Below are 121,896 nucleotides of genomic sequence, written 5' to 3' on the forward strand. Positions count from 1 at the left end.
ACGGCTACCTGGCTCACGCCAACAGGACTGAAGGTACGAGCGGCGATGCAGGTTAAATGTTGGGATCGTGCACTTTGAATTTGGGCTGAATGTTAAGTCAGTTTTATCTTGTTTTCCAGGTTGTATGTTTGACAAAGTGGCGAGGCATTTCTACGATGATACCTGCGTGGTGCCTGAAAAGGTTGAAGGTGAGTCCCCCCCCCCCCCCCCCCCAAGTTCTTTTCAATTCCACATTAAAAACACGTGCAGTTTTTGCACCAGTGTTTCCTCCAAAAACACTGCGACCCAATTCACAACAGGCCGAACCAATAAATTATGAGAAGAGGAAATTCTTACATAAAAGGGCGTTCCAGACGGTTTTTACTGCCATTTCCAAATCCCCTTATATTATCTTGAGCAGGTCAACCAGACATTTTAAAAGAGGCGGTTGATAATCACAACTTTGTTTTATCAATGTGTTCATGAAAACCAACGTATCCTCATATATATATTTTATGAAAAGTTACTCCTCAGTTACACATCAAGTCTTCTCAAAATAAACTTCCGCTTTCACAGGAAACTACTCAGTTGGGTTTAGATAACAAAAGTACTTGGTTAGGTTTTGGAAAATAATGTAGTTTGGGTTAAGATTTATATGAAGATTACATAACTACATTGTGCACGTTATGTGATAAATACAAACGAACAGCGTCTCCTGGCTGAAAAATCGCTATTTGTTGGACCCACCAGCCCTGTGTGTGCCAAAGGTCTTCATACATCCTCGTTCATTATTACATGGCTTTTCATGTTAAATGCTATAAGTGGCTACAATTATCAGAACAACAGCAAAGGTCTTTGTCTTTGTGGGAGAGAGTAATATGGTCCGTTCCGTGTGTGTCCTCTAGGGGACATCAAGCAGGAGTCGGGCCTCTACCGCGAGGGCCCGTCGTACCAGCGCAGAGGCTCGCTGCAGCTCTGGCAGTTCCTGGTGGCTCTGCTGGACGACCCGTCCAACTCCCACTTCATCGCCTGGACCGGCCGCGGCATGGAGTTCAAACTTATCGAGCCAGAGGAGGTGAGACGTCAGCACTGTTTATTTCAATGTGTGTTTTTTTTTTACAGAGAATTGGATTGGATTTTAGTTACCTTTAATGGAACCGTAGGTCAAATTACATTCAGAAAACAAGCGCACACAAAAATACATCATTAAAAAACTTGTACTTTACATTTACAACCCTTCAGTGGACTGTAGTCTGCCTCATCCGTCAACATTTTCATTATTTGTTCAAAGACAAATGCAACATTTTTGCTGGTTTCAGCTTCTGAGAGTTTGCTGCTTCTCTGTTTTTTTTTTTTATCATTGATAAATGATTTATTTTAATATTTTGATTAATTGAAAATAATTGTTAGTTGCAGCTCTACTCTACATTTACATTCATATGTGTGGAGAAAAAAAGAAAAGAAAAACAGGTTGCAGAATAAGAATGTCAAAGGTGGGATGAATAATGTTCTCTGCTCATAAAGGGGTCAAGTCAGTTCTGGATCTGCCTTAATAGTTAGTTTTTTATATCTGTACCTTGTACTCAAGCACAATCCATCCAGCTTGACCCTTCAGGCCAGCGCCCTGCTAAATATTTCACAGGCCGTGTTCCTAAAAATATAACCCATGTTGACGGTTGGGCCTTTTGAAATGGAGGAAACAGAGGCTGGGTCTGTGAGCGGCCACATCACACACAGTGGGGCTCAGTCACTGTCGCTCGCTGTTGGAGGATGGAGGAGGATGCAGGTTGCAGACGTGGGGGGGAGGAGATAGAGTGGGTACCTGGCAGCGGTCCACGCAGCCCGACACCGTCTAGAGGCGCGGGCCAGCTGCAGCTAACAGGGGGGCCCATTCATGCCATCAGGTGACCGAACGCACTCGCTTTTAAGGGGGCGAGGGGGCGGCGGCAGACAAGCGTTAGCTAGCGGCTTCTGCCTTTTCACAGGCAGGTGAGAGGAGTGAAACGGCTCAGATAAAAAGGCTGAAATAACCAAACCCCAAAAAAAAGGAGACGACGAGGAGAAGAGGAGAATCGGCAGAGGAGAAGCTGGCGAGAGCGCCGCGGGGCTGTGGGTTTGGACTGCGAGGCCGGGTGGTGGGTGGTCTGCTAGACAGGTGCTGCAACATCTGCTGCTTCCTCCGCTGGGCGTGTGACAAGCGCCTAATGAACACATCCCTGGTCAGGTCTGCCGAGGCTGGACGCACTCTAATGACTGTTATTAGGACAATAAGGAGTAATAAGTTTGTGTAACATTTCGGCTGAAAAATCAGGGAGGGCCGTACAGTGTGTGTGTTGTAATGCGTCTGTGTTTTGCCGTCTGTTAACCACTGTCTTTGTGTTGTCTCTCGGTGTGTGCTGCAAAGGTGGCACGTCGGTGGGGGATACAGAAGAATCGGCCGGCGATGAATTATGACAAGCTCAGCCGATCGTTGCGCTACTACTACGAGAAGGGAATCATGCAAAAGGTAATAAAAAAAACAATAGTAACAATATAAGATAGATGAAGGAGCTTTTAAAATTACAATACATTATTGTAATAATAGATTACTTTCACTCAAATTGAACCTTGACTTTAAGTCGTCTTAGTAGATTGACTGTTGGCTATTTATATATATGAAAAATTAAAAGAAACACATAATTTGTTGCTGTGTAATAATAGATATTAAACCCTTTTACACATTTACTAAGAGTAAGGGTAATTTGTAAATTGTATTTTTTAAAGTTGAATGGACTTATCGCCTCGCTGTGTTTGTGTGTGTGTGTGTGTGTGTGTGTGTGTGTGTGTGTGTGTGCTCTCAGAGTTTAAAAATGTCCTCGCCATTCATTGTCCCGTCCTGTCTCCGTCTCCGTCCAGGTGGCCGGCGAGAGATACGTCTACAAGTTCGTGTGCGACCCCGAGGCCTTGTTCTCCATGGCGTTTCCGGACAATCAACGGCCGGTGCTGAAGACGGACATGGAGCGGCAGATCAACGAGGAGGACACGGTGCCGCTGTCGCACTTTGACGAAAACATGGCCTACGTACAGGAGGGGCCCTACTGCCCGCCGCACCCCTACAGCGAGGGCTATGTTTATTAACGCCAGCCCACTCAAACACACACACACACACCTCCCCCTCCCGCTGCCTCCTCCTCCGTCCATCCACCTGAGACTGTCATGTCCTCTAATTCACAGTCGCTCCGGGAATAAGACTGAACACACACACACACACACACACACACACACACGCACACGCGCAGCGGAGCTGCCCCTATGTCTCTCTCTCTCTCTCTCTCTCGCTCTCTTTCACATAAACATTTTTTTGTTTTTTTTCCAAGCCGCACAGCAGGATGGAGAGTGCACTTTATGGACAGGAAGCTCGGTGTTAACCTGCCAGGGGCGAGCTACTTGGTTGGCTTTTTAACCGTTGTTTATGTTTGTACATTACTGTGGGAATCATTCGGTTTTTGTTTGTTTGTTTTGTTCTTATTCTTATGATTTGTCGAGCATGTGGCACCCCGGTGAGACAGGACTCAACTCACGGTCACTCAAGGACGGGATCTGAGACTTCCTGCAAAAGAGACAGCGAATCGAAGGACGATCACTCCCGTAGTTTCAAACAGCCGCCCTGGACTCTCGTGCTCATTTTAAAGTGAATACCGGCAGCGCGTCGATGCTTTTATGGTGAGGTGACACGATCATGGACTAACGTGATGATTAAAGAGACATCAGGCCAGTTTGTTCACAACTCCTCCGTCCTCGCCGGTGATCTCTGCCCCTCGTCCAATCAAACTGTAGATCTCACCACGTCTGTGTTTTTTCGCCGTACTGACATGAATCACGCTCTCAATGACGCCTTGTGGGGTCGTGAAGTAAAGACGCAAGGATGCATCGTGGGATTGTGCTGATGAAAATACGGCCTGTGTTTAGGATAATCAATAAAGCTACAAGCCGCTGTAAAAAAAACTCATTCCCGGTAAAACAGCTGTTTTCCTTTGTATTCTGAATCAGCAGCATTTGTTTGTCATCCAGGTGTTCAGTTTTCTCATAACAGGTGAAAGTGTATGTACAGTCAGAGTGGACACGGTAACCAACACATTCAGGATTATTATTTGCATCCCCAAAATACAAATAAAAAGATTTTATTGGCTTAGATAATAAAAAGCTAGAAGAAAAAAAAAATCAAACAAAGTCAAATATTTCCCTGATTTGTTTTCTCTGTTTTGTTCCAGGTGAACATGAGGTGTACATTTTTCGCTTTGCCTTTTGATTTTTGTTAATAAAAAAAAGTATAAGGAATATTTAGACTTATAATGCGATGAAAAACACATTCATGTTATAACAAAAATAATCTTCCATTGTATAATCAGGTAAATGCACATTTTGTTGCTGCTTCAAACTGTAAGTGTATTTTCTAGTCTCAAGAAGAAGAAAAAAAAGAAAAGAAGGCAGTGACAACCTGCTATTCTGGATTTCTCTCTTTTATTATTATTATTATTATTATTATCATTATTATTTTGTCTTTATTTGTTTTTGTTAAATTTCAGCATAAAAAAAATGAATCTGGTCTGAGTTTTGTTTCTCGGTGTTCACGTGTGTGGGATGGGATCGGCAATAGCATACGAATTCTGTAATAAAATAGTTCTGAAAAACAAAGTTATCACAATTGTTTTCTTAATTAATCATGACATAAAAGTGTTGTTGTTTAAAACCATATCACGTCTTCTCCTAGCATTGTCATCTGTCTGATTTCCAGTCTCAAAGTTGACATTTAGCACTTTTTCGGGGGCAGAAAAGAGTTTTGTCTCATATTTCTACATACTGGAAGTGAAAGAAAGACTCCCAGCCAATGTGTGCGTATGAAGGACTAATAGATTATGGCCTCTTGTCAATTTCCAGGTCGGAGAGAAAACTCCCAACCACAAAGCATTTAACCAAAGTGACACCTGAGGAAAAATCAATGGCTAATTTAAGACACCACTTTTTCATGTAGGTGAATTGTTTCTGCTCTTAAAAGACTGGCAGTAATGAAAAAAAAGAGCAAAGAGCAACACTCCCTTAAAGTTATTATTTCCTTCTGCAAGTGTCACAATTGCTAAAAAAAGAAGGAAAAAAAATCAATGACTAATTTAAGGAAGCATTGTTTAATTGCTTCCACTGATGGGAAAAATGAAAACGGATGTGTAAGTAATGAAAAAACACTACTTGCCTTAATTTGTCAGAGCAGGTTGCGAGCCGACCGTATTACAGTCCCCACTCTGTTTTTTTTATTGATTGTCTGTAGATGAGGGAATTGCCCTTAACTTAAAACACCTGATTGCTTCCCTGAGGATATTTAACAACATCTAATCCGACATGTACAAACCCAGAAAACAGCAGTGAAGCTTTTAATATGATGAATAAAACTTCTGATTTGGGCTTTCCCTCTAAAATTGCAATAATCTGCAGTAATAACCAGTAAAGTAAGTACTGTACACACAGGATATTCATCTATTAGTGCGTTATGAAACGCTGCCTGTACGGCGCGGAAGATGGAAACAAACGACATCATCTATGTTTGATTCAGTCAGTGAAGTCCTCACATATTGTGCCATGATTCTTTGAATGATTTCTAATTTTTTTAAACACGCAGTCGCTCAGATGGACCTTCATTTAAGGGCAGTGTGTTCATGTCCTCGGTATTTGTGGGTAATTTGGGTAATAAAGTACATATATTTTACAGGCTGTTTACAGTATATCATAGTTTAATTATGTGTTTTGGTGAATACAATTGTTGGTCTTTCTCCATTAGACTCTGAAACTATACATAATATATATATATATATATATATATATATATATATATATATATATATATATATATATATATATATACATATATATATATATAAAATGTGAAAATTATCCAAATAATTACAACATTTTACAGACTAATTTACTTCATTTTACGCACTACATTTCAAGAGGAAGCATTACTACTTTTAACTCCACTACATTTAGTTGCTATAGATACTTTGCAGATTAACAAGCATAAAACATAAAATGCATTGCAAACTAAACTACCCAACAGGTAAAATGTGCAACAGGATGTATCGTTTGAACACATTAGTACTAAGAATCCAATAATATAATAATGCATAACGAGTACTTTTACTTTTATATAATAGATGCTACATATTCCTGATGATACATGAATCACTTTAAATTTTAAATGCAGGCTTCACACTAAATATGTAATTCCACTTGTGCTTTCTAGTCGGTGTCTGGTCAGATTGTTTTTCAGGAGGGTCGGGCTACTTTTGAGGCCTCCGAGGCTGCATGTGGTTTGACTTTTGCTGTTCAATGAACTTCACGGTTACAGACCAGACACAAATGACTGCGGCGTATTCAAACTCATCATTGAAATCTCATGCAAACTCCTCGGCGCTTTAAATACGTGGTGAGCTTTTCATGTCAGCGGTCAGAGTTTCTCATGCAGTATTGTTCACCTGTGTGTGTGTGTGTGTGTGTGTGTGTGTGTGTGTGTAAGGGGGGGAGAGAGTCTTAAGGTCACTTGCAGGATTACGCGTCTTACACCTTCCGAAGGTGTCGTGTCACTGAGGCTGAAAATCCCCATGCAAATCCTGTTATCTGGCCCCTGTTCAGGGAATCAGGGCCCCAGCTATCAACATATTCACCATTTATGGACATATGCTTTACATCCTGTGTCACCGGCCAAATCCTCCCCTCCTCCGCCACACTACCAGCTAATATTCTGTGTATCTGAACTGCGGATTGTGGCCCCTCCCCCCACTGTAACTAACAGATGGCCGCTCGATCTTGAGTCATCACAAAGCCATTACGGGAGTGACTTGTCCTCAGTCGGGCCGCCTTGATTCGTGCCCGATGGCTCTCGCCAGTGTTTGCTCGGGCTCTTAAGTCATCCTCGGGTTTCGTGACACGCCGTGTTTGCTCAGGTTAAATGGCCTGTGTTGCCCCTGGAGCCCCCTGATTGGCCGCGACACCGCAGTGTTTGATGAGCGGGATGACACCGCGGCGGGGGCAAATGTGTTTGGCTGTTTGAAACAAGTTGGCTTTTAATGCAGTGTGTTTACACACCGAAAAGCCCCTAAGTGTGTTTCTATCTGTGTTGCCAGGGTCTATCAGTGGCCAGACCAGTGAGCATAAATCATTCAGGGGTAATTCAGAGGAACAACAGAGGCTCTAAAAGGAAAAAGCAAGGAAATTATAAAGCCTCTATAATGGAGGCCCCTATTACGGCTGCTTTATAAATGGTTTCATTATCTAGGAGGCTCTATTGTGGCCAGCCAACCAGCACCAAGGCTACATCTGTCCAAACTCACTTAGTGGACTCTATTTTACTGTATTCCTGAACACAATTCTGAGTTGCAATCACAAACTTCCCCACACAACCCCATTTTCCTCAAGAAAGTTCCGATTCCCCAAAACAGACTCAAATCAAGTGTTTTTCTTTTTCTTTCTTTTTCCTCGTCCGTTAGAAAACACAGCACAGTGTTGTAGTAGGACACACACACACACACACACACACACACACACACACACACACGTACACGCACACACACCGGGGTCATAATTTGTTTTCAGCAGCAGTGGCTGCAGCGTTGTGGATCAAAGGTCCTGGAGATGAGAAGCTGCTGACTGCGGCGTCGTCGTGGTCTAATTTAACAGGACTGCTGTGGTTTTTTTTTTAGGGGGTTTCAGGCAACGCCAATGGTTCCACCACTCATTACACTTTTTGTTTTACTTCCTTGTTGATCATCTTCCTGCTCCGGAGCAGAAGAAACACAAAAGCCAAACCCCCACCTACGCTCCCAACCCCCACCGACACAAAAGCCTGTGACAGTAATAAATAGCCTCCGTGATCCAGGTTTAGAAAGCTGTGAAATTGGATATTGAGATGCTCTCCGGAGCTGCGGGTCGGGAGTAGTTTCAGACTAGACTGTGGGAATCGTCTAATCCGATCACCGGGAATGTAAGACGGGCTAATCGCCCGCCAGGCCCGGCTTCTCGTGTCCGCGGGGCGCTGGCGGTGGGGAATTGATGCCGCGCTCGTTCTCTAAAATGAGGATTTATCAAGTGTTTAGTTTCACTCTTAAAAAAAATGTTTTATGTCTTTCGCTTGTCAAAATGTTGGTACATTAGAAGGCGCGATGAAATGTTGTTTACTCTTGATACAGTTTTATTTGATCAAATCATACTAGTTTACACACATTTAGACAACTCCTCGTTACAGTGAGAAGGAGACAATGTTCATCAATGGACATCAACAATAAGTGAGACTACACTGACACAAAGAAAATCTGTAAAGCATTCATTCGAGATTTGACAAAACGGACACTCAACATCCGATGCGCATGGTGTAAAATACGTTTTAACCAAGTGGCGACCTGTGGATGTTGAAAATGGAGCCGACAATGTGCCAAAAAACTGCAGTTCCTCAAATGGCCACTTGAAGCCGGCCTCTTAAAGCGAGTCAATCCCCATAGACCTCCATGTTAAAATGCACAACATTACATTACAGTCAGGTACAGCCTGGTACAGAAATGTTTTTTGTCTCTGAAGTTAATATCCCCCTTCATCCCCCTCCATCCCCCTCACCCGTTAAAATTAGTTAAGGGCTTAAAGTTGGACACAATTGAGGGCGCTACCCCTTTGAGTGATAGGTGGGTGCCGTCTCAGGTCGCTAGCTGCTTGCCTAGATCGTATATAAGAAGTGGACGTAGTTAACGTGACGTCACCGAAATTGGTTTGCCGACGTTTTGAAGCCTTGAGTTTGGCGATTTGGCCGCCGCCATCTTGACTTTTTTGCAACCGGTGAACCAAAGTGACCATAATTAGACTGCAAAGGAGTGACGTAGAGACGCCTTATTTAGTTAGCTGCCAAGTTGCACAGAGGTTTTTTTTGTTAGCTGCCAAGTTGCATGGAGACTATGACCATATTTGATATGGTCTATGCTGCTCACATCTCTGCAGTTGATCTGTGCATACAAACACGACTGAACAGAGTCACTGACATATACTTAAATATACACATGGCGAAGGATGAGGCAAAGAAATTACTCAATTTAAGCAAAGTAGTCACACGTGATGTCCTCATTTCCGCGACTTCATAAAGACGCTAGTGCAAACAGCTTTGATCAGAGTGTGATGAAACCTGCTGAAAGCTGTTTGCTGTAATGTTGGTGTCTTAATAAACAGTCCCCGAAATATAAGAACACAGCGTGCGGCTTCTTCACTTAAATGAAAAAATGAATATTGGCCACTCACACCGTTCGCTGCTGATGTGATGCAGTTTCTTTCTGACCTAACAGCCTGTAATATAAAAAAAAGAAATTTCACTCAATTAATGTCACATGTATAACAGAATTTGTCCCGTATTTCCTAATAAAAGTTGAATCAGTCTTCAAGCATTTTATTTACAACAGTGGCAACGTTTTTGGATGGTATGTGTCTTTCTTAGTAACCTTATTTTGATATGATATGAAATTCGGTTTTTGGGATGAATGCCGTTGCACTTTAACAGAGAAAAACCCTTGTTTTATTCTTCGATCAAATACATCCTGTCAGAGCTTTTAACATTTACAAACATGTGTACGTCTCCTCATAAAATCCAGACGCCTGCTAGCTGACCATCATTGTTTTAAGTAAAAATGCTTTGACTTTCTGCTAAAACATGTAACATTATTTCATCTCTGAACTGTTCTTGTCAAGCTGCAAACGTCAGTCTTTGAATTTAAGCCGTGCAGCCATGAAATCTGGTCTTGACCCACATCTCTGGGATTCACTACTGCCTTTTAAATCAGGAATTAATTAACAAGAAAACATTGATGAATGGATAAAAGGTTGACAAAAGGAAATTGAGCTGTAGGAGAGGTTCAGCAAACAGTTCTTACGCTCTACGGTCATGGAGATCATCCGATTTACCCAAGACTACACGGAGTAATTGAGTATCAGGTATTATATGAAAGCATTTATATTCATTTAACTATAGTCTGGCTCTTAGTGGAGACTTTTAGTTGTGTGATAATGAATCTCTGTATTCTGTTTCAAACGCGTATCCATGAACATACTTTACTTTTTTATATATGTTACTTTTCTTTGGGGGTGGGGGGATTTTCCAGGCACTGAAGAACAGTGAGTTGGGTCTAAAAATATCAGCAATGGCGACTTCCTCCCAAAACTCCCAGATCGGCAGCGGCGTCCTCACGCCGTCTCCCCCGCTCCAGTGGGGCACGCCACCCCGTCTCTTCACCTTCCACAATGTCGTTTGATCTCTGCGCCGCTGTCAACGCCGCGGATCAGCCTCACGACAGACCTTGTGGCCACAGACACCCAGTGAGGTGGCCAACCATCTGTCACCGGGGCCCACAGACCTCGGGCGGCAAAGGGCCCAACCCCCCCACACCCACCTCCACCCCCTTCACCCACCCCCTCCCAGGATCCATTAGCTCTCCCCTAATGCAGCCGGTGTAGCTCCGAGAGGGCCCCTAACAGGCACAAAATGGACTGCTACTTATCCTCCTTAATTCCCAAATGAGTTCTCTTTAGCGTATACATAATTCATTTCTCCAAGTCACTTACGGGCGCCTTTCACCCGTTTAGCAAATACTTGTGTCTTCTTCTTCTTCTGTCTTTGTTTCTTCTTCAGGTGTGTAAATCTGATTGCAGCTTGTAATCCTGGTGGGAAGAAACAAAGAGAAAAGGAAAACTAAAGGAGTCTGTATTTCAGAGTCACGCCGTGTGATTTAAATAGCAAGCGAAGAGCCTGCAGAGCCTGGAAAAGTATACTAATGTAGTCAGATGAGGATAGATATTACAGGGGTAAATTTAGACCACCTCACATTCATAATACCTAATGCCCTTTAAATAGGCTTAAGAGGAGGACTAGAAATAGGCTCCGATAATTAATTATTTTCAGTACATTTCTTCTTCTTCTGCTTTCGTTTCCACGGGCGTATTCATTCTTTCTCTGCGAGTATGTGGCAGCCATGTCAAATCTACTAAATAATGCACTTGTTTCGATACACCTTAATTTCTTGGCGAGAGGGACTCGTGGAGTGCTCGTCGGTTTAAATTGAATGCGGGCGCTAATGTTTTAGTAATATTTTTCTTCAAGTTATTCTGTTTCCCCGCACGAGTCGAACCATAAAGAGTGATGTGCAGACGGACGATTGGAGAAGGGTGAAAAGGAAATAAGCGCTTAGAAGTAAACAAGACTCTTGTTTGATTTAACAATCGAGACAAAGTAAGATTTGTGAGGGTGTAAGAGATTAGAGTTCATTTCAGGCGTCACACATAAATATAAACACAGTGTAAGTACTGTTTCTCTGCACGATGTCGCATGAGGTCATTTCGAAAAAAAACCACGACAGCAATCACGTCTCGGCCCTTAAAATAGATCACGTGTCACAGTAAATGCACACAAACTTAAGTGTGTAAACAGTTATCCACATACATCGTGAGTTCACGGTCACTAAAAATTGCCAGAAAAACAACCCCCCCGCCGTGGTGAGTAGTCGTATTTAAAGGCTGCGTCTCAAAACAAGCGTCGTAAATAGAATGCGACCAAGATATCTCTAGCTATCGCAAAAAAAACTGCAAAACACACAAGACAAGCACATCCTTCTTCTCGTGAGTGGCACGAGAAACAAAAGACGTAGTGTGATAGCGCGCGTGGCTCGCTTCCAGGATGCTCCCGGGCAAGCCACGATCCGTGAAGAGCCGAGTAAATACATTTACACTCGGCGACCCGGGAGCACCAAGGCTGCCGGAGCGGGGCCGCGGCAGCGAGCTGACCGCTACAGAGCCGCTCATGTGAGGAGAGATTTCTGCTCCGGACCCCCGTCGTCCTGTTTTGGCAACAGAGGGCAGGGGGGGGGGGGACTGAGTGCTGAGCCAGGACAATATGTTTTTTCAAACGCCCCTCAGCCAATATTTATTTAGCTACAAGCTGGCACGTCTGAGGAGCTCGACGCGGCCAAGACCAGGCGGCACAACCGTGATTTTCAAGATGTTACAAACATCAGGCTTCAATGTGATTCTGACCTTGCAAAAGTCCAATAAATGACACATTCGTATTTGTGAGCCATAACTGCTGCGGCGCTATATTTGACAAGCAAGGCCCAATTATTATTTTTTGAAATAAACAAATTGACAATTTTGTTATTTACCTGGAAAATAGATGGAATAAAATAGTTTTCTCAAATAAGAAATTGGTTAGTTTCTCGCCGTGGCTCAATTTGAAAGGCTAAAACGGGGCGGTAGAGATTCAATGAAGTCCACAACAGTAATTTTCTAAGCTGACAGTTGATTGCAAATGATGAAGAGTGAAGGGCAGGATAATGGCAGAGCTCTGCTTACTGTAGACTGGTGGTAGAGGGAGAAAGTGTGTGTGTGGGGGAGAGGTAGCACGAGAGCGAGAGAAGGGGAGCTCTTTATTTATTTATTTCTGGCTTTTTAAAACAGATGGTTCCTTATGTGCCGAGCGGAAGTGTCTGTTAACTCAGTTGGCTCACTATTGGTGGCTGCCGGCCAATGACAACAACGGGATCGGGGAGTGTGAGCAACAGTGCAGTTTGCTTTTTTCTTCAGATGCTCTGCGAACAGAAGGATGGCAGCCTGCAGATACTGTTGCACGGCCACCCGAGCCGGAGCCGGTGCCCATCGCACCTCACCGCGACTCCGCCTTTGCCGCTGCAAGTTTAGGGTTGCGGGGGTACAAACAGAGGCCAAGTTGTGAGGGGAAGAGTTGAAGTTGTAGCGCTGAATGCTGAGGTGGTTTTTACAGGTTGCGGATCAGAATAGTACCTGGACGTAAAGGCGTTAGTTTAGTGTTGGTTGCGAAACATCACTGTCAATTACGCTTTGTTTTTTATTTGTCACAAATACTTTTTACATGAGTCGGGACAAGGTCGGGATGTTTTTACTCAACATAGCCAAGTAGTTTTGTTGCGTTTCTTGTTTTGCTTCAATTTACAACGCCAACCACGTGTTTCGAACTGTGGCTGATATTCAATATAAAATATGTTTCCCTCGAAACGTAATTGAGAATGCAGTTTGTATGGGGACCTACAAGGAGGCGGTTTTAGGATGTTCTCCATTCTAATGCAGACATCATTTCTGTCTTAAAAGCATTAAAAGAAAAAGTGCATTTGAGAGAGTTTTGCAGGACAACAATCTGCAGCGTAGTCTCAGATCTCCTCTCTCGTGGAGAGGAATCGTTGGAAGCTCAACCGAGACTGGATAGAGTTGGGAGACTGTTTTGGAGTCTGAGTTTGGGAAATAAGCCCTCGGTAACCAATATTTCCACAACGCCACCATGGAAAAAGGTCTGGGTAACAACACTAAATATAACCACTTCTTTATATTGAGGAAAAACATGGTTGGGCTTAAAATAAGGACGTAAACTGAACATCACGTTACTTTTTGATAACACACGTCAAAGGCTGGTCTCTTGGTGGTTTCGTCATGGATTCTTGGCTTTTTACTGAGGGAGGAGAAATAAATGTAAGGTTAGGAATTTGTTTAGTTAATTCAAATGGTATGCCCTTAAATGTTTTAACCATGTAACTGCCACAGATAGTTCTTAGAGAAAAGCAAGACACTTTAAAGCCTCTGCATTAAAAGATAGAAGAAAAGAAAGTGCTGTTCTTATCACATACATTCTGGCTTTTGCAGAATCGTCATGTCTGAGTTAAAAAAAAACACATTTTATTTTTCTCTGTTCAACACACAGGATGCAGTATCTTCACAGCACTGTGAGCGTTGATGTACATTTAATGCTCACATAGAACCAAACTCAGGCATTTATAGCTTTTAAATGTTATTTCTCTGCCTTATCTAAAGCTCTCTTCTCTGTCTTTCTGATTGAACAGTGTTATAGAATATAAAATCATACCTTGCCGGCGCTGACAGTCAGAATAATTAAATTACTCATGCACTCTATATGTGTTCACACCAAGAGGTCGGGAGGCGTAATCAGCCTATAGGAAATTTCTCTAATTAACCAGTTGATTAATCAGTATGCTAATGAAACTATATTGATACAGTTCCACGTGTCTGGTTCGAGGCCTAGCGAGGGATGAGATCAAATTAGAGCAGAGGGACAGTTGCTGTGCTAAAAAGATGCATCGCCCGTCTGGCAATATGTTTGGGAAAAGACACACGGGCAACACTTCTCCGTCTATCCATATGGCTGCGTTTCGTGGTGCATCTGGCTCAGCGCGCCTCGTGCAGTCGCCAAACCTATATCTCCAGTTGTATTCGCACCTCGAGATGCCGCGCGCAACGTGTAAATTAAGGCAGAAGGCTTGTGTTACGGGAATAATTAAACGGAGGCCAAGTGAAGTCACACTTCTCGTGGCAAGCGCGCTCCAACCCTCAATTACTCACAGTGAACAAAGCAATTAAAAGGTCTGTCCTATGGAGTTACCTGGGACTGGATTGTGAGCTGTCTGTGGTGAAACCCCCGAGGGGCCCGAGGAGCTCCGCCAGCCAGGTCCACAGGTAGGTAATTACTATTGATCAACTGGCATTAGAGCATGTGAGGAGACATTGTTATTTTAGCCAGCACTCTATTTTAGGTGTCCACTTCAACAGCGGGGGTTGTTTGGTGGCTGATGGTCTGTTCGGAGGGATGGATGGATAGATAGATAGATGCAACATTAAAGTGACATACACATTAATGCATCAATAATTGTTTACTGCGATTATATATATATAGATATATATATATATATATATATATATATATATATATATATATATATATATATATATTACTTTCAGGCTGTTCGTTGCTGTACCTACAAATAATCATGAGTTGTTATTCAGAGATATCCCATGAAATCTACTCATATGTAATCCACGTAATCATGAACCAGGAAGTATAAAGACAGAGAAAAAAACAACACACGGGTCAGATCACTGGTTGCAAAAGACCAAGATGGCGACGGACAAAGTGTCGAACTTGAGGCTTCAAACCCGCAGTCCACAAACCAATGGGTTTCAGTTCTTGAAAGCTAATTACAACATTTCGATCACTTAAAAATGTCTCATTGAGTGTTTGGTAGCACTTAGTTCCGCCCTCTCGTGTCACTTCTTGTTGCAAAAAATTGGTAGTTGGCTGTTCCTTCGCCACATGGTATGCAGTGCGTGAAAAACAGTTGCACTATTTTTTATCTCTATTGTAAAATAGACGGTGGCGCTCTCGCTTTTGGACGTGCCTAAATTGACAGCAGCGGATTTGAGGGCGCCAGAAAAAGAGTTCTCTAACCCAATCTTGGAAGGGACAATTTAGTCTCCAAACTCCAAACGGTCAGTTCATGTCAGGACAAGATTCATAGAAGTCCGAACTGCTACCATACTCATGCTCTGCCCCAAGAAGCTACTTCCTGCATCAGCCCGGGTTGGACGGGATTCAGGGTCACGACTCTAAGAATGAGCTGACGTCTCTTTACAGTGTGGAGAAAACTTCCTGTGTGAGCGTCAGTGGTTGTTCAACACACGACTAAAGGACACAGCCCCTGTGTGCACTCCTGTTAATTGAATACAGGCTGCTGTCTTTCAATAGATTCATTGACTATATCTGCCCCCTCCTGCACACACACACACACACACACACACACACACACACACACACGCACACACAAACAATGCTCCCTTATTAGCTCTGCGGCATGCTATTCTTCAATAGACTCATTCACACACACAAATATACACATGTATCTCCACTCTTTCTGTGACCAGAGCAAGGGCCTCGGGACAGGGTACACCCCGTCACCCCTGCCATGCCACCCACGCCTGCCACACACACACACACACACACACACACACACACACACACACACACACACACACACACACACACACACACACCAGTTCCTCAGACTCTCAATTGATTTAGATTGATCGTCCCAGTGTCGAGTTAAGTCACGATCCAGACCGAGTCACCGCTGGATCGCGGCGATGATGTTTACTTCGTTTGACTCTTTGACGGAGCCATTGTCTCATTCACACTCCTTCCTGGGTTTTTTTTTTTCTCAGTCGCCCACTTCCTCGTTATTTTTTCTCTCCCCTTTGTTTTGTTTTTTTCTCTGCTTTTCGTGTTGCCTCACTTTCCTCACTGTCTCCCCTCTCCTGCAGCTATTCTTAGCTGGGAGCTGTGTGCAGCGACTGTCTCTCACAAACAGAGAAGCTTGAGGGAAGAAGAATACAGGGTTTGTACCTCAAAGCAGTGAATTTATTTTTATTTTTAAAGACTCTAGAAGTCCATCCAAAAAGTGCCTGTACTCCAGATCCTCGGAGGCCTTTCAAAGTTTAAGGTGCTGTAATTGAGCCTCCAACAGAGGGTCCGAAAAGTCTTCCAAGAAATTACCCTCCAGCATCAGGCACAACGATATTTTAGTCTCCACTTAACAGGATATCTTCTTCAGATGTTGCCTTTTGCCATTCAACAAAGCTCTAACCTTTAAACGCATCCAGTCATTCCTTTCTTAAACGTGTCATTTTTGCACAAATAAATATACTTCTTGTTTGATATCAATTGTATTTAAAGACTTTAAGGTGGAAAAAAATAAGAATCTACAATTCCATACGAACTTGGTAAACTCCACCTTCTGATGAAGATCATTTGACATGATTTAAAGCTAAAGCTATTACTGAGCTGAGATTTTATTTTTAATATTTTATTACTATTATTTATTTTAAAGCTGAAGTCTGCAACATGAGAGAAACCAGATGCCAGACACTATAGTTTGAAAGTCTCAAACAACACAAGCACCAAAAGTTGCTGAATCTTGCGAGAAAGTTGCCAGGCAACGCTTCAGGCCTTCCTCCTAAGCCCCTCCCCCTAAATTATCATAATGAACGTAAACAAAAAACATGGCTTTTGTTGGTTGTGACAGCTCTTAAGCTAGCAGCTTGTGGAAGACTCAGTAATCAGCTAGACAGGTAGTCCGTGATTGGTCCAGCTTATTACAGTCCAGCGACAGATATTGGATTTAAAATATAATAATTTGAGAGCATTTGATTTATTGATTACTGTAATGATTTAGAAAAAAATATGACAAAAGAAGTTTTGAAAAAACATTACTTTTTATTACTAACCCTAACCCTCTATTGCGTGAAGCCAAAACATGAACGAGAACTTTAATGTACTTAAAAAAGAAACATTCTATAAAATCTACATATCCACATCAACTGGGCAAACTCCATTTTCCGATGAAGATCATTCGATATGATTGAAAGCTCCAGAACTGCTGCTCCATAGACCGAGAGGGGAGATTCCTTTTTTAACCGATGATTTCAACGTCAAGAATGAACTCAACAAGATACTCAACAAGAAGTCTCTTAGGTGCTTGGAAAAACTCATCTTATGGAAGATCATGCTATAATAATAAAAATCTCCAGAACAGCTACTGAATGGACCTTGAGCTGTTTGCCACTGTCAAGAATGGAAAACAAGCTCATAAATAAATGGGAAAGAACAAATTTAGGTATTTTTATACAAAATACCAAAACTACAAAAACATTTACTAACGTGTTTCCTGTTCAACATCAACACGTCAATCAGTGAATAGAAATTAATTTCTTGAATAACAGATTGACTCAGAAACAGCTCTGTGCCTGTTCAAGTGTGTGTGCGTGCATGTGTGTAAAAATAAAACAACAACACTCACACACACACACACACACACACACACACACACACACACACACACACACACACACACACACACACACACACACACACAGGCTCAACTTCAGCGCTCCTTGGCTTAATTCTCATTGAAGCCCCAAATTGACATGTCTCCCTTATGATCTTGACATGTTATTAAGATTTAATGGTGGAATTATGATCATTAAAACAACATGACTGATACAGGGGCCAGATGATGAGCTATTCATTTAACCTACGTTTCCTGTAATAATATTGAAACAGACAGTCTGCCAGTTATTAGATCATAATTAGCTGCTGCAATCTGTACGGAATCTGAGGAAATGACGGCAAGTTAGCGGCTCGCTCTCCGTTTAGCCTCAGAGAGGCACGCAGCCTTTTTCAGTCTTGTCTCATGAAACAAACCGTACAGTGTGAGGGGAGTCCATGTCTGAATAAAGAGGAATATAATGAACCAGATGGCAGCTGATGAAAATAACAGGCAGTGTTTTGATGACGGAGCTGCCACCTTAACATCAGTGTGTGTGTGTGTGTGTGTGTGTGTGTGTGTGTGTGTGTGTGTGTGTGTGTGTGTGTGTTTTGAAAGCAGCGGTTGAAGTGCTTGTTGTAAAATCAGGCCACTTACACAGTGCTGCTCTGTAAAAATACTGCAAGTACTGCATTCAAAACATTAGTCTATTTAAAGTTACTACAAGGAACTTCCACTTCGTGAGGATTTTGGCGGCCCCTGTGGTCGGAAGTGGTAGTGTATTTCAGAGCACCAGACTCCCTTTAGAAAAAGTCTAATTTTACAGCAGGGATCTGAATTGGTTATGAAACAGTCTCAGTTTAATAATGATGCATCTATATGAGCCACGTAAGTAAGATACCATCAGCGAAATGATTAGCTACTCCTTAATGCTTGTCATCGGTGCCACCGGGTCGGATTCCAGTAAAATCAGACAAAATCATGCAGGTTCACCAGAACCTCTTTCAGCTCCCACTCCAGCGGGACCACAAGCAGAGAGCAGTCCGCCGCGGACAGACCCAGATCCGTCCTCGTTGCCGCCTTTGACCTGCAAGTGTCGGAAGCACCGGCAGGCCAGGAGCAGAGCCTCTCCTACTGCAGCTCCTCTGGTCCCCGCTGGGGGCCAACACCACGATGCTGGAGACCCAGGCCGGTATTGCTGGCCCCACTGGAGGGAATGGAAACAGGGGAGAACCAGAACCAGGACTGACGAGGGCAGACTGTCAGACCTCTGCTTTAGTAAAATGAGAGGTTTTCTAAAGGGAGCCTGGTGCTCAGAAACACTTCTGCTTCTGTCCACAGAGGCCGCCAAAATCTGTTCCTCGTGGTAACTTCAACAGACAACCTGAGTAAATGTACTTTTTGAAACCAAGAAAGGTTCAATCAAGGGATCATCTTTGTTTTGTCATCTTTACTTGTATTTCCTCTCTTTTTACTTCTCCCGATACGCACAATAAACACAAGAAGCTCTGTGCTTTTCATGCATGACTGACTAAGACACCCTGGCTCTCTGATTTCCATAAAGTGTGTGTGCACTCGCGGGTGTGTGTGTGTGTGTGTGTGTGTGTGCGCACCTACATCAACTGTGCCAGTTTATCGATGAGAAATCTGCACTCTCAGCTGTTTTTCCTTTTTCTGTTGCACTGAAGAGAGAGAAACCAGTCTGTAGGCGTCCCTCTCTCCTACAGTAGCTCACCCCCTCCGGCTTTTCTCCAGGTAGCGTTCGCCAAAGTCGTCCTATTAATAAGCAACATATTTGATTTTCAATACCCCCACCCCTACTCAAAAAACGGCATGAGACGTATGGTCGGGGCAGAATTATTCAGAGAAGTCGGAGAGTGTGGGAGACGTGTCATGCCGCCCTGGGGCGTCCAACATGCTGCATGGAGCTCACCAGCTCAGACGCCCCGGGCGAGCACGAGAACGCCAGATCCTGCAGTTAGATTCCATTTTCCTCGGCACAACATGAATCGTTTGTCACATATACAATCAAACTGACGCTCAAACTGGCCTGTAACGTGAAATAGCTTGATACAAAAAAGAATAGATACATTCGAGATCATTAGGTCATTACGACTGATCATCACGTTGTATCTTGTAAGTTTAAGCTGCACAAACAGAAATGTTGGAGAGTTGCAATTAAATTGTAAAATAAAATTCACACAGTGACTATTTATATTGGCACTTTGGCGAGAGCAAGGCTAGCTGTTTACCTCTGCTTCCAGTCTTTATGCTAAGCTAAGCTAATCGCCTTCTGGCTCTCGCGCCATAGTGGATTTACGAACAAGAGAGATGTATTACAAATAATGATAAATAGAAATTGTTTTTTTTTCTGTTTTGTCAAACAGATTATGAAAATAAATCTGTTTAGGGAAGAACAAACTAAGATAGAGTGATATCCTTTATGTATTTGAATAAACTCACTTCCTCTTTTTTATATCAGGAGAGAACTTGTATATAATGAAAAGAAAACCAAGCAAGTACAGCAAGTTTGATTCAAGCTGTAAATGTAGTGTGAGGGGATTTCAGTCTTCAAAACCATTCTCTAAAATATAAATGAATATGAATTTGAATGGTGGATTTGTATTTTATTAAATCCCATTTTACAATAAAATGTCCCTTATGACAAACTAACGAAACAATTGATTTTTTCTGGCGGTTTGTGACTTTTTTTATTGATATTTATCGCGCAATTGCACTAAAAGTAAATCATTTTTCATCTTTTCCCAATTTATTCCCACAATAGGTGTTGTGCTTTGAGCCTGATGAGGATATCTGGGCGCTGCCTCCACACCTGTTACTTGTTGCCATTACTGCTCCTCCAGTAAAAAAAAAAAAAAAAGGTGTTTGAGTCTGTCGCTTCTCTGTTTGGCACGAAGACCTGAGTCTTCTTGGCACTTTTCTTTACTTTTTTCTTTCATGCCGCAGGTGTAAAGTTTTGAGTGGAATCTTTAACTCCGATAAAAGCATATAGGATGCCGAGACTCCATCAAGAGCACGTCTCGGAGTCACAAAGTTCAGACACTTATTTGCAGACGAAACAATAACATGCGATGGCAGCCTGCTGCTCTGCCCATTGCTGCCCCGGGTTAGGGAGTGGTGAGCAGCGGTGACTGTGTCCTGTGCTGATTACGCCGCTGATGGGCCTCCGTTTGTCACTGCTCTTGCTCGCTCCAGCGCCGAGCAGCAGGGTTCCCTGATTACTTAATTGCTTGTAAGAGCTCGTTAAAGCTTCCTATCCATCATAAGTCGTATGGCGAGTATCACTTTTCCGAGTGAGAGACGGAGACAGAAAGAGAGACGCTCTGATGAGCAATTAGTGACGTGAAACGCTTTTTTTTTTTCAGTTGTTGTAGTTTCATTTTCTTTGGGGAAAATAATGTGGAATTCATCACATGGATGGATGCTGCTGTGTTACCAAGTGATAAACACATCCCTGATTTCCCTCCTGAAAGTTGTTTGATTGAAGAACATGGGGAAACTAAACGATGGGGCATAACGTTGTGTGGATCCATGAAGGAAAAATAAGTTCAGATATTTTCATAAGAAGATGGAGAATTATTTTATTTTGTTCACCCTCTGTGGCATTTCTACAGATTGTGTTATTATAGGATCATATTGTTGCGTGAGGATAAAAGATCACACTTTCTCGCCTCTGAAACCCCCTTCAGCTAAAGTCGATCTTCACATCTGAAGCACGCTAAACGGTCATTTCCATGGTTTCCACTATCGTTGGTCTTGATGGGTTATGGACTTTTGCCACCGCTTTTTTTTTTTTAATCTGCTGAGTTCCCCAAAAGGGAGGGCAGAAAACATCCAGTAATTTGGATCCATAGCTTAGAAGAGCTTTACAAGATACTCACAATCTTACCAGGTGCAAAATTAGAATTGGATGCTGTTCGTATTAATTGGTGATCATTTGCAAAGCGGGTGGAAAAAAACGTCTTTTGCCAAGAGCAAGTCTTACAAGCCCCCAGCTGGGGTTGTCAGGGGCAGGCTTGTTGGCATTGTGGCAGCATATGTTTGGTGCCAAGAACACCATTGATTTGCATTTCTTTTATATGAATTTTACAAAGCAGAAATGCTCTTTTGTGTAGAAGTGATCCCAAAAGTGAGTGTTGCAATTAATCACAAGTGAAATTTATCGGCTGATGAAAAGCCATAATTCTACTTGCAACCCCTTTTTTTTCATATTTTTTTTTTTTAAGAAAAAGTGGCAGCATCTGCAGCGCACTCGCACTCGCTTTTTGATGAATGTGCCTTTAAAGCCGTGCAGTTTGGCTCCATTTAAAACTGGCTCGAAGGAAGAAAAACAGCAGTGCGATCTTTGAGATACTGCAAATGCCATAAGTCATGAAAATAGTTCTTCTGTCTGAAAAACAAGCACTGCATAATGTCGTCGTGTGACGCTAACTTGAAAAAGTGCTTGCATGATTTGAAATGAGACACGAGCAAATTAATATTAAGCACGGTTTCGGAAACTTGTCTCAATAATGCGTGACGCAAATAACTCTCGGCGTTTGAGGGACCTGGATGCAACAACCTTTCAAATATTGACTCAGATTTTATTCATCATTATTTGATGCACATTCCACACGGCTTCAAGACCTATTGGGACATCTAATTGATCCAATTAAGCAATTAATTATTTGGTGGGATTAGAGACGATCAGGCTTGTATCTGTAGAGACAAGGCCGGCCCTGCCAAGAGATGGACAGGCTCCAGGTTTTTGCTTCAGCTCCAAGATGGCTCCAGATGGGTTGGGGGCTCGAGACTCATCGGTGGCCAACTGGTCCAAACCTCACACTGAGACTAGCCTACAGTATCAGAGACACACGGTCCCCGAACAACGCTCTGCAGCATATTCCTGCATTCTCGTTGTCAATATTGGGAAATCATTATTAAATGATGCGTATCCCCCGACCTCTCTCCTCTCTGCGCTTTCAAGGGGCCCTGTGGAGGTTTCTTGTAAACAACACCAAAACGCCCTGTATGTATCCTCGAGGTCTAACAGACATATGACATTTGGGGGGAATAAAAACTTAAAAGCGGAATTTCTGCCTTCAACAACATCTGAGAGGTAAATTTATTTTGATTTATTTTGATTTGGTTTTGATTATGTTCATACATCTGTGTGTGCATTGGCTAGCTGTCTTCTTCCTCCCTGCCTTTCATTAAAAAAAATACAAACCTAGGGGTAAAAAAAAGCGTCAAAAGAATGCACGGAGAAGGGGGGAGGGGGGGATTAAAGGGGGTTGCGCTACTGTTGCGCTCCTGCCATTACAAAGCAATCAAAACCTTCACGCTGCGATGACAATGATGATGAAGTTGCGGTAATTTAGCAGTAAGCCTCACTGACTAAAAGTCAAAACAAAGAGAAATTGATTTCCATCACAGTTGCTTAGCTGCTCTATTTTCCTGGGTCAGCCTGGCTGACCTTCAACCAGAAGTTGTGACATCCTCGAGACAGAAAGGACGAAGCAAGTGAAATAATCAGAGGGAAAGAGAGCAACGCTCTGGCTCGTCCTGCCCTGGAATGATTAACTAGTCCATGCATTTACCGTAGACCGGCATAAACCACAAAACAGTAATGATATCTGCCAGCTGTGACTGGTTGTTTCTCGTCACATGACATGCGGTCCAAAAGATGAACTATTTTTGGCACTTGGGAAATGCTTGCGCGACGTGACGGCCGGCTTCTGCACGTCTACATTGACGACAATATATTTGAGGGCGCAATACAAAAACTAGACACATCGATACTTCATCACACGTTAGCACTTTTGCAATGGTTTTTTTTTTCTCGGTCAACAGGAGCTTGTCCCCTACTTGGCATATTTTGCCCCTTTTGACCACACAATGCATCAATCATATCCACTGGGGGCAATAAACACGCATTCCTCCTCCATCAGAAATGCAGCAGAAGAAAAGCAACTTGTTTGTCTGTTTCCTTCCTGAGAGGAGAGGATGCTTTATGTTACAATGTTTTACGTCAAGAAGACAGTCAAGAACCACATCACTTTCTCCTCCAAATGGCCGGCACTTGCTGTTGTTTCCACGCATCACGAGAATCCCTCCACACGGACACAGTGGACTACGAGTGACAGTGAAAACCAGAAGTGCTGTCGGAGAGTGCAGACCTTCGCCAAGGCCAAGCCCTAATCAGCAATCGTAATAACAAATAAAAATTGATTTATGTGTCCGCGCAAAGGATTCGGACACTCCATAATTGAATGGTGTCTTTCAAGGCGCATGATACACCCTTCCACTAAATTTCATGAAAATCAGGCTTCTTGTTTTTTCCGTAATCCTGTTGACAGAATGGCAAACGGAACCAAGATATAGCCTCCTTGGCATAGTAGATGTTTTACCTGTACATTTCTTAAATGGCCTATAGATAATATCAAAAAAAGGGGTTTGTTTTTATGAAAATCTTGGCAGATGATTTCATTAAAAAAAAGCGAAATAATTCCCAGCAGGACTGATTTGTTCATTGTAGTGAAGGAACGATGTCACCCAGAGCATGTGACATGCATTTTTTTTAAATAGTTTTTGGACCAAGAATAAGATGGACAGGAACAGGTTTTGGCTGCACTTGTCAGAATAATCGATTCTTCACACAAGATTTGTTTACAGTTTGGAAAAACAATGATGTATTAATTGAGTTATTTTAAAGTAAAATCCGATCAGTCATGGAAGAAAAAATGGAAGAGACATGCAGCAGGAGACAGGTGAGGGGGCGCAGATCACTCTGAGAAAAGGGCGGCTCATGTGATTCAAATAAAGTATCCAATGTTTGTGACACTTGTGAGAAAGAGTAAACTGTCTGTCGAACAAACTAACAAACTTTTCCAGCCTCCGAGCCGACTCCGTGTCCTCCTGGAGATCCCCAGCGATCAATATTAAAGAGGGGAAGGACAGAGTTCCACCAAAGGGCTACGTGGATAAAAGTGCACCCGTCCTCCCCCACTGGAGCGACTCTCCGAAAGCCTTGAGTTATATTCCTGTAATTAGCTAAGTATCCACACCGGCTCTCTCTCTCTCTCTCACACACACACACACACACACACACACACACACACACACACACACACACACACACACACACACACACACACAGACAGAGTCCCTGTCGGCTCCGTATACGCTCATCCCTTGTAGATAGAAGATGCAATCAGAAAAACAGCAACACAGGGAGGCAAGCGAGCAGGGAGAAGAAAAAAAGGAATCAACACATCAAAAAACTAACTTTAAACAATGACCCTACTTTTTCTTGCGTGCAACTTTTTCCCCTTACACTTTGCTTTTTTTTTTCTTCTTCTTCTTCTACTGTTTCGGGTATGAGGGGCAAGAGCAATGCATCCCCCTTTTTCCCTCTTCCAAGGATAATGATTTACAAAATGCCTCTCATCAAAGAATTCATTAACAACGAACGTTAATTAAAAAATAAATGAGTAAACATCAATATCAAATCTCAGCACTGTGGAAGGGAATACATTATGCAGAGTAATGATGTTTGAAAGGGGCTTTAGCACCTCTGTGGGACTCTTTTAAACCCCTTACCTCTTAGGCAGTTGCTTATTTTGCAACCCTTTGTTGTTTAACAACAAAGAGAATGGGCTCTCATAATGTTATATTAATCAGCGGATTAATATTTCAATTTGATTTGCTTTATAGTTGAGGTGCTGTTGGCATTTCCATTTTCCCTCCATATGTGCAGCGATGTTAAGTGGTATCATTACCATTTTCTACCTGGGGGTTCGGGGAGATAACAGGCACCAGTGATAGCTCTATTCTGCGGAGGGAGAGGGAGATTTTTTTTCGGGGGCGCTCATGCATTTTTTAACGGCAGTGTTTGGTGTGCCTTCACATCCATTATTCTCCAATGTTGCATTGCAAACAGCTGAGTCACAGCCTTTTCCTGCCCGCCACAGGACAACACGAAGCAATAACGACCTTGCATTCAGAACCAGAGCGCCCGGTTATAAGGATCAGGTCAGAGAGGATTTTATTTGTTCAGAATTGTCTTCGACAACTTTGGTTCCTGCAGGAGTCTGCGGACACAGAGTTAAGACATGAGTTATAATTTGACCTGAATGAATCATAATCATGTTCAGATGTGGATTCTGTGGAGTGCATCTGAAGAGAATAATAAAAGTGTCTTCTCTGAACTTTCAACTGTTTTTATTTGTTGTGTTTGGGTGCATTTGGCCAACGAAATAAATAAAGTTGTGGGTATAAGAAGATGGATATTTATCAATGTGTGTTGACTGAAGAGAAGAAAAGGAAACGTGCATCAAATGTAAAACAATTAAGAGTTATGTCTTAAGATGTTTTCTCCATAAAGATGGCTGGAGACTTTTATTTTACTCTGCTCATTTCATTAAAATTTTCAACAAAGTTTATTGGCCGAGGGGCCCAATACTTAAACAAGATTGCTGAAGGTAAAGATGTCAAAACTCTTTCAACCAGCTTCAACACATCAAACCTGTTTTAAACAAATGAGGTTAGAACAAAGGAAGACAGTCAGCCCCCGATGGAGCGGCCTCTCTTCTTTCCCGTCACGTGAAAGTACTTTTAGGCTAGTCTTAGTACACAAAAATAAATATATATTTATCAATTTAACCTTATTAATTGAAGTGCAGTAGACAAAGTCTTAAAGTTGAGGAAATGTGGCTTTTTTTCTTCTATTTCTGAAGTATTTTTTGTGTTTCGTCTTTTGTTGTCCCACTGCAATGTAACAATGTTAACATGGGGGTTCTACAATTCTTTGTGTCCGGGGCCCCGTTCCAAGGTCCCCCTCTTCGGCACAACACCGATTAAACATACGCTTTCATCAGAAACACATTTAGATTTGAATCAGAAATAATCCTCCATCAGTTATTGAATGTTAATGTGTTTGATTTTAGATGCTTTTAAGAAAATGAACAGTGGCATCGTCTTGATAAATCCAGATATTCATAGTTATGACTTTCAGTAAGTGCTTCAATTTATTGCTGTATGTCACAATTATATCATGGCTTCTATTGGCCCTCATATAACATGGATGGGACTAATGGACCCAATGTGTTTTTGTTTTATTGGCAGGAATGGTTCCCGTCTGTCGACATTCTCTTTTCATAAATCACCCCTGCTGAAGTTTGACCAAAGCACACACCTGTGAATGGCAAAAGAGGAAATGTGTATCTATTGTAGTCATAAATTGGCACGTGAGTTTGTTTAGATTCACAAAATCGTGTGTTCTTTATTAACACAAGAAACTCAGAGATCATCACGGGATAATCGTTACACACACACGAGTCCTCTCAGGTCTTCCATACGCTCCTCTCCTGATTACTGCTCTGCTGATTGTATTTGTTTGTTTTACGTACGAGCTTCAACACTCACACACTTGTTTGTTGTACTCGCTGAAGTAAGGTGAAGTCGTACCGCCGTAGAGATATCTGAGGAACAAAAAAAGAGGATCTGATTTTGGGCCTCAAAGATCCACACAAAAACACGCAGTTGCCAGACGATGTTGCTAAACACAACCTGTGTGATCAGTGTCAACTTGGCTTTACTCCGCTGCCTCCAGCTAATCACATCCGATCAGTGGCACACGTCTTAAGGAAAACAGGCAAGCAATTAGGACACGGATTATTTGTCATAAACACCATTCACTGCCATGCAAATGCAACATAATTGCCCGGGCAGGCCTTGAGTGACAAGCCATTAGATGATTGTTCACAACGGTTGATTGCAAGGTGACAGGCGCGTCTCGCTGGATACATAACTGGAGTAAAGTGTTGACGTCGTTTCAAAAGGGCCGCCGCTCATCTGCATCCGAACCTGTCGGTGAAGAGCAAAATGTTTCCCCGTTTTGTGTTTTGTTATTTGAGCTTGTGAGGATGTGGACCGTGCACACTGGCTGAGGTTCAGCTTGTGGTTGTTTCTCATCTGTACTGGAGGATTTTGTTTACATTTTTAAAAGAATCCAATTTGAGGACAACGCATGACGACAATGCTCATAAAACACACAGGCAAATCATCGGGGAAAGTTTATTAATAGCCTGAAAGACTGGCCAAAGCCAGTCACATGACCTCAATGCAACTGAACACATAGACACCAAATATCAAATATCTCCACAGAGCTCTTCAAGTCCTGCGATGATCATCGGTCATAACGTAAACACCCACAGCACTCTTTTTGAACTTTTCCTAGCAGAAAAAGCAGGTGTCACTTATATGTTCTATTAAAGGGTCCCAGTAAGTACGTAGTGAGCCAGCATCCAGGACCCCGACACCGATGCAGCTACATGGAATCCAGCCATCATTCATGTTATTGTTTACGCCTGTGCTTTTGCTGTCTTAAGTGAAGGAGGCCTGTCTGCACTTCAACTACTATGTGCTAAATATTAAGTTAATGATGAGAAAACAGATGTGATTAAGTGCTGACAAACAAGACTATAACAGTGATTGAAAGGGTCCAATTCATTCATAATAGTACATTAAGATATTAATAATATTATAAAGTAATAAAAACCCTCTTTCAAAGGAAATATAACCAATGAAAAATAACTGTTAAATAGTTGTAAAGTAAAGCAACGTGAATGCAGAAAGCACAAAATAATATCTGCAGTTCACTTCCACCTCACGTGACTAATTTGTGTTTTCGATCCCCATCTAAAAAGCTGATGTTTGTGTTGACAGACGCCCCCAATCTGTAATATGTTTCATTGATCATTTGATTTGTTTTTCGTGATTCCTAATCAGTGTTTTCTTAAAGGAATTCCTCCGGGTCACATCATCCTCATTCTTTCTAAATACCGCACTGACCCCCGAGTCTACATCTGTGTGTGCGTGTGTGTCTACGTACCAACAGTTATATGCCTGTTAACATGTGTGTGTGTGTGTGTGTGTGTGTGTGTGTGTGTGTGTGTGTGTGTGTGTGTGTGTGAGTGTATGAGCACGTGCACTGCTGCCCTTCATAATCAGGGGTCTGACAGAGCCCCCACTCTGCCAGTGAATTGCTCACAGCTGCGGGCCCCTTGTCGCGCTGGCAGCCTCGGCCCTGTCATCGCGCGTCCGCCTATCTGACCTGCTAATTTGGAGCATATGTAAGTGCTCTTAAAGTGGCGGGCCTTTTGACATGCCACAAACAGCAGCTGTGGCAGCTGCCCCGAAGGAAAGCTTTATTTAATTCAATTACATCTTTTGGAGATATGTAAACGAGGAGCTGGGAGAGGAGGTAGAGGAGGAGGAGGGGGGGAAAGGTGGGTGAGGAGGAAGGAGAGGTGGGTGAGGAGGGAGGAGAGGAGGATGACAGGGGGACGGGGGGTGATCCGTCCTCACCTATCCTCATCACACCCCCCTTCTCTTGTCCCTCAAAGACCCTCCACCCTGCCTCCTCGCCATCACCTCCTCTCCAACTTGAAACCCCTAAAAGTGTCGAGGCCCAGGTGGCTCAATAGGCAAATGATTGGGTGAGTAACTGTTGCAAAAAAAAAATAAACTCACCTCCCCTCTCAGACCCCCTTCACCCCCCTTTACTGCTCACTGTCTCTCCAGCGGGAGGAGTCTGAGGGGGGGATAATCAGGGTCAGGATCCTCTGCCACACTGATCAGTACGTCTCAACCCCCGGGCAGCCCTGCAATTAATGCGCCGTTGAAAGGGAGCGAAAATATTCACCATCTGGCAATTAGGGCTCATAGGCTCCCTATTTCTGTCTCTCCTCCTCTTCTTTCCCTCTCTGGGCTTTACATGTAATTGTGATCTTATTCCTGTTCCAGCTCCAGCGCCTTTGCACTGGCCCAAGGCCCATTTGCCGCTCCGAGGGTCTATATAGGAATGAACGAACGCAGGATCGCAATCCAGGGCAATTCAGAAACCCCTCTCAGTCCCAAAAATGGAGACGTAATAACGACCCTTCTTGTCATTTTTTTTTCTCCCCCTCCCTCCTCGCTCCGTGGAGGATTCATCCCATCTCTTCCAGCCCCAGCTGCTGCTGGCCTGAAAAGGGGTTTGAAAGAGACTGGTGTCATCATGATCAAATTAACTCTTTCTCTCTGGATGGGAGCAAAGGTTGTCAATGGTACTGTCGTCTGTAGTCGTTTTTTTTTAACACATCAATGATGTTATGATTAGTCATTTTGCTGCTGACAATGGCCGCCAAATGCGCGTGAATGCCCTTTCCCGTCAAAAGAGGAGCGAAGGGCTTTTGAAAGACATTGATTTTGAGAGAAGTCAGATGCCTTTCCAGTTTTTCTTTCTCTCTTCCTCTCCACACACTCATTGTGAAATTCAAATCTTAGGATGACAAATAGAGTGATTACGCTCACCATTGATCTGGCTACTATAGTTTTGAGTTGCAAATGTGCAACCTCGACATTTGGCTGGTGCGAGTCAAGATCTCGGGGACAATGGGAGAAGCAAATTTGAGGAAGTGGTAGGTGGCAGAAACCGCACACAGAGAGCAGTGAGAAATGCTGCACAGAAGAAGAAGAAAAAAAGCTGTGAGTATCACAAACCGAGGCCAAGAGGGTTTCCCATTAATCTAGAAATGTATTTTTTGTGTAACATCAAGACGCGAGGATGTTCCAAATGTTCAATCGAAAGAGGAAAGAACAAAAAAAGTAGAAACCCCTTGTTGCTTTTTCTCCTTCATGTTTCTCATGTAGGGTCAGCGTTTGTCAACTTTCCTTGATCCGCTCACCTCAATCTGTTTTCTTTTTTTAATTGCTGCCCCACTATCCCTTACAGCGAGCCGCCGCCATTGTGATTTCCTGCAAAGCGATAATTACACATGTTGAATTATTAACAGTCATTATCAAAGCTTGTGCTTAACTTGTTTTTGTTGTAGCGTGAGGTTCCTGTGATCTCGGGCAGTCATTACTTATTAACAAACTGGATACTTTCCCCCGCGTGTCGACGCATAGCGTTAATGACGCGCTCATCCTGTTTGCCCCCCCCGCTCCAGCTCCAACTAAACGGCAGAAATAATATTGGCGTTACACTGAGGGGGGAAAGAAAGCGTTGCAAAAATGACTATTTATTGGCTCAGATGGAATCATTATCATAAAGGGAGATTAATTAAACCAGTATTTTGAATCAATTGTTTACATAGCAGAGGAGTGGTTTTTATCTGAGATTAAATGCCACCGTTTCTTCGGGGGGACGCCAGATTATCATTTGAACCCTGGCGGACGAACAACCAGCGCATTGTCATTCATTATAGCGCAGCCTGCTGCTGCCAGGTAAAAACCTCTGTATCCAGATAATGAGATCTCGGAGACAGATTGAGTAAAGTAACTGTTTTTTAAATTGTTTTTGACAGATTTTGTCGTTGACTCCCAGCCAGAGATACTTGTGTAGCCGACAAGGTTGCGGGTGGAAAGACTGTTGAGTAGCAAAAGTAATTTGGTGAAATTGAAATAGCAATTTGATTCGTGAAATGTATCCAAATACTGAGTCAGCACCCAACACACCACACGTTGTAACCAACTGTGCATGAATGTTAGCAAACAGTTTCAACTTCTTTAGTAATTTTCAATTAAGTGGATGGATAAATGTAGCCTTCGTCAAATAAATAGTAAAACAGCTAAAAATAACGGATAAATGGTTAAAAAAAGCACAGACAACACAGACAACTAAAACTAAAGATATAAATGTTGGGAATGGCAAAAAGAATGTATGGCTAAAATGGAAAGCTAAAAGTAATGAACAGTTGAAACAGTTCGCTTAAGTAACGGACAGTAAATTTAAAAATAGATTAAAGTAATGGATTAATGGGTCAAATACAAATAAATGTCATGAGATAACAGCTGACACAAGTGACGGGTATAAACAATAAAAAAAGACAAGAATCATATAACACATAGTTGAATATTATCCTGTTTAGAATCAATTAAATAACATATGTAGCACGTGACAAGTGTCAAGTAAGAAGTAGGGAACCTCTGTTGTGAAGGAAACACTGTTCAGATGTTTTCAATTACTAACAGTTCACAATGTTTCGAGGTTTCTGCAACGTGTAACTCTGTAAACTTCATACTGAAGACAAACAACCAGTCACTTTTCTACGCTGATGTCAGCGTAGAAAAGTGTGACCGCAGACTTTCTTATTTCGTACTGAACCGACCCGCCAAGTTGAAAACAGACTTGTAAAAAAAGTTGCATGGTAAAAATACGTCTCCGTAAACAGGCACTTTAATTTGATTACACATAAATACCCTGTGACTTAATGATTCGTGTCAAATGTACAACATGTGAAATGGACGAGAACGGGCGATCACGAAATGGGTCTTTGAATTTAGGCTCTCAGGTGAGCGCTTGCGGACAGGTGCTCCTGAAACGACCTTCAAAGCCAACCACCTGGCTCTAAACTCGGCTCCCTCAGAATGGAATGAGAGTATGGAAATAGAAAGACAAATATTGAGGGCAGAAACCGTGACAGACAACTGTGCAGGGAGGGGGTTCGAAAAAATGGCACGCAGGTCACAGAGATAAAAAACAAAACAACCTCAGGAGCCTGGAGGAGGGAAGAAACACGTATTACATGTAGGAAAAAACCCGTCAGGTCTGAGACGAACAGACTGTGGCTGTGGGATGAGGAGCTTTTGTGAGCACTTAAACAAATCGCAGGCGGGCGGGTTGAGACGCCGCCGCACTTGAACACAAGGCTTTTTTTTTGCACATGCAAATGTGGAGCTGGATGTGAACGACACGCCAAACTGCATAGAGAGAGAGAGAGAGAGAGAGAGAGAGAGAGAGAGAGAGAGACAGAGAGAGACAGAGAGAGACTGGCTGAACCCTCACCTGTGGGACCTCCACCCAACCAACGTCAAACCACATCCACTTTGTTCTTTTATCCTCACTTCCGACCTTTTGTTGCTCGGTATTTGGTTTAAAGCCGGAAATTAAGGGGCGGGGGTTGTGTACACCATCCATCAGCGGTTGGAGGAAGTATTTAGATCCTTTATGTTAGTAAAAGTGTATGTAACACAATGTAAAATACCCAGTTACGTGTACAAGTACTGTATTCCAAATTGAACTTAAGTAAAAGAACACACTGTCTGCTTTCAGGGCGATGTATTATATATTACTATACATTGTTGTGGTGATGTGGATACATTTGAATGCTACAGTGGGCCATGGTGCCTTTCATCTTAACTACGTTATATACTGTTAGTTATTTAATCTCTACAAATCCATAATATTCTCAAGATGATATTGTGTTTTGAATGTAAAAGGAACTTACCAAACGTAAACGTTGGCTTTGCGCTCGTTACGTCAAATACTTTAAGATAAGATAAAATAAAGGATTATTTTATTAGTCCCTCAGTGGGGAAATTGCTGGATTACAGCAGCCTCGCACACAATAGAGACACATAGTTGAACATTCATTTGTATCGTGAGGTTACGCTTTTATGACGTGACATTACGTTGTTACATTATTGTTTTGCCATCTTTTTTCTAGACTTGCTGTTTTGTTTCCTAAACCTAACCAGCGTCAACCCCGATTGCATTATTCGTCTTTTCTTGCTAACGGTTGCTAAAAAAAAAAGAAAAGAAAACGTATCTATGAAATGTCTTTTTTCTTTTTCTTTTATAAAGGCTGACGTTCAGTGTTTCCCCCTGCTTTTCAGAAACGTACAATGTAAATGTAGCGGAGTACATTGTTTCTCTCTGAACTGCAGTGAAAGTATAAAGTACTGCACATTTGTACAGCCCGCCCCCTCCCCCGCTGCAGAATATGATTGATATCTTAGATGTTTTACAAAGTGAATCATTTTCTTCATCGAGGACAAGAAGCTAAAATCCTACAATTCATCCTGCTAATTTTGGCACAAAAAGATGTTTTTAAATCCTGCCTTTATGTCTTTGATATCGTCTCTTTTCATTCACTCATTTTGTTCAATCACGGGCCCTTTTCTTCATCGTCTGTCCTCAGATCTCCTCCTCTTTTCTTTTCCTTTTCTCTGACCTTTTCACGATCCTGATCTTTCCTTTTCTTTCCTCCTCTCTCTTTGGACCTTCCGACTCTGCGTTAACGGATCCGTCAGCTCTCCTCGTCGCTCCCCTCCGCTTCTCTCTGTCTCCCCTTTCCCTGCGTTGAACAAATGGGTAATAAGCGCCACTTTGTACCTCTCTCCTCTTTCAGATCCAGAGTGAAGAGTCTGATTAAATAATCATTGGAGTAGCGGTGCGCGTGCGGCTTTCCCCCTGCTCCTCACCTTGGGGACATATTGTCCCCTGTCACTGAAACCTCGGGGACAGAAGGCTCCGCCGTGGGGAGGCTCAGCAGGGGAGCAAGGGGCTGATGAAACGAAGATGGGGTAATGAAGGCATGGCCCATGGCTTCCACGGCTCCGCCATATGTTTCACCAAATGCAAATTGCCCCCAATTCAAACAACTTTTTCATCTTGATATATGCAAATGTGTTTATAAATACTGGCTTATAAATATAGCATTACAGTTTTTAAGGAGGGCGCTTTGAGTCGTTTTTCTCCCCTCGCTCTGCTGTTGTCATGTGCGGCAGCGGCGCAGCGTGACAGGCTTTAACGAACGGGCTCGGACCTGGCAGCGCCTAATGGTGTCCTGGGGGACAGGAAGTGAGGGGGGGTCAAAGGGAGGGGAGCGCTGACTGGCCTGCGAACCAATGGGAGCGGCCCTCGTGAACTCCTCGTCCAATTAGAAATGGGCCCGGTTATCGTACGAGCCAATGAGGAATCAAAGGGCACGTTGACAAAGCCAGTGCTGTAGAGGTCAGGTGGCCCCACGTTGAACTTTTGACATTTTCATTCATTTAACTTTTGGACAACCAAATATAATCTGAAGACGTTGAAACCTACACCCATGATAAACAAATATATCAATAATCTGTCAAATAAATAAAACAAGATTAAAATAAGAGTTTTTGGTGTTAGTCCAGATCCTGTGAGGCAACCTAAACACTGTGTGTGTGTGTGTGTGTGTGTGCGTGCGTGCGTGCGTGCGTGCGTGCGTTTGTGCGCATGTGTGTGTGTGTGTGTGTGTGTGTGTGTCACGCTCAGAGCAATGAAACCAGAACATCAACATCAAAGAGGCAAAATGTTAAATAATGATAAAGCCTTGATTGCAGTCTAATTAACTTGATTGAGTAACCCGGGAGCTAAACTGCTAATATATTTCTATTCTGACCTGGAAAAACTTTGTGACACAGAGAGTGGTTCAAAAACACTTTATTCAAACATGTCATATAAAATATATATATATTCTAAATATTGATTGATGATCAGTTAGTCACACTCGTGCCGTTCACACGCCTCCTGTATCTCCGGGTGCAGTCAGGTGTCAGTCGCCGCGGTGATGATCAGACTGGCACAGTCCCGCTGGTTCCCTTGGAGACGGCACCTGAGCCGATGCACGTGCCAACATCTTCATCATCACCCGCGGCAACAGCAGCTGGCGGCTCTGGACCGGGCCGCGTGGCCAAGTGGGTCAGACCTCACAGAGGCGTGGAGGCGGTCGACCGCGAGGGCCCGGTGGTTGTAGTAGTTGGGCGTGGTGGATTGTGGGAAAAGCCTGAGAAAAGGTTTTGTTCGCAGATCTTTTTTCTTGGGAAGCTTAATCTACTTAACAAATTGGAACACCTGCATCCAACATGGGAAATCGTCAATAATTTGATATCCACAACAAGTATTACTCGCAGGAATTATGGTATTTGAATTATCGTAAGTGAGCTGCGTCTGCAGCTCCGTGGTTTCGTGGAGGTTTTTGCCACCTTTTGCTCTCACTTCTCTCAGTTCAGGATGTGAGCTTACTAATAATTCCCACGTGTGTCGTATTTGTAAGTTTACAAGCCGAAAGCTCAACTCTCCTGTTTCTCCTCACAGGCAGGTTGTGTTAAAACCTTTTGATCCGAACACAAACGTCGCCAAAGAAACCTTTCCGTGCATCAAATACAATTTTTTTTATTCCATTATGAGTCATTTCAAGATTCACCACGAGGCCCATTTAGTAGCCATTTGGGAGTTTTTGATTATGTCACAACATTTTTTTTATTGACTTCTCGTCGTTGTTGGTTTCAAAGTTCATTATTGAACTCAGAAATAACAGTTTCAAGAACAATGTTGATCCAGAAGAACTAATCAAGGCTCCCTGGGGTGAGATGGTTTCCAGAAACCTGACCTTGAACTTGACACTTGACATGGAAGTAGGAAGCCTTTTTGGTCTATCCGCTAGGTGTGAATGTGTTGGTAGAGGTGAAAGTCATCCTTGCTGATTAAAAAAATAGAACATAAACAACTTGGCCCAGAATTTTCTTATAGAGCCACTGTAAAAGATCTACGTTGATAAAACAGGACGCTTACTCCTGCAAATAAGAACAATAATTATTTAAAGAAAGGAAGGATTTTTACAGAGAAATTACTGCAACTGTTATATTGTATTAATGCTACTATTATATGTTGAGCTCTATCAAATATTTGACTGACTGTTGTGTGTATACTTTGGATACTTGTTATCGTCATTAGTTTTTTTTATTGTTGATTCATTGTTTTTGTTTTTGTTATTGTAGTCTCCTTGTTTTTTTCTTCAATTTTCAGATCCGTTTTGCCTTGTTTTAAATTACTTTTATGTTTACTTTGTTTTACTTTAATACTGTGCTTAATAGATAAAGTAAAAGTCCAGAATACTTAAAGTATCAAATACTAATTACACAGAATGCCCCTAAATAATAAGATTAATATATATTATTCAATTGTAACTAAAGTTGTCAAATAAATGTAGTGGTGTGAAAAACTACAATATTTACTTCCAAAATGTAGCGGAGGAGAGAGCAGAAAGTTACACAAAATCTAAATACTCAAGGTCAAGTACCTGATAATTGTAACTCAGTCCGGTACCTGAGTAATTGGGTATTTTCCACCGCTGTGAGCAGGTAGTTCAGTCAGGAGCTGCTGACATCACGTCGTCTCACACAAGACACATCGTCCAGCTGATCTGAGGCCTGTGTGAGTCCACCAGTCTGCAGGTCTTGACGGATGAGTTGTGCTGGTTACTGTAACCTGGTTCACAGTCAGCTCATTAGCCCAAGTGCTAATTCAGGCAGGGAGGAGGGGGGGTTGCAAACTGGATGTTAATTAATCACAGACGGAGACGACCTGGCATGCAGCTGCAGGCGAAAGCCGCGGTGAACGACGCGCTAACGCTCAAGTGTTGTTTGTGTTGTTTGTGGGCGAACACAACAAGAGCTACTGTGTGCTCGCCGCGGAAAAGAAGATAAGACGTCAACAAAGAAGGCAACGGAGTGACTGTGTGATCACAGGGAACTAGTCTTGATGAGAAAAGCAAAGTTGTGAAATAGATCCGCAAATAAAGATGATTCGCTTTCTGTCAGGTTTTAAAGGTAGATCTTGTTTGCTTTTTGTGCTAAAGAAACGTGGCCATCAGGCGGCCACAATCCCATTTACTTCCACTGATGTATAAGCAGAGTGAACGATTGTCAAAATAACATCTAGATTAAATTAATCCTTGTTTAGCCACCAGCTAAGCTAAATGCACCACGTTTCATTAATCTTGATGAAATAAACTAAAACTTGTGTTTTCTTCGTGACAAAACTTAAAAAGCATTACCACTATGGAAGCCCATTTCCGCCAGTAAAAGGAACAAAACCGTAAATAAAGTCATAATTATGAGATCATGAGATAGTAAGTACGTATGCACTTTTTTTTTTTACCAGATAACCAGAAACGATTTTCTGTCTCATAATTTGTACTTTTTATCTCGTAATTATTTTTCTTTTACTTGCGGAAATACATAAGTTATGCTTTTTAACTGAGTTCTTCTCTCTTTTCTTTCATTGTGTCCACCTGATGAAATAAAGTCCGATATTCACACTGTTCTTTGTCTCCTGAGGGAAATAGCTGGCTCTTTAGCTGTGAATGCTCCACACAGCAATTTTCTTACTTTATCGTTGTCTTTTTGCTCAAAAAGCAAACGGCGACCTGCCGCTGCTGGAAGACGTTGATGAGAAACAAAACAACGAGCTAATGGACGCTAAAATGTTCTGATTTTACATCACATTCACGTCTAAGTCGCGCCACTGTGAAACATCTCCGCTCATCTGACAGAAAAGAAGAACATGAACGCACCGTAAATAAGTGAACACAGTGAACTCTCGTAAATGGGTGAAAAGAAGTGGAGGAGGGTGTGACAGAACGTGGGGAGCTGTGTGTGTGTGTGTGTGTGTGTGTGTGTGTGTGTGTGTGTGTGTGTGTGTGTGTTCATCGGAGTTACAATGGCTCCCTCTTGAGGGTTTGGTGTGAAGGAAAGCGAAGAGAGGAAGCAGATGAAGACGATTATCTTCATCTTCAGTGTGGGCCTTCAGAACTAGTTTGATGTGTTTATGTCTTTACCCAATGTCTCCATCATATATTGATGACCAAAGTGCAAAACCTTCAGGAAAAGTGGGGGGAAACCTCCTATCTGCACTTTTAATTTTTTTATTTTGTATTATGTATTGGATATCCTTAACAAATAGCATTCTGCAAGAACATAACACGTTTTTTTTGTATTCTCAAAAAAGTGCAGATAGGAGGTTTCGTTCTTCGGCCATCGATATGCTCTTTCTATTAATATTCATACTACTGTCCATACTGTAAACATTCCACCTACAGTGTATTCATGCTGCTGTCTATACTTGTATTTATACCTGCATCCTGCTGCACATACGGTTCATATTGCACTACGTATCTTAATGCATTCATACATTCTCCTGCATTTGTTCGATATATTACCACTATTCATACATTTATTTTATTACTGCTCTTTGCACATCTGGTTAAATGCTAAGCTGCATTTCGGTGCCTGTGCTTGCTGTGCAATGGCAAAAAGTTGAATCTTATCTAATCTATACATCTAACTTCGGGGTTGAGTATGTTTTACTGAGCCTTTCTCTAAATATTAACTTTTCGTGTTTTGATTTGTGCCGTGCTTCGGTTTGATACCTCACAGTTGTTCTGTTTATAGTTTGTTTTGTTTATGTTTCACGTTGCATTGAATTCTTTGTTGTTTGTTCGTTTGGTGAATAGTTGGAGTTTTTTTCTTTATTTTACAGAGGCATAGTGATGGGATACATGTTTTGTAAAGTATTATAAAGTCAATGATGGATTAAAGTGAATGTTACTGTATATGGAGAGCTGGTGTCTTCTTACTCTGTGGTTGACTGGGAACACCTGTACAAACATCTACATGTACAGTATCTGTTTGTGCAAATATAACCGTGTGTGTGTGTGTGTGTGTGTGTGTGCGTGTGTGTGCGTGTGTGTGTGCCCTATGTCCCTTGGGCTCTCATTAACACCACAGTATGTTGACTGAAATGAAGCACCAGCCAGCTGCATTGTTGATCACATGACAGTGAGATGGATGTGTGGGGGAGGCAGGTGTGTGTGTGTGTGTGTGTGTGTGTGTGTGTGTGTGTGTGTGTGTGTGTGTGTGTGTGTGTGTGTGTGTGTTTGTGTGTTTAAAAGCGCCTTCAGACTGAAACTTGTGTTGCAAATATTTAATGGCAGACTGATTAATGTGTTATTAATGTGTTATTAATCATTAATGTGGTATTAAGCAGCAGGATACTGAAATAAATAAATTACTGTCAATAGAGAAACATTGCAGCTTCCACAAAGTCATGGAGAGAGCAGGTCATCACACTTGTACACCAGAGGGCAGCAAATAACTGCATGTGAGTTTGAGACTTCTTGTTTCTAGTACTTCTACTTCTGCAAGTGCAACTAGCTGGTTACTACTATTGTTTCTGCTGCTGCTACTGTTGCCCCACTTGCTGCTACTTTAAATAATATATATCAGAAAAATGCAGAAAGAGCACAACAATAATAATCCCAACAATAATATTGATATATTCCACTGTGCTTATGCAAACCTTCATGGTCGAAAAGCGAGCAATGTTGTTGCTAACTGCCTCCGTTGGGCCAAATGTTGCATGTCAGTGTTACGGTGTAATGATGGCGATGCACTGATGCCAGGTCTGGTCGTGGATTATCGTGGTCCTCCCTTTTTGACAAATGGTACACCATACTTTATCCTCACAAAGTTTCAATTGTGCCATCTGCCATGTGTCAAACAAAGCACAATAGATAGCACATATACATAATATTACAATCATGTTCTTCAGATACACTATTTACAAGATAAATATTAATGACCATGAATTCAGAATATAAGACTACAATCATCTGGTCTGCACCTCGCCTCAAAGTAAGGAAAAGGAGTACAAGCTAAAAGTACATCAGTTGAGTGAGTGTGAAGGAAAACTTGCTTTGCTCCCTCAAGAGGAAGGTCAGAGGTCAGGAGGACTTGAAGGGTGGCGAAGATTCATTGTTTCACTCAAGGACGCTTCAGAAAGGTCGACACAGACTGTAAACAAATCATAAACCAAGCCCCAGTACCGACTGGATACTCATGGAGCTAACACATGTGGGAAAAGCCGAAGTATTCACAAACTGTCAAGAGTGTTTCACACGTTTACACGTACAGTACCTGAGTAGATGTGCAAGATCGAACCAAAACAGCAAAGTAGCCTCAAGGTGTAAAAGCCGTCGGCAACCTCCAGATCTTAAAAGTGAAACCAATATGGAAGTGTCTTTAACCTGTATTCTCTCTGCTGGCCATCAGGGGGGCGACTCCTGGTTTTCGAAAAATACTCTGAAGAAGTCTATGAAAAAATTACTACTTCTCAGGAAACATTGTAAACATGACGTTATGCTCTTAAGCTCTAGTTTCAAGTCTTCTTCAATACAGCATGATGTTCATTTAGTAAATGATGGTCCAATTAGAGTCAAACCATAAAGCAATATATGATTTAGGGCGGGGCTTCAACGTGATTGACGGATCACTGCCACAGCGATGTAGAGTTTTTCCTGTTTTTGTCTTACAACTTCAAGCCTTTCACAGTGTGTTTTTTTCACTTCTTGAAAGTTAATAGTAAAAAATGTTGTTGCCTAAAAATGTCTTAGCCGACCTCTCACTTCAAAGCCAAATAGAAATTGAAAATGCAGAACTTGAGTGCCCAAAACAGCAGTCCACAGACTAGATCCACTTCTTAGCTACAGTCTATGGGGCCGTTCAAACCAGACGTGACTCTCAAAAACGCGTCGCTAGCAAAACCATTGTTTCCTTATGGTACGGCGCGCCTTTCATGCGTGCTTTTTAAATGCTGCGCGACGCATATTCCGAGTTTTTTTTTTTCGGCGCGCTTAAAAGTTGAAATATTCTCAACTTTTAAGCGCCATGCGCGGAGTCGCACAGCTCATCAATGTCACTGCGGTTGCGCACGCAGGCCCGCTCCACGCTTTTAAGAGTCGTGTCTGGTGTGAACGGCACCTATGTGTAAAACAAACAAAACAATTAGCTGAAAGATGCTAAAATGCTTTGCAGAGAGTCAGGTGATAATTCTCTGCGGGTGTCACTGTGAGGGACACCTTTCACAGCACACATGCATTAGTTTGGCCAATTGTTCTTGGTTCTTGGTCTATATTTGCAGGCGGTGAAACCCCGAACAAATTCTTAATTTGACGATCCCAAAAGGTGCCTGCAGTTCCCACACAGTCCCACGGGGGTCGACTCTGCCTAAATGATCCAGGCAGCTTCTGCTCAGAGGACAAGAGCGCTGAGACTCAGTGGAGCTTTGCAGGGAGCAGCCTTTTGCTCCGGCACTCACCAAAACAAATGTCTTGACTGTCAACAACCCCCCGTGGATCAGAAGCTACTACTCTCCATTTAACTCCCACACACACACACACACACACACACACACACACACACACACACACACACACACACACAAATCTTCTCGTTCCCCACGTTATGAGGAATTCCCTCGAGACACTGGCGTATTAAACAACCGGGGAGTTGAATGTATGCATGGGCTGTAATTGGCGGATTATGAATTCCTACACTGTGGCACTGTTGACTTTGCCATCTCTGATCCCCGAGTGTATTCGTTTCAAAGGCCTCTGTTTGTAGGCTTTTGGTGAGAAAAATAAATAAAAAACACAGTTTTATGTGAGTCCTGCAGCCCCAGTCTGGTGAAATACACACACATTATAATTGGGTCCTTTTACGCAGCGATAAATTATGCATGAACTTAATGGTCGGGGTTTTGTGGCCCCTGCTGATATGAAAACTGCAAGGGTTTGAAAAAGTCTGTGGGGAATCAACAGAAGAAATATTATATATACATATATATACTTTAGGTCTGCACATTTATTAAAATCCCATGTGTTTTTTTTTATGTAACCTCATGATCGTTGTAGAATTTCTTTAAACAAAGCAAGGTGACGTTTTCCTTTCTCTCATTTATGTGTCGGCATTAAATGTTGACGGGTTCCTGCAAGTGTGATAATTCTTTACACATTTACTCACACTTGGCAAATGAAGCCATGCTGCTTCGTCGAGCCAGACAGCAGTTACAGAGTTAGCAGTTCAAATTATGGAAAGGCAACTTGTTTTGTTTGTCCGTAAGATTTTGGGAACAAACTTGCCTCCCGACATGCAGGCGCATGCACACGTTTCAAATGCAGCGTCGTTGCCACAGGCTGGGTGGAGAAACAACCATCAGCTAAACGTCGCCTCTGACACGTTTTTCTTCTTTACCAGCCACGTTGGCAGGAAAGCAGCAATTATTTAAACTTTTTTTTTTTTTTTTACTTGTAAAAATTCATATCTGGTCGTTAAAAAGAGTGAAACTGTATTTTGGGATTACGAGCTGAGCTTGATGGGAGAGAAAAAAGTTTGAAGGCTTTAAATTAGGTTTATTTTGGAAAAGTCTGAGATACATAGTTCCTTATTCTGTCTGCGGTCCAAAGTATTTAACAGTGCAACGTGTGCTAACATTTTAAGTATGGGAGGGACTAGGAGTGTCTCATTTGAGATAAGTGTAGAATAAACTGAGCCAAATCCTCATAAACATTGCTGAGAAAGTGGCATGTTCACTACAATTAATTCATGCAGTTAGCAAAGTTGACACGGATGATTTATTTGAATGCATAAATACATAAGTAAGCAAATAAATGTAAATCCTTTCATCTGCGTATAATTGTGATGCTGAAAATAGAGTTTTCTCAAATATGGGAATTCTCTTTTTCTTTTTGTACCAGAGACAAATTGCAGTACAAACTGGTTCATGTTTAGGGATCAGACATTGTTTGGACACTGTGTCTTTGTTACCACTACATCCACATTTACCATTTTTAAATTACAGCACACACTTCAAACTCTTTATTTCACTGTGTTTACAAAACTCTGTTTGGAAAGTTTTGCTACATTTCATAAAAAAAAAGGTGGATGGCTTCTCGAGTAATCTTTTAAAACCTTTAAACTGCAGTAATCCTATAATCAATATTTTAATTTTAACAATGAATCATACGACTATGTATATGATGTGAGCAGTTTCCCACAGTGACTCAGCAGTTTCTCTCAGCTCTACACAGCATCTTAGCGTCTTTTATCTGCTCTGTTTTGGGGTTTTACCACAATGAAACATATTGTACGCTGCCTGTCCAGCAACAAATGGCACAAAGATAAAGTATATCTGCTGAACATGCACTTTATTACAAGTAAAGGTCCTGCAATGAAGGCCAACAAAAAAGGCCAAATAGAAAACTTGAATAAGGTTGCTGTTATAATTCCTGCTTCACCGGTTCGGACTTGGATATCTTCTCCAGTAAACGTGTTACTGGCTGCACCGTACCGGCCACAGAGTGTTACCGTCTAGGCTCGGCTCTCTTTCTTTTAACCTAATGAATGTGGGGAATGTTGTTACAGATGAGCTTGTCACTACTTCGGATTAACGGTTGAACCAATTACTCATGAGGTCATGTGAAGTCCTCACGTTTGTCAGGATCTTCGAAAGAGCCAATGGGAATGAGACAGCAGCTAAAATTTAAAAATAACACAGGGAAATATACCAACAGGGAAAATGTTATAAATTAATAGATCATGAGAAAGAAGGGAAGGTCTAAAACAAAGTGCTTGACACACATTTATCATCAGGCACCTTCCGCATTAGGGTTTGTGCACATGGCATATTCAGGATGTACTCCTTTGAGAGCGGTCATGTGAGTTACAGTAGCAGCACTGGACTGTGAAGTGTGACGTTCACATGATTTGGACTGACCACACTCACACACTATCCTCAGAGGAAAGCTTCAATTCTGGAAAAAGATTAAATAAACACTTTGGTTGAGGATGAATTTTAATAACTTTGGTTAAGTTTTCCCTCTAGCGTGTTTTGATTGTCCAATACTTAGATTTATGGCCAAACATCTGCAAAACTAACGGCATTTCCATCAGCCTCGACTGTACTGTAGTGTTTACTGCAAATGATCGGCAAATAATTATTACCTGCCACACATACGTTAACATTGTCATTTGCCGTTTTTCCATTCACATATTTTTGAATGTGTATTTAGAAGTATCGCACTAGAAAAGCTGTGTTACATTGTCTTCATCTCAGAGCAGCGTGAAATCAGGCGGCAACCTCCTGTTCGGCCAAGGGAAGCCGATGTGGACGAGTTTTAAAGCTGCATTCCCTCTACTGACCATCAAGGAGTGACTCCTTTGGGTGTATAGAAGTCTATTTTTCATGTGTTAAAGCTGCATTATCTCTACTGACCATCAGGGGGCTACTCCTCTGGTTGTATAGAAGTCTATGAGAAAATGACTCTACGTTTCTCTTAATTTATTCCCTCAGTAAACATTGTAAACTCATTTTGCTTAGAAATCAATATAAAAAATGTGCTTCTATATTCTTTATTATTGTTAAACATATGGTTTCAAATTCTTAATGCGCGGTGCGTTGTGAACGCAGAAATAGCTGTTACCATGCTTCTAACCAACCAGGAAGGAAAATAAGTGGCGCTTGCAGTTTTGGGTCAGATATTTTTATAAACCCCTTGGAAGACTTATCTTTTTTATTTATTTATTATTTTCTGTATGAATTTGCAAATATGCTTGTTAAGTAAGATCCCCCCCCCCCAAAAAAAAAAAATAAATAAATACTGTCTGGAGAGAAAATAGCAACTGGACTACTTTTCAGACCACGTAGCACAACACTGCCACTGGTGTAAACATACAGAAACCATGGTCATCACAGTGATGTGTAATGATGCACAATGACTGTTTTGGCAAGTGAGACAATAGCAGTGTTGAAAAGGTATATTTAGAGGTGATGTCGGTTCTCCTGATCTCAGGTGTGGATCACTGCTGAAACAACACGGCACCATTTCACCAAAAACACTTTTGGCAGTGATCGCTGATTGCAAAAGAACATATTTCCCACTTCTTGCCAACAGGTCAAAGTGTTGATAGCAAGGTTTTTTTTCTCGTTTTTTTCAGAGAAGGTTTTGGCTGACCACGCTCTTTCTATTTCACCAACCACAGAGGCACCGTTAACAGCACACAGAGGTTACACAAATCTTCAGGCTCCTTTATGTGGAGTCACAAAGTCATTTCTTAAATTAGGTTCACCTGAGGTATATTTAAGACTAAAACAGGTCATATTGTTCACATAAAGACAAAGACGCTTTGAAGCTTTATACCATTTTACACTAAATTAAGTTGGTTTTGACTACGGTAATGACAATGCTCATGGGAATGATATGAAATATGCTTGTTTAGATTTTGAGTGTAGTCACTTGTCTTTCCCTATATCTTATTCAAACTAAATTAAATATTCCATTATTTTATATGTGTATGCTCTCAATTGTTTTCCAGTGATTCAAATGAATTACTCGTATAATGAAGTGAAAACTAAATTGGCAATTTAGTCTCATAATGAGGAAAAGAATGTTTATGACAAAAAAAGTCAAGATGATATCTCATTGTGAAGCAATTGTTAAGAAAAAAAAGAACAAATAAAAAGGAAATAATTTTTTTTAACCTATTCGAAACTGCTGAACAAAACTGAAAAAAGTGTGTTTTAAAAATGGCACCTTGCATATTTCTGCAATCACAAAGTTGATTGAATTCATTTAACTTGCTAAAATACTGTAACCCTTGTGAGATGATGGCTTTGGGAGTCTAACAAAGCCAAATCCATAGCTGACAAAGTAGGTAATTTTTCCATTTTTGAATCGAAAAACACAGGTTTTTTTTTTTACTGAATATGCTTCCTAGCATGCCAATTCTTTCCTGGATTGTGTTTTTTTCTAGCAGATTTTGATGCTTTAGGTCGTAATCTTTCTAAAAAGGTGCACTATTAGTCTGTGGGATGTTGCTACGGCACCGAACAATACTGTTTTAAAAACTCTGGAGGAGTCATTTTTGATACACCTTGCTAATGCACATGCTGGATGCTTATAGTTATGATCACAATATCTTTTAAAAGTGATGGAGTATTGGAATTAATTTGTGGTTCCTACGACGACTCAAACACAGGGAAGAAGAGGTGTAGAGCACATATGGGCTCCACAGTTTTCATTGGGTTTTAAACCTGTTGCAGTGCCCTGCTCATTCACTTGTGGTCACAACCCTCAGGTCAAAAACAACAGACATACATGATGCATTTTCCTCTTTTTGACAAACCAACAACTTTAGACGGGCCGGCAGACCAACACAACGCTAATGATTGTTGTTGCTTGACTTCGCAGCCCATAATTTGGGGTTTTGAGTTACACTTTTGTCCACACGGAGTGAGCTCACAGCACCTGCTGGGGAGAGCATCAACAAACCGTGGTGCAGGAAGTGCTTCATATAATGAGCCCGCTGGCTTTTGTTACTGTGTTTGCTCAGTGACATCATGGTGCCTTATCAGGTGAGTAATGGAGGTCTGTTTGTTGAGAGGGTGTACCAAGCACGTCAGTAGAAAGACGGAAAGAAAGGTTTGACTTTGCTACTCTCACTTGGATCAATGGACGGCTGGTTGGTCTGTCACTTTGGTCCAGACTGAAGTATCTCAACAACCATTCGATGGATTGCCACGACATGTTGAACAGGCATTCAAGATCCCCAGAGGAGGAACCCTAGTGACTTTGGTGACCCCCTGATATTTATTCTATTTGATTAGATTAATGCACATTATTGACTTTGCTCCTTCTCCCGGAGTCTTTGTGCTTTCTCTCCTCTCAGGTTTACATGGATCCTGGTTTTATCTGGACCCTGATCCTGGTTTTATCTGGACCCTGATCCTGGTTTTATCTGGACTCTGGTCCTGGTTTTATCTGAACCCAGGTCCTGGTTTTATCTGGACCCTGGTCCTGCCCAACACCAACACTTACTGCTATTATCATTATTATTATTAGTTGCATTGCAATAAGTACTGCCAATAGCATTACTTATATTACTATCATTATTATTCTACTATCCACTGTTACTGTTATTTTTGGTAGTTGTAACTTTTTCATCATCGCATACTACTCATGATATGAATAATTTCTGTCATATTCATTGAATGTGTTGTAACTCTGTTACGTTGTTCATTCTGTACACATGGTAGCTATTGCTTCAGTCCATCCGGGGAGAGGGATCCTCCTCAGTTTCTTTTGTTTTTCTCACCGTTAAAGATTTCTTTTGGGGGTTTTTCCTGAACCGATGTGAGGATGTCGTATGTGTACATATTGTAAAGCTATCTGAAGATAATTTGTAATCTGTGATTTTGGGCTAGACAAAATAAATTGAATTGAATTTGCCTCCTAAAGTAGTAGAAACTGGAATGGAAAGTACAAATGTGTACTTAAAAACAGTACATGAGTACTAACAAAGAAGGCGAGGATGGTAAACATTATACCTGCTGATCATTGTGAGCATTAGAGTAGCCTCACAGAGCTGTATTGCTGTAGCTCTTTAAATTCAGAACAACACAAAGTATTAAAAGTCTCATGTTGCCCTCTGCTCTTAAAGATATAGCTGCCTATTCTTAGTGGGATGCTGCAGATAGATTCCCATTACTCTTCAATGATATATTCAGTGGTCGCTAAATACCCATCAAACTGTCTGATTGAACAGGAAATGAATACAGTCCGACATTCCATATTGTGCTTGAATAATTCAGGCTTTCATTTGGGGAGACTACTTGCAATCAATCAGTATAGCAGGAGGGAAGGGACATCCCTATTATGAAATGCTAATTTTTGAACTTCATTTGTCGTCTGGTGTGTGTGTGTGTTTTCTAACAGGCTAACTGAGAGCACCAACCTACTAAAACTGAGTCGCCATGAGTGAAATGTCTTCCCTTCCTGATCACAATAGGATTCGGTCATATAATCACATATAACCCCACTGTGTTTCCTGGTCAGCAAACTCAACCGACTGAAAGCGAGAGTGGATTTCCCTCCACGCTCATCTCATTAGGATGCAAGTGGGGCTGAGGTCTCCGATGGATGTGAAGGCCTTTTGTTTGTGTCTGAGTTGGATCCATTTGTCCCGCTGTCTCAACGGGGGACACGGAAGTTTAATAGCCGGAGGTTGACCTAGTTGCTTCGTCTAGCCTGCGTTTGTCTCTGAGAGCCAAACTTGGGGGTAGAGGGGAGCTCTCTTCTCCCCTGCTGAGTGATGGGACAGCTGAGGGCAACTGCATGGCAGCAGGACAAACCCCCGCATATTCTCACAGCAGAAATAGAACAGCAGCATCCATGAAGGCATGTTGCAGCAACTGATGCTAACAGGCGGGATGCTGCTGCAACTCTGCTCCCTTTACAAGCAATGGCAAATTTAAAAGAGTCATACGAGAAACCCTGCAGAAATAATTCATCGCCATACTCTACATTCTCATCCATTAGAAGAAAAAGCGACCACATTATTTGTTAAAAGCTGCGTTAATTCCAACTCTGCAGCTCTACTGAGCTTTTTAGACACTTTCAGCTCGTTGTTTCGGTGTCACAGCACGTTTTCTGTTTTCATTTCTTTCTTAATGCTCTCATCCTCGTTTTCAGTCGTAGCCGGCAGCTGTTTTCTGCAGACGTGCTGATAAACTTACAGCTCTCTCCCCGCAGCAGCAGACAGACAACATTAGCGACCGGCATGCGGACAAAGTACAACATAGAGAGCCGCTAAAATCCAGATTTATGTCTGCACAAGAGGAAAAACATTTATATTCTGAGACTTCGGAGTCTCTGAAGGAAGTCACAGGAAAAAAACATGTTATGCTGTATCCAATTGATAATAACTCAAACACAATAATTCCTCTTTGGACTTTGGGGGCTCTGGGCAGACCAAAACAAAGCTAAAAGGAGAGTGTATACATGAATCAGGTGACCAGAAAAACAAATAAATAGTATTGTTGCTCTGCATCTGTTGGACGTGTTAAGTGCTTGCTGTTTGTTAGCATGCTGCCTATAGCAACGTTGTGAGGTGTAAGGCCATAAACCGATGAATGCAGCTTCACGCAAAATGCATTCAGAGCATTATGTTAAAGTATTAGCAGCCAAATGTGGTATTGTCTTAAATGGAATATTATATTCATGACTATGTTTCGTAGAACGGAAACACCAAACACTGGCTCTATTTAGCCTTTCGTATTTTTATATTACTTCAAGGCCACCGTAGTTCTTCGAGGGGTTAGATATTCAGCTGGTTGCAATCTGCAACCAAACAGCTACGCCACTAAATCCTACACACCTCACCTTTAAGCTTAATCCCCAATTTGGGATATTGTTATGCTGTCAGATCAGTTGACAAAATGCAGGGGCGTGCATTTAAAAAAAACTCTAAATAAATACAAAACTGTATGGTCATAAACGTGAACATTTTGGCAAAATGCAAACTCACAAACTAACTATTACACAGGCGCAATGGACAAAAAAGTAGAAAGCAGAAGAAACATTGAAATACTTGCTTTAAAACTGCCCTTAAGTAAATGTAATTTCCTGTGTAAACATAAAAGGAATCTAATATACACCATGTTATTTTTCACTCTAGCCATCAGGAAGTAATATGTTTATATCCTGGAGACATTTTCAGCCTTTATTACCTTTTTAGCTCTGTGTTTTACAAGATATTCCTCTCTTCTGTGCTGCGAGTAATGACTGAATTTCCTCCTGGGAGGTTCATTTTCTCATATTTCAGGTTATCATGTCAGTCCACAAGTTGTCCTCAGGGGTATTTTAGCAAAACGTGCTGTCAGCTCGCAAATGTAGTTGTCAAATAAGGCTTCACTCTGAATTTAAAATAGCCTTATCGGCGCCACCACTCACAGAAACGCCAACATGCAACGAGACAAAAGGAATCAAAACAGATGAGTTTTTTTGTTTTTGTCAGCATTCCCAGATTGGGTTTTAAAGAGAAAGCCCTAAAAATGTCACATTCTGTGTCATGCCCCAACATGTTGCGTGAAATTATCGTGGCAGCAGCATTGAGTTAAGGGTTTAAAAAAATGCAGATGTTGACAATAGTTGATGAGGGATTGTTTTCCCTGCAAGGTTTTCCTTCCCGGAGCTGCTTGTGCCCACGTGTTTGCCCGTCACAGAGTGTGCAGGGCCTGCAGCAAAGACTTCCTGCGGGACGAGGATACACCTGCGGTGTTGGACAGGTCGTCACCGAGCCAAGCGCCTGTACGTCACGGCGCCGCTCCCTGTGGGAGGGAGGAGCCCATTGTGCTTAAAGCTGCTGAACTTGTAGAACGATATCCAGAAGTCAAGAAACACCGTCACAGGCTGCTCTGTTTTGTTTTGCAATGTTTATTCTCTGAGTTCACGAGGCGCTGATCCCTTATGTTTCCCTCTCTTTATTCTAAAATATCATCAGCGGTTTTCCTTCTTTCTTTGCATGTTTTGTTATCAAAACATTTCCAAGAACATGCACAGATTTTCATTTTCAATATATATCCCCTGTTGAATTCACATTTGCTGAATATGTCAAAATGTGGCAGCAAGCATCTGGCTCTAAAGTTAAACCGTTCACACTTGAAAGTACAATGTGCACTATCTTATCATAAATGTATCATAAAATCAAGTTTAAAGCGCTATAGAAACATTTTTAGATGTTGCTAGAAATTCTAACGGACAAAATTAACAGGAAGAGGGCACGCCATCTTTCTTTGGCATAACCTGATGATCAAACTGAATCCTTTGTTATTCATTCATGCCAGTTGTGTCTTCACTTACGCACCTTCTCATTGGGAGAGAGGTTGTCTTAGTTTTGTCCTAACCAGTCACTAGCGAGTGACATATCCGTCCTGTCGATGCTATTTTTCAGTTGAAACGGAAGTTGCTGTAGCGGCTGCTAGAAAAAGACAACTTAACTTTGTTCACATAGACCAAAGAAATATGGCTATTTCAGAGTACAAACAACTTCTGCAGACGAATTTATTTCACCCGAGTTTTTCGCCATTTGCAGAATCAGTGACGTCATTGTAATCACTTCCAAAAACTCTTTTCAGCAATAGAGTTTTATTTCCCACATTTATTATCTGTTTTGTTAATTTTGAGTTTGTTTTCTCGTATATTATTGTTTGGTATTTTATTCCATTTATTTATTTTTGTATTATTTTAATTGTCTGATTTTATTGGCCTCTTAAAACACCTCAGTACTGAGGTGTTTTAATCCTGGTTCACCATGTAAAGCACTTTGTTTTGAAAAGTGCTGTATAAATTAAGTTTTGGTTGATAATTTCTTCAGCTGGGGGGACAGCAATGTTCACAACAACCCGATCCACTCAGTCAGGGTTTATGTTAAAAATAACAGCACTGTAAATTAGCAATAGCACTGCAAAACATATCTGTAGTCCGTCTCTATCACTGAACAAGCTTCTGTTTCCCCTCCTCTAATTCAACTTCCTGTTTCTGCGTCATTCACTTTTCCTTCCATTCAAGTGTTTTCCAACGTCAATATGCAACGACACAAGCTGAAAACACAGCTGGAGGAAAGAAGGAAAGAAAAACTTCCCCTGAAATCCCCATACTGAACTTCCTGAAGCATGTTTGACATGCAAAAAAAAGAGGCTTTGGACTTGTGCCATTAAACAAATTAGGTTTTCAAAATAAAAGGATTTAATAGCTTCAGATGCTCAGGGTAATTGGTGTAGTGATTTTAGGGGCGCCACAGACAGGTACTGATTGCAGCTAATGCTGCACAGGGCATCGTCTGTCTTCAGGTGGAGGTGGACACTAGCTACCTTTGAAGTCTCTGCTTTCAGCCCTCGCTGTGTCTCTGAGCTCGGGGGCCCCGCTGCAGCATATCAAACGCTGCCCAAAGACAAAGCTACTTTGTGGGGATTTCTTTTTTCATGGCCGCAAAGAGAGATTGCTAATGAGGCTCCAGTCTCTGAGCTTTAGATCTGGCTTTGGGACTCTTGTCTCAGGTTTCAGCTCCCATTGCAAAAAAAGAGAGAGAGAGAGAGACTTTATCAGTCTGCTCTTGTTTCTGCAACTCAAGTAGAGCTCAAAGGGATTTTTAAACCTCTTTTTCTGGGGTTTATGGTTTCTCGGAATATATTTAAAGAGACGTCAGTGTTGAGTTTGATCTGTCTTCAAAATTGTTAGCTTTAAAAAGATGACTTTTATCAACTTTACTTTAGATCTAAATTGTTATTTTTATAGACATGTTGGAGAGGGGATGATAATGTTTCTGCTGTGAGTCAAATTGAATATTGATGAGGCTTTAAGAAGTTATAATGCTGCTCTTTTATTTATTAAAGATGGCTGCTGGTGTTTCGTTTTCCATTTTTTATTGTATTTAAGAATAAATGCATTACTATTAATTAGTGTTACCATAAGCTATCATCATTATTCATCTAAATGTAGATTTGTGGATGTAAATGTATGCATGTTTGCTGGATGAGTTTAAATGTGGAAACAAAAAACTAAAAATCTGATAGTAATCTGTTCCCCTGCAAAGGGAGACATTGTTTCTAACAGATAACTAAACAAAGGATTAAATCTGGGAGGAAATGTGTCTCTAAATGCAGACAAACTGGTTTGCAGAGTTGCTTTTAGGTGATCTGTCTCCAACAGTCAGAGCTCAAGACAAGAGCTGAGCACAATAATGTGAATACCTGAGCGATGAAACACAATCAATACACCGCTGCAGTGAATACTAGCTTTGTCCTGTTCAAACTGTTGGTTTAACTCTGAGAATCAAAAAGCCAGTCTCTTAATAAGTCTCCAGTTCTTATACAAATGAGTTCCAAGTTTGGACCAGTCAAGGTTCTTACAGCCTTGTTTTCGAAAAATGACCTTTCCAAACAATGAAACCGTATGGTCATTTACGTTTCGAGGGAAACTTATTTAGAGCCATTTAGGGCTGAGATTCGAGGGGTCGATGGGTCAACACAGGACTTTCACCCAGGATCGCTGTTTGTGTCCTGTGCGAAAAACAAAATGCAATGTTGACTTTATAAAATTGGCATAATGGGAAAAGAACTACGTATTTCAAGTCAAGGTTTGTTGCCTAAACATGAGCAAGTAGTGTTTAGATTTCTTTCAAGTTTACAACCATAATCACATCTTTAAAACTGCAACCGAGATAATATGTTCCCCTCCAAACTAATTGAGAACGCAGTTAAGCTGCATGGGAACATAATTCTGCAAACATCAACCACCATTTTAATTATTTGTCATCAGGCAAGTATTTTCGTTAGCTCCATAAGGTCGTCACGGACTCTGAAAATCAACTCAGTTTGGTCATCTATGCCAAATTGGAGACGTGACGTGTCCATGTTGGTCACTCGGTGTTATGAAGGACAGAGTTAATTACACAAGAACGATAATTGAAGATTACTCCGCTTTAACTGTCTTTTCTAAGGAGATCAGATGAATGTTCGAGGAAGACCCTTTAGCCGAGCCATAGACTCACTTATGCCGTGTTCACACCAAAACAGTTGCGAAATATTCGCGCGTCCAGATTACATGTTAAGTCAATGCACAGCCGCGTTAGGTTGCGAAAAAGCGGATTTTTCGCCGGTCGTCGCGAATATTCGCAACTCCGCTTTTTCGCCGGCGTTCAAATATTTCAACTCCAGCGAATAATTTTGCATGACGCGGAGTTGCGAAAGCCAATCAGCGTTGAGAAGCTCCGCCCGGCATCACCGCCGTTACTGAATGAAACTGCTGTGTGTGCGACTACGGATAATGTTATGAACCCAGACATGGGGCGGTTGATGTTCCGACGTGTGTGGGACTTCCTCAACAAGTATAAAGCAGAACTAGTGGTTATTTACATGGTGGATGAAGGAAATAGTAAATGTTTTCAAGACACAGAGATAAGCCCCGCGCCTTTTCCCCAGCGATGGTTGCGAAAAAACGGATTAACCACATAGAGCGAATTTTTCACCTGCGGCGCAATATAGGCGAAGTGGCGTTGCGAAAACTGTTTTGGTGTGAACACGGCAATAGTGGTCACAGTTTAATGGAGAAGCGTCCGTTTGAAAGCTGCACTACAACACTCCAGCAAGAAAACTCCAATCATCTGTCATATCAATTCATGATATTAAATGACTCCAATGTGAGAGCACATCATACTATATTTATCATACTTTGTCGATGGTATTCCCAAAGGTCTTTTTACATGTTGAGATTGTATCTACTTCAAGCAGGGAAATTAATCCCCAAAATCGGACATTCAAGGTTTAACGGAGAGTAACACGAACAAAGGAGCACTGTGGGAGAGAAAGTGATAAGAGGCTTACCGCTGGCTCAGTGACAGTGTGGGCTAATGTACAGTGAATTTACTGCCATGTGAGACAGACTAAAGAAAAGGGAGGAGGTGCAGACAGTTCTTTCTGTACTTTAACCTGATAACAATCAGTTGTTGGTGAATTGTTCCAAAGCATAGCTCTCTAAATGTACAACTGTGTAGGTACTTGGTTTAGTCACATTTTTCCATCTCACTCTCAATTGCAGAAATATGAATTACTCTGACACATATTTCTCCAAGAATGCACAGTTGCTTCCATCTTAAGGATTGGCAGTTAAGTTAAATGCATGGGTTCGCCCCCAGAAATTATCATTTTTGTAAGCTCATGTTACAGCTCTTGATGCTGCAGTGATTTTTTTTAATAGAACATTGTTTCTGATTGACTTTTGCTACACAGCCTGGTCTCTCCCAGGGGGTCAAATACCTGTCTTTTGACTAACTCCAAAGAAAAGGCAAAATTTCTGCATCAAGATACTTAACGAATCCTCATACAATAATTTGTATGATACCTTACGAAAACAGTTAAATCTTTGTCTGTGCATTTGCTCATGAAAGCCTGCAAAACTTGTCAATTTCCACTCATTACATGCAACACCGTCTTTACAAAATATACGTCGGTCAGGAAACAACTTAGTAAAGTTTAGGCAATACAACTACTTAGTTAGATTTAGGCAATACAACTACTTTATTTAGACTGAGGCAATACAACTACTTAGTTAGATTTAGACAATACAACTACTTTATTTAGACTGAGGCAATAAAACTACTTAATTAGATTTAGGCAATAAAACTACTAACCAATATGGTTTGGTACATGAGAAAATTCAAATGTCACAGATATACGCAACTATGTCAAATACGTCAAAAAAAAAAAGTGCAAATGTGCCCCGATGCAAATTTTGGAGACCTTTAGTTAAAGTCTTTAGTTAAAGTTTGCTCGCTGAGAGTTTTTAGTAGCTACGGTACTAGTTCCTAAGAACTTATGGATTCACGAATACCTTATGCAACCCAGTCCTGGTTGAAGAGAGTCCTGTTGCTGAGGGGCACCATATGTGGTGGGGGAGCCTGACTTTAATTTACTCTTGATTTATGGCTCTGAGGGCTAAGGGGACGTAACCCAGTCCACCCTGCACCCTCTTTCCACTCCCCATCCCCCAAAGGTTTTACACCGTATTGAGTTGGGAGTCTGGTTCTCATAGAAAGCCTACAACCATGATTGTTCCACTCCAAACTCGATGAACTTAAATGTTAACTTTTTGGGTCTTTTTTAAAGATAATGGCTTAATCTTGGCAACACAATCTGACACCCTGTGGGTGACAAGACGAAGTGCAGCCTCTCTACCTTCAGAGGTGAGACGCGAACCCCCCACCCCAGAGACTCTGATGCAGATAAGGACCGGCCCAGGCTCCGTAAAAACCCAATCAATCCTCTCTTATCTGCAACTTCGGATCCGCTGTGGGGGCCGAAGGTCCAGCACACCACCCTTCAAAATATCTCTAATCAGTGTAACTAGGCAGAAAACTTCAGCTTCCCAATGCTACGGGCTCCTGCGGTGAAAGGCTAGCTCTGATTGCCATGGAAATCAAGGCAGATTGGAAGCTCTGGCCAGCGAGTCAGCAGTGTTAATCATTGAGGAGCATCAATATCACCTCACCCGCCCCGTCCCTTCATCACCCCTTGCTAAAAAAGGGCCCAGTTCATTATTTAGCCGCTCCTTTCTTTGCAGTTAATGAACTCCTATATAGTTGAGACTCCTTATGTTGTGGCTGTTTAAATACCTCCGTCAGTGCTATTGCCAATATCAGGGGAGCCGTGCTGTTTACACCAAGAGGTCAGCAGCGTCTAGCTCCGTTACACCAGGACAGAGGGGGAAAACAACACACTAGCTGAGACATCAGATTAGATTACGGGTCCAATGTGATTCCAATGAGAACAATTAGATTTTGATTTAATCGATTTAATGTGAAGTAGGTCATTGAGAGCAGCTTGGTGTCCCTGAAGGTTCAAGAGGAGAGGACAGGGAATCTTCTCAAACATGAGACATGAGACTAAATCCTGGAGCTGCTCATGACCTCAAATTCAGCCCAGTTATAAATGGAGATTCAAAGCGTTTGGTTTAATACCTTCTAACTGTCTCGTACAAAAAGCAATAACAAAACTTTATTCCAAAGTCTAAAAAACCACCCTTTCTGCATGGAAAGTATTAACTTGACAGATAGTTCTTCACACATGCATGTAGAAACAAATGTATAAATGGTTTGCAGCTAAATTAAATCTTGTTTGGCACTTTAAACTGTTATGTTATGTATCAACATGTGATGAGTGAAGTCTGACACTTTAAAGACATTTTTTTTAATTTCAAATTACGTTTTTAGAGAATATCACAATATATCTCAAAACTACTAAATGTTAAGCTAATGCATGTAGAGAAAACGACGAAATTACACAGACTAGATCAGCAATTTTGGATATTTCCTTCAAAATTGCAGAAATACTAATAACTCAGCAGGCTTGTATTTCCCCAGATGTATCTAAACACAACCATGTTTAACTTTCTTTTTACTGCACACGATAAGGTTTAATATGTTATATAAGGGTTATTTATGGAAGTTACGTAACAATTTGTCTTTCGCAAAGATTTTTTTTTTTTTTAATGGTGCAAACGGATTATGTAAATCACAAGTTTGAAACTAGCGAGTAGTTATGAAGTACTTAACACATAAACAAACAAAACACATCCAAATGACTCACAGGTCAAGGCCCTTGCTATCTATGTGCTTATAAATGGTTGAATCCCACGTTTGACCTCGGCTGCATTTCATTTCTCTCCCCCTCCCGACTATACGCTATCTTGTGAGGCAGACATGCAATTAAAATATCTAAAGAGAGAAGACATGTGTACGACCTCGGTGTGAACCCAGGCAAAGACGTCTCTCTTCTGTATTGGGAATTCATTGCAGGGCTGACACTGCTAAGAGGCGTTTAGGTGAATCACAGACACTATCTGATTTGAATTTCAATTCTCATTTGGAGGAAAGAGCGTCTAGACGAAACCACTGTCCCACGTCTTGATTCACTCAAAGGCCTCTGACAAGTGTATCAACCTGCAGCAGAAGCACCGATAAACAGACTCCAGAGACATTTCAACTTAACATATTGCACTGCAGTTTATATAAAAACGTTGACACACATTTTAAATTGTCGATCTGATCATGGACATATCTTTTTGTATTCCTTTATATCCTCTTGCTTTGATCTTTCAATTCATTTGAAATCATGGAAATCCCCATTCAACTTTTTTTCCATGATGGCCTTTTATTTCCCAAAACATTTGAGGATTTCTGATCATGACATTTGCTGCGTTTCAAGCGGTCTCTTGTTGCAAATGTATTGTTCCTGCAAATTGTGTTATTTTTTATTTTTTTATGTCAAACTCAGCAAAACCACATAACATAACATAACTTGCTGTTTGCACACATCTCTGAATCAAGGATCCTAAATCTTTAAACTATTTCGGGGCCTCTCGTCTGATGAATGATGAAACTTCACCGAGCCCACAGCTCGCCATGACTTTCCCCCCATCAGTCAGTTGTGCGAACGTAGAGCTTTGGAGACCGCAGCCTAAACCCGCTGTAATCCCTCATGCCCAAACAAGACCAAAGACAGATTTCACAGGCTTGTGCCTCACAATACCCAGTCTGGAGGGGACACGGCTCTTTGTGGACCTGATTTGTGTCTGGACTGGGGGCGCTGTGGACGTTGCGGGGGTGTAACTGCGTGGCCCAAAGTTCAAGGTCAAATTGGCAGAGAGAATGAAAAAGTAATTTCCCCATCATTTTGTGCACGCATCCACGCACATACAGATATTATTTTCCTCCCCCGTCCTCGTTCCAGCTGCCGACAGTCATGCTCCTCTGAGAGGTGAAAGAGCAATCATCACCTCCAAAATGAGGCTTTCACACAGGCTGAGCTGAGGAATGTCGCCACATGAGCACTGTCGCCCGTCCATTGCAGGAAACACTGCTACAAGTGTTAATAGTCTGAATATAACAACATTTAGCTGTGCAGGTTGGTTTTGCTTGAAGGCCAAATGGTATTGTTTATCAAATTGTGGTTCCTTGTTGCTACAATTTGTAATATTTAATTATCCTGCAGACAGTGTGTCACATCTCATGCAGATTAGAGTTGACAATGTCTTTGACACAAACTTACTATCTGTCTCTGAAAGTGTATTAAAGTGCCAGTGCAAAAATGTATCTTTACAGCTGAAAGTTGTAGTGCTGACTCTTGCAACTCAAATCCAAAACCTTGTGAACAGAAACATAAACTGGGCATTGCAGACAAAAAATAAGCATGATTGGGACCGGAAAGGGCGTGACTTTGTCTCTCTATAAACTCGGTGCTAACGCTGTGTGTGATGATTCCCTGTCCACCAGGTGTGCATTAGCTGGATACTTTAAGTCAAACGTGATGCTTTCAAAACAGATGCCGATGTTCTCAAGTTAGTTTTTTTGTGGCCTAAACCTAACAACACATACCAGACTCTGGTATGTGTTTCTCCCTGTGACTGTTGTGCAGGAGAAATACATTATATTTCCTACTATGAATGCCTTGGAGGATATTTGAACAATGGCTGTTGCCTGTGAAGGCCATCTTTCCACCCAACCTTTGAGTTTGGACCTTCAGAACAACGATAAAGACTTATCGCAAATTGAACGAACAAGTTTGTTTCAAATTTACTGAAAGTATCAATAGGAAAATTCTGCCATCAAATGTAACACTTTTAAGTTTCTTTAAATATTCATCATTTTCTTTTCCTTAGTTGTTGAAATCCACATAACCCGGCATAAACTGTCTTCACAGTTAAATGGCACTTTTAAATGGCGATTTGCCCGTTACTCCTATTATTTTTATAAACAGCGGCGAAGAACATCATGGAGCAAATGCCAGAAGTTTAGTTTTCATAAAAACTAAATGATGACTGGTGTGTTAACTGCATGTCACGTTTATCAGAGCCCACAAGGCCAAATTGGCTCCTAAATTACCATCAATGCAACATTTAAAAGGCTATTTTTAAAATGGAGTCTGGCGCAGTGCTCTCTCCACTTAAAAAAAACAAACGTGGCTTAATTACATCACTTCCAGCGAACTTCATGCCGATAATTGAGGGCAAAACAGAATCACCTATCAGGCTATAACAACTCAGAAACACTGAATCCGTCAACGCGTTAGCATGTTGTTCAAGGCCGAACCGGTTTGTAAGCGACAACGTTATCTCTCCTCTGCTCCCCGAGCGAAGAGACTAAACAGTGGCGATGTCTGGTGGTGTTCGATCTATAATTCTTGCTCCTTCCCAACTCTGGCTGCTGAAAGTAGTCTCGGAGATAATGAGTTTATTGCGTTTGGGGAGATTTTCATGAAGCAGCGGCACTAATCATTTAGCATGCGCTGCTGTGTGAAGCGGAAACACTGGAGTCACAGAAGTGCAGAAAGAGCTCTGCAGCAGGATACCAATGATCTTACACGATTTATATCGTCGTATGGCACAATCCTAAATTTGAATGTTTCAAAATTATAAAGTACTTATGAGTTAATGTACTCCACAACTGAGTGCTAGTCTTTCATATAATCCTGGGTCGCGTATTTGGAAAAGCAGATTAGTTAGTACTTTTAGTGGGAAATACGGTTGTTCATTTTCACATACACTCTATTTGTATGGCCAGAATATGAAATCAGTGATTGAAAAATATCCCATCTCACAACACTAGCAGCTGATGAAGGATCAGTATTCAGGTGAGGGGAAAACAGAAACGTCTGTCGGCTTTTTGTCTGTGTTCGTGTTGCCACGGCTCACTCTCTGTCTCCATGGAACCTGAGGGACTAATGAAACCAGCTTCTCTTCCCCGCACCAAAGAAAACAGAAGAGCACTTCTCTAGCTCCTCAAACAGCGTCTCCCTCCCCCTCGTCCCCTCCCCTCCTTCCCTTGCAGGTGGCCCCGTTCGCTACTTTGAGCTAGGCTGCAGGGAGGAATTCACATGTAAATAGGCCACTCGCTCTCAATAGACTCGGGGAAGAAAAATGAATCTCGTCATGATAACCTTGCATAGTAAACAGGCCAGGAGTGTGCATAAATTGCGAGGTCTTCTTTTTAAGGTACACAATGGGATTAATCTACAAACTCAGCAGAATAGGAGAACCCTCTGGAGGTGGATTTATGGGAAAGTGAAGTCGTGCAGTTTGACACAACATTACTGTGTCGGGGCCATGCAGTAAAAAGAGCTTCATGGTGTGCTTAAAAAGAAAAAAAAATGCCTCCCTTTACGCCAGAACATGCCTTTAGCCTTCTCAAGGAAGATTTCAGATTTCCGAGAATTCGTGCGTCTGAGCATGCATGTGACAGTGTAGCCCTGGGTTCAAGGACAAGAAAAGTAACTTACATGTTGCCTCGTACATACAAACCCACATGCATGCACATGCATGTTCAGTTTCCCTTTCATCTTGTACTTATTTTGACCTCAGCTGAAGATCTTTTACATGTCACTGTAGTCCCACCTTTTTTCTTTGCTCAATGTAATTTCTCATTGTGATCCTTCGATGAAAATAGACTTATTTCAGCTACAACTACAGCTCTAGCTTTGACACCTCTGTGGCTAAATCTCTTATATATTGTTTTTGATTGTGAACACAAAGGTATTTATCTTTGTTGAAAAGGAGTCCAGTGCAATCCTGATGCTCATCTATCTTTAAATATGGACAGATTTAGGCTGTCAAATGCCTTGTCTGGGTAAGGTTTATGGGAACAAAGGATGCTTTGGCTACTTGTGAGACGTGGATATCAACATTCTTTGGCGCCTACTTCACAATTAGTCGCAGTTCCCACATTACATCAGAGCAGATTGGCTTTCTAACTCCTGGCAGACGTAAAAAATACTATATAACAAGGTATTCCCTGTTAGAGTAAGAGTCTGACCTGCTGTCTCCACACACCCACAGCTTGCATCAAGTTTTTGCCTTTGAAATCCAATCTTATGTAGAATAAGAATGTTAGCATGTATTCATACTGGTGTGACTTTGGCTGAAAAGGGTGCTTGAGCATGTATTGAAGGAGTGCCTTGAGTTGTTATTTTGTGCATCCAGGGTTCAGTCAGTATAACATCAAAGGCATGTATGAACATGAGATTCTTCTGGTTGAGTCACCAAAACATGTTAGAAAAAATATCATCGTTCCTTGATTAAAAAGTCAAAAGCACTTGACAAGCCTTTGCCCTTAAAGGGCAAGTCCATCTGCGTTCTTTTCTGTTTTTTTTTCTCCCCCAAATGGAAACGCGAACTCAGCCGTTAGCAAAACGCAGTGTCGGGCCCATCAATAAGGTTATGAATAATTTTCTAGCACTAGCCGAGTCAAAGTTAGCTGTGCTAAGATTGGAAATAACTCAAAGGGTTAGTTCGGATTTTCAGAGTCTGGTGGCTTTGAAGAGAACGATATAACTTCTTCGGTAAGGACTGTAGAAAAACGTATTTTAGCCATCTAAAAAAAAAAAAAAGTGTCCACTCTATGGAGAATATTATCACCGTTTACCTCGCCATCAAACAGCCTTTTTAGAAGAGGAACTGAAACCGTTATAACAACTTCAATTCCTCATAGCCGCCAGACTCCATTCATAAAAACTTTAATTTTACTCTGCAGCAACAGGAGCTGCTGGTCAGTCAGTTTGTTTGTTTGTGTTCTTGTGCGACTTCGGGATCCGAACTAACGTGGCCTCAAAAACAGTCCCCTCGGCTTCTCCTCACTGGGCACATAATATCCTGATGATGGATGAGGATATAATGTTATGTAAATACATGTTGAACTTCATCCTGCAGAAACCTACGTCCGGTCATGTGAGGAAAGGTTTTGAGAATGGCTTGGGGAGAAAACAGCATTTTGATGCAAAAACATATAGCACGTACTTTGACCAAATCTGTTGTTCAAATTCAAATACATAAGGAACACCACTGGGGAAGCTACAGAGTGATGTAAACCTTAAAAAAATAAATAATGGACTCCCCTTTAAACACAGAAGTCAACTACGACTCCATATAAGCATTTCAGAAAGAAACATCCAGTTAAAAAACTTAAAACCCCCGCAATTGGAGGCTTGACGTTATGGATTGTGTCAATGTTAATTGGATTCAGCCACTCTGCTGTGGGATTTGTTTATCCTCATCTGCAACAACACTACATTTGCAACATATTGTAAGGCAACAGTGGCTGAGGCTCATGGGTATTGTAGTATTTCCAGCCATATGGCAAACACAGTTTCTTATAATTTAAGATTAAACAATTGAGACGAATAGAAAAATAACATGAAAATAGTGCATCTTAAAGTGAGACTGCGTGATAACGTGTGTGCCTTCAGTAGGCCGAGAGTGTTTTCAAGGGCGCGTCTGTGTGGACGATCACGGAGGATATCATTCAACGAAAACTCTTGACGTGGGAATTTACAGGCAGGGAGAAATCTTCCGGGAACCAGTGGCTCCTCTCATCTCTGTCAAATGGTGTGGAGGAACGTCACTGCTCCACATGTGTTCTCTTCAAACACACACACAAACACACAAGGTAGAACATTTTGTACAGTATTTGGCTGCACGCCGCCCTAAAACCTGGAAAACAACTGCCAAACTTGGTCGTGCCTGAGGCGCAGCACACTGTAATAGCAGTAATGGAAAGGAATTCCTGCATGGATGAGCTCCTCCAAATAAGACATGGAGGACACCGCGGCGGGGCTTTTACTTCATGTCGGCTAGAGCGCTTTTGTGCCAAGCGCTCCAATCCAAGGTTAGCGGGTTAATGCATGGCCCCTGGACACGAGATTTATTCGCCCGAATCCACCTTTCACTGAGGACTCTGCAAGAACGAGGCTGAAAGGCTGGGAAAGAGGATTGGACACGAGGGAGCACTCTCTCTCTGCATGCGAGAAAAGTGATTATGTGACCCAGGGAAGTGATTTCGGTGGCTTTAGCCTCTCCTTGTGGTTTTAGACATATTAAAATGAGTCTGCGAGAAACAGGTAACATGCTTTTTGATTTACAGAGTCAATAACCAACAGGAAATCCCCCCGGTGAGTGCCTCAGCAGATCAAAAGACATGGCCCGAAGTACAAACAAGGCCAAGCAGGAAATTACATATTAATTGATGTACACACACAGGCAGAAAGCTGACGTGGCTTTCTGAGAAAAAGGAAGTAGACTCTGGAAAAGGGTGAATGTGCCTTTGGCCTTTGAGTTTCCTTCCTTGGAAAACAAAAAAAAACACGATCCATCATCTGACAAAAAAAGATAGGAAAAGGCATTCTGGGAATCAATAATCTGTGTTTGAATATCTAGCCAGGACACGTTGGTGTCATCTTCCTCACTCTCTTGCCATATGTTTATGTTTTTTCATCAAAAAAGTCGTAAAAAAATCCACAAAACATTCAGTTCAATTCTGCGGGAGCTCTCCAAAGTCATACAAATGTGGGAAAATGAATGCTAATGACGTGCATTTTTCTATTTTCAAACGCAACAGACACAGCCTCCCTCCCCCCCGAGACACGGCATCAAAACCCCACATCAAGGTCACAATTATCACATCTAACTGGAGCGGATATTTATACGGCTAGAGGAGCACGTTCAGCGATTCAGCCCTGCGAGCAGTGCAACTCGGCATCACATACTTATTTTAGAAAGCCAGCTGCTGCACTGGGCAGTCGGACTTTACAGTCATTAATTGTTTCAAAAGGAATGGGAGGGCAAATGGCGTTAGCACACTGGGCTGCATACCCAACCAGCTCAGTCCAGAAATACTCAGTGAGGCCTGTTGCACTGGATCCGGCCTCCAGACTGCCCTGACAACATTTTCAAGACCTGATGACGGCCTGTCTGCACCGCATCAGTGCATCTCTTAACCCTATAAGAGATGCAGCAGCCGAGAGCAGAAAGGTGTTTTTTTTTTACACTGCAGAGTGCTTTGGTATTTTTCGTGTTAGTCTTCATTGATGTCCACCAGCTTTGCCTTTTTAATGTGTACAATGCCGATGCTGCGTGTCATCAGCTCAATAGACGGCCATGCAAATGATGCAACTCGACGTGTTTACTTCGTGAGAAATGAAAGCCACAATTTGATAAAGGCATGTCACAGTTTCCATTACAAACAAGTCAGCGCTCCTCAACTGCACACAATCATTTAAAATGGACCTTCAGGTTCAGGGCGTGTTCTTGTGTCAACACAATCATTGTGCAAGTTGCCATGAAATGAAACGAAGGACATTTTCAAAGTGATAATTAGAGCAAAGGTTAACTGAGCAAAGAATGCGTTTTTTTTTTTTTTTTAACCCCTTATTTCACATTTACATGCGACAGAACAACTGATTCTATTATCAATTATTATAGATAGAGTTTATCAGCAGCTCCACTGGGGGAACTGGCGGTTAAGTGCCTTGTTAAAAGACAAATTGACAGATGTTTTCACAGAATTGCTCGTTTTGTCGCTCTCTACGGACCCTCAACCAGCCCCTCAACCAGCCCCTCAAAGCGCCAGTCGGCAAACACCCAAATTAATTGAAGGTTATAATCATGAACATCTTTTGAGAAAATACAAAGTGGACATAATAACACCCTCCAAACCACTGTTGGCATTGCTCTAAATATGTTTTATTAAGCAAAACACAATTCATAACCTGTCTCATGACAATGTGGCCAATGTGGACCAACTACAGTAGCATCTGTTGTATTTAGCTTAAACAAGTCTGTAAAATCCAACACAAAATGCGCTATTTAAAAACTTTAAACTTCATACGAAGAGATACTCTAAAGTGCTTTTAAAAAAAGTATATGTATACACATAAATCATATATATATATATATATATATATATATATCTAAAAAAGACAGCAAGCAAATTGATAATGCATGATAATACTTTTCTTTCACAGAGAAAGTCCAGTGTAAAAAATTAACGATATATAACAACGTATGAAACAGTAAAGTTGAAACGGATGTATATATTTTGTTGCTCCTCTGGTGTAACAACGTTCAATCATTTACCAAATAAACCTTCAACTAGTTTTCTTAATTTTTTTTGGTAATGATGTTTGGAACAGCCACTCATGAAACATCCTTAACTTCCATCACCCTTCCAGACCCCAAACCCTCAGTGCTTTTTAATCCATACGAACTCCTTATAGCAGAACCACACATGTCTGAAACCTTCTCATCTTCATACTGCATTCCTTTAAGCGTCACTTCCTGATCAACAGCATCACCACAAGACCAAGAACTTTTGGACTGATAAAACTCAGTGTTTTCAATCTGGACCTGCAGTGGATACGTCTGCATCCACCCAGGAGAAAATCCTTTTGTTTCCTTCACATATAACAGCCGGCGAGTCTTTATCGCCACGAGTTTATCTCTTTTTTCTCTGCTGCCGCAGCGCCTTTCTCCTTTTCAGGATCATGTCATGGAGTCTGTCCAGGCCATCCCTGAGTCCATCTCCTATGATGGCGCAGGTTGGCTGCAGGTGCCAGGGAGTTGCGGGACCCAGTTCTTTTAGCGCCAGCAATTTCTCAATCTCTGCCAGTCCCAGAGAGTTTCTCAAGTCCTGCTTGTTGGCTACCACCAGCAGGGGCACCCCTTGGTTTTCAGAGGTCTTGGCTATCTTGTGGAGCTCCGTCTTGGCTTCCTCCATGCGCTCCGCGTCTACAGAGTCCACCACGAAGATGATGCCGTCCGTGCATCGCGTGTACGACTTCCACAGCGGACGCAGCTTCTCCTGGCCGCCTACGTCCCAGAAGTGGAACGTCACGGTCCGGTGGCCGCCCAGGGACACTTTGACCTTCTCCGCGTTGAAGCCTCGGGTGGGCACCGTATTCACAAACTCATTGAACTGCAGTCTGTACAGAACGGTGGTCTTCCCCGCGGAGTCCAGGCCGAGGATGGCGATGTGAAACGACTGGAAGAACGGGACGTTCGAGAGGAAGCCGGGTTGTTCAGATAATCCATTCCCCATCTTTCCTCATGAGGAAGGATTGGCGGTTTGGGAGATGCGATCTGATTTCAGTCGGGCAATAATCCTCAGAGCTGCTGATATTCCAAAACGACTGCAGCGATGACCTGAAAGCAAACGGCGAGTGTTACTGTGGCTCAAACACAGTTTAAAAAAACACAATTAAAATAAAACAATGTAACTTTGACCGAACAGCCACAAGTGGCAATTACCGGATAACAGATGATAGTTTCCTGATAATTTGCCTACATCCTCTTGAGTCTGTTGCTTTAAAGACATGATTATTGGGACAACACAAGTAGAGTTACACAACAGCATATATCTAAAGTTTGACAACACCATAAACTGACAGTCAACTCCAAGTGCTTTTTCGTTGGAGAAAGATTGTATTACGTTTTCTTTGAAAAGAACAGTCTCTCTTTAAAGCTGCACCTATCAATAGTTTTTCAAATCACTATGTGTAACGTGTCTCTTTCATATAATCTGCAACGCTACGTGAGGTTGAAATCAGCAGGCAAAATAAAAGTATCTTTGACAGAATATGTTGATTGTGAAAGAGTAGTCAGCCTTTTAGGGTTGTTTACTTTAGCTATCGGACGATTTTCACACGCAACAGTTTTTCTTTGAGGAATGAGCATTAGTGTTGGCGATGACCAAAACATACAGTATTTAATACAGTAGGGAGTATTCCTTTTTTCAAGTCACTCAAAGTCAAAGTCCACAGTAGTGCGTCACTACAAAACATCCTTTATGACCATATAATATATCTAGTGTGATATCACAATGCCATTATATATCCCAGCTGTAAAAGAACCAACGCGTTATCCAATGTACCATGATATAACATGCACTTTCATTCCAAACTTAAAGTTACACAATGAGGAGCTTAAAGCCACCTTAAATCCAAAATACTGTTTCTCAGCCACCATATTGTTCCAAGTTTAATGAATTCCTGTCACAGGGTGTCAGCTAACATTCATACAGGGGCCTGTCTTCTATTCTGCAGTGTTTTACAGTAATTTTTTTAATAGTATTACATCCCTAACTGTGATAAATTACAATTTAGTTTACTCACCAATGGCTCAGTATTTAATCTGGATGTTACATTGCACTAAATGTACAGAGGCAGGTGCATTTTTTTATGACTAGTCCAAAATGTGTCTACATACCAGTCTGAGCCATCTGTAGAGAAAACATGCTACCTATTCGTCTCTGAATACACACACAAACACGGTCCTCTCCTGCGTCTAAACAGCATTAAATGCAACTCACGGTGTATTTCCACCTCGTGTGTCGCAACGACGACCGAAAAATCCTTCCTCAGAAGCGGAGACACCCTGCCTGTCTGTCTGTCCTCGGAGTCCCAGTGTGGCTCTCCCCGCTGATGACACTGCTGTCAGTCTGGATCAACGCCCACACGAACACTGCGGACGCGGGGTGATTGGCGCGTGCACTACGTTTCCTGCCAGCCGATTGGCCGAGACGGCTGTCCGTCACGCCGCCTTGCCCGGGAACCAGGATCACCTGTTGCTCCGTCACACCGTTTTTTTTTTTATTTATTTAACTTTTGCCATCAATAATTTATCGTTAAACAGATAGTAAGCAAGCCGATGTGTTTTAAATACGTTTTCGTAAAAAGAAAAAGGTAAATTTCATTTAAAAGTTGCGTAGTGTAAAATGTCTTGAGATTTCACTTTTTACGTGTTGTTGACCGTTGATAAGAAATGTGTCGTAGCACCAAGTTTTGACCAAATGTCGTTCATTGTGTCGTCCACATTACACTTCAGCACGCCTGCCAATCGGTCAACAATCGTGAGGCTTCCATATTGTGACTATAGTATTTTGTAGCCACATTAAACCACACACGGACATTCCTATGGCGTTAAAAAGATAAAACACACACCGCCATGGAATGCGCGTGGACAGGCTAGCGCTCGCGCTGCAACCGTTGTGACGGCTAAACCCTTGGAAACCGTTAAAGGAGAAATGTTAACATACCGTGGATTCAGCTCGGCGAGTCGGCGTGATTTCCCTTTTCTGCCCGTTTGTGTGTGGGCCTGTGTGCGTGTAGCGGGGGAGAAAGGGGTCGGTGTGTGTGTGCAGAGCAGCGCCGCCCCATTCATCCTCGCATTTTAGCTGGTTTGAAACGATTGGCCGGAGAGGCAGGAAGAGCACCACGCTCTCTGCAGCTCATTACAGCCCACTCTGACCCGCCATGCATGAAGGATAACAAACACCAGCCTGGCAGACATAAACTGTCTTTGTTTCTTATCTTTTATGGGTCACAACCGTTTGGGTTGTTTTTGTTTACGATAACAGTTAAACATAAACATACTAGTAAAAACAAGGAAGAGGTTATCACTATACAGTGTAGATATACTGCTTTTACAATGGCCTTACACTCCAAATTTTACTTAAAAGTTTCAAAATATTCACATCAAAATATACTTAAAAAAAGTTCTCATTATGCATGTTGGCCCCAGAAAAAGAAGAATATTGTTGAATTTGAATTATAGATGCTTTAATATGTAAATTGATTCAATATGTCAGCCATTATAGGTGGGGCTTGTTTTGTTTCTGTACTGCCAGGTAGCGATGGATCAATACAGTTGTCTTTGTTCATAATAATACATAATGATTGATTTGTTAAATACGATTTGTATTATTGATGCAAATCGGCAAAGTAATAGTAAGTAGTTTCCCTCCGAGTTGTGGTGGTGTGTAGAAGTATAAAGTGGCAGTAAATGGAAATACAAGTATCTCAATACTGCACTGTATTGAGTACTGTAAGTACAGTTCTTGAGTAAATGTAATTAGTTACTTTCCACCTCTGCAAATACTAGAAATACTCCATTACAAGTAAAAGTCCTAAATTCAAAATATTACGTATGTAAAAAAATACAGAAGTATTATTGGCAAAATGTACTTTCCGTATTAGAAGTATAAACTAACATTAATAATTTGAGATAGTTTGTATGTTATAGTTCGCCAATGTGGAGCCAATTTCAGATACTTTGTATACTACTGTCTAGATAAGGATACTGCATCATATATATATATATATATATATATATATATATATATATATATATATATATATATAAGCATATCATTTGTTTTTATATGCAAAAAAAGTAACTGCAAGTGTAGAATAATTGTAGCAGAGTAAAAAGTACAATATTTGCCTCTGAAATATAAGGGATTAGAAGTTACACAAATATATAAAACGCAACAACAACAAAACGGCACGAACAGTGATACAATAAAATGACCATGAAAGTAAATCTATAATACAAACAAAAAGGGTAGGCCTGCGCTAAATTCTTATTGCTTACTTTTAAGTGGGATTTATTTTACAGACTTAAATTAAAACGATTGTTTTCCCATAGATTTCTTTATTAACTCTTCTTTCGTCCTTGTTTTCCCTGTATAGATGCTTCACAGCTGCCATGCCACTTCAGAGAACAACAACACCACTTGTGAGTAGCATCTCTATTAACCATGCATGAGATGGAAGCTTTCATTCATTACATTGTTTGGTATAGCGCAAAAGATCACATGGGATTAAAATAAGTAAAACACGTGTCGGCCTGCGGGGGTCATGTGGTTTGATGCGGCGACTGATATTCTTTTCATTTTATATTTAGTCTGCGAGTTATGCACGTCGTCACAGATGACTCGTTGAATACATGTGTGCAGCTATTTCAGATATGCTTCGAAACACGTGCAGGGTTCACATGTTTATAATTCTTGAGGTATGGAATGAGCAGCTGTCAGCGGACCAGTGATGCGGTGCGACGACCTTCATGACCCCGCGGTCTTCCGCCATCGTCTGAATATGTCACTTCTATTTAGTCTATTTCACAACTTCACACCTTTTGTTACCATACCACTCAACGTTAACACACTGTAACTTCTACAGTAGAGACAATGTTCACATACTGTGTATATATTTCATTTAAACTGGATTGAAAGTAACCCATACCTTTTCCTACAAGATAGTAAAAAAAACACATGCAGATCAAATAAAAAAAAAAATATGCATCCGGAAGTAGCTTTTAGTTCATATTTTGTTGATCTGAAATTTAGTAAATTGTCTAAAACATGCATTATTATTAACATGGGCTTTAAACAAATAATATATATATATATATATATATATATATATATATATATATATATATATATATATATATATATATATATATATATATATATATATATATATATATTTCCTGTGTGTCCTATAATCACAACTGTCAAAACTTCAAGTGTATTTAATTATACATCCAAAAAATATTATGCTTGATGATGTTTTCCCACGATCTAGAGAGTTTCTCCTCCACGCGGTCCAAGAATGCGGTGTACGCATCTCTTCTTCATCCATGTCTCTGTGAAACAGACATTCAGTGTGAGTATGATTATCGTTACATGTAATATAAACTGTTGTAAATTAGAAATATCACTTGTTCTGTTAGAATAGATAAGTAATGTATGAATTAAACAAGATGTGTTTGCCTCCATAAAGTATTAGAAACCTCATGGTTTGTTGGATGGAGTAGTTATTGAGCTCCATATAGATTTTAGTTTTTCTACGAGACAAAATTATGCGTCTATAATATTTTGATCTTCCTAGTTTTAAAGCATTGTACGTGATGACATGTAATCAGTGGTGGAAGAAGTATTCAAACCATTTACTCAAGTATAAGTAGCAATACCACATTATTAAAGTACTACATTCCTACATTCAACTTTGAACTGAAGTAAAAGTATCTGAATATTAGCAACACAATGTACTTCAGGTTTGAAAAGGTAAAGTACTGATTGTTTTTGGATCATTATCTAGCTGTATCAATATGTGAGCAGTACTTTACTGTTGGTTGATGTGTAGCTATCCTCAACTGCTTAAACTACTTCATAGTTAGTTTGATCCATAACATTGCATCATATTTCATAACACATCACATGTTTTCTTTGTGGAAAATCTTAATTGGAAAGTAAATATAGCTGTCAGATACATGTAGTGGAGTAAAACTACAATATCTCCCACTAAAATGTAGTATTAAATAATCAATAATAATTATCACATTAAATAAAGTCCCTAAGTCATGATTCCTCCAATCTGCATGATGATTATGTGATCGTGGTTTGAGCCCTTTGCGACTGACAGGAAATGTACCAGCGAAGCGGTTCTTCATGTAGACATGACCCCACTGACCGTACATGAGGCTATTTGGAGGCCAGGGCAGCCGTGGGAGAACAAGCTTCACATCCCAAGCGGGCTTTGCAGGTTTTGCGTTTCAATTCTTCCTTAGTGTCCCATGAACTTGAGTTTGACTCCGATCTTGCGGTCCGAACTGGAAAAAGGAAAATATATTCATCCAGTTAGTAATTTATCCCCTTACAGTCGTATTTCAAAATGTTAAAAAAGAAGACACCCTCTGCCCTCCTCAAACAAATCCTCTCTCAGTGCAGTTATTACTTTCAGTTAAAATCTGAAAAAAAAAACGACTAAAGGCAAAGTTCATTCACTTACTTATGTCCAAGTGTTTTAATTTGAAATTCAGGTTCCCAGGATCTCTTTTGTATGTCGTAACTATGTCCGGAAGATCCTCATTGAGCTGCAGTCAGTGATAAAAGAATATTAGAACACATCAGAACGTTTCACTTTTGTGTTTGTCGCCATCCTGTGGTCAAATCCAACATTCCAACAGAGATGTTAGACCCCTCAAAGCTAAAGTGAGACCCTGCTCGCCTTTCTTGCATTCAGTCATCATTTTGTGTCCAACACACATAGAGAAGAAGGTACACAGCAAACTGTGTGTTTCGCGGACACTCACCGGTCTGAAGTCATGTGGTTTGGGGTTCTTGTAAGGCCCAGAAAGGTACTTCCCAGACTTAACAAACATCAGCTCAGTGTCCAGAGCATCGGGAGGCCGGTATGACGTTATGAACTTTGGAGACTCTTCCCTCTTGTCACCCTCGTGTGCAACATTCAGGAAGAATATTCCGGTCCTCTTATTAGTCTCACAAAGTCGAGGCACGACGAGATTTGAACGCCTCTTTCTCTCTTTCCTCCGAGGATCTGACAGATATCTGTACGATTTGAGAGAGAAGTCCGGTGGCTCGATGCTCCTCGCGTCACCGTGGCTCTCAGTCTCGGGGACAGTGAACCATTTGCTTCTTGCCAAAGAGAGACGCTGACTCGCAGAGAATTTGATGTTGTCTTCAATGCTGACTGAGGACTGCGGCTGCAACAAACTGTATGGAACCATTTTATCTGCTTGATCTCCTGATCAAGCTCCTGATCTATACATGTGAATCCATAGAGCTTGATCTCGTACTGTTTGTTGGTCAGGAACAGACCGGGGAGAAAGCGGCAGATTGCGGCACAACTGACGATTACGGACACAATGAGTAAAGAAAGTGCTGTTTGGTAACAAGGACCTTCATTCTTCTTCACAATAATAATTAAGTCGGCTGAGCTCAGTGAGGGAACTCAAACAAAAACGGCAACTTAGCAACTGTGCAAACAAAGTGCCCTCTGGGTAGAAGAAGTCTTTGTGCCGTACCGATCCGCATTGTTGCAGGTGGAGAGGCCGGCCGGACGCCTCCCGAGTGTTTTTGTCGCTGTTGGTGGTGCCGGTAGAATCCTCATTTGCAGGAACAGCAGGTTATGTGTATTTATAATCGTTTTCTCTGTCTTGAAGGACGACATCTTTTATCCTTTAGTTTCATCTTTTGGAGACTCTTGTAGACGTTTATTGACGTTCTTAAAGTAGAAAGAAGATGGTTTGTGTTTTCAGATTCGCTTGAGCCACAATAAAAAAACATGTTTACGCAGACACATTGTAGTGAGTTATCTTCCATTTTGGCTCAAATGTAACATGTGAAGCATCTCGAAACAACAACAGGGCCATTCAATGTGCTTTACTTCAGCCATGAAGGTATTCAGAAACACAGGACAGTAAACACAAGGTTTTCAAAAGAGTAAAAGGAAATAGGAGATAAGAAATAAAACAAGCAGTACACATAACACATCTGAAGCACGACAACGGGCCCCAATCTTGAACAACACATTGTCTTTAATCATCTCATAGTATTTGTATATTTCTGTAAAAAATCTTAAAATGAATAACTAGTAAGCATAGCTGTCATTAGTGCTGGGTGATAAGGTTCAAAATCTTATATAGGTCATTTTATAACTCGATAACTATATATACATATATATCGTATATTTTCAGCATGCTTTCTGGTAGTATTATAAATATATAAGCAATATGAAATTATAACATGGTTTTATATTCTACTGTGTGAATTAAGTACTTGACAAATGAAAAGTACTGAGTAGTTTCTCATTTAATTAAGAACGTTAGTGCAAAATTTGTTATTATATATTTAGAGGACGTATTTGTGCATCAGGAGATCTTTATTCATAAATGTATCACTATATGATTCGTTTGAAAGACGATACACTTTCATACTGAATTATCGCCCGGCTAGCTGTCAAATACATGCAGCGGATTAAATACATACATATACAAGATCTCAGAAAAGTTGAGTAGAAGTATAAAGTAGCATACAATTTATAAAAAAAAGTACCTCCAAACTGTGCTTAAGTTCAGTACTTCAGTATATGCTGTTTGGTATTTCCCACCACTGTCACAGAAACACTTGTGAATGAATATGTAATGTCACTTGACCTCCACTAGATGGCAGCATATAATTCTGTTAATGGCAATCAGAGAAAAGTACTTTATTTTTTTTTATTTTATTTTTTTTACAGAAGCAGACTTTACTTTACTTTAGTTTCTTCTTCTATAATACAGTTCAGACTGAGGCAGAGAAGGTAAAATAAGGCAAAGAGAGTACGCCTCAGTGCATGGGGAGAGGTGAACAGCCTCCTAAACTCTCACTTCACCAACAGACTCCTGACAGGATGTGTACAGTCTCCAGCAGCAGGCCAGGTCTTGGCATGCAGAGATGATGCTTATTCCAGACTCATGGGACAGAACTCTGTTTAATGTCTGTAATCGCTACCTATTGTAGGATGTTTTTACTGACTAGACCGCTAACGAAAGTCAGTGAATTAGTCTGGAGAGGAGCAGCTTGTATTGATTAGAATAAAACACACACACACACACACACTCACAAGTAGCCAAATCTCTCTCTCTCTCTCTCTCTATATATATATATATATATATATATATATATACATATACGTATATATATATATATATATATATATATATATATATACGTATACGTATATATATATACATATATATGTATATATATATACATATATATATACATACATATGTATGTATGTATATATATACACACATATATACATACATATGTATGTATATATACATATATATATATATACATATATATGTATACATATATATATATATACGTATATACATACGTATATATATATATATATATATATACGTATGTATATATATATATACATACATATACAATAACAGTGTATATTTTCCTTTCCCTCTTTATCTTAAGATGGTGCGTTGTGGAAATATGGTAGACGTGTATCTTCTTAAAAAGCCCCTGGATGCTGTTTATGACTCATCGTTGGGGTTTATTACTGGTGATCCCGTCTGTTTACATCATTGTGATCAGTGTGAATGGTCTTAAGAGATTGTTTGGTTTGTCCTTTCTGGGCTACTGTAGGAACATGGCGGGCGGCTCGGAGAAGGTCATCCTGCAGGTAAAAACGGCTCAGTCCAAGGCGATTGATAGTAATACATTTAGTATAATACATTTCTCCCAATAGAAGCCCCTTAATGCAACACACTGTACCTGTAACTTAACTCATTGATGTTTCATCAAATTACAGTCATGTCATTTAGTATATAGTTCAAAAAACAAATGAATAAATACACAAGATGTGAAAAATAATGATCAGCCGGAAACAGCAGTTCCTTTTAAAATCCACAGATTTTTTAGCATCTTTCAGATGATCGTTTTGGTTTTCCAGCACAGTGCTCTCATCAGGGTTGTTTCCAGTTGTTGGTCTCCCAAGTGGACAAAAAAATAATAATCTGTGAATACTGCTTTAAATACAGGCTACAGACAAATACGTAGATGAGCATACAGTACAATACATAGTTCAGCAAAAATAAACAGATAGAGCAGCACCAGCAGTTGTAAGCAACATGTGTTGTAAAACATAAAACTAATGTCATATTGAGTAAAAACAAGTTATTGATTGCTGTACCCAAGTCTGAGCTGCCGATTGTTTTCCTTTTTTTAATTTTTTTTTTTACTAAAACCAAAACCTGGTGAAAAAAAGGATTTTGCCTCCATAAATTATCACAACTTATTAAGGTTAGGGAATCATTGCAAAACTCTGTCTCCCTCTGCCCCTGTATTGTTATGAGTCATTATAGAGGGAAATATCAGAGGTCATGGCTGTCATTTGGCAGTGATTTGCCAGAGCCAGACAGTGAGCAGAGGAGCTCCCCCTAAACAAACATGCAGCAGAGTTTGTCCAGACAGTTGTTGCAGCAGTCACTTTGTTTGTGCCGACACGGACAGCTGACACAAGGGGGAAAAGGCAACGGGAAACCCGAGCCGAGACCAAACAGCTCCTGTGAAGGGGCTGACCTCGTCCTCCTGATTGAGAACATCCCTCCATCTGCTTTTGCTGTTGTCAGAGCGCTGTCACTGGGCCGAGAGCGAGAATGTGTTTCTTTGTGCCATCGCTGCCCATCGCATCACATCTGAAGCTCTTCCTTCCCTTTTCCTCTTTGCTTTCATGTCGGCTCAGACAGAGCAGAAGCTGTCACGTAGTAAATCAATGGAATGTGATAAATCAGGAAAATGGATAATTTTACAGTGGACCTTTTCTCTTAATCTTGTCCACTTCATCTTCCATAACAAAATGGATTTCTTGTTTCAAGAACAAGACCATAGTCCCAAAAGCTGAAAAGCATCAATTTAAACGTCATGAAAAGACAATAGCACATGTCATCATTCAATGCAGTGAAATTTAAAGTTGAAATGTAGCCAACTCAAATATATTTATATATATATATATATATATATATATATATATATATATATATATATATATATATATATATATATATATATATATATATATATCCGGTGACACTGGAGGCTTGGGAGCAGAGATCTTGTTGATGCAACTACTGCCGCTACTCTTGGTGTATACATGAGTATCTCCTCATAATCTTCTGTGTCTCTACTTGTTAAAAATGGGTTTGGCACTAAAAACTGGCGTTTATCGCCACTGTTTTAGTTTCTGAAACTTTTAAGACTCTCAGATTTCATGGTAAACTCACCACTTATTTTATGAGCCTTACAGTAAACAGTTGATAGGACTTGTGGATCTAGCTTGGGACTGGATCAGAGACCATGATTGGAGACTGGATGTCGGGGGTAAAAGCAGAAATAGCTTGTGTCGTGACCCAGCTGCTCTGAAGTCTTCTCTGTTCTCTACAGTAACGGCGCTGACTGATTACAAAACAAACACACTCAGCAGTTCTCACGGGTCATTTGCGGAAAGTGCAATTAGGTATATTTATTTAGCTTTATTTCATCTTTTCTTTCCCTCTATATGCTTCGACTCTTTCTTCTCATCATCCTCCTCCGTTCCACCTTTCATATTTATTTCCTCCATCAGCTGATCAGAAAGCTGAAAATGTCAAAGCCGAATGATTTACATGAGCTTTTACTGACACCTTCAGCACTTCTTCCACCACTGTTGTTGCCAAAACATCCCGCACGTGCTCGCCAAGGCCCGAGAGGAGGAATGATTACACGTTGCTGTCCAAACATTCTTCACAGGGTTTCCAACAGTGGCAGTAGTGAAGCCCATCGCTCCAAAAAAAAAAGCACTTTCACCCTTTGCTGAACACGAGTAGCCTCGGGTGGACTGTAAATCAGAGACCTGTGCAGAACCATTCAATTTCAACTGGTGTTTTGTTTGATTTTCGTGCAGGCGATGCAACGAGAAACGACAGCGAGGAAGACGAAACGGTAAAAGTGGGAAAGTTCTTGACTTTCCCCCTCTCTGTCCGTGGTGGAGGTTTAAGGTGATTATATACATTTAGCATTTCCGGCAGCATTTAGCCAATATCCCATTTCCCAAGGGACACCGCGGTGCCGCCATTCCTCCCCCGTCTGATTATAATGAGAGAAATTTGCACCGAATGAGCTTGTGTGTAGATTAAAGAATCAAACAAGGCAATTATTTGATTCTTTAATCTACATTTTTTACCACCGTTGTTTTTGCTCGCTGGATACAACCTGAAGGCTCCAGACTCATACACGTCATGTACTGTTCACATGGTCTCTTGACGTAGATGTTTTCCAACCGGGAGGCCGATTGAGATTTAATTGCCGGTTATGTAAGAGGAGGCATGAGCAGACGGGAAGAAAGTGTTTTTTTACCTGATGGCTATTCCAGGCTCTGAGCAGGTTGATGGTCCTGGAGATTTACGAGGGAGGGGTTGTATCCCTCCTGCGCCTGGGAGTCCAAGAGCCGAGCGGCTCAGCAAGACAGTCCAGCACGTGTATCCAAGACGTGTATACGACCTGCACAGCTGTCGGCTTCCCATTGGTTCTCCCTAGACCTGCGGGAAGGATTGTCCAAAGGGTTATTCGGCGTGTATCTTAGAATATCGTCTTACTGACTTTATTGAAACTTCACAGTTTACTTAAAAAGTCCACTTTATTACAAAAGAATAGTCCTCATGCTGAGAGTTTGCAAAATCATCTGGCTGAGTTTGAAAACAACGACAAAACAACAACAACACTACAGTAGAGTTTTTACTTCTAGATCAGAGTTCATTTTCATCAACACAAATAGCTCTTAGATGAAATAAAAAAAGTGTTGCAGAGCTGATAGTTGATCAACAAAAAAAACAACCTGCAACTATCTCCCGTTTTTTTTTCAGTTTTATTTTGTTGTATAACTTTCGGTTAAGGACAAAACTAGACTTTTGAAGACGTCATCTTGAACACTGGGAAACTGTGATGGGCATTTCTCATTACTTTCTTACATTTTTTTAGGCAAAACAAGTCATCGGTTAATCAAGGCAATAATCTGTAGGTGAATTAATAATGAAAATGATTAATGATATATAATATATTGTTGTAAAATCTGGATTCCTGTTTTAGCTTCTCATTTACCCATTTAGCTCTCACCACCTTAGCACATAACAGACCAAAGTACATGTTATTCCCTGCTTCTTCTACGCATCATCTAACATCCCTGAATGAACCAGACACTGCAAAAAAAGAAGGTTAGTTTTTCCAAAATAATTGCAGAATTTTTTTTACAAGACAAATTGCTCCTACATTTCTTCTTTCCTCTTCTAATGAGATCAGTTTCAAGTGTTTGACAGAATAATCTGCTCCAGCTCCTCAGCTCCTGCCAGTGAAACTTTAGATCTGAGTCGCCCGGCTGCAGCTAAAGCGTGAGAATGGAAACGAGCAGTTCGGAAAGGACCCAACTATCTGGCCTGTGCAAAGCTCCACTCTTTGGCTGAGGCCACCTCTATGAAAAATGTAGCATGGACCATCTGTTTTAGCGGTTTGGAGTGTTTACTTATAAAATATAACTTGTGAACTTCCATGATTAGACCATCAGTCTGCCTGTCCTTCTTGAGACATGGAGAAAAGATGCTGATCCTTACAGGCTGAAGTCCATTCAGAGAAGAGTAATTAGATTCCTGAAGTTGTGTCGAATCTATAATGTTTCAAGGTGATACAGAAAACTGAAGCATATTATAAATGTAAAATGTGAGTGTTTGCAGTTAAGTAGTTTCAATGCAAATTCATCTTTCACTGAACATCCTGTTCTTGAGTCAAAATGATGCTTTTACTTAACTTTACAAATATGATTTTCACAGTGAATCAGGATTCCACAGAATATTTTGACTGTCCCAAATTGGTAACATAACCGCATGAAAGCAAACAAAATCACCAGTGCACATTGTGTTTCCACTAAATGAGTAGTTAGTTACCCAGAATGTATCTGAAACAATCAGTTGATTCATGTATTAGTCAGTTGACAGAAAATGTATCTGCAACTATTTTGATAACTGTTGAAGTAAGAGTCTAAAAGTACTCTATTACAAGTAAAAGTATGAAGTAAAGTACATTAAATGAAAATTAAGTCATTATGCAGACTGGCTCCTTTCGCAGTGTTATAATGTTTTATAATGTTGTATTATTCTGTTTCCATTCCTAAACAAATACGTGAATGTATTTGACATGTAAGAATGTAATACTTTTTAAATATAGCTCAGCAATGTAAAGCCATCTTTATCTATACAATATACAACTACTACTGTATATTATTTCATCACATGTTTGTATATGTCAAAAGTAATTAGTAACTAAATACTAGTGTATTTTTTTTATAAACATATTTCCCTTTAAGAAATGTAATAGAGTAGGCCTTAAGTAAAGTAGCCAAACATATTTTCTGATGTTTTGGACATGAAACATTTAATCGATTAATCAATTACATACATAACGTTTGTTTCAGCGCTATTTTCTGATACAAAACAAACAAACAAACAACATGTTCGGGTCACGAGAAGGTGCACCTCCGACGCCCCTCCTAGCACGATGCCGCTGCTCTGCAGTCTGCGGTCAGTCGCTGCAGTCCGGCGTCTCGGTTCAGCCGAGGAGAAGACAGCCGCTTCGACCGCTCCGACCAGAGGAGGCTCTTCTTCACGCAGCGCGAGCACCGCCGCAGTTCCTCCCGCTTCGTCACCGCTCAGCGAGAGGAATAGGAACAAAACGACGGCTGCGCTCCGGTCGACGGAAAGAGGACCGGTCGGTACAAACGGTGCCCGAACCCGCGCTCGGTGCGCGCGCGCGCGCTGGACGCCGCAGGACGATGAGACTTGAAACCGTTTTGAAACTTCTCCCGTGCGTTGTGTTCTTACTCCCTCACGTAATGCACGCTCAAACAGGTAAGCTCACACCCCACACCCACACACACCCCACCACACACACTTTCAGCAATACACAAAAAAAAAAGATATTTGTTGGTTTGAATCGAATATTGCATCACTGTATACCAAAGAGCTCCGAGTCCTCTCGTAGTGTTTTTGTCCCGCTGCCAAAAAGAAGCTGACACCTTGTCATCCATCATGTAACTGTCATTCAAGGCACATACCTCCAGGTCTCATGGACAGATCCGTGCGGCCACGGGACACAACGGTCGTTGGCTCTCTCGGGGGTCTTCGTCTTATGGTCTTATCGTTATGATTTTATCATCATGTTACGACTTCTGTGGTCACACACTATAAACCTTGAGCCTCTCTCTCTCTCTCTCTCTCTCTCTCTCTCTCTCTCTCTCTCTCTCTCTCTCTCTCTCTCTCTCTTTTGACCTCCTTTTAGTCACCCGAGTTATTTTCCTGATCTCAGGTTTGGAAAACTGGCAACCAAGGATTTTAAGGACAGTTATTTTAGAGTATAACAGGGTGGCGTGTCACCAGCTCTTGAAAAGCACCCCAAATTCCCTGTCTTTACTTTGTCACCTAATAACCTTCTGGTTTTACCTCCATTCATTCAGCCTCAGCTAATCAGAGTTGCGGAATCGAGTCACGAATCTGATGACTTTAAATTTGATTTGACAAAATCAAAACAAGACTTGCAACTCAACTTGGACTTCAACGCCAATGACTTAGAAAACGTCACATGGACTTGAGCCTCATGACGTGAAAGCACTTCTCTTTCCATATCTTTCCAACATTCCTTGAACACAACAAGACATGACAGAAACATACATAAATTAATTCCGATCTGGGTAATAGTGCTGTATGCTGTAAAAACACAAAGTCAGCACAACTTTTTACTTTTTTTATTCCGTTTGTTTGTTTTCACAAACTTTTTCAAATTTTTGGGGGATTTATATAATATAATATATTAGTACTGTTAGTATTATTAGCATTGTTAAAATGGCCTGACGCGGTGACGTGGGAGCTTCGGGAAGTTGCAGTGGTTGCTATGGGAAGTAATCGTCTGGTCTCTTTCGATTGATGAAATAAATGCGTAGCTTTTGTGTAAGTTGTCTCACCACAGCGTGTGCAGGAAGCGTGCAGCTCATCCCTCCTGTCGCTACGTACTTCAGGAATGCAGCTCGCTCTGTTGGAAGATGAGCGGGTTAATTCAGTCACGACAGCGGGAACTGACTGACACATGGAAACGACTCATAACCAAACCTGCAAGCCCACAGGTGGACCTTGACGTCATCCTTGACAAAAGTTGGAAAGATGTTCTGGTTTTATTTTATTGTCCACTTTAATGCTCCCTGAGCACTTAACAGCCACTTGTTTAAGAGTCCTCCTTCAACCTTTGACGTGCTGACCTTTCCCTTCTTTGTAGCAGTTTTAGGACTTCCTTTAAGACTCCAGTGAGGTTTTCCGCGGAGAGGATATCTTTGATTTAGATCCAATTTTTTTTTTTTTTTTTGTCAAACAGACTGAGGATTTACTTTGGAATCCTGCACAGAAATAGTTCCCCTCCTGCTTTGAATTCATATTTGACCTCAAACTGCTAATCCTAAGCGAAATAATGATGTTTCCAACTGCTCTTTACCTGATGAAAGCACTTGCTCTTTTCATGTTACAGCTCATGGTGAACCATATGTTCAAAATCCGCAGTCACGTCCTGCTGGGAAACTCCATTAATAATCATTCACTTCACTTTCACTTGACCGCTCTAGTCAGGGACAGAAAACATTGCTGCAGTTTTCTGCACAGAAGCCTAAAATTCTCTCTGGCTTTTGCTATTTACCGTTTAGTTCCAGTCCCGTCTGCCTACTTAAGTTTGATTTTGTGCTGTCATGATTTTGTCTTATGAAAGAACAGTTGTCACTCTTTCCCCAATTTCTTTTTGAAACTGTTGACTCAAGAGGAGGCTCATTGCAGGAGATGACGGCAGTTATTTCTGTGCAGCAACATCATCACAACTTTTTTGAACTTCACTCATGATGAGGGTTTTATGAGGTAGGAACATCTTTCGGTCGGTCAGATGGACTTTGAAGCACAGAGCGATTCATTAAAAGTGAAGGCAGTAATCGTGATGTCACCCATTGGCAAGACCTTTTTAGGCAACCAAAATGCAGCTCTTCTGCTGTTCTCGTCATATTTCCCTTTGACTAAAATTATTTTGCAGAATAAAAATTGACCCGTTACAGCAAAGGGAAATGTATTCAAAGCCTAAATGATACAATCAAACTATGGCTCTCTCATGTATTTCAAAGTCTGTTTGCAACACTGAGCAGCACCAGACCTTTTTTACCTGCTTTGAAATTCAATTTTAAATGTTTATCTTGAAAGCCGACCAGCTGGACTGAAGACATCCACAATTCACCATTTGTCCCGCAGTGAGCCGCTCCATGTATTCGATCATTGGTATTGACAGCCTTGGTGTCCATCCAGTGCTCATGTTGTCTCTCTGGCTGGACTTGCAGTGCTCCCTCCAGAGTGTGCGCCGGGCGGCCACTCCATCCTCCAGGACCCCTACCGCAGCACCACCTTCAGCTCCAGCTGGCTGCAGCAGTCGGCCCTGCAGGACTTCATCTGCGACCACTCCCTCGCTCCCGGCTGGTACCAGTTTCAGATCTTTGACAAGCCGGCCAGCATGCCCATCCAGTGTGTGGAGGTAAATGATCGGCATGTCAAACAGTATATGAACTGTCAGGGATATTTGGTAAACATCTGTGTTTTGGGCTCACATGCCTTAAAGGACCTTTCCCGTGTTTTGTGTGTGTTTTAGCTCGTTTATTCGTAGAAATCTGCACTTTAACTCTGATTGAACTTCACATTGAACAGAAATTTCTCCAAATCATTGGCTGCTTACAACATTAGAAGAATGACACAGAAACTTGGAGGAGCTTGTAAAACACTGATATGTTCCTTTAACACTGGGTGTAATATTATCTTTTACTAATATTTTGATCATTGTACGTCTTCAAAGTATTTTTTTAATAGTAGCTTGACAATTTGGGAAATCCACGTATTTCCAAGTCAAGAATTAAAAGGGAAGATTAATGACACTCATGTCAGTCCACCAACAATATGAACAATATGAATTTAGCATTAGATAGGTTTGTTTTATTCGTCCAGGAAATGAATCATGTTAGAGAATTGTTACTGCGGTGGAAGCGGTATGGCCAAATCTCTACTGGTGGACACGTGTCTACTATATACCGTCCTATTTACCAGAATAAGAGTATTTCCAAACATGTCTTAACTTTTCCTGATCATTCAGTCAGTTTCTTTTTCTGCAGGCTGCTCCACTTCAACTTCAGCACTAAAGTGGTTTCACCTCATCCGCCGGCTGCTTAAAGATACTTAGTCAGGGACTTCAAACTGTCAAACTTTGACCTCCAAGTTCACCCCTCTAACCTTAAATGCTTCCTGATTTAAGATCTGCTCATTGTTCAAACAAAAAAGCACGTTTTATGTTGCGACCTTGCAAACAATTTCATCACTGGTACTTTGGAGAGAGATGTTTTTCCATCTCACTAATTTGGGAATATTCTTTTGCGAAAAGCAATTAGTTTCCAAATTTCAAAGTCAGCCATGTCACACTTCAGGTGTCCCAGGGTTTCTTAACCGACTGTGACTCCCCGCATTTACATTTTTATCACATCAGTCACTTTTTTACTTTCTTTTTCAGAAGCATCTGGTGTTGATTCATGTTATATTTTGCTTTTTTTAAATTACAAACATTAATATTCAATTATCTTGCCACCCATCTGTGAGCTCATGTGGAGAAGCTCTGAGGTGGCCTCTCTTTCCGAAACCTGAGTCTTTGTTTCAAAACATAACGCATATGAACTTGTGGACACAGTTATCAGTGTGTGTGAGTACATATTTATGAAGGAGAGTGCGTGAGGAGAGCAGGAATGGGCCTCATTTCCTGCGGGCGTCCTGCTGTGCGGAGCCTGCAGGATCCATCTGAAGTGTCAGCCTCCCTCTGCCTTCTCAAGGCATTGCTGCTCTCCCTGGATGAAAGATAACCACAGGAGTGGGCGGTGGAAGGAAGAGAGGATCGATCTGAACATGTTTTACATCATAAGGCGACGTCTCTATAATGATGGCGGATAAATGGCTGGATTTATCAAACCAAGGGGAATAAGCTGTGACAACAAGTGTTAAAGTTACTTTGAGGAACTTTTAACTGGTTATGAAAAAGTCTCAATGTGATACTGATGCCTCTGTATGAACTTTATAAGTAAACAAGACCATCAGCCTGAATATTGTCTCTTTCTATAGAGTTATACTTAATGCTTGTCATCGGTGCCACCGGGTCGGATTAACTGGTGCGACCAGTGAAATTGTGTTCCCTATTGTTCCCCTCTCTCTTTCCAAACATCCAGGTGAACCACTGTGGGACTCAGGCTCCTGTGTGGCTGTCCCTGGGTGAGGGCGAGTCCCTGCCGGGGCCCCTGGAGGTGAGGCCGCTGACGGCCTGCGCCGCCTGGCAGCTCTTCCCGGGCACCGGCAAAGACTGCTGCATGTTCCGCATCCCGGTCACCGTACGCAATTGTGGAGACTTCTATGTGTACCTGCTCCAGCCCACGCAGGGATGCATGGGATACTGCGCTCAGGGTAAGTCACAACGGAAAGATCCATATTGGTAATAATCCTCATGTAATTATATCATACAAATGGAGAAAAAAAGGAGAAGCAGCTGAAGTTCAGATGCGCTTGTGTTTGAAAATGTTTTCTAATCGACGTGCTGTTAACCGTTTTCTACTTACAAGCGTATAAGCCACTGTTTGTCTGTTCGTCAGTCAAAAAAACGTAGTGCATGAATGCACTCTAAAATCTGTACACAACTAAATTAAAGCAGTTATATAGCAGTTTTGTCAGGCTGCTTGCAGCTTTACGTGAAAACAGATTCAGAGCACTTTTGCATCTCTGAAAAGTAGTTCAACCCTCAGTGACTTTCTTTTAAACCCAAATCTATAATCCTTTACATACATATTCATAAGGCATTATAATACATGAATGATGCATACCCTGACACGCCGTACTTTCTACATTGGGGGCTCTTCAGAGCACAGTAATAAGCTTTATAGCATGACCAATTACCAATAAAAAAGGAACTGTTGGCCAGTTTAATTCAGAGTTTGTTTCACCCCTGAGCGTGAAACGATAATACAGCACAAAGCAGAAGCACTGTTGCCATGGCGACCTGCGGTTTAATGTACAATTTGCACTGATTTAGAAACGCAGTTAAACTGTTGATTGGAAACGTGCTTGAAGTGTCCTGTTATACGACTCTAAAAGACGAATGGAGATGTTTGCTAGCCGTCTTCGTGACAGCTCACATCTGCTTCATGTAAACATGAGGATGTATTACTCTCATGAGAACATACCGTGCTGCAAAAGTGGAACAAAATGTGAATCTTTAGAACAAGACTACAACATAGTAATGAATGTGAGGCTTTCCACTATTTTCTTGGATACACATTTTTTTTCCAATCAGTGTTCAGGGAAACCTGTAGCGCCAATTTCACACCTTTTATTCCCACCTGGAACAAAAGCAGTAACGTTGCTTTGCGTGGAGTAAGCGAACCGATCACGAGACGTTGCTGATGACGACCTCTTTGAATCCCAACTTGTTTACGGGTTCGCCATTTATGCAGATGTTTTGCGTGTGAACATTACAAGAACGTTGGCACAGCACAAAAGCAGCTCCCCGCCCGCCATGTTCCTGAAGATGTTAAGAGACCTCCTCCTCTGTGTAAGCGTAAATCAGGCCTGGCCATATCCTCTTCTTCTTCTGTTGAGTTTTATTGGAGGTTGGCACCCATAAGTGTTGCATGGGCATGTGTGAAAAGACAGAAATGTTCCAGAAAGAAGTGCATGAAGTGCACATCTGTTATGTGAATGAATGTTAATTCATAATCCCTCTTCTATCTGTCTTAACAGAGATGTCGGACACTTCTCCCACCACGTCGCCGAGCTGCGGCCCTGGCGAGGTGACTGCCGATGGGACGTGTAAAAGTGAGGACGCTGCTGCTGTGTTTATGGCTTACGCTTGTCTCCTCGTGTTAGGTCAAACACCGCGACTATCAGGAGGTCAGGGAGTTGCCATGCGGTCAGGAATGCACCGTCGGCCCCCTCACCGCTCCCCTTAATGAGCCGAGCATGTGTCCTCCGGCGTCCGCTGGGCCTCGTCTCTATGGCGACGGCCCTCGGCCAGGTCGTGAATTACGCCAGGGCGGGCTTTAGGAAGCTGGCAGAGGTGGAAAGGAAGTAGGGAGGTTTAATTGGAGGAAGATGAAATATCTCTGGATAACAACTAAACTGTTAACAACTAAACTAAATAGTAGAAGTCAGGTTCTTCTACTTTTAAAATAATTTATTTGTATTGTCTTGCTGAATATTTTGAGGCTAAACTGCTCACACATGCATTCATGTTCCTCAGTATAAACTACCTTCCTCTGCATAAAAATTGCTGCATTTGTCATGACAAAGGTAATTTAGAAGAAGTTGTAATGCTTTCCCAGATTTTTTCCATTTAATTCACCTGGAATGGAAATTGGCATCAGTTTTCACCAGCCGGCTCTGTGAAGATACCCCGCTCCCAATGTAGATGAAGGCTCATTACAAGCTAACAAAAATACAACCCTTCTTATTTTCAGATGACACATTAAAGAGAATATACTTATTAATATTATATTACATTTCTTCAAATAAGTCCCCCTAAATGCTACACATTGGCTCAAAAACAGCTATATTGGCTTCCTTTTCCTCCTCTGTTTTGGTTCCTACTCCAACAACATGCAGAGAATTAATTTCACAAATTTGATCTAATCTAAAACACGTGTCGGACTCCGCTAATCTAGCCACTTCTCCTGCTTCTCTCCTGTCAGCAAAGCAGCCTGCCACTCCATCTGCACCGTTGATTGTCTCGGAGGTGATGGGAAACTCCGTCTACCTGAAGTGCAGCTTTGGGAGCAGCTCCAACAGCTCTCTGGGCTACGTGGTGGCCTGGTCCCGCCTCTCTCTCGAGGGCAGGAATGAGGAGCTCAAGCAGGAGACCACCATCCAGACCTCCGCCTATATCGAACTGGACGGCTTTAACCTCCGTCTGGGGGACAAGGTGTGATGCAGAGTCCGGTCCATTTTCAAAATGAGTTCTGCTTCTAGTTAAAAAGTGGACTACAGGGGGGGAGGTAATTTTTCTCTCCCAAATATGAGGAGATAATAGTTTAAAAATAAAATAACAACACATAGACATATCGGTTTATTCTTCAACATCCAATACATTTTCGGTGACAGGATTTATTTTATAACACACTGCATTTCTTAGCATTAATAATAACTACACGCTAATGAGCGCTAACATTCAGGACGATATTCTGTATATTTTTGGGCTTTTGTCTCTAATTGACTAATGTTAGGAATAAAGGAATAAAGGAATAAAAACAGAGGAACCAAGAGAAAACATTCTCATAATTGAAAGTTTGAAGACAAATAGTGAAGGCTAGTCCAGGATACGAACATCTGGAAAGAAAAAGGAACAAACAGATCAGAAAAGTTAGAAATTCATTGAGGTACCTCCATCAGTCAACTTTCCATTCTTCTGGAAGTAAGACTTACTGTGTAAATCAAAGATGTTGTGACTGAATGTTTTTTTTTTAAAGAAGTTCAACCAATCTCTCTCCCTCTCTCAGATCTACTGCTCCAGCTTCAGTTTCTTGTTGGACTCGCCCAACATCCATGGTGCTCTAGTGCAAAGTCCGGAGTTCTTTGCTGGGATTATGGTACATCACAGCAATTTTCCATGGTGTCTCATCATGGACAGCATGTGTGTGACCATCGTTGGTTCCGTTCTATATTTTTGCACGTTTGTGTGGTTTTAATTAAGGAATATTTAATTAGGAATATTTCAGCATTTGGGACATACTGCAAGTGTCCTTCATGCAGATAGTTATAAGAGAAGATTAATTAAATCTCATATCTGTGCATATGGAGCTCGAGCCAGGGGAATGTTAGGATAGCTTAGCTTACCATAAAGACTGGAAACGGGGTAAAGCTAGCCGGGCTGTGTTCAAAGTTATATTATGAAGACAAAAGACGCTTTCTCGCTGACAATCAACATTTATCTCAAACAAATCCATCTCAAATTCCAGTATATTTTAGATTTTGACGTTTCCCCTTTCTTTAAGCCTGTTAGCTGAAGCTCTCACAAGATATTATTGGCTAAAGAGTTTATTTTTACCTTGAGGAAAGATCTCTTTAAAAGCTCTCCTTCCGAACATCACGATGGTGATGGAGGCTATACGTATAAACGGGCTCACCACTTTTATATCTTTTGTGCAGCTGAGGCCAGAGGAGAGCAGTGTATCCGAGGATGGGAGGCTGTATGAGCTGGTGGTTGAGAGCACAGTTCCTGTCCCATGTCTGGAGGAGTCGTCCTCCTCCACAGAGCCGTGCACTCTGTCTCTGCAGGTCAGCACCACCAGTCCAGGTGAAGACTCACTGCTCAGTCATTATAGCTTGTGTGCGGTTTATCATACATTCACAGTGCCTCATTCCTTGTTGCGTCACAGACGAGGGTTTATTGGGTGCAGATCTGTCTCTGTCCTCCTGTGTGGTGGATCTGACCCGGGGCCCCTGTAGGGATGGGGTTTGCAGTCGAGCTCTGATCCACTTCACCCCCGTCACTGACTTTGTGAACGATGGCAACAGGACAACCCAGATCTCCGTGAAATCCATCGTCACGCAGAATTTTCTCTGGAACGGATACTCACCAGAACCAGTTGAGGTAAACGGATTGAGTTATTTTTTGGTACTTTGTTGATTGTTTGTTTATTCAAGAGGTTTGGATTTGTATACATCAGATAGTTCTTCATCTGTCTCGAAAATTTGTATTCCCATTTAATCCTCTTTTTAATTATTTGTCCCGATGATAGTTTGTTTCAAGCAGAGCTACGCTTCACTATATGTTCTTTCTTTTTGCACCGAGTCCGCCATTTCTGTAGTTTGCTGGCATTTGAGTGGCAGAGGTTGACGTCCCAAACACAGCAAAATAATAGAAAAGAGAGGCAGAGAGCAGGGTCACTGCAGATACAAATATCGCCACACACTTGTAGTCGGTTTGTAGTTGGTCATAAGTGATGATTGAGAGGGATTTTCTGTTTTTTTCCTGTCGGGGGCCCAGGAGTTGAGACCGCTGATTTTATGTTTTTTGGTGGGGAAATCCTACTCACTGTGCCTTTTTTAAATGAAAATACTCAGGACATATGATTGCAGTCTGGGAATAAATAGTTTGCTCTCCACCACATATTTGAATAGGAATGAAACTGTCATTTCAGATAACAGTGAGAGATGTCCCCTCCGCCTACTGCTACTCCTTCACTGATCCCCACATCATCACATTTGATGGCAGGTACTTATTCAGTTCATCATGAAACATGCATATATGCATATATTTTATTATGTGTGGTCATTTTAAATTGTCCATAGTGAATGACGATAATATCTAATGGTCTATGAAAAAGGGCTGGAGGGTAAACAATTCTGTGAATGTGTTTCTTTGTCAATGAACAGGCATTATGACAACTACCAAGTAGGCACCTTCGTTCTCTATAAGAGCACCGGGAGGCCGTTCGAGGTCCATGTTCGCCAGTGGGAGTGCGGCAGCGTGGTGCACGCCGCCTCGTGCGCGTGCGGCTTCGTGGCGAGGGACGCCGGCGACGTCATAGCTTTCGACATGTGCAACGGGGAGATGGGTGAGGCCAAACCTCACCTCTCCGTGAGGAACAGAGACCTGAGCCGGAGCGGCATCCGCATCACCGAATCCTACCAGGGACGCAAAGTCACGGTGAGCAGTGAAATTTGTCTGGAGAGACAGTACAGCTGAATTCATGTATTTATGCTCTTTATAATACATGCTTTGTGTACATATTTTATTGTTCAGAAATCGTTGCATTATTTTGAGCAAACAACATGTATCATTCAGTTAATTTGTTTTTAATAACACTCTATTCAGCATGTTTTTATTTTCATTATTATATTTTGACCAACACATACAAAAATCTAAAATATTCCATGTTTAAGGGGAAAAACAATAATATTTCAATGGATTATGAGACCAATGTATGTTTTTCATACATCACATACTTCCAACTCCCTTCTGATGTTTAAAAAGGACACCAGGAGAGGTTGTTGATTGATGAAAAAAGGGTGTAGAAACCTGCGCACACAAGACCTCCTCGGTATCTAAATGTATCATGGAGCCGGCTGCTTGACCTGCTCTCTGTCTTCACGTGGTCATCTTTGACTGTCCACAGATGACCTTCTCGTCGGGAGCGTTCGTTCGCGCCGACGTGTCAAACTGGGGAATGAGTCTGACGCTGAGAGCTCCCAGTTCAGACCGGGGCCACACCGAGGGCCTCTGTGGGACCTTCGACGGACATTCGGACAACGACTTCCACTCAGCAGGGGGCGCCACACTGGAGCACCTGCACACTTTCATCTCCGAATGGAGGTCAGTGGGTCCTTCAAATTATGCCAACCTGTCTCTTGAGGAAATGAGGAATCTTTGGTTCTGAGGGCCGTATCACAAACCAACAGCATCCCTTGGTTAAGAATATTTTGATAGATAGAGAGATGTGTAACTCTCTTATAGGCCTATAACAGACCTAGTTATACAAGGGGTCTTTGTTCATATAGGTATGCCAATTGTTTAACATAGACGATCATTGGTAGTAATATTACTACCAATGATCGTCTATGTTAAACAATATTATTAATATTGTTAATAATAATATTACTGTTGCAGTAGATTCAGTAGTCTGAACAACTAGCTTGCAGTAGATAGCTGTTGAGCCAAACGTGTCCTTTATCTTGGATGTCTGTACATTTTAGACATTTTTAGTTGTTGTTCAGGATCCCAGGCATCTTCTCCAAAGCTTTGTTCTAGTATACACCAACGCCAAAGAGGAACCAGATCCCAGGGGCCACAAAGGTTCACTATGTCAATCGTTTGTATGTAATTATTAATTAATTTTTGAGGAATTTACTCTTCTTTTCACAATACCAACTACGGTAGTACAGGGCCCCCTACCAGGCCATGCAAAGACCTTCCTGTCAAACCCTGGTTCCTCCTCACTGACACCTCCTCACTGACACCTCCTCACTGACACCTCCTCCTCTCCTCTCCTCTCCTCTGTCAGGCTCCCTCCAGGCAGCAGCCTGTTTGACACCGTGCCATCCCACCTGAGTGCACTGAGCCCCCGCAAGTACTGCAACTGTCAGGCCGGGCCCCGCCTCACATCCCCCAGAGCCCGCTCTCAACCCGACCCCTCCTCCGACTCCGCCTGCTCCCATCATGGAAACGTGCACCTCCCCAGCGTCATCCCCACTCTGGACGTCACGGCGGAGTACATCGGCTCGGTGGAACTGCTCAAAGCTGAGGGAAGCGTCAGGCAGCCGTTGCCTCCGGGTCGCTCCAGTCACAACACCGCTGGTGACGCCCGACCGCGCGGGGATGGAGCTTCCACCGCGGCTCACAGCCAGAATCGGACCCACCTCCACGTTTCTAACTCTAAACACCAAAGCCTCAGCCAGTCTGATCTGGAGAGCTTCATCTACTTTTTCCCAGAGGACCACGAAGCGGCGGTTCCACCGGACTCTTCCCTCAAGTGGCCCACACCTTCTGGCCTGACCGAGCAGCAAGCCAGGACCCAGTGCCAGCAGGCCGTGGCGGGCTCGAGCATGGCGCTGGGTTGCAGGCGCCTGTTAGAGGAGTCGATAATTAGCCGCGCGGTGGCTATGTGCGTCATCGACCTCCAGCTGAAGGACGAGCAGTCATGGCTGAACGCGACTGTCCCGCTGCTGGAAAACGAGTGTGAGAGGAGGCTAACGGAGGAGAGAAGGAGTGAAAAGGAGTACCAGGATGTTCTGGCTGTCCTCAAGTGTCCCAATCTGTGCAACGGGAACGGCCAATGCTCAGAGTGGGGCTGTGTCTGCTTCCCAGGATTTGGGTCCTATGACTGCAGTGTGCTTTCTGGTAACATACGTAATAAACATACGCCCACACAGACAGACCGTATTCACTTATTGCGGACATATCTGTAGAAATGCACAAACATGTTTGAGGTAATAAAACATTTTGTTTCCATTACATAGTAATGCTTTAAAAAAAAACAATAACAAAACAAAAGTGACAACGCATAGTGCATTAAATTAAACAAGCAAAACTACTCATAATGTCATTCAATTGACCTACACCTTCAACACAAGAGCATTTAAGGTGTCTCTGTGCTGTATATCTTAATTACAATACATCAAGCAGTCACTTACACACATCTGTCTTTTCACCGGACCTTTATGAAGACAGATTGGGAGACACGTGGTTTGCGATGTGCAATAAATCCTCAGGTCTAACAGTTAAATGCTCTTTTTGTTGTCGACGTTGTTAAGACCAGATCCCAGAGATCACGGAGCTGGTGAAGGAGGGTCTGTGTGACGTGCGACAGGGAGACTGCTCCATCATCCAGGTCTACGGTCAAGGCTTCAAGGACTCCTACGAGCTCAAGTGTGAGTTTGTGAAAGAAAAGGTACTTTGTTTCTGCTTCTTGTTCTGCCCCTTTATTCCCGTTGGAGCAATTTATGTTTGTTCTCGGTATGCCATCTTGTTTTGTTTAGATAGTCTTCCAGTTTTATTTTGCAGGGGCTTGGGTTTTTTGGGCCATTGAACTGCAGACTAAGATATTGTCGATAATGTCGACAGTCAGTATAATCATGATACTGATAAACGTTCCGATCCTTTTTCAGATGTTCTCTGTGTGACAGCTCAAAATGTTCCCAGAGCTTAACTGGTTAAAGGAATACTTCTGCCACAAAATGACCATTTGTGTATCAATTATCTTAAATTCTTGAAGGATACATTTTTGTCCCGTGTCTCCACAATGAATGTAGAATCCAAAAAACAAGAAAAGTCTTGATTAATGGAAGCCACATTTAACAACAGCGAAACTATATCAAAACATTCGTTTGCAGACTCACACAACTCGTGCCGTGTAATCCACGTCTCATTTGTTCAGTCTTCACAAACGCATGTGTCCTCACTAAAACCTTATTATTTACAACACTTCTGACTCATACGGACGGGTAGCGCACCTGCACAAGCGTGGGACGATTTATGCAGAAGTCTTTTAGGTTTTGTCCATGTCTCTCTCTCTCCCTTTCTCCCTCTGTGTCTCTTGTTCAGTTGGAGGATGGGGACTGGGTTCTGGACGAGCCCCAGTTCGTCCTGGCCGTCTTTCTGGATGTGACGGCTCTGGAGTGCCAGCTCCCCCTGGAGGACAGCCGTGCTCCTGCGGGCCTGGACCTGGAGACGGAGACAAACAGGCCACTGGCTCGCTGGCAGATCAAAGTTAGTCTCCAACCACTTCTGCTGTAAAGAAATCAATTGTCATATGAGATGATTTAGCAAATCTGCAGACAGATGCGAGCGTGCATGTGACAGGGTTTAAGACAACAAATTAATTTAGTAGTGTGAACAATTTTAAATGTATTTGTGTACTCAACTGCCAGTGTAGAAATACTTTTTCACAGCAGTTAGATTTGGTAAACATGAGGACATTTATCACTGAGGAGCATGTTGTCTACTGTCCACTCAAGGTGAAATATACACAAGATAATATTCTCAGATTGTACAATGTACTGTACTGTTTAAGCGGTTGAAACTGACCCAGTGTTTGCGACTACAGTTCACCTCACTGCTGCACAGTTCAGTGTATTTGTTTGAGGCCTTTTCCCAGTGATTCACAGTAATCAAGCTTCTGCTGATGGCAGGTTTCCAATGACGGCTACAGCTTCAGTAACGCCAAGATTCTGACTCTGTACGACGGAGCCTGCCAGATCTGCAGCCTCAACGCTGAAGTCCTCTGCACCCTGAGGGTAAGACGGCTTTTCGTCATCGTGGTATTAGTGTAATACAGGGATCCAAGAGGAGCAATATCTCCAGCTTTCCTGCGTCCTCTAACTGTCACATCTTCAGCCTCTCAAAACTCTGCATCATTACTCTGAGTCTTTATTTCTATCTGTGCTGGAGATGTCAATCAGATCAGTTTCAGTTTATTCACAAAATTCATTAAAATACAATAAATAAGCACAATACAAAATACATAATGGATATTAATATAAAAACATGGTTAAACAAAACACAAACATGTTTAATTTACAATAATATAAAACATTTCTTGTTTTTGATTCACTTTATGCTTTGATTGCTTTTCAGCTTTGTCTCTGAGTGAAAGAGGCCATATTTTCTACTGTAAACATGTATCATGCAACTGTAACTTATAACAGTACCCCCACTGATTTTAGTGTTGCTGAATGAGTGAGGTTCTTAAACACAGGAAATAATTAGGTTTGTTTCCCTCAAACTTCCCTCAAGGGTTCTTTTTGTTGGGAGTGTTTCACAAAACCGGCCTTGTTCGCCTGCATGACAAGTTTTACATAAACCTACGTGCCTCGCTGAGGCCGGTCTGGGTTGAGTTTTATGTCACGAAAGGCAGTTTGTTTCAAAGAGAAATAAACACCGAACATAATTGTCTCGTTATTTATTGTCTTTTCCTTCCCAGGAGAAAACCTGCAGCATTGACGGCCTGTGTTACGGCGAGGGCGAGTCCAATCCCAGCAGCCCTTGCCTCACATGTCGCCCAGACTCGTCCAAACACACATGGTCCATCGCCGAGAGTATGTACATTGTCGATCTCACCTGGTTTGTCTCAGGAAGTCTAGACGATAACCGTGAAACGATTTCAATGTGTCGCCGTAGAGCTGCCTTCACAGAGTTTGGTAGCTGCTATTGGCTCGGGGCTGTTTTGATCGTTTGTCAGCAGCTCTTTGCGGGTCGGAGCCATTAAAGTTTGCTTCGGTCCCCCGGCGTGAGGACGGCTCACCTCGTTGTTGCACTTTCTGACCGACTTTGCCTCTTCACCTTAAAGTAGGTCAAACGGAGCATTGGCTGTGCTGAAGTCAGATCACTGCTCTGACTGATGATGACAGCAGAACCAGCATCTTGCTTATCTGCAACGAATTTCTTCATGCATGCACTCAAATTAATAATTCACTTATTTATTCAAATGTAGAGTCAGATCTAACCTGAATTTTTTTTTTAAGACTGATGTTGATATTTTAGAGATTTGGGAATTCATCAGCCCGAAAACTAAACATGAACAAAAACGTTTCATGCATTCCTTAAATCTGTAAGTTTCAACCAAGATGCACGGAGCGGGGAATATTTTTGAGTACACGTGCAATATGCTCGTCACATCCTCTCTGTCTCTCTTCTGATTCCTTTGAATGAAGGCAAAAATGTCCCCCCATCCCAATAGTAGTATCAAGTATCCAAAACTTTAAACAACAACAACGTATACTATACAAAATGTTCAAATGTTATGTTGAGAAAAATGAGACAAACAAATAGAGCTATTATAAAAGTGCTGAATGAAGCCGTGTGGTGTAAGAAATACTTTTTTTATATATAAAATAGTTCTGTTCTGCATTTTTTTTGTCATTTCATTCAGGAGAGACTTGTTGCGAATTTAAACAAACATTTATTACGTTGGTACAACAAAGAATAGTGCAAAGTCGACTCTATCCTGAACCAGGATAAACAAGGGGCAGTGACTCTGAGTTCTGATCTGGCAGAATCCCCCCTGGAGTTCAGACACTGGTGGTGGTGGTGAAGAAGGGTCTTGACTGCCTGCTGCCTGCAGGTGACTGGGGTGGAGGAGGGTCGCAATTGTTTCCGAGCTAAAATGACAACTGACAGCAGAAGAGCAGAACACACCTTTACCGTAACGATATGATTTGGCTTAGAGACATAGTGACGCATCTGATTGATTGCTTACAAGTGGACACCCCCCAGATCAGCTGCTACCGTAATGACGAAATAAACTGAGATTTATGAATGACCCTAGTGTAGGGTCTTCCTTCCTGAACTACCGCTTAAGCTCCATTTATTGGCCAATAAGAGACAATAAATACACATTAATAATAGGCAAAAATCAAAGGATAACTGCCGAGCCATTGCACTGTTTGAGCTCTGTCAGAGGATACCATTTTTGAATGTAGGACATATTGGGGCTGCAGAAGGAGAACCTTTCACACAGTCTGTCACTCACCTCATCATGACTCACTCATCGGTTGTTGTTTTTTCTCCAGTCTCTCACTGACTCCCTCCTTCCTGTCTCACACCAGAGAACGAGCCTCCGGCGCTCCAGTCGTTGCAGTTTCGTCTCCGGTCCTTCCGTGGAGAGAGTTTCATCTACCAGATACAAGCCCGGGACCCCGAGGGCTCGGCTGTGCTCTTCAACCTGGAATCAGGTCCTGAGGGTGCATCTCTGTCTCCGGCCGGCCTGCTGATGTGGAAGGCCTCAGCTGAAACTACAGACACGGCCACTTTCCAGTTTACTGTGACGGACGACTGTAACGAGGAATCCAGAGCCTCCATACAGGTAATGCTGGGTGTGTTGTTTCTCTTGTGTGACCCATTGTGATCTGAACAGTCCTCACTTTACAGTTTCACACCCACTCAGTAGACGGTACGTATGAGTATGTTTGTGAGGTGGTCCAGAACACAGTTAGGATTTGCAGTGGAGTGGTAAGTTCAAGTAGTCTAGATGTTAAAAATGGTTTTATAAATAGATGGATGGATTTGATTTCAAAGCAATTCTAAACAGGTTGTGTAGGATGAAATTACCAATTCAATTTGCTTGTCGATTTAATTTGTTTTATGTTGATGGGTATTTTTTCCCCACAATGCAATGCACACAGGAAATAAAATGAATGCAAAACAGTTTCAGATTCAGTTGCAAACGGTGAAAAAATTGCTCCCGGGACTTAAACAAAACAAAAATGTAATCTCAAAGAGTGTCTCTCTCTCTTTCTCTTTTGTTTCTCTGTCAAATTGCATTGCAGTTTCTCAAGTCACAGTTTGATTGACATCTTGTATCCTTTACTGTTCGGATAAAGTTGTACATTGCTTTGATTTCTTAGATACAAACTGCATTTTTATTTAATTATCCAAAGTTTGATTTCCATTAATGGCAACTGTGCACTCACTTTCTTCCTGTTTTCTCGCAAGTGTAACTATTTTCATAAACCTCCTCTAGGGATCCTTGTGGAATAAAGAAAGTCTCAAGAACACTTTGTTTTCAGATTACAAACCTGTTTCTTTTCCCGTCTCCTTCAGGTGTCTGTGCGCTCCTGTGAATGTCTGAACGGAGCCTCCTGTGTGACCAACGTCAACCTCCCCTCCGGCAGCGGAGAATACCTGTGTGTGTGTCTCGAAGGATTTAAAGGGGCAAGGTGCGAGGTGAACGTTGACGACTGTAAGCCGAACCCCTGCAGGCTGGGCCGCTGCATCGACGGACCCAACTCCTTCTCTTGTGTCTGCCCGCCTGGAATGACAGGTTGGCCTTAACCTGCAGAGCTGTTTCCTTCAAACCACCCAAAAGTTAAAGGCCTCGAAGCGGATTCAGTAGATTTGTGTCTGCAGGGCTGCACTTTGAAGGGGGCGAGATGTGTGACCTTATTGACCTTTATTGATGGACAGGGGAATCACAAAAACATTGATTCTGCACCCTTCAGAGGGTTTTTATCTTACAACTTAGATCTCGTTAGTTTTGTTACATTATAGATGCAAAGTTGTTATCGGTGTGTGCCTGTGCATGCACGTACCTAAATAAATGGCAAAAATAGAGGTAAAACTCACTGCTTGAGCCACATGTCCTGTCCCAGATCTCTGTTATCATCACTGTTAACATTGACGGCCCAAACTAAGACATTATTTGAAGAAAAACGATATTTCCCTTTTATAAAACATCTTAACAACAAGCAAGGAGCCAAACATGTAGTTTCAGTGGTACTTAAATTGTGATCCCAGTGCTTTTTCTTTCTTTTCTCTTTTGTATTGGCCCTCTAATGCCCCTCTAATACCCTCTCATGCCCGGTGTTTCATGTGCTTTCAGGCCGTACATGTCGAGAAGACATAGATGAGTGTGTCTCTCAGCCTTGTTTCCCCGGAGTGGGCTGTAACAACACGTTTGGCTCCTTCGTCTGTGGATTCTGCCTTCAAGGATACAGAGGCGATGGGAAAATCTGCACACGTAAGTCCTCTTTTTATTAAAAACATTTTTAAAAGACAAGGTCGGAGATATTCTATATTTTTGTTATTTAATTCAGTGGTTTTTTTTTGTTTTCATGGGATTTGTTAGAATGTCAGCGAACCAATCCTTTAAAGGGTTTGCATTCTTTACGTTGTCTTTGGGTCACCGTAGTTCTCTAACACGTTTGTGAAACTGCGGTAACATGTAGAGTACGAGTACAAAACCTACCGTAGTCACACTTTTGCTGCTCCTAAAGTAGTGTTACTACGGGATGGACGGCCTCTGAGTGAGATGAACCGCGTTATCAGGGTTTTGCACTCACGTTACCAAAGTGTAGGTAAAGGAGGACGACGCGGAGGAGTATTCAGTTGGTTGCAACCTGCAACAACATCATGACTTGCCACCAAATCCTACACTGTCCCTTTATAAATATTGCTTTTCGAATGCTAGTTCACCTTCAGAGGCAGTGGGAGCAGCTCAAGATATTCTGATTTATTGGATCTTTTTTAGGCCATATCTTAAGAAGTACATCTGTCTAGTTTTTCTCTTGGATTCATGAACTCTTACATCAATTAAAGAAAACTAACTGTTCGTTTTTCATCCATTTTGTTCACACCCAAACCGTGACGCTCCGGTCAAAGTAATGTCCACACCAGCACGAGTCCCGCCGGTTTACTCGAGGCCCAAACCCTCGGGCTCGTCGGCGTGCTCTAGGCGACCGTGTCACGTTGGAGTTCATTGTTTCGAGAGCGCCCACGTCTCCGCAGGCTTCGTCTGTGGACCCTGTCCTGCTGGTCTCCATGGAAATGGACGAACGTGCACAGCGACAGGTGAGAGGGTAGCAAAGCAATTCGCTCAATTCAAAACTGATGCGGATGGACGGTACTTTGTGGTTAACAGCAGGATATAAATACATCTTGTTATTTTGTTTCTATCGAAAAAACACTGAACTCACTTGTTTCTTTGTCTCATACTTTTTCAAACTAGTTAAGCAGTTTTGTTACTTTAATGTGAAAGTCAGACAAATTTAAACCAAATTACGAATTCATTAATTAATTACTGTTTTAAAACATTGTGTCTCAGCATTTCATTACATTACATGTAAGAGGTTTATGTTTTAATGTTGATATATGTTTGTGTTTTTTAAGTCATGTCCTCTAACTTCCAGTATTTTACAGGTCAGCGGACAGTCTCCAGCGGAGCAGAGGGTCATATTTCCATCACCAAATCAAATACCAGCAAAGAAATGACTCCCACCTCCTCTTCATCATCTTCGTCTCCCAGAAGACCCACTGACAGGCGGACGAGACCAGAAGCCACCATCCCCAGTATCAGGAGAGCTTCGTCCACAGACGTCCCGGCGGGGGCGGAGCTGTACCCCAACCTCGCTTCCGCGGTCAAGCCGGGGTCGCCGTCCCCCCATGTGACCTGTGCTGACACACCCTGCTTCCCTGGTGTTCCCTGTGAGCCCGCCGTCACCGGGTCCTTCAGGTGTGGACGCTGCCCATACGGCTACACCGGAGACGGAGTCACATGTAAAGGTACTCGGTGTCAACGAAGTCGTAAAAACAACTTCCTGTTTAGGTTTGATTATATAATTTCTTCATTGGGTCAAATAGAAGACGTCCATTAGACTATTTGTGCCTGTGATTCTGTCACATTTATGTAAATGATATGCAAATCCCATCATCTTCGTGTACAATTATTATCGTGTATTATTTGTAGATAAGGCTGTTTTAACCACAATTGTTCCCAACACTTTCCATCACCAACTCTTGGTGTTTATGGAAAACAACATGACAATTAATTATTTATATAGCATGTTTTGACAGCTTTCAAAGAAAAGTAAAAGAGAACATAACTTAACTGAAATAATGCACATTTTAAAATGAGTAGAAAGGGATCTTTTGTCTTTTGCATGGACTCCTGTGCATGGTGCTCTTTTAAAGGGACAGCTCAGATGTTTGGAAGTGGGCTTGTATGAGGTACTCATCCATAGTCAGTCACCTACTATACATGGCACAGGAGCAAAGCAATGTACTACTATGGATGGGAGGCAGCACTGTGTTACCTTTAAGCCAATCCATCTACATTCTCTTCAATGGTGTTTTATTGCAATACATAACATGATGCATATGGGTGGCATTTCCCCCCATCATGAGTGGATTTTCTTCAAGTAAACTCGTGATTTGATATTTCAGCTGTGTGCAGGTACCAGTGTGGGAGGAACATGGAGTGCACTCTGCCCAACACCTGCGCCTGCAAGGAAGGCTACACCGGATACAGCTGCCATATTGGTGAGAGGGAAAACACTTGTTTATTTTTGTGCTGGAATACGAGTTTGTTTTAATGAATGCCACTCTTCTCCCCTCTCAGCCGTGTGTCGACCCGACTGCAGGAACCAGGGGAAGTGTGTGAGACCGGATGTGTGTGAGTGTGCCGCGGGCTACAGCGGGCCCACCTGTGAGGAAGGTAACCTGAGCTCATATTCACACCTGTCTAACATGCTGACACACACACACAGAATACTGATAAGGACCCCTGTGTTGTTGTCGCAACCCTGTGTTGGCGTGTGTAGCGAGCTGCGAGCCGCCTTGTCAACACGGAGGCACCTGTCTGGCCAGAAACTTGTGCACCTGCCCCTACGGCTACGTGGGACCCAGATGTGAAATCAGTGAGATGTCGCCTAAGTACTTTGACCGGGTGAAACTGTTTCTGTTGTGTTTTACGATTTGTGTTAAAGTCTATGAGTTTTACAGTGCTGTGTGTAAGTAGGAGGACAGTGACACACAATGAAACAATGTCTCTGAGGTGAAAGTGCTGACTTTAAGATAAGATAAGATATTCCTTCATTAGTCCCGCAGTGGGGAAAATGGATTAGTTGAAAATGTTTGGACATAACGGTAAATCCGAGAAGCTTGATTAGTTTAGCATAAATAATCTGGGGGAAACAGCTAGCCTGGCAGAGACCTCTGAAACTCACTAATTATCATGTTAAATCTAGTTTGATTAATATGTATCAAAAGTGTAAAAAACAAAAAAATCTGTGCAACCAGCAGATTTGAGTTTTTAGACACACAAGTTATATTGGATATATTTACAAGCTTCAGACGTGCTGGTCAGCTGATTAGCTGTATCTTTTTTTTCGCTGTTGATCTGTCTCATGTACTACTACCGTCAGGATGAAGAGACAGTTTGAAAAAATATGACAAAAGGTTATTTTTTCTTAATGTTACCAACTGTAGTTTCAAGGCTGACTTTCAGCACCTAAACCTCAGTCACTGTTCTATTTCTAATTCAATCTATTTCTAAAAATCTGCTTTAATGTCATTCTTTACATGGCACATTTCGAAGTTGCATGATAACTATTTATCCGTTTCAGTGGTGTGTAACAGGCACTGTGAAAACGGAGGCGAATGTGTTTCTCCTGACGTCTGCAAATGCAAACCCGGCTGGTACGGACCAACATGTAACTCGGGTACGTCACAACACCAGACACCAAGTGTGAATTCACACCGCACTCACGTGATGTTTCCACCAAACCGTTTTCTTCACATCTTATATTTCATGGACCACACTGCTAGGTGGCACAACATTTGATCTCAAGGCATACGACTTGCATTGGACGGTGCACTAAATCCCATTAACATGCAGGCGTTCCCCTGCCACACGCTGTGGACTGAAAAGCAAAGCTTGAAATACGAAGATGAAATGTGTGCGATCTAAACGTGGCTCCTTTTGTCTTCCGCAGCTCTCTGCAACCCCGTCTGTCTGAATGGAGGAACATGCACGAAGCCCAACATCTGTGCCTGTCCCGGGGGGTTCTACGGCTCTCAGTGTCAAATCGGTAAAACCGGGATGAATATTTATTCACACCGACACATTTTACCGCTCTGAATCCTGGTTCCACTTCAGCTGCTCGGAGGAGATCTTTGAGGAGGTTGGCCTCCTAGACGAGACCCTTCAGTGCATTAGCAATCCGAGTTGAAGAGACGTATTGGGTTGCTCATACTGGCTTTTTTACCATCCCGTTCTCGTGAATGCGATATCTCGGGAACGTCAGGAGGGAATTCATGAGGGCCAGTCTTTTATTAGAGGGGGGGGGGGATCCATTTAAGATCATCATGTTCCTTTTAACATTTATTCAATGGGTCACAAAACTGCAAAGCCAAGAAGAATTTCTTTAGTCAGGGTTTCAATTAAGAGTTTTATGGAGAGTGTTTCCTCTGTTTCAGTGGCGAGAATGACATTCCTTGGCGTAGAAATGCCAGATTTAAAGAATGATAATTGACAGAAATGTTGTCATTTTTTATACAAACATGCCAACATACTTTGCTTTTAAAAAGATGCAATGCAGAGGGTTTATTTTCACACAAAAAAATGTGACTATTCATTGACCAACACTTTGCAGACATACTTCAGTCGAGTCCAGGGTCAGCTACACAGACCTCGCCGAGGGGCTTTCTGTCTTATCCAATACACCAGTTTAAAAGGTGGAGATGCCTTTTCACGTTTGTTTTCCGACTTCCAGATTTGTGACATAATTATGCACACAAGGTTGGAGGTTATGTCATAAGTCTGATTCACGTTTCTATGAGCCTCCTGATATTCTTGTACAGTTTCATGTCGTTGTGTTTTTCAGCTGTGTGCAGCCCTCCTTGTAAGAACGGAGGTCAGTGTAGGAGGAACAATGTATGCTCCTGCCCTGAAGGCTACACGGGAAAAAGGTGTCAGAAGAGTGAGTCGAAACACTGACTTATTTCAAGTGACACCTTCCGCCGGAAGCCCACAACTCAAAGTGTTAATCTGATGCGTTATCAAACGTGTTCCAGGTGTGTGTGAGCCGATGTGCATGAACAGAGGCAAATGTGTGGGACCCAACACGTGCTCCTGTGCGTCGGGATGGAGAGGGAAGAGGTGCAACATACGTGAGTGGCTCCCATGTTTTACGCACAAATACATCTCGGATGATGTAAAGATATTCTCTAGAGTCGTAGGGTGGAGTTAAGGTTTGGGAGGATGGGGTTAACACTTTGCATTCCCAAAAATACACACAGATGTACGGTTGCAGTAAGAAACCACAGGAAGTAGTTACGAAAAACAAACACCCTTCGTTTCACTCTGTTTGCCAGAGTACACACATCAAGATCAAACAGTATCACTACATGGCAAGCATCAGTTTTTGTTATTTCCTTGCTCTTTCATATAAAAAATATAAAAAAAGTAAACATACTCTCAACGGGTCTTGCATCCCAACATCCTGTTCAACAGGAAATACATCCAATGAAGGAAGCAAGATGCACTTCAAGCCTTAAAGGATTTTCGGAACACGCTTTTCTTTCTCACAGGCAGACTTTTTTTCCTCCAGGCTTCTTAGAATTTCTCACTGGCTATGATTAAATCAATTTGTCTCGACAATGGCCATTATAATTTCCCACAGCTCAAGGAAATGTACGGCTTGTTGTATTCAAACATTGCAATTAATTTTGTCACAAAGAGTTTTTATCCTCATCTTTCTCACATGTCAGGGATGCAGTTATGGGCAGATGTTTTTTTTACGACCGCACTCACACCTCCCTCTGTTTCCTCACTGTAGCCGTCTGTCTGCAAAAGTGTAAAAATGGCGGCGAGTGTTTGGGACCAAACACCTGTCACTGCCCCTCCGGCTGGGAGGGACTCCAGTGTCAAACACGTGAGTTCATTGGTGATAAAACAATGCAGTAAAGTAAAGACTCTGGCCAGGACACACACAGTAGTTAATCTGAGCTTTGTCATCATGGTGAATGTATTTGTATCACTCAGTATTCTTTTGATGTATTTTTGTGTTAACTCCTGTGACGTTGATTCCCTCATCAGCGGTCTGTAAGCAGCGGTGCCTGAACGGAGGGAGGTGTGTCCTTCCTGACTACTGCCACTGTCGGAGAGGCTACAACGGTCTCACCTGCGCATCTAAGGTCAGCTGAGTCACACTTCTTCTCCGGTACACGACTCTGTGTCGCTCGACGGGAAACGCACTTGTAGTTCTCACGTGAAGAGGTTGTATTTCCTTCGGGGCTTTCTGAGCCCCAGTTTGTGTCACAGCTTTAAGCGTAGTCTAAACTCGCCGTAGTGAGGTGCGATCACGTGACAAATAGTGCATTGATAAAAGCACTATTTACATTTCTTGGGATTAAACAAACAAGGCCAGTTGTAATACTGCACGTAATACTTACGGTAACTTATTTACAGAGTTTGTACAAAGGCAATAAAGTAGTCCATGAATTTGAGATATGAGTTTACAGATGATTACAATCCTTCCTCTGCAGTGTGGAGGTCACACCTTCAGTCTATGGGCATAATCTCTGGGTTACACTTGTCTTTCTTGATTCTTCACAGTTCATTTAGTTTGCTCGCCCTCTGGTGTTTCCGTAGAATACTGCACCGCAGTATTGTTTGTATGAACAAAGTTTTAAAGATACAATATATAAAATGTGGAACATTTCCAGTGCCTCTTGTTGGCTCTCAACATGTCGACAGCACTCACAGCGCCAACGGTGTTTACCTGAGTTCAACGTTATTGCATGCCACTCACATGTACTAAAACTATGCACGTCCGGCCCTAATATGTCAACAAAGCCATGAGAACAACACACAGAAAGCGAGAGCAACTTCCTGCTCTGGTCGACATTACCCCACTATGTCTTTACGTAACGAATAGTTGTTTGCTGCTATATTATTGTTCAGAATGAAAAATACAGCCCCTTTAAGCATCAATTTCTCTCAATGATAAATGGCCGACGATGTTGAAAAAAATAGAAAAGCCCAGAAGGTCATCATCAGAGTCTGTGAGGATTCTGTAAATACCATCAGAACAGCGGTTAGTAATGTTAGGTGACCTCCTATTTATCTTTTTGGGAAAAAGATGCTCAGCTCTGACTTGGATTGGACGCTCATACATGAGATGCACTAACTTCCGCATAGGCACTCCGTTAATTAAAAGGCCACCTTGGATATATTTAAATGTATGTGAAATTTTATTTTTGAATTTGATTTCATGTTTGCACCTTTACAGGCGTCGCAAGCATGACGGGGAAGAAATGAGAAGTGGGTTGGAAGAAGCTACGACATGCATGAAGCAAAAAGAGAGCATCGTGAGTGTGTGTGAGTGTGTGTGTGTGTCTCGGTGTACATTTGAAGGCTAAAAGTGGGACTTGTATTGCACTTGTCTGTTCGTCCCTGTATATCACTACCTCAAGGCTCATAGTAACACACATCTGGTAAATGCATCTAGATGATACACATGTATTAGATTAAATACATTGCAAAATGTTGCCATTTAACTAAGTTGTATTTTTGTTTCCCTTCTGTTAACATATTTTTTGATTGGGTAAAGTAATGACCACATGCTTGAGACATATATAGGGTTTTGTTTTATAAAAGTATCTGACAACCCCAGATTACACTGTGGTACAAGTTACATTTACCACAATAAAGGAAATGTGCTATTTCTATGCTTTTGTTTTGGTAAATGCTTTGGTAATTAATGAAATTCAGTCTTTTATTCATTTAATGACATTATAGTACAATACATGTTTACAGTCAAATGGGAACGATACACTGGTTCATGGTTTCTTAATGAAAAAATACATCAAAATAAAAACTACAAATGTTTCAGCTTTAAAAGAAAAAGATACGTCCCTTATTGGTTCTCATTGGCCTTTGACCCCAGCCGGGTCGCTCTAGTTATACTTCATTATCTGCTCGCAGCGAGGGCCAGACCAAGGTTTGCGACAGCGGCACTTGTCTGGAGAAATACACTTCCCTCCATTCTGGCAGGACTGAGCGCACACGGCTAAAGACGGTACAAAACAGACCAAAAACAAACAAACGGCGTTAATCACATTGTTAGACCTGAGAAACAAATAAATTACTCTGAAGAACTTGTGACTCCGAACACCACAAATCCAGAAACAGAGGTGAAAAGTGTTTCCACGTGTGTCACATCTGGAAAAACACTTAGCTGAACACAATCCCTCAGCAGACATATACATCCGATTTATATCACTCAGCGGTTTGGCAGACTGATATCTACATTTGTCTTCTCTGTAAGAACACACGTATACATATTGCATGTGGAAGTGCTTGGTCTTTGGGACCAGTTTGAAACTCACCAACGTGGCAGGCGCCACCCAGCCAGCCCTCCGGACAGCTGCAGATCCCGGGAGCCACGCAGATCCCCCCGTTCCTACAGCCTTGGGGACAGATCGCTGCGAGGGGAAGCAACCGTGGAGAAGACATTAGCTTTAGCAATATAGGTGACTCATATTTACTGGAAGCGGAAATAACTACGACTGAAAGGAATAGTTTTAGGTTTTTTAGGAAAAGCAGCCAATTAGCGTAGCTTAGCATAAAGGCTGGAAACAGCTATAGCTTTGTCCAAAGGTTACAAAAACTAAAGCTCACTGATTTAACATAATACCTGAGCTAAGTTAACAGGCCGCTAGCTGTAGCTCCACATTAAGCGTACAGACACGAGAATGGTATCGATCTTCTCTTCTAACTCTCCGCAAGAAAGCGAATAACCGCATTTCAGTAGTCAGAGATGAAGCCTGAACTGTTTTTCAGGAAGCAGGTTAGCTGGATGGTAAATTTGTTTGCAGGAGAGACTGCAGCTAGTCATAGCCTACATTTATTTGAATAGGATTCATTTCTATACTCATTCATCACAATGTTGTTTGTGATGTTGCGAGGTCACCAAGCAAACAGCTTAACAGTATGGACACTTTAAAAGGAGAAGATTGGCTAAATATCTAATCTGAACGACAACAAATACATTGATTTGGTTCTACAGAGCCCTACGTTTCTCATAGTGCACACGAGTAGAAAACTGTTGTCCTGCACATGTATCTAAAAAGTCAAGTCAACTTAATTGCATCTATGTAGCCTTAAATTATAATTTTTTTGCTTCTCCAATTCAACCAAAACTTTATCTCAAACGATAAGATTCTGAGAAATATCAGTTAAGTCCAACATGAGCTACAATTTGCTGCCAAGATTCGTCATTCACAAGCCGTCAATTGAAATGTCATTCATAACACTAAGTTAGATGAATTGCTGCGGGGTGGTGGGGCTAAACGCTCCCCATCCTGACAGCAACTTGGCACCGAAGGAAGCATTTAAAATGTTTTAGCGGGGCGAGAGACCGGCTTCCATTTGGCGACTTTGACCTTTGGTGTTAACAGGAGGATTAGACACGGCCATAAAAACCCACCCTCCTGGCACTTGGAGCCGGTCCAGCTGGAGGAGCAGATGCACTTGGCCACTCCGTTGACAGCGATGCATTCTCCGTTCCAGCATCCCCCGTCACACGTCACTGCCAAAAGACAAGACACGGATCACACCCATCAGCAGTGATGAGATGCTTTTACCCGTCCTGTTGAGTTTAGAAATGTAGAACTTGGGCATGATTCCCAACCAAGGGCAAAAAGACTTTATGAATTCAACTGTAAAGTTATATATTCTGTACATGGTATCACCCTGCAAATAATTGAAATTGCCGCTTCCCAACTCTTTCACTAGCATATTTTAATTCAAGTTAAATTCTCTAGAAATTCTCTCGAAATCTGAAATAATTTTTAAAAAGTCCCAGTTTAGGGGGGAAAACACTGACTAAAGGCTGTTTAAAAGAATCCCGACAGGCAAATAAACACAACATAACTTCATTATAATTCGAGTTTGCCCAAAAGAATGTATGCAAATAAAATATATGTATTCTTAAATCTTTAAAATGCTTCCTGAACTACTGCAGCGGCTTTGTCCCTGTGGGGGAAATCTAGCTGCTCTAGTTTTCGACTGGAGGTTGGAAGGAATCTAGTGTGTGTCTGATAAAGGAGGGACAGCTGTGTGTCGAAATATGCGGATATATATATACATTTCTACTGGAACGAAAATACAGGATAGATTAAAACGCATTAAGACAGATTTCCATCTTTCAGATTCTTCCAAATCCCACAGTTCAACCACTTCACGATATATTGGACCAACCAAAGATTTTGTTTCCGAAAACACCGAAATCCCGCTCACCTTTTTGACAGTATCTTCCTCCAAATCCTGGAGGACATCTGCATTTTCCAGGGCGAAGGCACCTCCCTCCATTCTTACATTTGGGATAACAGTTGGCTGCATTTTTTAACACACAAACATTTTGACATTACTCTTAATGAAGGACAAGTTGTGTCTTCGATACTGTAACCATAAGAAGGCAAATAAGTTATTACGAAGAGGAATGCGGTCTTTTGTAGTGTTTAAAAAAATCTAACGCAGAAATAAACTGATGTAAATGTTATTCATTGTATTATCCATAAATACTCATCGCAGGGTTCATACACATTCTGACCAATGGATTTCCATGACTTTAAACCAAATTTCCATGACCAAACATTTTGTGAAATCTCAGTGTATACATGAACAAGTGAGAACATTTAGTATTTAAACTAACAATGAGAATACAGAGCATACATTATACCTTAAATGACACAAAATAATGAGACAATAGTTTGATTAAAAGAATAAACATTTATATAGATGCCTGTATGTATGTCTGCTTATATTTCGAAGGTCTTTCTTTTAAAAGCATATTAGTTATTTCAAACTCAGCATAAATGAACGTCATGAACATATGAATATATAACAAACGTCCATGACTTTTCAAAAACTTTTTGTGATTTAATTTTTTTCAAGGACTTTTCCGGCCTGGAAATAACCATTTTAAAATTCCATGACTTTTCCAGGTTTTCCATGACCATAAGAACCCTGTTATGGACAGGAGGAAAAACACACTGCTTCAAACGAAGTACATGTACACTCGTCTAATGCAGGAACATGCTACAACTTATATGCAATTGAATACAAACAGATGAATTAAAAGGTCTGTGACATCACCAAACTGGCAGGTCTCTCCTTCATATCCCTTGGAGCAGTAGCACGTGCTGTTGCGGATGCAGATCCCTCCGTGTTGGCACTGCGGCTCGCACCTCGCCTTCGGGTCAAAAACGAACCCGAGCGCGACCCCGCGGGGCGCGTCCGAGCGCACGGCGGAGCACAGGGCGACCAGGGCGGCCACGAGCGCGGTGGAAGCGAGACCCACGACACCCATGTCTGGTGGTGGGGTTTGTTTGTGTCTCAAAATGGGAAGAGTTGGGAAGCAGCAGCGGACGGAGATGGAGGAGAAAGTACCGGGACCTCCCCCTCTCGTCGTGGCCGCTGCTGCTCACCAGGGAGCAGGTTAGTGCCGGGAGGGGGCGGGGCGACTTGGAAGAGTTTTGGAAACTAGCCAAATAAAAAGGTTGTCTCTTTACGATTAAAAGGTAACGGTCATTGTATGTGTTGTATTATTTTAGCTATCTTGCATTTGTATTAAACCTCAAGCATTTATTGTGTTGTTGTGTGTCCATGTTTTGAGATATCCATCTCTGAAGATGTCTGCCCTCATCTAAAAGAGGTAAAAGAAATTAAAGTAAAAGTAGTTGTCAGTTGATTTTTTTTTTCTAACAGCTTATTCCTATAATACATATTGATGCCATGTTTTGTTTGTTCAAATGTAATGTTTCGATGCTGTGCACTCAATAAACAAAATTTAATTCACTTATTGGAATGATGGTAGACATTTAAGATGCAGACCTGTGGGGGTGGGTGGGGGGCGAAACAAACCAAAAGCCAAATAACAGTAATGAAAAGTGAGAAAATATTCAGATTTGTAATTTGGCTGAACCCATGACTGTTTCTAATCTGACCATCCAAAGATTTTAATTGTTCACCATGTGAACAGAAACAGTCATGATGTCATTCGCCTCCACTGCACCAGTTTTCGTTTTTGTAAAGGGAACAGCCAGAAAAAAAGATTCAGTGTGGAGCCAACTAGGTTATTCTCTTCAGACAGCTGTGTGTGTGTGTGTGTGTGTGTGTGTGTGTGTGTGTGTGTGTGTGTGTGTGTGTGTGTGTGTGTGCAGAAGACATGTGGGGAAGCCATCTCCTTCTTCCTGGTGTTATGGCCCAGAGAGATGAAGTGCTGGGGAAGGTCTGCTGTAATGGCAATAACACAACCCGACCAGTCTCTGTTGGGCTACTGAGCGAGAGCTCAGAGGAAGAAGATTTCCATATGAAAATTACTTTTTGCCATTTTCCCATGTAGTGGCCTTCATGACCTATGATGGTAGTTGATACAAAGTTCGGTTGTTGATCCATTCCGGCAGAGAGACAAAACGTTGAACTTCAGGCCGCTTAATTATTAAGTATTTGCACGGTGACAACACCAGGGCTGTTCTTGACCAAATAAACTCTTAGTCGACTAACACGCACCCGTATAGGATTTCTTTTGTCAATTAATCGATTAGTTGATTCTATAAAACAAAAGTGTGTGTGTGTGTGTGTTGGACACATGCATCCCAGTAAATCTCAGAGAGGAAGTGAGCTGATGTTTGCAACAGATGTGAACATACCGTGATACACTGGAGACGTGTTGGAGTCTGAGAGCCTGAACTGAGCAACACGTTTGTGTTGTTTGCAAGCGCGCCCTCTGGTGGTGGCGCCAAGGGGTGCAGCTGATCCAGAGCAGCCTAGCTGGTGAATAACGGGCCACACCGTCGTTTCCCTCTTTACCTTTTGGTTTTGACCACTGTCTGATTAAAATATACTTCCCCTCCTTCCCTCTGCCAAAATTCAAGGTGATGACGCTCTCCCGGTAAGATTTAGGTGACTGAAAAAATGTAATTAGTTCTCAATAAACACAAAAATGTAATGATTAGATTGCTTTGAAATCTGAAAATAAATCACAAACTATTTTGATAGTTAACTGTGAAAATATGTATTTTTGCCCAAAGTTCACTTGCTTCTATTATATTAAAAGTGAAAAACTACACATTCATGTTTCATAATTGAAAGTATTTAATTCAATAACAGTGAAATAACAGCAAAGTAAGTGATGCGCTACTTAATCAAACCACTCGGCGCCACCCAGTGTGTACAGAGAATATTACAAGCCCACCAAGGAAATCCCCCCCCAAAAAATAAGACATGATTTTATTTCAGCTTCATGCATGAGAAACAGAAACCTGTATTGCTCACCCTTATGCCCGATTCATATTTCTGCAGCTGCGTCCCGTAGATTGCACATAGCATGACTTTTCTTTTTTTATCTGGACCCAAGGTTTTCACACCCTTTTGTCAGGCGGTTTATTTCACATTCAACAGTTCTGTGTAACATTGGTGTGGACACAATTCCACGGCTGGAAGCAGAATTATGGAAGAGTTGTATGAGGAGGGGGAGCTCCTGTAAGCAAAATTAATAAGGTGGTGGTTGTTGTTGTTGGAAAAGGATGTGAGGTACTCGTCCGATGTCCAATCAAACATCTGCAGAAGTACAAATGAGGCATAACGGCAACAGAGCGTAAAGTCGTTCAGCACATTAAGTGATCAGTTTCAAAATGTCACAAAAATTAAGCCATAATTACTTTTAAAACCCAAGAATGCAACTCATGAGACGAGCTCTAGAGGCAGAGTGGATTAACATAGCAAACACGTTATTGCAAATGACACCGTCGCGTCAGAAAGAGGAGAATAACCATCGAAAGGGAAGTACGCTCCAGAAATTATGTTTTAAAGCAGCGGTCCGTGGGTCCCTTGGTCGCAGATAAAGAATTTATAAATAAAAAAAGTCTGAAAAATGTTTTATTTTGAAAAATGACCGGGTACATGCGTCTGTGCGTAGACTTAAATGTAACATCTTGACACATGTCAAGAGGTTCCGTGATACGTTACACCAAAAAATTAAACTTAAAAGTCTGTTTCAACTCGGTGTTCTGAATTAAAATCAAGGCAGAGATCGCCAAAAAAGCTCTGCCTCCATTTCAACATCCTGTCTTTGTGAAGCAGGTTTTAATGAAGTCAGAGTGCACATAAAGGTTTAAGTTACGGAGTAGAGTCAGTAGACTGGACATAAACACACGTCGGAGCTCGGTCTTTTTCTCCCGTCACCCTGAGATGGGACCGGCTCGTAGCAGAGAAACAAGCTCAGGGCTCCACTAATTCGGCGTAATGGTGAGTTGTATCTTTATGCACTTTTTAAATTGTCTTTATGCCGGTAGTATCATTTTATTACGTTGTATTTATTACGTCATATTTTTGGCCCACACAGTGAGCCGGTCCGTGAATATATTGTCTGACACAAAACCGGTCCTTGGCTCAAAAAAGGTTGGGGACCGCTGTTTTAAAGTACACATTTTAAATTGACACATTTCTGAATGTTAAAGACCACTGTGACGCTCCCACTGTGGCTATGGAAAGGAAACAAGTTATCCCTTCTTTTTTTTTTAAACATGGCTTCATAGTCGTCACATCTGCTTTAAAACAACTCCGGTGAAAGACAGCGAGCTAAACATAAGAAAAGACCTGAACTACCTGAACTCAAAATACAAATAAAGACGCCAGAACACAAATGACATAAGATAAAACGTCATCTCTATTGCACTAATATCAATAATTATATTTAGATGAAACAAAATCAAAAGAGCGAGGAAAGAGGGAAGAGCTCAGGGGGGTTTTCCATCTTGAACTTTTTGTAGTTTTCATTAGAAGTGTATCAAGTAGTACTCAACATTCATTTGAATATCTGTGGTTATTGATCAGGTTAAAGTGCATCATATCTGAAGCTACTGCTTCCAGTAATGTAACTGTTAACGAGTGACAATGTATCCATGATGGGAGTGTCTACTACGGATGTGGACATTACATTATTTATGTCTCTTTTGTTGGCACCAGGGTGGAAAAATTACAATAAAACCTCGAGGCGGCTAAATCCTGCTTTGATTCGACCGTTTGACAAGTTACCAACCCCCCAAAAAAGCTCATCACGTTTGACCTGAAGAGGAGGAAAGTGGTTTGGGGGAATTACAGAATGAATGAGCCAATGACTAGTTTAAGAAAATGTAAGTCCCTCCCATCATTCCATTGTTTCCAAAGACTTCCTCCCTAAACGTCAGCCTGGTTTTTCTTTGCAGTGTTTGACGCCTCGGCTCTTTTTGTTTGTTTGTTTTTACTAGTAGACCTGCACGCGCCCATGCAAGGAGGTGGTGTTCCCCCCGCAGTCCACATACTGGTACATCTCCTGGGAGACCTGCTCTGCGTGGCCGAAGTACGACGTGGTCACTGTCACCCTGAGAAGAAGAACAACACGTCAACAAACCCCCAGAGTCAACAGTTCATCAGATAACAAAGCGAGACACGCGCAGCGCGAAAGGTCTGGAACACCTGACCTTCTTCAACAAGATTCAATCCGATTTGATCCCAAGAACCACAAATCTATTTCATACCACCAACTGTCACAAATCTACCTCAAAAGGGTCTCAGATCAGGAAAAAGTCCCCAAAACGCCTTAAAAATGGAAATGACGAAGAGTTTTTTCACACCATGACATTGATACGTTTGAAAGGCTGTGTTATATCTTGTATATAGGCAATGTTATATCTTAGTGGATGTATGTGAGCTTAGTATGGCTGGTTTGAACTGGAAGGACTTCTTTGCTAATAATGTAGCTTTGACCAGTGTTCTTTTTAGTTTTAGTCATGTTGCTTTCTGTTTTTCTTGGTAAAGCAAAGTGTTGGATTCATTCTCCCGAGATGTTAATGGTATGTTTGTTGGGTAAAGACTTCTTATGTTGCATCTAAGCGAGTTGTTGAGACCGATGCATGAAAGGATATAAGTAAATGTTAATGACAGTAAATCACATGCAGATTTATGTAAAAATATGAGGATGTACAGGAATAAAATGCGTTTTAAAAACAGGCGGTACTTACTGCATCATGACCACGATGTTGTGGACCTTAATGGTTGGCAAGGTGCAGTAGTCACTGTAAGGAAGGAAGGAAGGGAGAAAGGAAGGAAGGAAGGGATTCATGACTCAAACACTTAAAGTGCAGACGGTTCATTTCTATGACTTCCAGAAATATACTTACAACATATAACTCATCTCGTCAGCAATGGTGGTGGGAACAGTGTAGTCCAGCTGCAATAAATGAAATTCATGAAGCAATTCTAAAACAGTATTAGACGTTAACGTATTGTACATTTATATATAGCAAAAGCGACTATAATTTGGTATGTTTTTCTGTTTAATTAGGGAAAAGGGGTCCAACAGTGAGGTCCTTGTGTGAAGTCCACAACTCTGCCTAAACATTTAAATAATATTTTTGGAGCAATCACAAGACGGGGTCTATATGGTAAGTTGGACGAGGTGTCGAGTGTAACATTCATAACCAAAGTGCATCATAATCTCAGTCAATGTTTCTGTCCCCTTGTAATACGACACTCTCTTCCCCGTCATGGACCTGCAGCAGTGCAGAGCCCCTTCCAGTGTGAGCAGGAAACCCTATTTTCAACCCACCTGCCGCTCGTCCAGCGGTATGATCACAGAGCTGTTGTTGAACTTGGCTTTGCCGATCACCGTCTTGGAGAACTGCACCTGGGCCGTGATGTTGGTCACAGACACGGTGTAGTAGTTATTGTTGGTGATGTTCAGAGTGCTCTGGATGGGGAGAAGAAAACAAAATTAAAGCTGTGAGATTGTGGCAATGCTAACTTAACTATAGCCTTTCAAACCTGCAGTGACCCTTCAGGGCATTGGAGACCAACTGTAAACACTTTCATATTGTCACATTTTAACTTGATACATGTTCTCAAACAGCTTTACACAACCAGCAGACACGGAGCCACATTCATATTCATTTGGAGTCAACTTTCTGGCCACCTGAGAGGTGGAAGTCTAATATTGACTTATTTGTTTTCGTCAGGCGTAGGCCTGTCAAAGGTTATGTGTTCAGAGGTGTGTGTGTGTGTGTGTGTGTGTGTGTGTGTGTGTGTGTGTGTGTGTGTGTGTGTGTGTGCGCGCTTCCACGCAAATGTGACCGACCGAGTGTGCACATCCGTGTTTGTCCACAGCTTATCTTGCGTTCTGCTGTAACAGACTGCACGGTGCTTTGCGTGGCCATGCTCAAGGAACTTTAGATGACCTGTCATGTTCTGACATCAGCCGCCTGCTTCATCCTCATTCTCCACTCTGAACCCGCCAGTGATAACACAGCCGAGTGCATCGCCGAGCCCAGAGACACAGGTACTCAGTGGGTCTGCACAGTGTTAACGTTTGGCTAACGGCTAACGAACTATCAGCCCAAGCACTGCTGCGCCTCACTGCCATTCAGCCTCTGCTCAGGCCGTGTCCACACTTGCTGCTACCTTCACACTGAGCGTCACAACACTGTGTTGATTCAATCGCACAGCAGCGTTGTGGGGATTGCAGAAACGTTTGGCGCAGAATAGGTCTGCAACAACGAATTGATAAAATCGATTATCAAAAGAGTTGGCAACGAATTTGATTATCGATTCTTTGTGTCGCGCGATTATTACGCCAGTCAATAAGTCGCGGAGCAACTGGCCTGCCAGCGTGTCTGAGATTGGCGTGAGACACGGAAAAAAGCTGAAGTTGTGATCTTTGCAGTAGAACATATTTGATGTCTTGGCCAATCAGCGTTAAGATGTCTAAAGCGTCTTCATTTCCCTCAAACTTGTTTTTAATGGAAGCTAGTCAGCTTGCTATCACGTTAGCTAACGTGTTTGGGTTGTGTATTGTCGTTAAAGTTACGTTATGTTCCGTTACAGTTCAGTCTTGCTTGTAAAAAAACGTAACGTGATGAAACATGCCGTAACCCCCCGGTCTGGTTCAGTTCACGCTGTCACTCGTTCACGTTAAACCGGCACACCGGCGGATCTGGCTGCAGGTTTGTTTTTTTTTACTCAAAGTAGAATGAATCAAATGACGTAGTTGGGCTTAGCCAACAACGTGATGTTGCGGTCATAAGAGAACCAGATATTGATCAGATGATGTGAATGAAAGAGTTTAAGGAAGAGGATGCTCTGTATGCAGCTTGATGCAGGGCTGAGATGAAGTGGAGCTGGGACTGAAGGTGGAGGTCAAAACAGACGTGAGAGGAGCAGTACAGATTCCCACTGTCCCGGTATTTCATACATATTGATAAAGCAGGCTATGCTAAATGCAGCCTCTGCTCCAAGGAGATCAATTACAGTAAAAAGGGCTCACATTTGGCAGATGTAAAGCATACATGTGTATGTTTTTTGTGTTAGCCCATTTTAATTTTTTATTAACAGCTCAGGGATGTTCAAGGAGCAACCTGTTTGTGCACTTTCTGAAGCAGAGAGCGGCACCTTTCTGGTCCGGTCTGTTTTGCACCTCCAGCAAACCCTGAGGGAAGTATTTGTCTCTCTAGCTGCTAAATACTCTACAGCATTTACAAGCTAATTGCTAACCGTGTCTGTCTGTCTGCCATTTGGTGTTTTACCAGGAACATACAGAACATTTAAAAAAAACAAATTAAAAACAAAATAGCTGCCTGCTGCAGCCAAAAACGTCACTGATGAGAGCAGTGGGAGTGAACCAAAACATTAAAACTGCCCTAAAACATTAAAAACAAAGAAAGACACTGAACACGAGAAGTCCTTGTTGACCTCAAAGTTAACCCTCAACACAAGCCTTATTACACTGTCCTGCAGGGATTTAATTATAAATCGGGGGGGGGGGGGGGTTACGCCCAACAGGATCTTACGGTGATGTTGAGATAGACAATTCGCTTGTCCAGGTCGTAGGAGACATAGGCAGACTTCACTCCCACATAGGAGACATCAATGGAGCGAGGGAAGAGGAAGAAAACCGCCAGGCCAGACAGCAGCAGGCAGAGAGCCACAGATATCGTGACATACAGCTTTCTGCGTGAGACAGAAAAGAGAAGTGAGACTCTGAACATCCGTGGAGGACTTCAAAGTCTATCACGCTGACTTTCATCATGCGGACAGCGAGCGCCATTCATCTTTTGGAAGAAAAAAAAAAAAAAGAGCCAGACTCACGTCCTGCTCGGCCTCAGCCTCTGGTCGCTGTATGGAATCAGAGCCACCAGCTGATTCTCTTGACCTGGGGAATTATTCAGAGAGAGAGGGAAGGACAGCGGTGTAATTTTTACTGTCTGAGGGAGAAAAGGAGTTGAAAGGTTTGAGCTATGCTACACTACTGTACAACGCAGCTAGATCTCAGAGGTAGACCTTTTCCCACTTATATAGATATTTTTTCTTAAGGGTAACTTAGGTATTTACCCACATTTTTTGTGTGCAGGCGACTAATCGCTCGATGAAACGCCTCACGGTCAATTAAGTCCCAACTCATCGGGAAAATAGGGTTGAAAAAATACCCAAGTTACCCTTTAACCCACCAAAACAAACAGCCGTGAAGGTCATGAGAGTATAATGTTCATGCACCAATGAAATAGTTCCTCCTATTTAATTAGATGTGTATGGTGCATCTAATAAAATTACAAGTTTAACTGGATTCCTGGCTTGTAACAGCTCTATATTTTTCTAGAAGAGATTAACGAACTGTGATGTCTTTAAATTGACTAACTTTGTCTCTAACGCACAGAAATGGAGGTAATATGGTCAATTTATTTAGTCTCTCTTGTACGTTATTATGTATTTGCTACATCTGTGATTTATGAATTTAGATGTAGACATAACGGCCTGAGACTTGTATCTATTTTGAGATTTTTGCATGCATCGGCTTCTTGTAGGCACGCGTGAGCCGGACACATGCACATAAATTAAAAAAAGGCAGGCTGTCCAACACAAGCTGTCTTTTAAACAGCAGAGTGGGTGCTCTGTACACAGAAAGCTGCACTTAAAGAGACTTGAGATCGTTTTGGACAGTTTGCCGTTTAGTATAAAGCGTCACACACTCGCCTGGTTGGTATTTATTCTTGTCATTTACTTACATTATGTCACGGGATCTCCTGTGTATCGAGGGAGAATAAATCAATGTTGTTCACGCCTCAGTTTGAAGGCGCCTAGTGCAGATTTTAAGCGCCTGAAAATTTCCCAAACTCCCAATAACACAACATTTTCTGCCACATTTGCAGTTTTGGTATTTTCACGAGACTTTTTAGTATTATGTGTGTTTGTCCTGTGGAGGGAAAAGATCATGCCACATCTCAACATTTGATCAGAACGTGATGACAGCTGGGTGGTTGTTTGCTTATATTTAGAAATAAATGAAAACAGAAATACTGAGTATTTGCTGGCGCTGCACGGGCACTGCTCTTCATACAGGTTTACCCATGATGCTCGTTGAGTAAAGCTTTACCTCGTGGTATTCGGCCGGTGCCCTGGCACGTCGGGCAGGTGACGCTGTCCCGTCCGGTGAACTCCACGTAGGGGAACTGAGACACGTCTCCGTTCTTTCCGTCCTCGTCCCCGTCCTCTCCGGAGGCCGTCAGCGCGTCCTGACTCTCGTCTTTGGGATTGGCCAACAGAGAATGGAACTTGCCCATAGCTGCAACGGTTCTGTACGCACGACACAAAAGGCAGCGTGAGCCGGGGAGGGGAAGCGGCACAATAGGTACGGCGGGACGTGGCCACGAACCACCACGGCATGCTTGACTGTGAATTTGGACTTGGATGGATTCCAGGGAATTCTGTTCCAGGCCAACACACTTCAACTGGTGCACTGATCCATTAAGAATAATCTGTTGTAATACAGTGTACATAACAGTGTTTTCATTCTCAAAAATGATAATTTATTTTGTTTCTTATTCTTTTATACTGTAACACTTTATATTACTTGCATTATCTTCATGGCCCCTGCCTGCCATAAGGCCTTAATTGATGAAGACATTTGATAATCTTCATCTGGAGAATAAACTGTTGATCAGGATGCTCACAGCTCTGGCACCACTATAACATTCATAAATAATATGCTTAATTAAAAAGGCACAAGGTTTTAAAAAAAAAGCCTATATTCATATCATTTGTATTTAAATCAACTACTTACTTTGTCAAAATGTGACCTGTAGTAAAGAGTTTATACAAAAAAGTGACCCTGTGAGTGTTTTACTGCGTTACATTGTATCATTATTGATGTGCGTGAATGCAATATTTTTTTTTATATATATATATATATATATATATATATATATATATATATATATATATATATATATATATATATATATATATATATATACACACATACACACACACATACATACATACATATATACATATACATATATATACACACACATATATACACACACACACACACACACACAGTTGGGTAGTTTATTATTATTTTAGGTACAACACATATAATGAACATAAACATGATCATTTATATGTTCGTCGTACACATGAAATTTGTGCTACTGATTACTAAACAGGCAATTGTATTATTGGATGTTTATTACTTATGACCATCATTTTACCAGCAATATAATATTGTAGATGGTAAGGGTGGGAATCACCAGAGGTCCCACGATTCGATTTTATCACAATACTTGGGTCCCGATTCGATACTATCACGATTCTGCGATATATTGAATATTGCGATTTTATTCCCTTTTTTTCACCGCAAATTGTCCCCAAAGGAAAACTTTGTCAACATATTGTATCTAAGAAGATAACGTTTTCTGTCTGTTCATCTCACTTCAATCATTTTTATTGCAGAAAAATGTGATTGTCAAGCAGACAAACTGACCAACACTTTCATAAATGTTGCACCTGACAAACTGAACTGCTTGTGTTACAGTCTGCATAGTCGCGTCATACGAGCTGGACGCGCCAGAGAGGGGGCGGGGCTTATCTCTGTGGTTTATCTCCGTGCAAAGAGTTTCCATTTCTGCCATCCACCATGAAAATAACTACTATTTCTGCTTTATACTTGTTGTGGAAATCCCAAAGAGGTCGGAGCATCAAACGCCGTCGTGTTCATGATATTACTTCTCAAGGAACTGCGTCGGGATGACGATGTTACGGATTAACAGGCGGCCGTGTTAACTGGCAACTTTCGGCCAGAAGTCACCAGTTAACACGGTCGCCTGTTAATCCGTAACACCGCTTCCACCGCTACGACAGCACCAGCATCCAGTTTGATTTATGCTTGAGTTAACAAGTCTTTGACCAGCGCCGTGTCGCGGACTTTGAACAATGTATTAATGCTACTTTTATTTCAATACTTTTTCCACCACTGTAAAATGGCAGTACCCAAGTAGAATATACAAGTATACCTCAATTTACTTACAATATACTTGCAGTACTTGAATAAATGTATTGAGTTCACCGCTTTTATTATAAAGTAGGTCACTCCCATTGTTGGGAATGTTACTTTAGAAATGTAATACAGATTACTGGTTGTCCTTTGTATGTTTTAAAAGTATTGTAACCAAGTAGGCTAATAAAACATATTACACCAGATCACTTTTCTAACTAATGTTTGAAACTGGACAGTGAAGCCAAACAGGCCTAACAACCTTGAATACTGTCAACCCTTTAGTACAAATCTTCAATACAACTTGAATTAAGACTGAAACAGCGCAACAGAATGAATGTTATAAGGATGGGTAAAATGCAGAGAATAATTTATCCACTGTGGGATTAATAACGATTATAAATAAATACAAGCTATAAGGTTTTCAACATGAAGAATAAATATACACACACACACACACACACACACACACACCTTTGTAATCACCAACATTTTTGTCAGCAGCTGTAGCCGAATACAATCACATGTATGACGTAACACTGGTCCGTCCCCAAACGCACCAGTCAGGGAACCATTGTACGGTCTCCTGGGCCACAGCCGCTGCAGGCGAACTGCCCGTGTTGCATTGTGGACGTTGCACAGGACGACAGTCTGCAGCGATGCAAACATAGTGACGCGAGAACCCGCAGACAGCGTCTTTCACCACAGGCCGCCATGCGTCGCGAGCTACGGAGCCGAGAACACAACGTACCGGCGGACGGAAACCCGCTTTAACGCCGTCGTTCCCACCAGCAAACACGATATTTGCCTTTTTAAATAATTATTTCAACGCAATCGGCGACAAACGGCGTTTCATGTCGTCGCGTATTTCTGACATTTTAATCCACATAATCGTGCGGGACGTCCGTTGATCCGCGGTTACGCCACCACATCCGGTAAAACATCTCTACGGGCAGTAAACTAGCGCAGGCTAAATATTACTTTAACGTCCTTACCCGGTTCTGTGTTTTACTTGTTTGACAGTCGTTGTCTCCTCGATGTTTGTTGTGGCTCGAAGCACCAACAGGGAATGGTGGAGACGGGGAATCTCCTCCCACCTCTCCCCATTTGACAGCCTCATGCTGGGGGAGATGGCCATTGGTCGACCAGACGGACATCTATACTGCCGGTGGTGGATGGATTCACAATATTGACTAAAACTACAAATCCCACCCTGTGAAAATACTGTATTACAAGTTAAAGTCCTGCATTAAAAATGTTAC

General features: G+C 41.8%; 5 protein-coding genes across 10 annotated transcripts in view; 2 read left to right on the top strand and 3 right to left on the bottom strand.

Moving 5' to 3' along the window:
* The window catches only part of etv1 (ETS variant transcription factor 1), a gene marked incomplete at both ends in the record, with an annotated part of 19,268 nt that extends 16,172 nt beyond the window's left edge, over nt 1–3,096 (top strand). For all 6 annotated transcript variants that reach the window (XM_079227045.1, XM_079227046.1, XM_079227049.1 and 3 more), the window contains 5 exons: nt 1–33; nt 120–188; nt 885–1,054; nt 2,384–2,485; nt 2,875–3,096. The exon at nt 1–33 is cut by the window's left edge and continues 39 nt beyond it. In XM_079227045.1, coding sequence (XP_079083171.1) covers nt 1–33; nt 120–188; nt 885–1,054; nt 2,384–2,485; nt 2,875–3,096 — 596 coding nt within the window. The remainder of the gene's footprint in view (nt 34–119; nt 189–884; nt 1,055–2,383; nt 2,486–2,874) is intronic.
* Nucleotides 3,097–65,011: 61,915 nt separating this feature from the next.
* On the bottom strand, nt 65,012–68,353 carry arl4aa (ADP-ribosylation factor-like 4aa). The gene is made up of 3 exons (XM_079228145.1): nt 68,328–68,353; nt 67,602–67,853; nt 65,012–66,436 (listed from the first exon to the last, which is right to left on the bottom strand). The coding sequence occupies exon 3, from the start codon at nt 66,330–66,332 to the stop codon at nt 65,730–65,732; it is 603 nt and encodes a 200-aa protein (XP_079084271.1). The 5' UTR covers nt 66,333–66,436; nt 67,602–67,853; nt 68,328–68,353; the 3' UTR covers nt 65,012–65,729.
* An 11,885-nt stretch (nt 68,354–80,238) lies between these two features.
* Nucleotides 80,239–105,883, top strand: vwde (von Willebrand factor D and EGF domains; the record flags this gene model as incomplete). The annotated part of the gene is made up of 31 exons (XM_079227916.1): nt 80,239–80,314; nt 82,822–83,012; nt 84,736–84,967; nt 86,297–86,371; nt 87,244–87,473; nt 88,048–88,137; nt 88,697–88,844; nt 88,927–89,141; nt 89,692–89,765; nt 89,927–90,200; nt 90,670–90,866; nt 91,555–92,390; nt 92,804–92,940; nt 93,594–93,758; nt 94,181–94,285; nt 94,972–95,086; nt 96,596–96,852; nt 97,590–97,809; nt 98,368–98,505; nt 99,123–99,335; nt 99,684–100,046; nt 100,707–100,802; nt 100,882–100,977; nt 101,084–101,179; nt 101,888–101,983; nt 102,257–102,352; nt 103,148–103,243; nt 103,338–103,433; nt 104,102–104,197; nt 104,362–104,459; nt 105,557–105,883. 31 exons carry the CDS (start codon nt 80,239–80,241, stop codon nt 105,569–105,571), a joined length of 5,232 nt encoding a protein of 1,743 aa, XP_079084042.1. The 3' UTR covers nt 105,572–105,883.
* Nucleotides 105,884–106,028: 145 nt separating this feature from the next.
* seraf (Schwann cell-specific EGF-like repeat autocrine factor) lies at nt 106,029–109,659 on the bottom strand. Its single transcript, XM_079227917.1, has 5 exons — nt 109,426–109,659; nt 108,568–108,663; nt 107,756–107,857; nt 106,656–106,751; nt 106,029–106,336 (listed from the first exon to the last, which is right to left on the bottom strand). The coding sequence occupies exons 1-5, from the start codon at nt 109,637–109,639 to the stop codon at nt 106,224–106,226; spliced, it is 621 nt and encodes a 206-aa protein (XP_079084043.1). The 5' UTR covers nt 109,640–109,659; the 3' UTR covers nt 106,029–106,223.
* A 1,755-nt stretch (nt 109,660–111,414) lies between these two features.
* tmem106ba (transmembrane protein 106Ba) lies at nt 111,415–121,657 on the bottom strand. The gene is made up of 8 exons (XM_079226987.1): nt 121,630–121,657; nt 118,733–118,932; nt 117,451–117,514; nt 117,153–117,312; nt 114,920–115,060; nt 114,492–114,541; nt 114,333–114,386; nt 111,415–113,693 (listed from the first exon to the last, which is right to left on the bottom strand). Exons 2-8 carry the CDS (start codon nt 118,917–118,919, stop codon nt 113,576–113,578), a joined length of 774 nt encoding a protein of 257 aa, XP_079083113.1. The 5' UTR covers nt 118,920–118,932; nt 121,630–121,657; the 3' UTR covers nt 111,415–113,575.
* Nucleotides 121,658–121,896: the final 239 nt, after the last annotated feature.

Source organism: Taurulus bubalis (assembly GCF_910589615.1).
Source record: "Taurulus bubalis genome assembly, chromosome: 12".
In the NCBI taxonomy this organism is placed as follows: Eukaryota; Metazoa; Chordata; class Actinopteri; order Perciformes; family Cottidae; genus Taurulus; species Taurulus bubalis.

Coding starts and splice junctions, on each gene's coding strand:
- tmem106ba (XM_079226987.1), bottom strand. CDS start 118,919: ATGGGCAAGTTCCATTCTCTGTTGGCCAATCCCAAAGACGAGAGTCAG. Junction 114,542..114,919: donor TACCGCTGGACGAGCGGCAG/GTGGGTTGAAAA, acceptor CATTTATTGCAG/CTGGACTACACTGTTCCCAC. Junction 113,694..114,332: donor AACATCGTGGTCATGATGCA/GTAAGTACCGCC, acceptor TCTTCTTCTCAG/GGTGACAGTGACCACGTCGT.
- arl4aa (XM_079228145.1), bottom strand. CDS start 66,332: ATGGGGAATGGATTATCTGAACAACCCGGCTTCCTCTCGAACGTCCCG.
- seraf (XM_079227917.1), bottom strand. CDS start 109,639: ATGGGTGTCGTGGGTCTCGCTTCCACCGCGCTCGTGGCCGCCCTGGTC. Junction 107,858..108,567: donor AGGAAGATACTGTCAAAAAG/GTGAGCGGGATT, acceptor GTCTTTTGGCAG/TGACGTGTGACGGGGGATGC. Junction 106,752..107,755: donor CGGCTCCAAGTGCCAGGAGG/GTGGGTTTTTAT, acceptor TTCCCCTCGCAG/CGATCTGTCCCCAAGGCTGT.